A 144179-nucleotide genomic window follows, 5' to 3' on the forward strand; every position below is an offset into this window, starting at 1 on the left:
AAATACCTTTCTCCGTTTAATCATCTTGTCCTTGTAGGTCCACACAAATCTGTATGAATTAGCCCATGTGGTTTTATAGTAGAATACTCCTTATTCTTGAATCTCCTCTTTGTTTGCTTTCCCAATTGACATTCTCTACACACAATATCAGAAGGCTTCACATGTCTAAGTAAATATCTAATTGCTTCAGATCTACAAATCTTTTATCATATTATCAAAATTGACATGTCCCATTCTTTGTGCCACAACCAACATTCATTACTATGTGTTAGAAAACATTTAATCTCCTTTATGTCCTTGATGTAGTACACATTTCCACCTATTCTAACTCCTTCTACAACTCTTTTACAGGTCTTCTCTTTTCTAATCACACATTCGGTGCTACTGAACAAAAATTCATAACCTTTTCTACACATTTGACTAACACTTAACAAAGTATGTCTCAATCCTTCAACATAATAAACATCATCATTTTTATGCTTACCATCAATATAAACACTTCCAATAACTCTAATAGTTTCTCCATCTTCTCTAGCAAATTTTACTGATCCACCATCATATTTTTTGAGATTAATAAACCTATCTTTATCATCAGTCATATGGTTTGAACATCCAGAGTCTATAATCCATATATTCAATTCCATCTTAGCATGCAATGCAGTCTTGACCATTCTCTCTTCTTCCAATTTCTTCAGGACATTCTCCTTTTCTTCAATTGCTAGAAACAAGGATTTTTTATTCAATTCATCATCAACTTCATCTTCAGATGTATGTTCCTCAGTAGAACACAGGCCCTTCTTCTCTCTTTTATTAAAATTGCATTTTCTAAATTTATTTTATCCAATCTCTTATAGTCTTCTCCTTAAGTACAATTGGAAGCACAATGTCCAATTCTACCACAAGAGAAATATTTTAGAGGTAACTTACCATTGTACTTTCCAATGCCTCACTACAATCATCTCATAAAGTTTGCTTCAGCTTCATCTACATCTCCATTGCATTCTAGATTATCATGTCTTGACACATTAAATGTTGTTTCTTTCTTTTCTCTTTTCTCTTCCTCCATTTTTAAAATTTTAAAGGTTCCTAAAGTACCAATAAGTTAATCAATGGTATACTTATTCAAATCATTGCTTTCTTGTATGACACACCTTATTGGTTTGTAGGATTTAGGCAAATTTAGCAAGATCTTATGAATAACATAACATTCATCCAAACGTCCACCGGCAGCTCTAATGCGGTGAACAAGATTAGTCACTCTATGAATATAGTTCTCAACACCTTCATCGTCAAGCATTATTAGATACTCATACTTCTTTTTTTAGATTCATCAGCCCAGACTTCTTTGTCTTCGGATTTCCTTCATATGCCAAACACAACTTGTTCCATATAACTTTAGCTTCTTTCAATCATTTTACTCTTTCAAACATTGAATCACTTGTACAACTGAAGATTATAACTCTAGCCTTCACATTAGTCTCCTTTAGCTTTATCTCATCCAGAGTCTGACGACCACCCAATGGGGGTGTATATCCGGTCTGAATGATTTCTGAAATTCTATTTTTCAATGTCTCTAAATGCGACTTCATTTTCTCTTTCCAGGTACAGAAAGTTTGTACCATCAAAGATTGGAACTGTTAGGATAACCGGTGAACAACTGAGAGGGGGGGATGAATCAGTTGTTAACAGATTATAACATTTAATCCACTTAATAACCATTAACCAGATTAAGTAGCGGTAAAGCAAAAACAGATACTGGTAAACAATGCAACTTAACAATTAAACAGATAATCAATGCAAAGCAACCATACCACATAACACCATGATTTGAACGTGGAAAACCCAGAAAGGGAAAAACAACTATGGAAAGCCTACCTAGAGTCAGATAATACTTATGTAGAAAGTATGTGATACAATGAGGGCCCTACACATACAGGAAGGCACACTGCCTAGAGCATACTGCTCATTACAAAAGAGTCTCACTGACTACAAAGGTTAAAACCACCTCAAGATATATGGACAACAATCCAGAATAATGAACTGATAGAGATAGCATCTACCATGCCTGATTACAATCTCGGTTAAGCTCAATACTAGAGGCCTTTGACCTCTTCCTTAATCCCAATTCGATCACCTATGATCGACCAAATCTCCTTCGCATATGATATTGCATTCTAAGACCACAAACACTTATTACAATGAGATCTTACATCATTTTATACCAACCCTAAGTCCTAAACCAATTAGGTCAACCACCTAAAAGATATTATAATAAGATCATTACATAAATCCATATTACAATGATATGCCATGTCGGCTTAAGACCAAAACAACAATAACAAATCCTGAAACATCCCGGTAATGTGTAGAGTACACGTTAACATGATACCGGTCCATAACCTAGATAGGCACTAGACCTATTATGGGTCCACCACGCCAAAGGAATATCTTCAATCAGTTGAAGCATGATCAAAGAACATCTTCAGCATCCTGAAATCCATCTAGAAGCCGCACCAACACTAATTATGCATACTGTCAAGATTCATCAGTGAGAGCTCTGCTAGTTAAAACTTAAACGAATGTCAGTAAGGGTTTACAAGACTGTATGATAGCATCCGATTACCAAGTCAATACCAACTAACCAAAACATGCTCAAGTAACACGTAACACATAAAATCAAACATACTTCACTGATCCAAACATGTCGGAAGTGTCCAACAGATAGTCTCTTCTGTCGGTAACACTAGATCTTCTACCGGTAACCAAAACCTGTCTGTTGGTAACCAACCTTAACAACTAGTGTTGAAATCAATGACAAAACATCAATGTAACACATAATCAATTCATCCATAATGCCAACAATCTCCCCCTTTGGCATTGATGGCAACACTAGATGTGAAAAACATCTAAGTACCAAAAAATGACAAACAAGTTTGCCCCTGTGGAAGACAACCAACAATATCAGTAACTCTCCCCCTGTGAATAATATCTTTGTAAAGCTCTGAATTTATTTTTTTCACATCAATATCACTCCCCCTTTGACATCAATGCCAGAAATATAACAAAAATATCAAAGCAAGAATATAAACCTTTGAATCTCAAAGCTGACTACTCCCCTTGAGTAGTAGCACCACTCATCAGTGCCAGAATGAATAGTATCTTTGATAATGCATGTCGGACTGATGACAAACTGCATCAATCAAGTCTCTGTCGGAGGGGCAGAAACCCCTAACTTGTTTCTCAAATACTCAAATGATTCCTTAGACAACGGTTTAGTGAATATATCTGCAATTTGTTCTTTAGTGTTCACATAAACCAATTTGACTTCCTTTGCTTCTACCTTGTCCTTCAGAAAGTTATACTTTATTGATATATGCTTAGTATTAGAGTGATATAACCAAATTCTTAGACATGTCAATAGTTGCAGAGTTATCACAGTAGATAACTACCAGTTCACTACAATTTACCCTGATATCCTTCAACATTTGCTTCATCCACAAGACTTGAGTGCAATTAGTTGTTGTTGCAACATACTCAGCTTCTGCAGTAGATAAAGAAATGCATGATTGTTTTTGTTGATCCATGAAACTAGTTTATTTCCAAGAAAGAAAGCTCCACCAGAGGTTCTCTTCATGTCATCAGTATCTCCTGCCCAATCTGAGTTAGTATATGCACATAAAGTGAAATCACTATTTTTAGAATACCATAAACCATATTCTTTTGTTCCCTGCAAATACCAGAATATCCTCTTTACTGCACATTCATTATTTTCTTTAGGATTACTTTGATATCTTGAAACAATACTTACTGCATTCATAATATTCGGTCTAGTCTGAGTTAAATATAATAGACCACCAATCATAGACTTATACCTTGTCAGATTTACCGGTGTAGAAGTATCCTTGATAGATAATTTCTCACTTGTCACCATAGGAGTACTTACCGGTTTGGAATTATCCATACTAAACTTCTTCAACAATTCCCGCAGATACTTAGTTTGACAGATAAAAATGCCTTTGTCAGTTTGAGTAATCTGCAAACATAAGAAAAATCTCATTTCACCAATCATGGAAATTTCAAATTCATTCTTCATATTGTTACCAAATTCCATGCACAACTTATCTTCTCCTCCAAAATTGATATCATCAACAAATACTTCAATAATCAGAATATCATCATCAATGATCTTATAATATAAATTACATTCAACATTTCCTTTAGTAAAACCAAGCTTCAAAAGATATTTATCCAACCTTGCATACCAAGCTCTAGGAGCCTGTTTCAAACCATATAAAGCTTTTTTCAATCTGTAAACCATATATTTATCATCTGTAAGTGAAAATCCATTAGGTTTCTCAATGTATACTTCTTGTTTATGGTAAAAATGGAAACAACAATAGTGAAAGACTGAATAGATTCAACCACAAAACCCTATCCTAACAACAACAAAGATCCACCATAACATATGAAGATTACCTAAGACAATGCAAATCAAATAAAATCACAAAGATTATACCATCACATGTCCAATAGGGTTTGAATCTCCATTCTTCCTATCTCCATTGATCTTGCTTGATATATTTGCTCTCAGATTTTATGTGTGCACAAGAGCTCAACAAAGAACGAAAATGTGGTTGCAAGTAGGCTTGATTGCATGTGAAAATTCGAAAGCATAGTTGGAGGTTGATAATGAAGGAAGCATCTCCTTATATAGAAGACACTATAAGAAATGGAGGGATAAGATTGAGAGGTGTAAAAGATAAATGGCCAGCTATGATTAGAGGGTAGGTAGAGAAAATAAGAAAATAATGAGAGGGTAGGTAGTGTAGGAATTAAGAGATGAATGACATGTGTCATGGGTAGAAAAGGTTAATGAATTAATTAAATAAATAAAGGATTATTTAATTAATAGAAGAAGTGGGATCAATTAAATAAATAAAAGTATTTATTTAATTTAGAAAAGGATAATTCAAATAAATAAATGTATTTATCTAAATGAGAAATAAGGCTAGAAGAGGATAAATGAATTAATTAAATAAATAAATATTTATTTAATTAATAGAAGAATTAGGCTAAAATAATTAAATAAATAAAGATATTTATTTAATTAGACAAGACAATTTTAGGTGTCTACATTTTGCCCCTCTTTGAGACAATGCAGCTTGTCGCGTTGTTTCAAAGAAGATAAGATGAACTGATACAAAGTTGCCCCAAGGTGGGAATGATATGCCCCCTCGAGAGATTAGATGAAAATGTCTGAAAAGATTGCAGACAATATCTTGATAAGAAAGAAAGGTTAGAATGGACTGACCGAATAGGATAGAGTGACAGAGTCACGAGATAAAGAAGACTGACTCGAGAGATTAGGGCTAGGAAAGTCTATAAGATAGACTACGAGGGGAAAACATCCTCATTGTCATCCACACACCTAAGAGATCAGAGTGTAGAGAGAGAAGAGAGCAGTCAGCAGCGATGGGATTGGTGCACAGATTTGATCGTGTTCATCGATTTTAGAGGCCAGTAGATGTAGGACAGCCGGTAAGTACCACAAAACCTCCTTGTACTTTGTCGCATTAATTGTTGTCATTAATGCATGCTAGGTAGGGCAATAAATGTGCTTTAGATATGTCAAGCGGGGGGGAAAAAATGCTAAGGCACGCCTGCGTTGGTGCCAGGCGCGTCTGGGTAGGATAGGCACGTCCATGTTTGTGCCAGGCGCGTCTATGATTATAACAGTTTGTATGTTCAATGTGAGCGCATTTGTGTCTTGCAGACATGTTTATGTAGGATAGGCATGTCTAGGTAGATCAGAGGCACATTTGTGTGATTCAGGCATGTCTATGTAGAGCAGGCGCATATGCGCAGTATGTAAGTGCATTTGTGTCATCAAGGCCAAATTGACAGTTTTGTGATGGACATACGTTGTCGATTGGATAAGTTGCTGAGAGGATACACTCAAGCAAGTCCTCTAAGGAAGACTAGAATAGCATATAGGGCTAGGATTGACAATTATGTGATAGAACATACATTGTCATTTAGGAAACTACTCAAGAGGATACACTCAAGCAGGGGCCCTAGGATAGGATCAAAGCAGCACTTTGTGATGAACAGGGAATGCTACTAGGATAAAAAGAAAAAGTACTTTGTGATGAATAGGGAGTACTAAAAAGAGCAGCACTTTGTGATGAACAGGGAATGCTACTAGGCTAAGAAGCAGTACTTTGTGATGAACAAAGAGCAGCACTTTGTGATGAACAAGGAATGCTACTAGGATAGAAAGCAGTACTTTGTGATGAAAAGGGAGTACCACTAGGATAGAGTTCCATATGATATATATAAGCACTAGGATAAAAAAACAACACTTTGTGATGAACAGAGAGTACTACTAGGATTGACACAGTTGATTTGCTTGACTGTGGGAGGACCTATCGATGCTGGAATCACGAGAGAGATTCTCATCGACTCAGAGTTTGCGAACAGATCTGACACTCGAGGAGAGAGCAGCAGTTCAGGCTATGGGCCTGTGACATATTCTGTATGTGCCTAAGTTTTGGGCAAACATGGGGTTGCTGACTACTTTAGCTGAGAGATGGCACTCAGAGACTTGCACTTTTCATTTGCCGATGGGTGAGATGATAGTCACCTTAGAGGATGTATATAGGATATTGAGGATACCGATCGATGGGTAGTTGGTTACTTACGATCGAGACGGAGACAAGGATGCACTGAGACAAGTGTTTCAGGATCTAGGACTGGAGATGAGGGCTGGACATGTGGCTTGGGATACCATGACACGGATCGGATTGGCGCTACCAGTGGTGTTGGCAGTAGTGATTAGTAGGTTCCTGTGTCAGGATAGGGCACCACGAGGGTTGGTAGTGGTATGGGGAGGGACATTAGAGACATTGGTAACAAAGCACACCAGGTTTGCATGGGGACCATGTCTACTGGCACACTTGTATTATGAGTTACATCAGTTTGTATATCATGGGTTGGCTAGATTGGGATGCAGAGTGAAACTGCTACAGGTATGGGCATATGAGAATCTGTCAGTGACACAATTGATACATTTCAGAGGTAGAGGACATGGGCACAGGTATGTTCACTTATATGATATGATTACGTCTTAGCCACAAATTGGGAGACTGGAGTATTAGTGCAGAGTGATTGACGAGATAGACATTGTGGTATGGAGGCCATACCGGGATTGTGAGGAGTGGGAGGATGATGCAGTGGAGCTGTCATATGTATTCAGGAGCATATATCTGATTGGTTGGACACCCTATGTTATTTAGAGGCAGTTGGTAGATAGGGTGGGCAGGCAGTTTGGCAGGATACAACGGATGCCATGGGAGTCAGGGATGTATGCACGAACGGTGAGAGATCAGGTGCACTTGGGTCCATTATTATCTTATGATCAAGTTGTGACACGGCTAGTAGAGATGATTCCCTTGCCTTGGGATATGTGGGTAGATATAGAGGATGCAAGGATGGATGCAGAGTACACTGCATATTGGGGAGAGCATCCATTTCCACGACTGATGGATCTAGGGGAGCCGATAGATGGAGACGGTGGAGGTGATGGAGATGATAGTGGAGATGGTGGAGGTAGAGGCCGACGACGAAGGAAGAGCGTAGTGGTAGAGAGGAGAGTGGATTCGAGGAGAGAGGGCAGAGAGGAGAGACAGGCTCATGTAGTGAGAGGCAGAGGTGGATTGTCATTATAGGTGTTAGCAGCATAGGTTCCCAGACAGGTACAGGGACAGGAGTAGCCACAAGAGCGGCCACAGGGATAGGGTCAGGAGCAGCCACAGAGACAGGGTCAGGGGGGAGAGGAGGATGGGTTACTATCCTTGAGGGAGATATGCTAGGGACAAGTAGATGAGATCCAAGATTTGGAGAGGGAGACAACTAGGCTCAAGAGACAACTAAGGGATACTAAGCAGGAGAGGGTCGGTCTATTCAGTGTTACATAGAGGCTGAGACAACACTAAGGGCAGGGAGGCAGGAAGCAGAGGACACAGGGGCCAGATACCCCTATGTTCTATGGGTAGGGGAGGAGATAGGCTACTGGAGAGACCTATACTATGGAGCGGTGCCACCAGATCAGCAAGCTAGGAGCTTCTGTAGACTATCGCGGATTGCGACAAGTATTGGAGGGAGAGACAGGAGACAGGCATCTAGCGGTGGGGTTATGGGTCCTCCACCACCATTAGATAGAAGGGACAGGAGAGATGATCCTGGGGTGGGTCCTTCCAGGGCTTAGACTCCATCGAGGCCAGCCAGCTCCGAGGGAGGGAGTTCATCATAACCTTAGAGGGCTCCCTATGTATCAATTTTTTACTATATTTTATGATGATGTAGACACCTTCGGGTGATTGTAGCCATATGATTTTGACATCATTGTATCATGACATTTATGATTTTGATATATATGTATGAGATGATTCATTTTTGCAGCAGCTATATGCATGTGTACCTATGTGATGTATGTTTCTATGTGATGCTTATGATATGGATGCAAATATGTATATGATGAAATGCAATATTTTTGTTCTTTTATGTTTTATATGTTTATGCATAATGCAAATATGAATGTATGCAATGCAGATGAATATGATGAGGATGTAAAATGTGCTAACATGAGTTGTGTGTAGGATGTGATGTAATTGTGATATCTATATGTATGTATGAAATGCTAATATATGGTAATGCAGGTGCAAACTACATGAAATGCAAATATTTCTGGTGTGTCATTATACTCAGTCGTGTGATAACAGGCTACACAGACTTGGGAAGGACGATTGAGGTCAATCAAGAAAGGGGGATGAAAGATAGAAGATATGGAAGTGAAAGAGCTTCTTGTGCATTATCATCATTGAGCTTTATTATGGCAAATAGGTTATGACAATCCGGATATATGTTCGACCCAGAAAGTCATTGTACCTATTTGCATGGAGATCAGACAATTACAAACAAGGAATGCCCTAGTTCATACTAGACTCACAGTGTCCTCATATCCTTGGACAAGTCATAGCATTACTAAGAGACAATCCACAAACAACAAAGAAAAATAGGTGATGATACCCCATCCTCGCCTTTCTAGTCAAAGACATCTTGGAGATAAAATCTCTAGTCAAAGACATCTTGGAGATAAAATCTCTAGTCAGAGACATCCTGGAAAAGCTAAAAGACATGTCTCCAAAAAGATAAAATCAAAAGAAAACCAAGACTCAACACCAACATCCATTGTAGTCCTCAATTTTAGTGTCTCTTGTCACTTGTATAAGTCTTATTTGATTGTGGTCACAATGTTTACTTTCACAAAAGGATAGATAGCACTGAACCATATGTTGTCCGAGTCTGTTGAAAGATTTGATTTGTTGAAGCCCATTGTTGATGTTGTGTCTCATCTGAAACTGACTGAATCCATGAAACTGATACTTTATTGCGGAGAAGACAAAACTTTATTGTGGATTCATGATGCAAGTGTTGCTTTATTGTGGATTGTGCACGAATAGACTGAAGAAAACTGGAAGAAAATGTATTGCTCGAAATGTGTGATACTCTCAGTTCCACACCCATCACTAGACGTAGGATTTGTCTTAGCCACATATAGGAGCTGATTTATTATGAATGGAAAGTTTGTGAGTGTGTGCAAAGTGAAGGATGAAAGTGAATTCTGAAGGAGGGAGGACCAATGTCTCTACACATGGCACTGGTGACCTGGTTTTCACCATGGTACTTGCCCAGGGCGCCACCGAAGTGGTTTTCACCATTGGACGAAATGTTTTTCTGTTTACTTTTTTTTATTTTTCAATTTTTTTGTGTCACAAGGCGCCTGTTTGCTAGGTTTTCACCAAGTAACATTTTTTTTTTTATGATTTTTTTTTTTTATTTTTTATTTTTTATTTTTTGTATTTTTGAATTAGGATACTCTGAGGAGATATGTGTAAAACCTGTGAAGGTGCATGTTGTTGATAGGATCCTCCAAAGGTTCGCCCTCTGATGTTGAGAGCTGATATGCACCGAATCCATAGGCTGCTGTAATGATGTAAGGACCAAGCCAATTTGGTTCGAACTTGCCCCTCTTCTCTCTGTCTTGCTAATTTTTAGGATTTTCTTTGAGAACTAAATCACCTACCTCAAATGTACGAGGCTTCACTTTATGATTGTAACTGCGACTCATTCATTGTTGATAAGCCTTGAGATGATTAAAAGTAGTTTGTCTTCGTTCATCCAATAGTTCTAGTTCTTGCAAGTGAGAGACCCTATAGTCCTCATCATTGATAATGTTTTGCAAAGAGACCCGTAAAGATGGTAACTCGACCTCAATAGGCAAGATAGCTTCAATGTCATAGACTAGTGAATAAGGTGTGGCTCCTATAGGTGTGCGAACACTTGTGTGATAAGCCCAAAGTGCAGTATTAAGTTGGATATGCCAATTGCGGCTAGCATCATCGACTATTTTTTTTAGGATTTTAAGAATGGTTTTATTAGACGCCTCAGCTTGACTGTTACCTTGGGGGTAATAGGGAATGGAGAAACAATGGGTAATATGGAAGTGATCACAAAGTTAACGAACATCCTGATTTTTGAAGGGACGTCCATTATCGGTGATTATGGAAATAGGAATATCGTACCGACAAATGATGTAGTTGAGAATGAATGTAGCAATCTTTTTTCCAGTGACTTGTGTAAGAGGCACGACTTCTATCCATTTTGTGAAATACTTTGTGGCAGTGATAATGAATTTGTGGCCATTGGAAGGAGGGTGAATATTGCCTATGCGATCGATTCCCCACTGGAAAAAGGGCCAAGGAGTCGCAATCGGTTGAAGTTCTTGTGCTAGCACATGAATAAGGTCTCCATGAATTTCACATTGCTTGCATTTATTGACAAACTGATATGAGTCTTTTTCCATATTGGGCCAGTAATATCCAGTCCTGATGAGTTTCTTGGCTAAGGTGGGACCACTAGAATGTGGACCACATATCCCTTCATGAACTTCATGTAACGCAATCTGAACTTCGTCCCTTTCTAAACATCTAAGAAGAGTTCCATATAGACCTCGATGGTATAGGATATCGGCCAAAATGACGTATCGGGAAGATTGGCAAATGAAAGTGTGACGTTGGTTGTTGGATAAGTCGGGAGGAAGGGTGTTATTATGAAGATATGTGAAAATAAAACCGTATAACTGAGAATCAGGGCCAATGACACATATCATCTCAATAGGAATAATCTCATACGAGGGAACCAAAAGGTTATCCACCAAGAATTCATAGTGGGTTTCATTCTATGGTAGATCTATCAGTGAAGCAATAGCAGCTAGGGCATCTGTGGCTCGATTCTGCTCTCTTGGTATCTTTTCAAAGGTTAACTTCGTGAAATGTTGTTTCAGGTCATCCACCATTTTTTTGTAAGGCATTAATTTTTCATCCTTTGTTTGGTAGTCATCAGTTGCTTGACGAATTACAAGTTGAGAGTCCCCAAAAACCTAAAGTTCCTGGATCTTCCATTGAACTAAAATCTGTAGTCCAGTTGTTAATGCCTCGTATTATGCTATGCTATTAGTGCAAGGAAATGATAATTGATATAATTTTGGAATGGAATCTCCTTGAGGTGTGATGAAAAGGATGCCAACGCCTGCATCGTGTTGTGTGTATGAGCCATCAATGTACAGTTGCCAAGGCTTCATGTGTGATACCATCAAGATGGATTCATCTGGAAATTTTGAAGTTATAGGAGCATCATTTATCATGGGAGCATCTGCTAATTGATCTACAATAGCTTGTCCTTTTATTGCTTTTTTGTCTACATACTCAATGTCGAACTCACTCAAGAGCATCACCCATTTGGCTAGTCGACCAGTAAGCGTTGCTTTATTGACAAGGTACTTCAATGGATCGATCCTTGCGACCAACTTAGTTTTATGAGTTAGCATGTAGTGTCATAATTTTTGCAAAGCAAAGACCATAGCGAGACACGCATGCTCAATTGGTGTGTAGTTTAGCTCATAGCCTACTAAAGTACGACAGATGTAGTAGACTGCCTTTTCTTTGCCCTTAGCATCTTGTTGTGCTAAGAGTGCCCCCTGGGGATGTAGTTGATATGTAGAGTAATAGGGGTTAATATGGAATTGGTGGCATCAAGACTGGTGGATTCAAAAGATAATATTTGAGTATCTGAAAAGCCTGTTGACAGTTATCATCCCATTTGAATTTGATATTTTTGTGTAGCAATTGCTGAAAAGGATGACATTTATGTGCAAGTTGTGCTATGAATCTTCGTATGGACTGGAGTCTTCCTTGCAAAGATCAAAGTTGACTGATATTTCTCGGTGGTGGAATCTCTAGGATTGCCTTGACTTTTGTTGGATCAGTTTTAATTCCTCTTTTTGAGACAAGGAATCCCAGGAGCTTCCCGGAGGTTACTCCAAAGACACATTTCTTGGGGTTTAATCTTACTTTGTATTTTTCCAACTGATCAAAAATGACTAAAAGTATGTCCAAATGTGTAGCTCTATCTATTGATTTTCCCAAGAGGTCATCAACATAGTCTTCTACAGTTACGTGCATGAGATCATGAAAGATAGTAGTCATGGCTCTTTGATATGTAGCGCCTGCATTCTTTAGCTCGAAGGGCATGACATTACAATAGAAAGTTCCCTAGGGACAAGTAAATGTTGTTTTGTGTTGATCCTCAGATGCGATTTTTATTTGATTATAGCCAGAGAATCCATCCATCAAAGATAACATCACATAACCTGTTGTAAGATCTACGATCAAGTTGACATTTGGTAATGGAAAATCATCCTTAGGACAAGCTTTGTTGATGTCTCTGAAATCTGTGCATATTCTAATGCTACAATCTGGCTTACTGACTGGTACTAAGTTGGAGATCCATTCAGGATAATCAATTGGGCATATGAATCCGACATCCAATAATTTTTCAAGCTCTGCCTTGACTAATAATGCCACTTGTGGATGCATCTTTCTTAATTTCTGTTTTACTGGTTTTGCCCCCGGTTTAACTATCAAATGATGCATTACTAAATTCAAACCCAATCCAACCATATCAATATATGACCATGCAAAATTTATTTGTCACTCTGTGAAGAAACTTATGAACTTTGGTCTCTCTGTCTCTGTCAGATATTGTGCTCGAAATATGTTATGTGGAATTTCTTTTGTACCAATGTTTGTTTTGATGGTCTCTTCTACTAACATAGATGATTTTTCTTCATACGATGCCAAGAGAATATCGAGCCTTCCATCTTTGGGTGCCTCAGAGAGGTTTTCAACCTCAGATACGTCCTTTCTTTTTACTTTTTTGGGGTCAGACAGTGCCACAATGTGGTTTTCACCATAAGACCCATGATTTGTTTTTATTTTTATATTTTTGCGAGTAGAAGACCCAACACCCTCACCAAAATATGCCACGTTGTTGAGTTCTATAGTGTATCCTGCCTTATGGTCCCCAAGTGGAAGATCATCTTGTATGCTTAGATAGTTAATAAAGGCTTCATCATTTTGGAATGTGTCGAGCTGTACAAGTCCTTCATGGTCCTAGTCAATAAGTTGGTGGTGAAGAAGGGGAAGGCCTTCAATGTTTTCAAAGTCAACTGGACTAAGGGTGAAGTATGTCGAGGTAGTTGTCGAGGTCATTGTTTGCACTCTCCTCATCTGTCTCGATCGTGAATGAGTTCAACTTGTCATCACTAAAAGTGCATTCGGGGACGGGTGTCCTCATCCTTCATGATTTCGACCTAGAACCTAGAGGCAAAGACTGTGTGGGGTCCTCAGGGGTTGTTTCTTGACCAACTTTGATTTTTTAATAAAATTCCTCCTCTTCTGTGGGTTCACCTAGTTCTCTGAATGTTTCGGTGAGTTCATAGTCACTAGAGGATTTATCTAAACCCCATTCCCATTCATTAGAGTCTGTGGAATAGTAGTTCTCTTGTTGATCTTTAGAAGCCTTGATTTGTAATGCTTCTTTTGCCTTTCGAGCATTTACCCTGGAAGATATGAAACCAATCCCTTTCGAGCGCTCTTTTTTAAATGTCAATTATGGTTGCAAAGGTTGGATGATACCTTCCTTTCTTAAGTCGAGAGGACTTTTACCATCATACCCAAACTTTTGTAGGATCTTGAATCCTTTGCCATATTTTTCACATGGTATGGTGATGTGATCTTGTGTACCATCTTCAGGGTCTTTGTAAAGTATTTTGTATAAGTTGTCTTCTTCCATTTCACCCCACTTTTGGAAGATAGTAGGATCCCATTTGAGTGTAATGATAGATACCTATTGAGAAGGATGTGGTTGTCCATATTCTTTTGGTGAACTCATAACTTGTTGTAAGCAGATGGTTTGATTCAAGGTGTATTCACCCATTCCTTTGTCCTGATATTTCCCTTTAAGCTCACCTTGCTTTGATGTTGAAGGTTTTAATGATTCAAGGTCAATGTATGCAGAAGAAGGGATAGCTTCTCTATTACTTGGAATGATTGTCTCAGTTTTTGGTCTCAAGTTATTGCAGTATATAAATGGATTAGGATCACCATTAACTATTACTTTAACTCCATTGTGAGGAAACTTAATGCATTGGTGGTATGTAGATGGGGCTGCCCTCATCTCATGAATCTAAGGACATCCTACCAATATGTTGTATGTGAGATCTAGGTCTAGGACTTGACAAACCACATCCTTTGTAACTTGCCCAACTCTGAGGGGCAAGGTGACTGTGCCCTTGGATGAATGCTCTTAATCATCATATGCTTTTATGGTAATTTTATTTGTAGTGTTCACAACTTTGTCTGAATATCCCAATTGTATTATTGTGTGCAAAGTACATATATTGAGACCAACTCCTCCATCTATCAAGAATCGTTTTATTCAATGCTTGTGTAGGAAGGCTTCAATGTGTAAAGGTGCATTGTGTGGTTGACTTACAGAGGCGTCAACAGCTTCTGTGAATGTAAGGGAATGTGGAACGGAAAGGTATCCCACCATGGCTTTAAACTGGTCCACGTTCAGATCAGTGGGGACGGAAGTGTCTCTCAAAGTTTTGTCAAGAATGGATTTATCTGCAGGGGATATGCATAAAAGCTCAAGGATTAAGATAAGCGCGGGTGTCTTCCCTAACTGTTCTACAAGGTCATACTCAGGTTTAGTTGATGAGGTGTTTTTAGCTGGAGCACCTTTCAAAGTGAATTTACCTCGACAAATTATGATATTACATTCAGAGGTAGGTTCGAAAGAAGATCCAATTCCTTTTAGGACAACCTTGGGTCTTTGGGTAGAATTTTCAGGCGTTTTGTCTTTTATAATAATGATAGAGACGTAATTGTCCATTGAAATGTGATTGACAGTTGAATCATAGTTATAGGATGCTCTGGTATAGTTGGTCTGGTCATCTGTGGCTTTAGCTTTTCCCTTGTCATGTTTTGGGAATGGTTCTTTAAACATTTCATGTTCTTGATTGGATGAGTGTCCCTCGATCTCAATGTGACCTCTATCAATAAGATCTTGTATGATGTTCTTCAGTCGATGATAGTTTCCTATTTTATGACCCTTGCTCTTGTGATATTCATAGTATTCATCGTCATTCCACCAATTTGGTTTGACCTTTGGCTCATATGGAGGCAAATCTAGAATTGTGATTATCTTGTTTGCTACTAGCTTCTTGAAAGCCGACTCAAGTGGTTCTCCCAATGGGGTATACTTCCTTCATGATTTTGAAGTTGTTTGAGTATTCACCTGATTGTTTGTAGAGCTTGATCCAGAAAAAATGATTTTGGGTCGTACTGCATTGGCATCAACAACACCATCATTGATTGTCTTTTTGTTTTTATTCCAAAATCTTGGCTTGTCTTTTCCTTTAAAGTCCTCTTTGTTTTCTTTGAATATTTTAACGATGCCTTGCTCAATTAGGACCTTCTCTATTGCTAAGCCTTTTTCAATGACATCCTTGAAGGTGGACAAACAAGCTTTTCCCAGGTCATAACCAATTTCTTTGTTAACATTTTGGGTGAACATCTATACCATTTATTTTTGTGGAATTTCATAAGAGCATCTGCTGGCTAGATTCCTCCATCTTTGTAAAAATGATGAAAAAGACTCTCCATCCCTTTGTTTGGTGCTGCACAAAGTAGTGACTGATATGTTTGTCTCTATGTTGTATGAGAAATGTTGGATAAAAGCCTCTGCTAAGTCACCCCATGACTTAATTCTAGGTGGGAGTTGGGAGAACCATTCCATAGCTTGATCACCTAAGCTCTGTGGGAATAATCTCATCAAATATGTCTCTTCTGCTGCTAACTCAATGCAAGTTGTGAAAAACTGTCTTATATGTGCCTTAGGATCCCCTTTTCCTCTGTACTTATCAAACTTAGGTGTCACAAAGTGTGTAGGAAATGGAGGCATTGGAATGCTTTTGTCAAGTGGATAGGGACATATGTCTCTCATTGTATAAGTTGGTTTCGGTGTATTTATGTCCTCCATTTTCTTTTGTAAGTCCTTAATTTGTTGTTCCAAATTGTTCTTAGGTGGAGACCGACTTCTTGGACCATACCCCATGCTTGAACCACCGGGTGGAGGAGGAGCATGTTGCATATATGGATGGTATTGATCATACACATGTTCATATGGAGGAGGTCTATAATGATGTTGCGTATAGGAACCACTTGGTATAGAGTCACAATGAGGAATGGAATATCTAATTTGTCCATGTATATCATATTCTACAGGAATGTCATGAGTTTTTTCTAGTGTGTTGCCCCAAATTTGACACGAGGTTTCCTCGTGTCCAAATTTTGAGCATGCCTTTGAATATCCAATTGCTTTGGTGGTTGGTCCTTAGCATTGGTATGTGATTGAGTATATTTTTTTGTATAAGACTTCCATAATGGTCTGCGAAGGTGAGTGTCATATGCTTGACCATGTGTATGTGGGACCCCAGGTTTTTGAAACAAAGATGATGGAGACTCAGGCACGAACCGTGGTCCTCTAGTACCTCCACTATTAGGTCTCCTTTGATCCATGTTGAGTTGACTTTCTTGCATAGGTCAATTTTCCATTATTTGAGACATGTCAAAATCATGAGGGATCTTGGCTCCACTTTGTGCCATCACTTGTAAGAAATATTGTCTATCTCTCCTTATTATTTCCTCAACCAATCGATTAAAATGGGGATCCATAATGTAGTCTTCAAATTCTGCTGAATGCATAGAAAAGTTGTCCATATTGTCATTGTGTGTATCATTGTTGTTTGTAGTGCCCATGTTCTCAACATTTAGAATGTTTCTATAAGCATCCATGTCAGGTAATGTGGTATGATCAGAATTGAAGAAGACATCATTGTCATACTCATAGGTACTCATGTTTGCGGACTCTTGATCCTCTTTAGCTTCTCTCCTAGATTTTTGGGAATGAGTTTCAACCATGAACTAGGTATTGACCAAGATGTGTGAGACTAGATGAAAATGGAAAGGAGTATGGAAGACCAAGAGTTGGATGGAATGTAAATGAATCTAAGGTGTACTTGCAATGTCCAAAGTGTAAGACCAAGTATGTATGTAGTAGAGTAGGTGTGGCTTCCAAAGAGATGATAGTTTCTCTTGATGAGGTAAGTTGACCTTGACTCTAAGTAAGACCAAATGAGACCCAAAGGTGATAGACCTTGATGAGGGACCACTTAGCAAAATGTTGTTGTATGTAGTGTGTTGACAAATTAAGATGAGGACAAGCAAGTGACATTTTGACTCAAGTTTAGACAAATGTGAATGTAATGCAAGATGTAAAGCAATGATGGACTTTGTGAGACCCAGAAATAGGCTGAATTATAGATGAAAACCCGGAGAGATAACCTAGGAAGCTTAATAATTCTGAAACTGACTGCTCTTGTTTGCTGGACTGTAAATTTTTCCAATTTTGAACACAAATGTGCCTGTATACTTCACAGATGCGGTTAAATGACACAGACGTGGTTCTATACTGCACAAACGCGTTTCTGATATTTTTTGTGAATGCAATTTTGCTTAAGAGAACACAGACGCATTTTTGCCCTTCCTAGACACGGCTAAATACCACATATGTGATTCTATCAGACACAAACGCGTTTCTGAAAACTAAGTGCAATTTTTCCAATTTGTAAAGTTGTTTGTTGTGACCAAATCTGAATTTGTGACTGTTTTTCATGACAAGAGGACACAATGTTGCTGAAGACTCAGTGTTTGTAAGTGTTTAGACTCAAAATGACTCAAAGAAAGTGTGTTGTTTGATGTAAAAAAAATGTTTTGCATACACTTGAAGACACAAAAGACACAATGTTTTGATGTTTGATCTTGAATGTTTGAAAGTTCAAAATAAGACAAGCACAATTCTTATGGCTGGCCAAGACAATAGTTGTTGATCCCACATGGGGTTTCCCCCGAGGCTACGCTTTTCAGAGCGGATACATAGATGCTTGATCCCACTGGCTCCACCCTCGACACTCACTTCTCTGGGGCAGCCAAGCACCAGTCCCCACGAAAACTCCCCGTGGCGAACTTTGTTTCTCTACTAAGAACCGTATGTGTGTGGGCCGCTCCAGAGGTCCGACCTCCTGCCCCAACAACTAAAAGGATTTTGGCTTTCTAAAACAAAGAGGTGCTAGTAAGGGCATCCCATGCTACACTTTCAGCTCTGTAAATACAGAAGGCTCCCAACCGGTAGGGGTTACGCCCTTCAACTGATCAAATAAATTTGATCAAATGGGTTTATGGGGAGACATAGTGTCGGTATGAACTAATCAACACACGTTACCCATGGCTTTCACCATGGATACAGTTGTTTATAGTGGTTCGGAAGAGGATGGCTTTTCCTCACTACCACTTGGGTCATCCTCTCCTCACTAGTAGTCCTAATGACCACACGGGGAGACAGACCCTCTAGAGATTAAACAAAAAGAGCCTATTGCTCAAGACACAAAAGACACTGATTCAGTTTTTAGTGCACCAATTGAAGTGTTTGGTAACCTATGAAAACAAGCCACACAATAAAGATCAAAAGAAAACCCTTGCCAAAATTTTGCAACAAAGATTTGTTAGTAGTTTTAAAATAATATCCCTCCTGCAAGCACACAAGTTAGGTAAATTTTAGATCCAAAAGACTTTGTGAAAAAGGGCCTTCGACAATGCATTTTTTTTATAGATTCAAAGATCTAATTTTCCATGAGATATTTTGCATCATAAAAAATATAACACCTATAAAATTTCAAGATATTTTCAGAAATGTAATAAAATCCAAAACATTTGCTAATTTGCTCCAAAAATTATTTTTTTATGAAAAATCATAAACAATTCATAGAAAATGCAAAATTGATCCAAAAAATCTGAATTTTTTTACTAGAAACTCCTGCTAGCATTCCAAACCTGCAAAAAAAATTTCTTCAAAAATTCCAAGCAGTTTGTGCAATATGATCAAAATAATGCAAAACCCTAACTTTTAAAGATCCGATTTTTAAGGAATTATTTTGCATCAAAATTAAAATCCCAAAGAACATATCCTATGTATAATTCTGAGATATTTCCAAAAATGTAAGAAAATCCAAAAAATTCGCTCATTTGCTCTCAAAAATTATTTTTTTATGAAAATGCATAAATAATTCATAGAAAATTCAAATATGCCCCAAAAAATCTGATTTTTTTACTAAGCACCTCTGATAATGTTCTTGGCCTACAAAAAACAAATTGATGCCAAAATGAAAATCTTTTTGTGAGATCTAATCAAAATAATGAAAAAACCCTAATTTTTAAAGATCCAATTTTTTAGGAAATATTTTGCATCAAAATTAAAATCACAAAGAACATATCCTGTGTATAATTCTAAGAGATTTCAAAAAGTTTAAGAAAATCCAAAAAATTCTCTCATTTTCTCTCAAAATTAATTTTTTATGAAAATTCATAAAATATTCATGAAAAATGCAAATGTGCTCCAAAAATTCTGAATTTTGGATTGAGATCTCTTGATACCGTCTCCAACCTGCCAACAAAATTTGGTGCACAAATTATAAGCCGTTTGTGAGATCAGATCAAATCTCTCCAAGATCTTGATTTTGTGTCCAAAACCTGCAATATAGGGTTATAAAAACCTGCAAAAAACACAGATCTAAGAAAAATCCATGTCCCACAGGGTGTGCCAAAATGTTATGGTGAAAATGGAAACAAAAATATTGAAAGACTGAATAGATTCAACCACAAAACCCTAGCCTAACAACAACAACAAAGATCCACCATAACATATGAAGATTACCTAAGACAATGCAAATCAAATAAAACCAGAAAGATTATACCATCACATGTCCAATAGGGTTTGGATCTCTATTCTTCCTATCTCCATTGATCTTGCTTGATATATTTTCTCTCAGATTTTATGTGTGCACAAGAGCTCAACAAAGAACAAAAATTTGGTTGCAAGTAGGCTTGATTGCATGTAAAAATTCGAAAGTGTAGTTGGGGGTTGATGATGAAGGAAGCATCTCCTTATATAGAAGACACTATAAGAAATGGATGGATAAGATTGAGAGTTGTAAAAGATAAATGGCCAGCTATGATTAGAGGGTAGGTAGAGAAAATAAGAAAATAATGAGAGGGTAGGTAGTGTAGGAATTAAGAGATGAATGACATGTGTCATGGGTAGAAAAGGTTCATGAATTAATTAAATAAATAAAGATTTATTTAATTAATAGAAGTGGGATCAATTAAATAAATAAAAATATTTATTTAATTTAGAAAAGGATAATTTAAATAAATAAATGTATTTATTTAAATGAGAAATAAGGCTAGAAGAGGATAAATGAATTAATTAAATAAATAAAGATTTATTTAATTAATAGAAAAATTAGGCTAAAATAATTAAATAAATAAAGATATTTATTTAATTAGACAAGACAATTTTAGGTGTCTACACTTCTTCCTCAAATTCACCATTCAAAAATGCACATTTAACATCCATTTGATAAACCTTATAGTTCTTATAAGCTGCATAGACAAGAAATAGTCTAACAGCTTCAATTCTAGCTATAGGTGCAAATGTCTCACCATAATCAATTCCTTCCGTTTGAGAATATCCTTTACAAACCAATCTAACCTTATTTCTTACAAATTGACCATTCTCATTTAGTTTATTCCTAAAAACCCATTTAGTTCCAATAATATTTTATTTTTAGACCGGGGAACTAAAGACCAAGTCTCATTCTTCTCTATCTTATTTAATTCATCTTCCATATCTTTTAACCAATGTTTATCCTTACAAGCTTCAATAATAGATGTCGGTTCAATTAGAGAAATAAGACATACCTCTTCATTTGCTAGTCTTCTTCTTGTCATAACTCCCTTGTTCCTATCTCCAATGATTTGATCTTCACAATGATTTAATCTTACATACCTTGGTGTCTTCTGAACTTCAGGTTCACTGCTCTGCTCATCAATTACAGTTAAATTTTCTAATTGTACCGATGTAATTGTCTTAGTTTCAGTGTCCTGTACCAGTTGAGGCATTACCGATTCAATTATGATCATCTCCATTGTCGGTTCCTTGTCATATGATATAGAATAGTTTATGTATTGCTCATCCACTTTCACATTAGAACTCTCCACAATTTTTTGCAATATTTTGTTATAACATCTATATGCTTTGCTTTGAATTGAATAACCAAGAAATATCCCTTCATCACATACAGGATCAAACTTTCCAATTGAATCATCTCTTTTGATATAGCATTTACTTCCAAAATTTTTGAAATATTTAACAATAGGTGTATGTCCAAACTATAATTCATAAGGGATCTTATCAGTTTCACCTTTGATGTGAACTCTGTTGAATGTGTAGACTGTTGTACTCACTACTTCTCTCTAGTAGATATGAGGCAATTTGGCTTCCATCATCATAAATCTTGTTTCATCCAAAATGGTTTTGTTCTTTCTTTCCACTACTCCATTTTGCTGAGGAGTCCTAGGTGCAGATAACTGTCTTTTGATTCCATTTGTATCACAATAACTGTTAAATTCATGAGAAGTGAACTCACCGCCATGATTTGATCTTAGACATTTGATTTTCAATCCAGTTTTTGTTTCAACCTTTGCTTTAAAGATCTTGAATTTCTCAAAGGCTTCAGACTTCTCCCTAAGAAAAGTCATCCATGTCATCCTAGAATAGTCATCAATAATCAACATGAAATACCTATCACCTTGAAAGCTTCTAGTCCTTGGTGGACCACATACGTCAGTATGAATAAAATCAAGTACATCATTAGATTTATCATGTATGCTCTTAAAATAACTTCTAACTTGTTTTCGCAATTGACATTCCTTACATACCGAATTATGAGGCTTCGTAATCTTAGGTATATCTCTAACTGCCTTAGTTGAACTGATCTTAACAATACAATGAAAATTAACATGACACAACCTCTTATGCAATAACCAACTCTCATCAATATGAGCAATCAAACATCTCTTATTACCAGTGTTCAAGTGAAAGATATTACCTCCAGTCTGAATACCGGTTGCAATCTCCAAACTAGTCTTGTTAATGATTTTGCATTTTCTATCTTTAAACTAAAGTTGGAAACCCTTATCCACCAATTGACCAACACTCAAAAGATTATGCTTTAAACCTTCTACATAATAGACATTATCAGTGTTATGCTTGCCATCCAAGGAAATAATACCTCTACCTCTAATCATACATGCTTTGTCATCTCCAAATCTGACTTGACCGCCATTGTATTCTTGTAGGGACACAAATTTTCCTTTATCTCCAGTCCTATGATGTGAGCATCCACTATCAATTACCCATTCATCCTTATCTTCAACTTTTGTTGCCATGGCCTTTTCTTCATTTTTGATAGCTGGTTCCAGTTCATTTTCTTTTAAAGCATAGAACACCCATTCCTTTCCATTGTCGGATCCACTAGCAGAGTCTTCTGTCGGTTCATCTCCGGAGTCATCAGTTACTGCTTCCTCATCCGCTATGTAGTATTGTTTACTTTTCTTGAATCTATATCTATTCTGGTTGGGCTTAAATGATTTCTTAACTCTTTCCTCAAACCTTTCATTCCTTTTAGGACATCTAGATGCAAAATGATCAATCTTATTACATGCAAAACATTTAAAAGGTGCTTTTCCTTCATACTTACTTCTTGTTGGACCTTTAGGTACTCTTCTAGCCAATAAGGCTTCAAGTTGCTCAAATTCTTCATCTTATTTCCTCATGTCTTCCAATTCTTTCGCATATAACACTTTCCAATCAATTTTGCCGATAGATGATGATGATGATGCATGGAAAGCAGGTTCAGACTTTACAGCTCTAGAAGATCCAAATTCTTCAAGCTCAAAAGTAGATAATTTCCCAATCAAAATGTCTCTGTTAACTGAAGAGTTTGTCATTGTTCTCAACTCATTAATTGCAGTTGCCTTCATCTTGTAAGTCAGTGGAAGGGCTCTCAAGACTTTGGAAACTATTTCATCTTCACTCAAAAATCCTCCACAACATTGAATTCCCACAACAATCTCATTTACTATTTTCATAAACACAACAATTCTTTCATTATCTTCCATATTCAAGTTTTCATATCTTACTCGGTACCCATCAAGTTTAGCAATTTTGACAATAGGATCACCTTCATTCAGAGTTTGCAATTTATCCCACATAAGCTTTGTTGATGATTTATCAATTAATCCCATTATATGCTGATGAGTAAGTGCACACAAGAGGGCTTCTCTAGCTCTGCAATCATTTTCAATATTCTTGTCCAAATCTGCAGGAGCAGGATCACTAGATGCGAGATCATAAGGTGTATATCCTTTCTCAGTGATCTCCCAAATATCCTTGCCAAGACATCTAAGATGAGTCTCCATTCAAATTTTTCATATCCCATAATTTATTCCATCAAGCTTAGGGATTTCTCTTCTGAAAATAGTTGTCGGTGGATTTGAAGTGTTAGCTGCCATAGGATCTACCTCAAGCGGTTAAGCTTCTGCAAAAGAGGACCAAAGCTCTAATAACAATTATTAGGATAACTGGTGAATAACTGAGAGGGGGGGGGGGGGGGGAGGTGAATAAGTTGTTAACAGATTATAACATTTAATCCATTTAATAACCTTTAACCAAATTAAGTACCGGTAAAGCAAAAACAAATACCGGTAAACAATGCAACTTAACAATTAAACATATAATCAATGTAAAGCAACCATACCACATAACACCATGATCTGTACATGGAAAACCCGGAAAGGGAAAAACCACGCTCGGAATCCTACCTAGAGTCAAATAATACTTCTAAAGAAAGTATGTGATACAATGAGGGGCCTGCACATGCAGGAAGACACACTGCCTAGAGTGTACTGCTCATTACAAAAGAGTCTCACTGACTACAAAGGTTAAAACCACCTCAAGATATATGGACAACATTCCAAAATAATGAATTGCCAGAGATAGCATCTACCATGCCTGATTACAGTCTCGATTAAGCTCAATACCGGAGGCCTTTGACCTCTTCCTTAATCCCAATTGGATCACCTATGATCGACCATATCTCCTTCGCATATGATATTGCATTCCAAGACCACGAACACTTATTACAATAAGATCTTACATCATTTTATACCAATCGTAAGGCCTAAACTAATCAGGTCGGCCACCTAAAAGATATTAAAATAAGATCATTACATAAATCCATATTACAATGATATGCCATGTCGGCTTAAGACCAAAACAACAATAACAAATCCATAAATCATCCTGAAACATCCCGGTAATGTGTAGAGTACACGTTAACATGATATCAGTCCATAACCTAGATAGGCACTGGACCTATTCTGGGTCCACCACGCCAAAGAAATGTCTTCAAGCATTTGAAGCATGATCAAAGAACATCTTCAACATCCTAAAATCCATCTAGAAGCCACACCAAAACCAATTATGCATCCTGTCAAGATTCCTTAGTGAGAGCTATGCCGGTTAAACCTTAAACCAATGCCAGTAAGGGTTTACAAGAGTGTATGATAGCATCCAATTACCAAGTCAATACCAACTGACCAAAACATGCTCAAGGAACATGTAACAGATAAAATCAAATATACTTCACTGATCCAAACATGTCGGAAGTGTCCAATAGATAGTCTCTTCTACTGGTAACACTAGATCTTCTACTGGTAACCAAAACCTGTCTGTCGGTAACCAACCATAACAACTAGTGTTGACATCAATGACAAAACATCAATGTAACACATAATCAATTCATCCATAATGCCAATAGGATCTTTATAATGCACGTCTTGTGCCATACCGGATCTACCTCAAGTGGTTAAGCTTACTCAAGAGGAACCTTGCTTTGCTACCTTTTGTTGAACCCAAAGTAGGATTAAGAGGGGGGGTGAATCAATCCAGACATAAATTAATGTAGCAAATACATAATTAATCAACAACCATCCAACAATTGAACACCAAGATTTTCTACATGGAAAACTCAAATAGGGAAAAACCATGATGAGCACTTGCCCACAAAAATATCCACTATGTATATCAAATTACAATAAAAAGAGATCACTACTCCAGACTTGCAAACCAAGGCTAATTGCTCTTGGGGCAAGATACAAAAGAGGACTTGCAAAACCTGAAGTCGAAGTGTAATAAATTAGGTAGGAAGGGAAATTATTTCAAAAATCTAGTTAATGCTTTTATTTAACATCAATTCTTGTAGTAGATTATGTTAGAATAGGATTAGTTAGTTGCTTTTTCATTTCCAAGAAGTGCTACTACACATTTGCCTCCTTTTGGGGGTTGCTTCGTTTAGCCTTGATTTTTCTTGTTTTTGCGAAAGTGTGTGACCCTTGGTCTACTCTGGTTAAGGTTATGAAATTGTTAGCTAAATATGAGGAACATAAAAAATCAGTATGTGTCCTATCAATGAATGGAAAAATACAAAACCTTGCGCTCATAACTGCCCTCATGTAAGAACAAAACATACTAAGGTTCAAGCATAAGTGCTTCAACTTATCATTATGCATGTTTCGAATATTAGGTATACTCTACCCATCATTGTTTGTTGTATATGGTGTTTTGGGTCCTTGGCCTCAAAAAATCAAAAGCATAATTTAAAAAAGAAGAGTTAATTTTCACATTTATTCAAAATAATGTCGTCTCTTTGTCTGATTAATTATACTCATTTGTGCATTATAGATTTGAGTTAATTAAGATTAGGTTGAAAGAAAATATTTACAAAAAGAGAAGAATAACACCCATTCATTGTTAATTTTTGCAAGGAATCATAGTATCAAAATCTACATATATCTATATTCATTTATATAAGTAAATTTTTATAAGTGTCTGTATACACTCATAATCCTTTACAATACATTGTAAAATTTCAAAATGGGTTTTTTCCCAAGATGACACAGGCAGGGAAGGGTAGCTTCATCAAGATTGGGGGCTATCTCCCCTATTGTCCTCCTCATCAACATCCTCATCTATTTGGATCAACTCCCTCTTGCAGGGCATGTTGCTTTCATCATCATTGTCTAAATCCTAGTTGTCCACTAAAAACTGAAAGCCCTCAAACCACTCCCAATCAAATCTCGGCTCCTCTCCTGCCACCTTCTTAAGGAATTTGAAGGCATGACTATAGTGCATTCGATGATCTTTAGGAGAACAACTCTTGAAATTGGCCATGAAGAGCCACCAAAGCACTGCCACATCTTTCTCCAAATATGCCTTAAAGTATGTTGCAGTAGGTATACCCACCTCATATTATGCCACCTCCAAAATCTAGTCTAGCTCACCAACAAGCTCATTTCTAAATAACCCCCATATCATCCTTGTAATTATATCCTTGGGAGCCCCAAGATCAATCAAGGAACCCATGAAGCAAGATGCAATATCAAAATTCACTTGATATCATTCCTCGCTAACTAAAAAACATTCCCTCGAATCCATTTGACTATAGCAAGAACCAAGTCACTATCAATATTTATCAGTTGCTCTAGCTTCATATCTATTATGGTCCCCAGAAATGCCCTTTGTGCCTTACTAGTAGTCAACCTAAGGGGAGCTGAAAGAAATGAAAATGTAAAAGGTTAATTGAACATGTAAATTCATAAAACAATGTGAAACATTCAAGACAACTAAACTTTTACCTTCCAAGCTCCTCCGATTAAGCTAAAAGTGGATGCACCCCAAGCTCCACTTGATTTTATCTTTTGATGTTTTGATGTGGAATGCTCTCAAAAGCTACACAACAATGGTGGATTGATAAAGGGAATAAATGGACTAAGCTAGTGAATTGGGAATTATGATGGCAAGATGGAAGGATTGGATGATAAAATGACTATAATATGGATGCAAAAGGAATGATTAGGAAAGCAAAATAACAACATGAAATTACTAATGAATTGGATGGTTTGGTGAAGGGAGGAGACTCCAAATTATAGACTTGAGAATACAAAATGGACAGTTAAGATTGAAGGATAATGGAGGGCAAAGATTGAGTGAGAGAAGGTGAGGTGTCTTGCGCTCTTAGCCTTGTGACAAGTGTCACAAGGTGAAGTGTCTTGGGAAGAACTCTTGGCATAGGGAAGAAGGCAAGGTGTGCTCACACATGTGTGAGCACATCTTGGGAATAACATGGAGATGACAAGTGGAAGCAATTTTGGCAAAGTGTAAGAGTTTTAGGTTTGAGGAGAATGACATGTGGCTGGAAAGGGAAAGTGTAGGGTGGCTCTCATGGGGAAGAGCATTCTCACACATGTGTGACAACCCTTGGGTCAAAGATGAGGTGGAGGAGAAAGTGACCCTTGTATGCAAGCTCATTTATGAGGGGGATTCACATGTGGACCTAGGTAGGTGGGATGAATTTAAAGATGGGAAAAATGCTAATGATGATTAGGCTTGGGTTAATTAGGCTTAATGAAGGGGATTAAATGAAGGATATGTAGGAATCAAGATTTTAGTCAATTACTGAGATTAGAGGGTATATTGAAGAAATTGGCTAAGGTTAAGGATTAATTAGAATTTCAGAAGAATTAGGGATTTATATAATTAATTAAAATATTTATATATGGTCAGGGGATAAATTAATTAAATATAATTTAATTAATTTCAAGAAGAATGGGGACTAACATAATTAATACAATTAATTATGCAGGAAGGGATACATTAAATATTAATTTAATTAATTTTAGGTGTCTACATTTTGTCCCTCTTTTACGTGGTGGAAATAAGTTGGTGATGGGATAAAGAATAAAAAGGTGCCCCAACATGAAAAATGGATCATCGTAGGTGGGATGCAAGTAAGGGATGCCCCCTCGAAAATTTAATCGAAAAATTTAAATTTTACGAGAAAATTCTCAAAAAGGAGAATAACGAAGGAAAAAAAAAAAAGGAGAAAAAGAAAGAATAGGGCAGGGGAACATGCCAAGAAGAAGGAAAATGAATAAAAGAACGAGGATTAGAAGGGTGGAGGGAGGACATATATAGGCCACACAGGGCCCATAGATGGTCACTTTCACACACTTAGTTCATAAGCGCGAGAGCCTTAAGAGAAAAATGTTGATCCTTCCCCACCATATGTAGTGAAGAGAGTGCATATGGAACCACTAGTGGCCACCCGAGCATGGAGACTCGGTGACTAGCATATCCCATCTCTATGATTTAGTAGCTTAGGTGCATTAATGGTGCATTTAATGCTAGGGTTTAGGGTACAAAATTAAGGGTTTGACATTTGCACCCCTCCAACAGTGTCTCCACCTGGAGAGTCACGTCTACATAGACAAGGACTATTTGCGAGGGTGCATATGCAGACGTCGGTCTAGTGATCGGTGTCTGTGCTGGGCATGACACGAAGGGAAATTGTAGAATGACATTTGTGCGTGTGAAACATTGCATGCATTGTTATTTTGGCATCTCCACCGGGCCAAACAACGTCTCCACTTAGGAGAGTTGAACAGGTAAGGAGGGAGAAGGGATATGTGAAAATGGGAAGTGAGGGGATGCCCCAATGAGTACAAGAGGGCAAATGATTAGAAAAGGGTTGACTGGCGTGTGTTTGTTGGATGCGGGAGATATTGGCTCCAATTGAGTCTTGTGAGTACTTGCCATCGACCATGGCACTGCGACATAGATTGCAGTTTGTAGAGTGGATGATGCTCGTAGTTCTAGGACTTGATCATGCATTCAAGCGACCACGTGTGCATTTGTACAACACGATGATTTCAACATTGATTGAGAGATGACATAGTGATACATGCACCTTTCACCTTCCTATAGGTGAGGCCTCCATCACACTCGAGGATGTCTGGAGGATCTTGTGATTACCCATTTGAGGGGCGATTCCTCGATACCAGTTAGAAGATGAAGAGTACTATTTATAGCTCGCATGTTGGACAAATGATTTACTTGTGGATCACACTAGGATGCGATTAGAGCCAATGATGCAGAGGAGACAACGGATCCCAAGATTTGTCCTATATTTTGCAGGTCTCATTAGCAAACACATGATGCTCGATCCCAGCATTCATGGATTTTTGATTGGATGGTCCAGAGGTTTATACAGGTTGGTAGTGATGGGCACACAGTACACTTGGGGATACGTCATGCTTGAATATTTGTACCACAATATCCACACGTGTGTATATCGGGGGTACAAGAGCTTAGGTACCGATGTCACTCTACTACATGTTTTGGGATTTGAGCACATTGCTATATGTTGACCGATAGGGGTCAAAGAGTGACGACCAAAGCATCCATACATTGACAGGTATGACAACCTCCACTATACATGAATGGGAGTGATGGGATTCTAGGGTTGATGCATTGACGAGATGCATGATTTTATTTAGAGGCCTTATCGTACATGTGAGGCCTAGGATGTGGATCGACATTATTTTGCTTTCGTTTAGACTCAATGTTGGTTGATGGGTTGGACAGTCTATGTCATTGACCAATATTTGTCACACAAAGTTATGCACCAATTTGGTGTCCAACAAGACATCATAGGAGAGGAGAGGACACATTTGCAGATTACCCACTAGACTAGCACTTGGGGCGATGCTATTGAGCCAGAGCACGCCTAGAGTAGCTTCAATGCGATGACGTTGGTGCCATGGTATCTGTGAGCATACATTGCAGATGCTAGTATGACCAAGGCATACAATGCATGTTGGGATGCATACAAGCCTGTTAGGTTGAGTATCCTAGGGTTCTCTGAGCCAGATGAGGTTGTGCCAACAACATACCAGGTAACGGGCAGTGAGGGGGATCAAGGAGGGGATAGAGATGTCCTCAAGGCAGAGGCTAGAGCTAGAGGAGAAGATAGGGGATAGGGGGCACAACAGGTGCCAAGGGCGAGCAGGAAGGGTAGGAGGGGATAGGCCCCCTCCATGAGCATAGGCACCACATGTACAAGTATAGGTGCCAATACAACCACAACCATTAGCACAACCACAACCACCAGTACAACCACAACCATAGATCACTTAGGCGATGCTTGATCATATTATGGCTGAGAGAGACACAGAGAGGGCTCAAACAATGAGCCTAGAGGATGAGGTTGGCTAGGAGAGGGCCGGGGCAGACGTAGAGCAGGTTCAAGCTAGCAATTTACAAGTTGAGCAAGACAAAGTATAAGTGGCTTTGGATGCGATAGTAGGAGAGAGAGACACCTACGAGACAAAGACAAAGGCGACGAAGGAGGCCCTACAGGTAGCGAGGGGCAAGGAGATGGTGGCCTGGATGCAGGATATGAATACAGAGCTGGACGGATTGAGGGCATAGTTGACATGTGCCCAAGTAGATGCTGCCCGATTGCGCGGAGTGAGGGATGTAGCACAACAAACACATCTCTTATTCAATTCTTTGATTTTAACTCTCTAATATATTACAATGCATATTTTACTATCAACATACACATTGTACCTTCTTTTGGTACAAGTGCTACTCATATTTCAAACATGTTATCCTTAGAAAATAGAAAATAGACCACAAACATAATTTTATCTCTAAATCAAAACTATGATGCAACCTAGATTAAGAAGTCAAAAACCTTAAATAAATCAACGATAGTCAGAAATAATAAATTTAAAGTTAAAATCAACTAATAAAAAAATAAATTATATACTTAAACTATACTACCATACATACATATGTTATCTACACAAAATAACATAAAATAAAAAATAAAATTATAAAATATACACTTTTCTTCCTCTAAAATCATGTTTAAAAGTGTTTTAATCATAATCCCATCGATGAATCTAACATCTTTCGAGACCACTTTTCAGCGAAGTCATTTACGCTACTATTGAAGGAAAACTTTCTACCAGTAGACCCTATTTCCAACATTATAGTGTTTACAAACAGTTTTCCAGAGGAAGAAGATGGGTTCTCCCTCTGAAATTTGGATGATTTTAGTGTTAATTGCTTCAACGAATCTGGTAACTGCTACTGCGGATACCAACTCGAGAAACATCATAGAGTTGAAAGGGGGACCCGATGGAGTTGTATGGGTGGTTCAGCTTTCTGATCTCCACTTCAGCGTACACCACCCTGATCGGGCTCTCTCATTCAGACAGCTTGTGCCTTCAACTTTGGCCATGATCAATCCTGCTTTAGTGCTAATTACAGGAGATATCACAGGTATGTTTTGTTTATTTAAGTGTTTTTCTCTGTACATGAAAAGTGCAGATAGAGTATATTTTATGGTTGTGTTCGTATCTATATTCCTTATAATGTAATAAATTTTAAGGAATTAAGCATGAATTTATTAGCTTTCAATGTGGGCATTGAGTGCATATGGCTCTGAATAGGGAATAAAGTCAGGATTGGGATGTCTGCCTTAGTCCACGCCAAGTTAGTGGAAAGGTGTTTGTTTGATGACAATGAAACTGTAATTGGTTTGTTAGATATCAATGATACCACGATGAGATCCTTTCAAAGAAATTAGACAAAATGTGTTAGATAGTTATTCGGTTTCCATAAGGTTTCTAAAATTAGATTTGTCAATTCCCAAAATTTGAGAAGAAAACACTAGACAAGTTTTCATGTAAAATGGTATATAAAGTTATGTTCTATGATTTTGTAGGATTCAGCTGCATATTTTCGAGTCAATCTGGTTGACAATGGCAAGGAGTAGCGGGTTCCCAAAAACCCATTTTTCACATGCCTTGTACGAACCATATGGGACTTATTACATCTAAGTGATGCTGAAAGGGGTAAAGAACTGAAATTTCTCCATGTATCCATTCCTCTATAGCTCTGACCCAAGAGAACTCAGCCATAAAATTTCCACCGAACTTAAGCCTGCCTAGCTTGTTACCCATTTGCAAGACCTTTAGCGAGTGTTGTGCCTTGGGAACCATTGCACTGGAGAAACATTACTTGTAGAGAAAGTGATATTTTTTCACTATTTGCAAGTATCAATTCTTAAAATTCTATTCATCTCATAATATGTATGTGTTAAATGTTTTCCCCTCCCTTATTTTTTGCCCTCGGAGGATTACATTAGAAACTGATAGTGAACACAGGTCATGTTGGTTGGACTGTGGTTAACATCCACCCCATAGTCACTAGTAACATATGGTGACTAGAGGTAAAAGAGTCAAACATTGGACTAATTGTTTTTATCTTATCATATATCAATTGATACTACAATCATTACAATTTGTACAAGTCCGTTTTCTATATTTTGGCATAACTATAAAATGTAAACATTTTACGTTTCAGGTACACACACACATCACAAAACCACACTCAAAATTTGCAAGAGAAGAGTAAGCAGCTGTAATGTCCCTTTTTTGGATATTCCTGAGTTTTGCCCTTGAACAATAATTCCAACTAAAGATGAGAATTGCATTATATTTATAAATATAACTTTGTCAAAAATGATGAAAATTTATTATGATATTCAATTAATTATAATTTTATGAATAATTCTGAACATAGAATTTATCTTGATTTTCTGCAATAATTCTCCTTTAAATTGTCTTGCCAAAGATCAACAATACTCAGATCAATAAATCGTAGCACAATACTCAATTGATCAAATCATGAATTCCCCATAAATACTGTGCAAATCTGCTGAGTTAAAAGACCTTGTCCGTAACTCAACAGTGACGAAACCAAGGACCCTGGCCCTAGTTTGTCAAAGGTAGGAAAAGACCCTGTCCCTCTGATGCAGATCAGATCTCTGTCCTCTGCAAGCAAGTCCCCAAAAGTAACACTGCTCAGTTCCTGTAAAATCCCCATAGCACACCCTGCTGCTAGAGAGAGACCAAACAGCTAAACCGACTAATTAAACCAAAAATATAAAATAGAATCCATAATCATCATGATCTGAACACATAAAAGAAAATCATGAAAGAATACAGAGGTAACAAAAATTGAGAAATGTTTTATATTCAAACTTAAATTATTCTGTAGCTTTCAAAGACTGTAGCTTCTACACATTCCTAGAAAACCAGTCTTCACACCCTACGTATCTACTAACTCCAAAAGGCCAAAAACTCCCTTCAACAAGGAGAAAGCAAACCCAAAAATAGCCACTGTCCAAACTGACAGTTGCCATCTCAAAAGGGAGCACACAAGCAGCTAAGAATAGCAAATGACAAAAGGAAAGTGGGAGCCAATAATTACTCAATAGTTACACTGGCTTGAAAAGATTTGGCAGTTACATTATCTTCCCTATCTTTGACAAGTTTTGAACCTCCTGGCTCAGAAGGATCGAACTATGTTGCCATGCATATGAGAGTGCAAACTTTTTAGTAGGTTTGTGTTGTGACGTTTTCACACATCGCCCCATTGCAAATGGGGACCCCTGCTTTTTTGCTTTTTAGGGTTTGTTTTCTAGGTCTTTTTGGGTTTTGTCCGTTAGCCTTTGCATTTTGAGTGTCGCCAAGGGGATCACATGGATAGTAGGTCCTGCTTGGGTGATGTCCTGGTCCTGAAATTTGGCTAAGTCTGAAGGTCCTGATCCTGAAATTTGGCTAAGTCTGGAATGTCCTAATCCTGAAATTTTACTAAGTCTGGAAACTGAAAAACCTCCAAAAACTAGATTTTGCAATATAACTCCTGGAGGTCTGAAACCACTCTCAAACATCCTGAAAGTATATATGGAATATAACTTAAAGTATAAGAAGGAAATGTCACTTATACTTAAATGTTATATTCCATAAAAATTATCCTGATAGAGTTCAAATAGTCAAATTTCGCTCCTGTCCTTCACTGAGGATCTAGAGCGAATTTCGCTCCTGACCCTCTCAGGAGGTCCAAGGCGAATCGCTCTTGTCCCTCACCAAGGGTCCAGGGCGAAAAAGCTTATTGGAATCATTCCTGACCTTGTTTGGTCAAATTGGAACATCAAAGGCATGGTGGAGGACGAAATGAACGTGATAAAGCATCCAGATTTGATTAAAGACAATGAAATGATGGAGTTTTGCCTAGAAGGGTAATTTCGCTCCTGTCCCTCACTGAAGGACCAGAGCGATTTTCTTTATATACACATTTTTAGACCTTTCTTGGACTTGAACTCTTATTCATGGCATGTAACAAGATGAAATCTTCCCTAGCCAAGATATTTCATGATGAAAGATGAAGCATTTTGGCCTAGAAGACAAAATTCGTTCCTGTCCCTCATTGAAGGACTAGAGCTTGAATTTCAAATTTGCACTATTTTTGCAAGATCAAAATGATTTTATGATTTGAAGAGATCAAGGAAAACATGATTTGTGCGTTGAATATAATTTGAGTGGTCCACAAGCAAGGAAATATACCAAGATGACAAAAGGCGCTCCTGTCCCTTGTTGAAGGTCCAGAGCGATTTTCTAAAAGTGCAATTTTCTTGCAAGGACGAGGCAAGTTTTGTGATTGAAATGAATGGAAGAAGGCGTGTTTAACCCGTTGAAGATAATTTGGAAGGCCGACAAAGGATGGATAAGCTTAAATTTGCAAAATCGCTCCTGTCCCTCACCAAGGGACTAGGGCGAAAAACCTAATATCCACCCTTTCTCTTCAAGTTTGGACAAATCTAAGCCTTGACATAAGTTTGAAATGAGGTTTAAAATGCCTTGAGGTGGAATTGAGATGCAAAGATTACAAATTTTGATGACAATGGGGAAAAGCGCTCCTGTCCCTCACTGAAGGACCAGGGCGATTTTTACAAAATCAATAACTTCCCTCCAAGATTACGTTAAGGCAAGGTTGTACAAGGGTGGAAAGGGTCTTCTAAAGCATGGTGAACAAAGATTTGACTTCAAAGTTTGATAATCCTAGGCTAAAACACAAAAGTCGCCCCTGTCCCTCACTGGAGGACCAAGGCGAAAATCTTTAAAACACCTATTTTGCCTTGCAAAAGCAAAGTAAACGTGTATGGAATGGATGAAAGAGATCATTACTTACCCCACAATGAGAGTTGGCGATTAAAAGGTGAAGGATTAAGGCCAAAAGTGAAAAATCGCTCCTGTCCCTCACCCAGGGTCCAGGGCGAAAATATCCTAATACACTTTCCTCCTAGAAATCAAGTGAATTAAACTCAAGACTCCAATTGAAAATGCCACTTTAGATGCCTAGATGAAGTTTTGGCGATTAAAAATGAAGAATGCAAGGTTTAAATTGCAAGTTCGCTCCTGTCCCTCTCCAAGGGACCAAGGCGAGGTTATTGGCATTCTTTATTTTTACCTTATTTCAACGTTGATATCCTCTAAAATCGCATTAGATACCAAAATTGCCAACTTCAAAATATTTGGAAAAATTTAAATTAAATTGGCATTTAATAAAAGGCGCATTGGTATTTAATAAATTAATTTTGAGCCTTAGAAAATTGAATTTTTATTATAAAGGCATTTAAAATTAATTTTTGTGAAATTAAAATTAAAAATGGAGTGCTTGAGGTATTATTTTTATTTATTTTATCAAGTCGGCCTCTCCTTTTTGCAATTTTATTTATTTTCTTAGCCTTTTGTTGGCAAGTCGGCCTTGGAGGGAAGAGGGGTGAGTGCTCTATATATTGAAGGGGTTTGTTTCACAATTCAAATCATTCAATCATCCTTTCAAGATCGAATTTGGAGAGCTAATTGAAGGTGCGAAATCTAGCTGGAAAGGAGGGCGAAATTCATCTTGAAGGCTATTGGAGAGGCGTATTTCTTGCTAGTTTGGAGGATAATTTCCAGATTTTTTGAAGACATTTGAAGGCGAATTTCCAGATTTTTGAAGAGGCTAGTGGAAGGTGGAGTTTATTCTTTTCCAAGCTAGAGGAGGCACAATTTGTTCAAGAGAAGGCTATGATCTACACTTTGCCTAGCGAAATTCATCTATTTTTGCATCATTTCTTAGAGTTTAATACTCAAAGGAGGAGGTATGAAGAATCATTTTTGAAGTTCTTATTCAAGACTTATTGTGATCCCATTGCAATTTTGTAAAGTCTAAGTCTTGAAGATCCAAATTCCATTCATTATTAATTTGAAAATGTGTAATTCTTGATTTATCATGACTTTTTTCAAATTAATATCTTAAGTTTTACCTTTGAAAGGTCTTAAATTTCATGCTTTAAGGTTTGATGCTCAAAAGACTAACTTTAATATTTTGTGTAGGCATCAAATGGAGATCTCGGAGTTGGAAAATCAAGCCAGATCAAGGACGGTCTCCTCCAAGAAGATCAAGTAAGGATAAGGGCGACCTCCTCTAGTCTAGCATCGACAAGGACGACCTTCTTCGATCCAGCATCATCAGGATAAGGGCGACCTCTTCTAATCCAGCATTCCAAGGCGAGGTACATCATCATCCTGCACATCAGAGACAAAAGAAGTCAGAGCAAAGGGTTCGTTGAAGAAGCAGATAGTTCTAGATGAATTAATTAAAGCTAGCTTCTCAACAACATCAAATCGAATATCTACCAAGTTACAAGTGTCAGACGAGGTGGCATCCTAGTCATCACTCCTCCAGTCGGATTGATCCACCTCAACATGTCCAGATTCAATGTACCTAACTTATGGGAGGTGGCACAAACTTCGATGTACCTACCCCAGCTATCCATTGGTCGATTTTTCCAGAGAAGACATGTGTCCTAAAGATACAATTTTATCATTGGTCAAGCATTAAATGTTATGTAATGGTTGTAACAAACCCTAATTAGGGTTTTCATTATTGAATCTTGGCCATTGATCTCGAATTGATCTAAGCCATCGAATTGTATTGTGGGCACTATATAAGCCCCGACTCTTCATTTTGTAAAGGCAATAGAAAGAGTTAGAAGCAGTTAATAGAAGATAGATAGAGAGTAGTTAGAAGGTGATTAGCTAGTTGATAGAATAGCAATTAGAGTAGAGTAGAGAGAGAAGGCAAAGATTGTTGCCAAGATGTTGTTGTAAGAGACTTTTAAAACTTCATTGAAGAAATGGTGAAATTTATGGGTCGATTCGACAATTTGCATGGTCTCTACACTTCTCATATTTGATTTCATGTTATTAGATGAGTGGAAGAAATGTGCTTGATTGATGGTGAAATTCGTATATCCATACTACTAGCAGTTTGTTGATTGCAGACTTGCCTTGTGTAGTCAACTGGAATCATTCAGCTTAAGCTTAACTTCAATTGTCGCTTCTTCATTGATATGCATCAGCTTGATGGTGTCTATGCCTGTAGTGATGATTTGAACATCATAAAGCTTTCCTTCGAAGATCGCACTAACCTTGTGGAGATGGTCCTGGGATGTCAAAACAAGACTTAGTTAGAATTTCATCAAAGATCGTTCATTGCTCTTACATTCTTAGTGTTAGGATTAGATCCTTTCCTCGCCCTCGTCTTTTTTCTTTTTTTCAAATCTAAGGCAGTAAAATCCTGTGTTCCAGCAATATTCAAAGCAAATCAGAAGTTCAGTCATCAAGTGTAAGTCCCCTTGTGATTCCAGCAAATCACATCATACCACAGAGAGCTTATCCACACGTAGAGATCCTACAGCGAAGAACCTTGAAGTCATCCCGATTGATCCTTTTCGCGATATCTTCAGCATTCGGAGACTTTACTCAAGAGAGGATAAGGTACCCTCAGGTATTTTATTCTGTGTTTGATAGTGTACAAAATACACGTCAACAGTCTGTCATCAAGGTTTTCTCTAAGAATTTTCTGACACAATTTTGGGTCATTACCAAAATTTCCAATCCCTGACTTCTTGTGGAGAGGATTCCAGTGTTGATTCCCCATTCAGTTGGACCAATAAAACTATGCAAAGTCTCTAAAGTAGAATGCTCAAAAAAATAACTAATAGACTTGAAATCTTTTCCTTCATTTTCTAATCACACTTCATATCACTACTGTCATACTGAGTTAAATAGTCACTTTTCACCAAATTTCTGATCACATCCAAGGAAGATTTTTTATGATCATGCTCGTATTCCCACAATTCACTATTCCTTACAATCAACTGAAATTTCAGCATCTGCCTTATGAGGTTCACCAGTCATTGTGTTGGTTGAATTTTGTTACAGCTCTACCTCAATTTTTGATTGAACTTCAGTTTCCAAATAATTTCTCTCTTTTGCTCCAAATTTTTCGTTCAATTTCCTTTTTGGCTGATTTTCACTTTTTTTTTTCAAGCTCAAATCTAGTCTCTGTTAGAAGAGACAAAGCTACCACTTTAAATGCTCCTTCCTCTTGCCACAGTTTTAAGATATTTCTCCTTCCTTCATGCTAAACCTCATAAGTATTCTCTCTACCTCGATGGATAACATTCTGGTCATATTGCCATGGCCTATCCAACAACAAATAACATGTATCCATTGGCACTACATCATAGAGCACTTCATCCTCATATGGACCAATTTTGAAAGTAACAAGACAAGACTTGTCCACAAGAACACTATGCCTCTTCTTTAACCAAGAAATCTTGTAGGGGTTAGTTTTTGGAACACAAGCAAGTTGTAATTTGTCAACCATTTCTATACTCACCAAATTATCAGTAGGTCCACCATCTATGATCACCTTACATAACTTGTCCTTATATTTGCATTTTGTTCGAAAAATACTTTTCCTCTTCCAATCAACTTCTGGAGCTTCCTTTGCCCCTAGATATTAAGGTTCTTGTCAGCATAAGGTTCTACCCCAATTCATCCTTAACTTCTTGTGACCAAGGTTTTTCTTCTTCTTGGACTAACATCATCCTCTTAGAGTTTTGAGGGCAATCTATAGTCTTGTGGGCTTCATCACAAATAAAACACTTCAAGTGCTTCCGCTCCCCCGATGGCAGTTGTCCATGTCCTCTATCTCTAAAGCTTTCCCTTCCTCTAAAGTCAACCTTCACATTCTTGCCTTCCTCTAGCTCTTTAGAAACCTCTTTCCTTTTAGTTTGATAGCTTTCGCCCTTTTTACTCTCTTGTTCATTTTTTCCGTTTAGTTTCTCCTTAGCCTTCAAGGCATATTCATATGCTTCATCTACAATAGGAACTTTCACCAATGCAAGCTCTTCTTGAAGTTGAAATTTGAGTCCATTTACATACTGGGCTGCCGCTTGCCCTTCACTTTGTTGGATATTCGTTCAAATTGGAAGTCTCATAAACTGTTCAGTATAAGTTTGCACTGATCGATCCATTTGTTTTAAAATTTGAAATTCGTTAAACAATTTTTGTTGGTAATCTGAGGGCAAAAAACCTGCTTTCATATGTTTCAGCATCTTAGGCCAAAGATGAATTTTATCTTTCCTCTGTCTTCTTCTTGAACTCTACACATTTTCCCACCATAGGGCTGCAGGTAATTTCAACTTGGAGGCAGCAATTTTTACTCTTTTTGGATCATCTTCATCTATTTCTTCCATCTCTAAGTACTACAATTCTTGGCCCAATCTAAAAATGCATCAGGTTTGAGCTCACCTTTAAGATCCGAAATATCAACCTTTATCTTAGAACTTTGTTTTGTCAATGCCTCAATAAGCCTCTCCATAGGATCTGATATCCTAGTAGCATTCTCCAAATTCTCTTGTTCCTCTTCAGACTCTTCCTATTTAATCTTGCCTCAAGGGTCTCTAATCTTCAAAGCAATTCACAAGTGTTCCTTCGAGGGCCTGCATTCCTCCCTTCCCTTCTCCCCCAATTGATGCGGACTTCCCCATGGGCCATTGCAGATTGCTCTAATACCAAAAACTGATGCAGATCAGAGCTCTGTCCTCTACAAGTGATTCTCCAAAAGTAACACTGCCCAGCTTCTGTGTAAAATCCCTATAGCACACCCTGCTGCTAGAGAGAGAACAAACAAATAAACTGACTAATCTAACCAAAAATATAAAATAGAATCCATAATCATCGTCATCTAAATACAAAAGAAAACCATGAAAGAATACAGAGACAACAAAAAATGAGAAATCTTGTATATTCAAAAGCAAAAATTCTGTAGCTTCCAAAGTCTGTATCTTCTACGCATTCCCAGAAAACCAGTCCTCACACCCTATGTATCTATTAACTTCAAAAGGCCAAAAACTCCCCTCAAAAAGGAGAAAGCAAACCCAAAAATATCAATTGTTCAAATTGACAGTTGCGACCCAAAAAACGAGCACATGGACAGCTAAGAATAGAAAATAACAATAGGAAAGTGGGAGCCAAGAATTACTCAACCTTTACACTGCTTTGAAAAGATTTAGTAGTTAAATTACCCTCCAAACCCTAGCTCATCCTGTGAGCTTAGACCCCGTTCGGAGACAATACCAAGGACCCCGTCCCTAGCTTGTGAAAGGGTAGGAAAAGACCTTGTCCTTCTGAACCTTAGCCCACTCCGTGGGCCCAGATCCCATCTGGTTCACAAATACTAACTAGAATTCAAAATTGATATCTTGATGTATTTGCTAGATTATTGTTGATCGCTTGATCTCTCTTTATTGACATTTCTTGAAGGATTGATGAGTTGATGCTTAAATGTTGTTTGATTGATGCATGAATGTTTCATGTTTGAATGCTTGATATTTGAATTATTGAGGTTTGTATAATTGTTTGATTGATTGATTGTTGTTGAATGATTGAGGTTTGTATAATTGTTTGTTTGATTAATGGTTGTTGAATGATCGATGTTAGTATGATTAATTGATTGATTGATTTGATGATTGATGAGATGATTTTATAAATTGATTGTTGAATGGATTTCTGATCTTGTTTATAGCTGAAAGGATTGATATTTGATGACGAGTTCCTGAATTGATGATTCTCCCTTCGTTCATCATTCCTTCTTTGCTTGGAGGTTTGATTTGCCCTTTATACCCATTTCACAAGGTATGAGTCACCACCATTCACAAGAATTGAGTCACCACCCTTTATTGCTGCCTTTAAGAATAATAATCAATTTCCAAATTGATTTTTTTCATTCCCCATTGATGATTTAAGGATGTCCTTCTCAAATGATCTCCCTTTTGTATCTCATGTTTGAGGGAGTTACAACTCTTCATTTAATGCCTTTTGACCATTCATTAAACATAATTAAATTTAATTATATTTTTTTTGATGTTTTAATTTTTTACTATATCTCATTTCAAAAAGGGGACATTACAGCAGCTTATAACAGTCATCTACTCTATTAATCAGCAAGACACAAGATAGATAATACATTAACACTTGCATTACAAACCCTCCTCCGTCTCCTTCCTTCGTAACATGAAGTAAAAGAGAGAGTATCATTGAGGTGATATCGACCCTACCACAAAGCATTAGCTTCTCCGTGCTACTCCACTAGAGAAGTCCAGCCCATCACAAAGGATATAGCAGTATGTGGCCAACATGCATGATGGAATCCAATTCACTATGTGAGTATTGACAATTAGCATACCTATATGCTCATGCATCACATATCAAATATGCTTGTCCATCCTTAATATATCATGGAAGAGGACTTAATGCACCTATGCATGAAAATCAATGACATTCAATGTTTATAGCATAATATATCTCAATCATCTCTCAATGATGGCTTGACATTCTATAAGATGGATAAACAGTAATTAGAAGACAAAGACCACACTGACATTAGTTCAATAATATAATTTCATGGTAATGGCATATATTGAATAGTACGCCAAGAAGACTACTCCATAACCCATATGTTCCCAAAATTCACTCACTACTAGATGATTTAGGAAACAAGGTTCTTACTTATTGATAATTTCCAAGTCTAGAATTCTTCCCTAGAATCCAAAGAAAAATTACACACCCATATTCTTCATAGTATTTTCAGCAGACAAGACAGTGTTTAAAAAGTCATAACTTTTATGTTCTTGCCCAAATTTTAAAGTTCAATATGTTTCTGAAAGGGGAAAGAATCGATAACAAAACTCAGAAAATGTTTCGCAATATTTTTAGACACTGAGCAATTTTCTTTGCAACTCAGGTCACTAGACTCCCACTCAGAATCAGCAGTTGGAAAACATAATAGTCTGTAATGTCCTCAACCAAAAATTTAGAAAAATTTCAAATCTAAAAATAGATTCCCAAATTATTATGCCAAATTTCACTGAAAACATCAAAACTAGTTAGCTAGTCTTGCAGAAAGGAACACCCAACTGAATGAAATCTTATAGAACACAATGGAAATGTGTTTTCTGATATTCTATAGCAAATTATCAGGTCTGAAACCTGATTTACAACAGCAGCAAATGATATGTCTTTTATTTTTAAAATCTCCACCAAACCCACAAAGCTGTGATAAAACTACACCCGATTCACCCAAAACACCACAAACTGATTTTGTTTGAATTGCAAATGGGGATACCAACATATCAATTTGCTTACAACAACAATAACAACAGCATGCTGCTGTAGCATATCCACAAGACTCAACACAATTATGCTTGAAGATCACTAGAAACAACATATGAAGAGTGACTGAATCCTGAAAAGAAGCAACAAACAATCTTACTAATTTCCTTTACCCCAAATGCAATTTTTGGATGAGAATGACCTTTAAATCAAAGGGTTTTCATCCTTTGATCACCCAAAGCTCATGGGTTTTTGTCCACAAGCCTTCTACTTCAACGGGTTTTTGTCCCCTGAAGAATCTGTTTGCAAATTTGCAAATATGAGAGAAGAGATAATAATCAACATGCCTCCAAATGACCTAAACAACCATATTTATAACCATCCAAAATCCATTATCAATTGGGATGCATGACTATCGATTTTCCAATTGTTTAGCTACCCCCCATGACCTTTCACTTGCTTTCTAAAATTTCCCACCCAAAAGACACATTTTCCAACACCTTATTTTTCTTGTAATTTACTTTTCACTTATAGAACTGAAGGGACACATTTGCAAATGTCCCATTTGGCTTAATAAAAATGTTATTTGATATTTATTTGTCCCTTTGTTAATGAAATTGAATGGACAGTGATAAATAGTAAATAAATTATCCATTCTATGCTTTTCTGATTAACCCATAAAGACATAAAATGGGTTATTATTCGCCAAAATTTAAGTTTAATAAAAAGGGGACATGACAAATCCTCCCTCCAAATTTTCTTGTCCTCAAGCAATTACAAATAAATAGCTCCAAGGTCCAAATGCAAAAATGATTTGTCATAACCAATTGCATACCAAACCTTGATCTTGCTCCTATGTGATCTAGCAACCTTTACTGGTGGACATAATGCAAACCTGGAAATATTCTTGTGTGATAATGCCATGAGTGCAACAATAATATTCATGAAATCTGAGCCCTTGGATGGGAAACTCTTTGGTGCATTTGTTCCAACAATTAAATTGACTTGATAACTTACTGAATTTAATCTTGGCCATTCTCTTGCCTAGTAATCTGAGAACTCTCAATGTAGTGGATCTGCACTAAATGAATTTGATGCGATTATCCTTCAGGCACATCTTACCCATGCCATCATTTTATTTGTACAGAAGCTCCATTTCTTCACATTTAATATTCTTTCCTTCATAGCTCTCCGTCCCACCAAGTGTATACATGCACTAGCACTTGACAATTTGTACCATAAACACTAGAAACTTATTATTGTGCCAGAAATCTGATTTTGCAACATGGTGGATAGAATCATCTATAATAGCCAATACATTCTTTAGGAACAAGTATTTTGTTAATCTTTATACATCTTGCAAAAATACACATTAATTAACCAATCCTTCACCTCAACTTGAGAGATGGTCTCTTCATCTTCATTGGCTGATCTTTAACAGAAAATATTCTGTAGAGGGGCAGCAAATAGAATTATGTAACAGCAGCATTTGCACCACCATTTCCAAAAAGCTAAATATGCAATCATTAATTCATTTTGGTAGGAGACCGTGCACCTTCCATATCTTTTCACAAGCATAAACTGATCACCCAACAAAATCTCCAATATGATAGTGGGAATAACATGTTTTCCATATTAGAAAAATTACTGATATTCTTGAATACTCCCCTTTTAGTTCTTTCAACTTTCTTCTCTCACTTGCTGTGGAACACCTTCTCAAAATTTTAACTAACCAACAACTGGTTGTGAGAAATTTGAAATAAGAGATGTAAGAAATGAGCTGATTACCTTATCATATTTGAAAAGTTCCTTTTGTTTACCATCCATTTGTGCAAGAGCTCCTTTCTTTGTCACGTTGGTGATTGGTGCTATCACATATGAAAATCCCTTTCAAACCTTCTGGTGTTGCATCCTCCTGTATGCATTGAGTACTAGTGACATGGCCCAAGTATGGAAGCCTTCTAACATTTTTCTTTCCTCAATAAAAATATCAATGTGATTGTCTCCATTTGACCCTCACCTATGATCTTTTCTCCAACTGTAGGGCATAGCTCCAAGGGGTCATCTTCGACTTCAAACAAGGAATTCATCTTCTTTTGCAAAACTAGAAGCTGGGGAGACACCACCATGCTTCCATTGCACTATTCTGATGCAACTAAAAGTTGATAGTTTTGAGCTATGAGATGATTTGGTAAGTGTGATATTTAGCCCATCAAAAATTTCAGTCTTCATTTTTCTTATCTTCTTACTTGGATCCCATACCAACCTGGATGAATAACCAACCTGTATGTTCTGAGCATTATTGTCTTGGTTATCAAAATGGCTCATCCATTGCCTTGCCTTCATAATGGTAGAAGTTTGCAATGTCACATCTGCCTCGAGTCCTTCATCTTGATTATAGCTAGTTGTCCACATCAACATAATATAGTTAGTTACAAATTTTTGAATATCAAAAGGATTCCAAATTTTCATTCCAAATTTTCTTATTGCAACCAAGGCTACCCTCTACAAATGACTCTTCAAATATGGTCTTGGGGTCCCATGAGTGGTCAACGATCTGTGAACACTGATCTTTAGCAATGCAATCAGGATGTACAAAAAATTCCATTTGATTTCTCCTAAGCTTCATTTCAATTTAAATATTGTCAGTGGGAAACTCCATAGAGATAACAAAGCCTACTCTTGCTTCAACCCTCAAGATATTACTTGGATCCCATATGCAACAATAATCTGAAATTTGAGTTAAAGAATCCATATACCCTCTGATACAAGTTACATCCCTTACTTTATCACTCTTTTTAGCATGCTTTCCATCATGACACGAATTTTGTAGTGACAAGGAAGGAAACAAATCTGAAATATATTCATAGCTTGGGCTGCAAATTAAATGATTATCCTCTTTTGCCAAAAGAGAGTTTATTGAGATATCTTCAACAATATTTGTGACTCAAAACCCTCGGATTAGAGCAAACCAAAATATTTCTCTCAAATGCATACCTGTCCATCAAGCTATTCTGCAAATCAAACAATGGCTCACCATTTGGAAGACCAGAAGATAGTGTATGTATTGGTGCATCTTCTTTTGATTCGTGCTCTTCATTTTGATCAAGTGAATCCCTTCCATCTCCTTTATCCCATTCTTGTACAATGATATCCTTCTTTTCACCACTTACAATATCAATGGGTGTCCCTTTGACACCAATAGAATTAATTGGAACAATTTCCTCAATGTTTTTACCTTAACCTTTGAATTTTGAGTCTTCTTCCTTATCTTGAATTTGCAACAAAGCATCCATCACCCTTTCTCCCAATGTTCCTTGCTTGTAAAACAAAGCCTTTTTCTTCTGAGTTCATTTTTGGTTTCTTCCTTTTCACTTGACATAGGAGAGATCTTTTCTTTTTCCTTTCTGAGCATTTATTCTTCTTCTCTAGTCCTTATGAAACTTGTAAAATGATATTCCTTTGAAAGCTCTTGATTTACTTTGAAAATCTTCAAGAATTTTGATAATATACTCATCACGGGGCATAGTTCTCCCTTTATCCTTTACATAATCATAAAATTTTAGAGAAACCTTTACATCATTAGCTAGCCTTTTGTATTCTTCGTACCATTCATCAATTGCACTCACATTGTCCATTTGGTACATTTTCTTGAATAGGGACATCTAGAAACCCATGATTCACATCAATCATCTGATACCTAGCAGGCTGACAAGATCATGCTCTGATACCACTGTGATGTTCTCAACCAAAAATTTAGAACAATTTCAAATCTAAAAATAGATTCCCAAAGTATTTTGCCAAATTTCATTGAAAACATAAAAACTAGTCAGCTAGTCTTGCACAAAGGAACACCCAACTGAATGAAATCTTATAGAACACCATGGAAATATATTTTCTAATATTCAACAGCAAATTATCAGGTCTGAAATCTGATTTACAACAGCAGCAAATGGTATATGTTTTATTTCCAAATCTCCACCAAACCCACAAAACTGTGATAAAACCACACCACCCGATTCACCCAAAATACCACAAATCGATTCTGTTTGAATTACAAATGGAAATACCAACATATAAATCTGATTACAACAACAATAACAGTGGCATACTGCTGTAGTATATTCACAAGTTTCAACACAACTAGAAATCCACACAACTATGCTTGAAGATCATTGAAAGCAACATACAAAGAGCCACTGAATCCTAAAAAGAAGCAACAAACAATCTTACTAATTTCCTTTAGCCCAAATGCAATCTTTGGATGAGAATGCCCTTTTCAATCAGGGTTTTCATCCTTTGATTACCCAAAGCTATGAGTTTTTCGTTGACAAGCCTTCTCCTTTAATGGGGTTTTTTCCACTGAAGAATCTGTTTGCAAATCTGCAAATATGAGAGAAGAGATAATAATCAACATGCCTCCAAATGACCAAAACAACCATATTTATGACCATTCAAAATCCATTGTCCATTGGGATGCATGACTATTGATTTTCCAACTGTTGAGTTGCCCCCAAAAACCTTTCACTCACTTTCTTAAATTTCTCACCCAAAAGACACATTTTCCAACACCTTTTTCTTGTAATTTATTTTTCATTTATAGAACTGAAGGGGCACATTTCCAAATGTCCCATTTGTCCTATTAAAAATGTTATTTAATATTTATTTGCCCTTTTGTTAATAAAATTGAATGGAGAATGATAAATATTAAATAAATTATCCTTTCTATGCTTTTCTGATTAACCCATAGAGACATAAAATGGTTTATTATTTGCCAAATTCCAAATTTAAATGAAAAGGGATATGACAGTCTTAATTTGTAAATACTTTCATAAAGATATTTCAATTATGTTCCAAGTTGGAACTAAGGCTAGTTAAGTGGAATGAACCTGTAGTATAGCTCTCTCATTATTTTTGTAACTGCAAAAGATGTTTTATAACTCCCTCACTATACGTGACTCATGTTACAAGGAACTCCTAGGATATTGTCATGACAAAAAAATTGTCTTTTCCCTTCAACTACCTTTTGAATTCATATTTTCCTAGTACAAACTAACACTAAAACAAGTCAAGGTCATAACATGAAGGACCCAGCACGCCCATGCATCTTATGATTGAGGCATCATATTCTTTCAATTGCAAATGAATTACTGTTTATTAAATGGTATTCTGATTTTTAAGTAAGTTCCTAAACATTTAATGACAGCTATGTTTGACAATCTAAATAAAAAGAATTTATATGCTGAATTGGAGAATTCATATTTTGATCAAAAATTTGTTTACTTCACTAAGTAATATTACATATATACAGGGGAATGGCTAAGAAACCAACAAAAAAGTGCAACAAAGGTATTTCCATAAAATGACAAAGAACTATCCTAAATTCATAAGGGATTTACTAAGGTCACAGCACTCACGATAATTTTAATGAAAATCAATGGGAATTTTGTTTGGACAATGGCAGCTGACAAAAGTTTCAAGGTCTTAAGATGTATGTTAGTAGGATTTGAACATCTCAAGTAACAGTTATTGAAACTTAAGAACAGCTAAATCTTATAAGGGACATTGATAAGGCGCGGGAATATCCATCTTTTTTTTTTTGATCGGTGACATGGATTTTTAGCCTGGTCCAATCGCCAGGTGAGGCCACAAACCTGGAGGCCTCATCCCTGAGTACATTATGGTGAGGTATTGACTCCTTATCTCTCCAATCATCTCTCCTTATCGCTCCATTCTCACCTTCTGACGGGGCAACATGGACCTCAAACCTAGCGAGGCATCTGGATTCTCAAGAACTGCGGAGTACACTAGACCAACACATGGCGAGGAAGACCAACATGGACCACCGAAGGAGATCACTGGCCAGCATCATCAGCAACCGCAATAGACAGGGCATGAACACCCTTCCACCAGACGGTCAACGAGCACACCAGCACGGACAAACCGTGGTACAACACCACTTGAAACAGCATCCGCATGATCAACTGCCACGAGAAGAACCTGCACAACGCAAGAGTTTCGAACGCGGGACTTCCCAATCAACAGGCTCGTGATAAACCATCACGCTGCGGGGTTAGCCCTGCGGGAATATCTATCTGGCTTATATTCGTTGAGCCTCAATTTTTGTTTCTAAAACCAACACAAATTCAAACAACACTTCAGCAACTAACAGAGAGTTGATGAGATGGAACAGGGCTGCCTAACAAACACTGAATTTTCTGTCCTTAAATGTGAATCAAGAGACTTTAAAAATAGGAGATATCTGATAGGAAGGTCAATGAATGTACCTGAAATAATATATTAAATAATACTAGCAGGATATTTTATCCATTCTCTAATTATATTTTTGTTTCTTTTGTAATTATTTTCCCTTAGCCTAAAGTTACACTTTTACCATAGCTCATTATTGATGCAATTGCCTTCTTGGGTTTGATATATGCAGAGGCATTTTCTGGCCGGAGTAGAGAGTTTTGAGAGCAAATCATGCAAAACAGGGATAATATGTGCATAAGATATAACAGACGAAGCTGAAGATTTGTGTTATAACCATAATGAGCACTTGGTTTATCCTCAAACCAAATTCTCTTTGAAAATCTGCTTTTCTGCTGCCCATAAGAATCTACAGTTGGTTTACCTTTGATTTCCTCCTGTAAACCAAGCAGTGCATAATAAATTGTTTACAAACGTTTTATTGCAGGTAAATTTTAATGGTAGTGTGTTTATAGGAACAAACAGTAATGAGTTCAAGCTACTTGCAGATTCATGACTTCCACAATTTATCTGCAGGCTAAGAAATGTGTAAATTTAAGAAACTTGATTTTTGGTTTACTATATTCTCCCTTCCCATAATTCTAATGCTTTGGTTAAATTTTGATGATAACATTCATGAAAACTAAGGCACTAATAAGAAATAAATTCCAAGTTTAATTTCTTCAAGAGATCATAGTGAAAATTAATTGACTGTTAATAAGAAAGCAGAATTCTATATTTAATTTCCACTTAAGAAAATATGAGATTTTCGGAAATAGTGAAACTGTAAGTCAGCTAAAAGACCACCATACTCGAGTTGGTGGATTCATTTCCTTATAGTTGAATGAGGCCACTACTAGTGGATAGTGGCAATGAAAGATCAAGAAATAAACATACTGTTGACGGGTGTTTTGTGATACTCTCCAACACAGAATAAAATACACTAAGTATTCTATCCTCTCTTGATTAAGGAAACCTCAAATGCTAAAGATATGATCAAATAAGGTCACCCCAAGGTTCCTATTGTCAAGTCTTGATTTGCAATGGATAGTCTCAGTGAATGATGTGATATTGGTGGTATCACAAAAGGACTTACACTTCTACAAAGTTCAATCCAAATGAACATCCACAATTGAACTATTGCCACAGTAAGGTTCAGATTAACCATGCAAAGTAATTTGCAATCAACAAATTATAAATAGTATGAACCAAGGAATTTATCAAATATCTTCATATTTCACCATTAAAATCAATGAACTTTAATTAAATATTGAGAAGTAAAAACCATGCAAAATGTTGAAACTTCATACAAAGATCCACCATATCTTCAATGAAAATTATGCATTGATTTTGCCAGTCTTGACAACAATTTCTAATCTCCCCCCTTTACAAATGGAGAGGCGAAGCCTTTTATAGACTTCCAATTACAAATCAAGTGCCCAGATTGATCCTAATCGACAACCAAGATTAAACAATAAAACCGTAAGGTGGGAGTAGGTATACCTACCACCACTTACAACATTTTTGACCAATGAGAAAATTATACAATATTTGAATACATTTCCTTTTAGGGAAAGGACCAATGACAAAAAATGATTTGTAATATTTCATTTAATGCCTTTTACACGCCTATTTCCCTCTTTGTATAAGTCAGGTTTGATGAATATGGACATGTTGACCTTGAATTATTTGATTGGTGGAAATGAGTAGGCATCACCTCAACTTGCACGTTTTGCAAAGTTTCTCCTTTCCACTTTGCAATTCTTCAAAAAGTTTTCCTTGATCATCATTCCACATCTTTATTTTTCATTTAGAGTCTTTTTCTTAGATATCCTTAACCTTGACCTCCTTGTTCATAGTTGTATACTTCTTATCGTGATGCCCCTCTTTGTCATCTTCTTGAATATCCTGATCTTATCTTCCCTCTGTTAATTTTAGTGATCAGATTAGATAGATAGAAAATTTACACAAAATGCACAGAGTATACCTTGGGAAAACCTTCCTCTTGAAGGTGAAAAACCCAGCAATGAAGTATATTTTATTATTTCAAGTATGACAAGTAATTCTACAATGATTCACTTCACTCTTTGAAGCAATTCAATCACCCTTGACTGCTGTAAGCAATCCGATCTGCTGTAGAAGTGAGGACTGCTTAATGATGATCAATCCTTATTCGATCTGACTTCTAGATGTATGTTTCGCCTAGAAGATGAGAGCACACCACTAATGAATGAAGTCTGTCGGCTTGTGGAAGAACACGAACTTCTGATTATCGCACTGCTGAAGGATAATATATGTTCGATCTGCTTGAGATTATGATTCGATTGCTGAAGGTGATGGAGAGAATAGACTTTTATATCAATCACGTCTTGATCAACCAACACGACTTGATCAAGAGTCGGCTTCTTATTAATCAACATGACCTTTAGTGACGGATTGATTACATTTATATTTAACACGTCTTTATTAGAACCGATTCAATCCCAAAAGGTACTTCTTAATTAACACGTCTTAATCATCATTTGTTAACAAGATTGGTTCAATATGAAGTCGGCATATTAATGAATATAAGCAAATCGGTATAACTAAATTGTCTAAGGCCAATTAGACAATTTAGTTGTCTATGTCTATGTCGGTCTTGAAGGATACCGACCAACGCTATCACATTAACACTCCCTCTTAGCTAGGGAGGAATCCTTCTCAACATCTGAGTCACATAGTGACATCCACCATGGCTACTCCTAGAGGGTGGGTCCATCATGGCTACTCCCATGTATGGAAATACAAATGGACACAAGTGCTCATCACGGAGACACTCAACGTGATGATGTTCACCATGGCTACTCCCAGAGGGTGAATAAACACAAGTGCCAAGTCATGGAGTCTCACACATGGCATCCACCATACTTACTCGTAGAGGGTGGATCCACCATGCCTACTCGCAGAGGGTGGGACAAGGGCTTACACCTCAAACTTCTCTCTCACAGAGAAGAATGCATTAACAAAGGCTTATACCTCAAACTTCTCTCTCACAGAGAAGAATGCATTATAATACATATCAAGTAATCACTGATGCTGAGACTCCCTCTCAGCAAGGGCTTCATTCTCCACAACTCCAAGCTTGTCTCGAAAATGCACAAACTTCACTTTGGCAAGAGGCTTGGTGAGAATGTCAGCCGTCTGCTCCTCGGTACAAATGTATCTCAATCGAACATCATTCCTCTGTACCATGTCTTTGATATAGTGGTACTGAATCTCAACATGCTTTGTTCTGTCATGGAACATTGGATTGACTGAAAGCTTCACACAACTTTGGTTATCACAATGAATGGTAGTAGGCTCCAATGATTGTCCAAACAATCCTGCAAGGAGCTTTTGAAGTCACACTGCTTCGCGAGTTGCCACACATGCTGCAATGTATTCTACCTCTGCTGTGCTTAGTGCCTCTGAAGACTGCTTCCTGCTACACCAAGAAATCATAGCAGATCCCAAACTGAAACAACAACCAGAGGTGCTCTTCCGATCAGTAACACTCCCTACCCAATCAGAGTCATAATAGCCTTCTAAATTCAGGTCCACACTGGAAGAGTATTTCAAGTCATATCCAATTGTGCCACGCAAGTATCTCAAGATATGCTTGGCTGCAACTAGATGTATCTGTCTTGGTTCACACATGAACTGACTCAATGGACTCAGTGCATAACAAATATCTGGTCTAGTGTTGACAAGATACATCAAGGATCCAATCAACTGTCTGTACATAGTAGGATCCACAAGATCTGAACTAGCTGCAGCTTCCCTCAATTTCTTCAAGTTAGTTTCCATCGGTGTGGACATAGATTTGCAATCTATCATTCCAAATCTCTTCAAGATATCAATGGTGTATTTTCCTTGACTTAGGATAATCTCATTGGGCCTCTGCCAAACTTCCAAACCTAGAAAGAAGTGCATGAGTCCTAAGTCCTTCATCTCGAATTTTGAAGTCAACTCCTTGCATCCATGAATGAGATGATCTTCTCCAGTAACGAATAGGTCATCAACATAAAGTACCAAGATCAACATATCACCATTGAATACCTTGAAGTAAAGGTTCGGATCAGCATCATTCTTACAAAAACCCAAACCCACTAAGTATCTGTCAATTCTTTCATACCAAGCGCGAGGCGCTTGTTTAAGAACATATAGGGCTTTCTTCAATTTGCACACATGAGACTCTTTCCCATGAATCACAAACCCCTCAGGTTGCTCGATGTAGACCTCTTCCTTAATCACACCATTGAGAAAAGCTGTCTTCACATCCATCTGATGTAACTTCCATCCCTTAGTTTGCTGCAATGGCAATGATGGTCCTGATGGAAGTATAGCGAGCAACAGGAGAAAATGTTTCTTCATAATCTATTCCCTCTTTATGAGAGAAACCACAAGCCACAAATCTAGCCTTGTACTTTTCAATGCTTCCATCAACTGCATGCTTAATCTTGTACAACCACTTGGAAGATACAACGGACTTCCCTTCAGGTCTAGGAACAATATACCACACATCATTCTTGTTAATGGATTGATACTCTTCATCCTTTGCATCTTTCCAAACATGTTGTATTGAGGCTTCCTCAACACTGGAAGGTTCAACCTCAATAAGATTACACATCAATGCAACATAGCTAGAGAATCTCTGTGGTCTTTTACTTTCTCTGAATGTGCCTCTAGGAGCTGCAAACTGTTCTGCCTCCTGTATAGTGTTTCTTGCCCAAAGAGGTCTCTTTCGAGTCACAACAATATCTCTAGGCCCATCAGTAGGATCCAAAGGTTCAATTGGATCATCGTTCACTTCAGGTTTTGTAGACTCCCTCTAAATCTCAGGAGCATGATCAACATCCATGCTTGAGGAGTCTCATGATTTTCATCATCTATTTCCATGCATGAACCCTTTGATTTTTTGAATGCAACATCTTCCTCAAATGTGACATCCCCGCTTACTTCTATTTGCTTTTGACTAGGAATGTAAATACAGTAGGCTTTGGAGGTTTCACTGTAGCCCACAAATATCCCTCTCTTGCTAGAAGGTTCCAACTTGGTCCTCTTGTCCTTGGGAATATGAACATACATAGGACAACCAAAGATTCTTAGGTGACTGATATCGGGCTTAATCCCTGAAAAGGCTTCTTCAAGAGTCATAGCTTGCAATATCTGGTGAGGACATCTGTTCTGAACATACATTGCTATTCAGAGGCTTCTGCCCATAGAAAAGTTTGAAGGTCGTGATCATGAATCATAGCTTTTGCAGCTTCAACAATGGATTCGTTCTTTGTTTCTGCAACCCCATTTTGTTGAGGGTTGTAAGGGACACATAACGCCCTCTTGATCCCTGCCTCAATACAGAAATCATGAAAGCTACCCGAGGTGTACTCACCTCCATTATCAGACCTTAAAACTTTAATTCTCTTTCCAGATAAATTTCTACTTGAGCTTTAAACTCTTTAAACCTACCTAGGACTTCATCAGACTCTTTAGACCTTAATAAATAAATCCAAATCTTCCTAGAGTAGTCATCTATGAAAGTTACATAATACAAAAATCCACTTAGGGATGGAATTGACATTGGACCACATAAATCTGAATGTACAAGATCTAGAATTTCTTTAGACCTACTTTCACTGCTATGAAAATGACTCTTAATATTTTTACCCATAGCACAACTTTTACAAGCACCATCATGTACATGATTCAGTTTAGGAATACCTTTTACCATCTTCTCTAGTGATGGAAGAGCCCTAAAATGAAGATGCCCAAGTCTTCTATACCAAAGTTCGTTGGAACTGGAAGAATCATGAAGAAGAGCTTGGACTGGAAGAGTGGAGAGCTTATACAAACTCTCACGTTGATTTCTGATCACACGAGCAATCTTGATGTTGGAATTCTTTGGCCATGCTAGAACTCTTCCTTCAGAAAATGCAATTTGATAGCCCTTATCCTCGAAGGCTGAAATAGACACAAGGTTTCTCTTGATCCTCGACACGAACAAAACATCACTTAGGTGTAGTGAAACTCCAGATTCTAGGTTTAGAGATGGAGCACCAAATCCTCTTACTGAATAGTGTGCATCATCTCCAATGATCACTCAAAGATTATACTCCTCCTCCACCAAATCTGAAAGTTGCTCTGATAGCCAATGATGTCTCTAGAGGCTCCACTATCGATCAACCAGGTATCACTGTCTATAGGAACATTGCTCAATAATGCTGATATGAAAAGAAAACCATTTGAGTTATCTTCTGCCTCCTTTTGAGATGAAACTTCATTGATGTTTGCCCCTTGATGCTTAGTTCTTGTCAAACAATCCCTTGCATAGTGACCAAACTCGTCACATCTAAAACACTGGATGTGAGAGAGATCTTTCTTCTTCTTCTTTGATTTAGGTGCGAAATTTGATCTTTTTGATCTCTATTCCTTTTGAAGTTGCCCTTCTTCCAATTCTTTCCTTTCTTGGTGGATTGAGTGGCAAGAACATGAGTATCTTCATTTTGAGAACTTTTGATAATTCCCCTAGCCGCCAATCTTGATTCTTCTTGAATGCAATTTGCATGGAGTCGATCAAACTTAGGTAATTTGGATCTTCCACTTATGCTTTGGATAAATTGCTCCCATGAATGAGGAAGGCCATTCAAACCTAGCATGACAAGGTCTTTATCGATCACTTGATGTCCAATTTTCGTTTAGTTGATCTCTCAATTTTGAAATTTTCCTGAAGAATGACATAACTGATTCTCCTTTTGCCATCTTTACTTGTTGGAGTTGTTGCCTCAAGGCAAGAGCCTTTACTTGTGTTGTTAATCTCATATAAACCTTCCAAGGTCTTGAACATATCTCTTGCAGTTGTCATCTTGGAGATGAGAGGCACCAAGTGATCCCTCACGAAGTCGATTAATATCTTCTTTGCTTTGATGGCATTTCTCTTAAATTGAAGCTTCTCCTCATGATCTTTAGGTTCGGATAAATCCTTTTCCTCCACAATTGAAGAAGATCATTTTCTTCAAGTGCAATGAGCACTCTAAACTTCCATGAGGTGAAGTTAGATGCGCCTTCAAGCCTATCCTCGACTTTAAGACTGTTCACCATTTTCGAGGCTTAGTAGATACTTCTTGAAGGAGAGAGAGAGGAGAGAATGCTTATAAGTTGTAGAGAATCTGATCACGATCTTTCTTTCACAGTGGCTCTGATACCATGTTAATTTAGTGATCAGATTACATAGATGGAAAATTCACACAAAATGCACAGAGTACTGTTGTGACCTTTTTCACACATCGCCCCATTGCAAATGGAGACCCTCTCTTTTCTTGCTTTCTAGAGTTTCTGCTAGCGCCCATGATCTTTCGCTTCAAATTCACCAAGCCTTACTCAGTTTCGAACAGTTCAAGCCCGGACTCTGGAAAATTAATTGTTGCAAATCATATGATTCTAGAGTACAAACTCCCTCAAAGTGCGTAGGGACGCCAAAGAACAAAGATCGCAATCGATTTGGATCAATTTGGGCAACTTTCTATTTTTAGAAAGTTTGCTTTTTTGCTTTTTCCTATTTTTTAGGAAGTTTCGTTTTTGGCATTTCTGGCCCAATCCCCGGTATGTCTATTTTTAGAAAGTTTTCCCTATTTTTTAGGGATGTTTGCTTTTTGCTTTTTCGGAATGCAAACCTAGGGTTTGCACTTGCACCATCGACCAGCTCCGACCAGATCTCGAAAATTCCAAGTTTTGATCTAAAAAAGCTAAATCCCTAGATTTTAGGCTTTTTGCTTTTTCCGGGATGCAAACCTAGGGTTTACACTTGCACCACTGACTAGCTTCAACCGGAACTCGAAAATTCCAAGTTTTGACCTAAAAAAGCTAAATCCCTAGATTTTAGGCTTTTTGCTTTTTCGGGATGCAAACCTAGGGTTTACACTTGTACCACTGACCTACTTCGACCGCGATCCAAAATTTTCAAGTTTTGACCCAAAAAGCTAAGTTCCTATATTTTAGGGGGTCATGGCACCTTCAAAGGATAATCAGCTCGAAAAATCATCCTGATCCTCAAATGTCCTGAAATTTGGCTAAGTTTGGAATGTCATCCTGATCTTGAAATTTGACTAAGTCTGGAAAATTGGAGAATCCTCCAAAAACTAGATTTTGCATTATTAGTCCTAGAGGCCCGAAACCACTCTCAAACATCCTGACAATATATATGAAATATAACTTAAAAGTATAACTTATACTTAAATGTTATATTTCATATATAGTCCGCCTAGCCATGAAGAGGTCACGTAGGAGGCTACTCTAAAGTCCGCCCAGCCATGAAGAGGTCACGTAGGAGGCTACTCTAAAGTCCGCCCAGCCATGAAGAGGCCATGAAGGAGGCAAGGTCAAAGTCCGCCCAGCCATAAAGGAGACCAAGGAGGAGCATAGCTTAAAGTCTGCCCAAGGCTTAGGAGCCATGGGTTAAAGTCCGCCCAAGGCTTAGGAGCCATGAAGGAGGTGAGCTTGAAGTCCGCCCAAGTTTGATGGAGACCATGAAGGCACTAGGCCTAAAGTCCGCCCACCTTAGGAGACCATGGAGGTGCAAGACTTAAAGTCCGCCCAATGCATAAAGGAAGCCACGAAGGAGTTCTAGACAAAGTCCGCCATACCTCGGAGAGGTTGGCTAAATTTGCCAAAATTTGAAAAAGATAGAAATAAAATTCAGAAAATCAACCTACACATGGAAGGTCAAACAAAGTCAACATGATGTCACAAAATCCACAGAGATTTCAAAATTAAATTCAAAATGAAGAAATATCTAAATAAAAAAAAAAAAAATCCTCAAAATAAATCCAAAATGGAATGTTTTTTTGAGAATATTGAGGGAATATTAAATTTTTATTAAGATATTAATTCAAAATGGAAAGTTTTTTTTTGAAAGGGAATATTGGAGGATTAATGAATATCTTCGAACTTAAATCAAATGGAAAGTATGAGTTGGATGATTTTAGGGGTTTTTCTTAAAACTTGTCTACAAATACTTCATTATCAAATTCATTATTACACCAAGAAGTTCAAAATCACTAAGGAGAGCTTAGTAAAGTATGTCAATTTGAAGATCATCTGGAGGAAATTCTAGATATTGCTGGAAGTCGGATAATATTTTGGCAGAAGGCTTACAGATTTCTGGAGAAAGGCATCTTTTTTGAATTTTCTCAATATTTTGGAGAAAAGCCTAGCCAAGTCAGAGGTAAAATTAAAATTGTGAATTTTCTGGATATTTTTCTAGAATTTAATAAATGATTTTGGAGAAAGAAAATTCAACTTTTTTGGCTAAGTATAAATTTTTTTCGAAAGTTTTAACACTTGATGGGGACTTCAACCAGCTTCAAGGCTGAGGGTTTGGAGGTGAAAATTCAACTTTTTTGGCTAAGTATAAAATATTTTCGAAAGTTTTAACACTTGATGGGGACTTCAACCAGCTTCAAGGCTGAGGGTCTGGAGGTGAAAATTCAACTTTTTTTGGCTAAGTAAAATTTTTTTCGAAAGTTTTAACACTTGATGGGGACTTCAACCAGCTTCAAGGCTGAGGGTTTAGAGGTGAAAATTCAACTTTTTTTGGCCAAGTATGAAAATTTTCAAAAGTTTTAAACACTTGATGGCGACTTCAACCAGCTTCAAGGCTGAGGGTCTGGAGGTGAAAATTCAATTTTTATGGCTAAGTATGAGAGTGAAAAAAATGGAAAATTTTCCAACACTTAGCCATTTCGCGGCCCCGTTATTTTTTTTCGAAATTCTATAGAATTTTTTCTAACTTAAAGTTTTTATCATTCATCTGCAGGTCTTGAGCACCATGAAGTTCCAGGTGGATAAAGATGCTCCTCCAGAATCAAGGATGACTTCGAAATGGAAGAACGTTAGTGACACCAACCTCGGACACATCAATTTGAGGGAGTTCAAGAAGCGAATGTTTGGCCTGGACAACCTTGTGCCTACCATCATTGCGTGAAAGATGATGAAGAGGGTATTGTACATGCTGCTGGCTTCCTTCCCACCATGCAGTGTAATGAACTAGCGGTTGAGTGTGCCAAGCATTACAACCCTGCCAGCAAGGACATCATCGCACCTGACGGGAGGATACTGGCGAACATCAGTGATGAAGCCATCAGAGAGGCCTTCAGGATCCCGGAGTATCACAACACAGTGTATATGGCTAAGGACGAAGCAGATAGTCTGTATCAGGAGCACTTGGAGGAGTACGATGCCATCATTAATCATTCCTGGTTGGACAAGCTAAGGAAGGGAGCCTCCAAACTTCAGAGGAAGAGCCTAGCAAGGGCATACTTCAAAGAGGACAAGTTCACAGGCAAGGCTCATCCGGGCGTGAAGATAGCCAAAATTTGGCTAAGTATGGGAAATGCTTCACAAAGAAAGTTCCAATTTCCTCCATTATGATGAAGGCATGGAGAAATTCTTCTCCAAATGTTAGGATATCGAGAAGGAGGACATGATCACAGCGAATGCCTGAACAGCTTGATCCCATCATTTCATATTTACAACGGGTTATCTAGAGCTTTTACCCTCCTCCCACGCAACATAAAATGGCAACTGAAGGCAGGATCATCACAGAAAATACAAACGGAGTTTCAAGCCAAATTCAGAATTGAAGACGGGACCACAGGCAAGGTTCGTCTGAGTATAGAGAGGGCCAAAATTTGGCTAAGTATGAGAAAAACTTCACAAGGGGATTTCTATTCCAAATTCAAGTCACTTGAAAGAATCTCAAGGCATCAAGAAAGAAAAGTTCTCAGACTTGGTGAAAATATGGAAAAGTTAGATAAACTTCGAACTTCTTGAAGGATTTCATCTCCTGAAGAGGACAAGCTCCCAAGCAAAATCAAATGGCGACAAGAAGGAATCAAATTTCCATACTTAGACAATTTCTTGACACAAATTGAAGAATTCAAGGAAGACATCCAACATGTTGAGATGGCGTCTCGTCATCTTTTCGACCAATCAGATTACTCCAAGTCAGCATGTCCAGGTTCAATGAACCTGACTTATCCAGAAGCTTCTAGAAGGGCACACTTCACAATGTAACAACCTTCTATTTTTGTTAAAGGTTCATTTTTAGCAAGAAGGACAAGTGTCCCAAATGTAATTGGTCGAAAGTAGTATTTTGGGGAAACCCTAATTAGGGTTTGTGATTATCGATCTTGGCCCTTGATCATTGTTTGATCTCGGCCATTCATTGATTTTCAAGAAACTATATAAGGTTGCCTCCTCTCATTTGAAAAGGGTGAGGTTTTTGATGTATTGTTGCTTAAGGTCATTTCCAGATAATATATTGCATGTGCGCTGCTTTGTAATCTCTATTATTTGAATGATTTGCATGGTTTCAATTGCCTCAACACTTAGTTAAAATTAATATAAATTTGCTTCCCTTGTTGTTAATTCGAGTAAAGGATTTGATAAGTATCGACTGATTGTGTATCTCTGCTCATACTTTTGGTAAGTGGATGATTTCCATTCTACCGTGCAAAGTTAGTCTGAGCCTATCCCATGTGCACCCCAATATTTCGATCATCAGCACAACTCACTGAAGATTGCACCAGCTTTGTGTAGTTGTCCCTAGTGTGGCGAAGCAGAGTTTGGTTTCTCGAGAGCACCCAGTTGATACCGTCTCCATAATTCGTAGGATTAGATTAGCCTTCCTGAACCCTATCTCTTTTTCCCCTTTTTTTGAGAGTCTAAATCCCAGAAAATCCCAAAAAAAGAAGAAGAGCCTAAAATTGCTAAATCCATCTAAGTCCAGCAGTTCAAGAATACTTGTCAAACGTAAGTCCCCCTTGAAAATTTCAGCATACACTACCCAAGAAGCTATTCCACTAAAGTCGCTTGTTCACACATATAGACCTTGGAATCAGTAATGATTTTTCAGGAGAGGATAGAATACCTTCGGGTATCCTATCCTAATGTTTGGTAGATGCTAAAACAGACACCAACAAGTACCCTGGGAAAACCTTCCTCTTGAAGGTGAAAAACCCAACAATGAAGTATATTTTATTATTTCAAGTATGACAAGTAATTTTACAATGATTCACTTCACTCTTTGAAGCAATTTAATCGCCCTCGATTGCTGTAGAAGTGAGGACTGCTTAATGATGATCAATCCTTATTCGATCTGACTTCTAGATGCATGATTCGCCTAGAAGATGAGATCACACCACTAATGAATGAAGTCTATCTGCTTGTGGAAGAACACGAACTTCTGATTATCTCACTGCTGAAGGATAATATATGTTCGATTTGCTTGAGATTATGATTCGATTGCTGAAGGTGATGGAGAGAATTGACTTTTATATCAATCATGTCTTGATCAACCCACACGACTTGATCAAGAGTCGGCTTCTTATTAATCAGCACGACCTTTAGTTAGGGATTGATTACATTTATATTTAACACATCTTTATTAGAACTGATTCAATCCTAAAAGGCACTTCTTAATTAACAAGTCTTAATCATCATTTGTTAACAAGATCGGTTCAATATGAAGTCGACATATTAATGAATATAAGCAAATCGGTATAACTAAATTGTCTAAGGCCAATTAGACAATTTAGTTGTCTATGTCTATGTCGGCCTTGAAGGATACCGACCAACGCTATCACATTAACACCCTCATGTTCTTGCTATTAGAATATTTAATTATATTTTAGTCACATATATTTAGTTCCTTGTTTAATGGTCATTTAGCTTTTTAGTGTAATCTCTTTATATACACTTGTATATTGTTGAATAGATTATCCGATTATTGAATCATTCATTCAGTTTATTTTTCATGGTATCAGAGCGGGTCGATGGGATTTTTTGAAGTTTGGTGAATTTTTTAATAAAAATTCATGGCCTTCTTTCTGGAATATTTTCTAGATTTTTTTTTATTGTTTTTTAATTAAAAAAATGATTTTTCTTTTTTGAAGGCTTTTTGAGGGTTTCAAGGGTTTTTGGCTCGTGGGCGAATTTATTTGTGCTAGGCAGCAGTTCATGTTTTTGTTTAGGAATCTGGAGATTTTCGAGCCTGCAACTTGGAGGTTTTTTTTGCAGATTGAAAATTTTCCTAGGGTTTCTGCAATTTTTGACTAGGGTTTTGACCCTTCAGTAAGTTGAATTTTTTTTTGGTTGCAGATTCTTGGTGGGTTTTTTGAGACCTCAATTGGGTTGTCGTCATATTTTTTTGGGTGCATTGTTTTCCGCGCCTCAATTTTTGAGCTGTCAGATTTGCATTTTGATTTTAGATTCTTGGTGAGTTTTTCGAGAGCTTTTCTGGGTTGGTCTTAGATTTTTCCGGGTGCCTCGTTTTCCGTGACTCAAATTTTGTGCCTTCACAAGGTTGACGAGAGTTGACCTCAATTTCCAGAATGGCGTCTTTGACCAATGTTATGTTGGAGAGCAGTCAGAAGTTCAATGGGCAAAACTATAATACCTGGAAGTAGCGGATGCTCTCAATTTTTGAGTATTGTTGTCTTGATCAGATTGTTTTGGGTAAGGAATCTCGTCGTACAACAGCAGGTGATGATCAAGACAAACATGATGTGAAGAATTGAGAGGCTGTCATGCTTATCAAGTTATCCGTCACAGATGATCAACTCCCTCAGGTGCCTTCAGGTAAAACAGCTAAAGAGATCTGGGATCTCTTAAAGGATCTTCATGAAACGTCCGACAAGAGACGAGCTTTCTTCTTGAAGAATATGCTGTTTTCTATCATGGTGGATGACAAGACATCTATCCAGGCACATCTTACGAAGATCAAGGAGATCCGTGACCAGTTGGAAGCTATTGGTCGTACCATGGTGGAAGAGGGTATGGTAGTGATCACGCTGAAAAGTCTTCCCCTCTCTTACGAGCATTTGATTGACACGCTCAATATCTCTTCTACTAGTGTTGATTTGAAGTTTCCCGATCTTTGCACCAAGCTTCTACAACAAGATAGATGGAAGCAACAGTTTGGTAGTAACAGTGTCAGTGCGGAACAAGCTTTTACTGCCAAGGAAAAGGGCAAAGGTGATTACTCACAGCAGAAAGGGCAGCACCACTCTAAGGAGGGGTTCACACAGAGATTCACATGTCACTATTGTGGTAGATCTGGGCATATCCAGAAGTTCTACAGAAAGAGGTTGGCTGATCAAAAGTCCAACCAAGGAGGGTCTCAGGAGCAGTTACAGGCTCATGTTGCAGAGCATTCTGAAGAGGAGTCAACCTTCCATGCTTTTTGATTTTGTCATTGGTTGGGTTTTCTGATTTTTCTCGACAAAAAAATCATGGGAGGGTTTTGCTTGATTTTTCCTCAAAAATCAGGGTGTTGTTTTACCACATGATGTCTGCTATTTTGCCGCGTGAAGTTTTCTGTTTTACCATGTGATGTTTGGTATTTTACCACGTGATGTTGTCTGGTGTTTTCCTACATGATGTCTGATGTTTTACCGCGTGATGTTTGGTGTCTTACCACGTGGTGTTTTGGGTCTTGCCATGCAAAGTTTCAGGGTTTTGTTTGATTTTTTCCACAAAAATCATTTCAAGGGTTTTTACCATTTTTTTCCACAAAAATGATGATTTTTATCTTCAGTTTGGAGGGTTTGCCGATTTTTCCTCAAAATCATGGTTTCAGGTTTTAGTTTGGTTACCCAACGTCAGGTTGGATGGATTTTGGTATTCTTGGTCATTAACACTTTTCAAATCCAGGGAGGGTCTTCACCGCAGCAAAGTGTTCTTTTCATTTGTGATCAAAAGACCTGCAGTGTTTTCTGTAGGGTAGTTAGTAGATAGAATGACCATTAAGGGAGGGTATTAGAATATTTAATTATATTTTAGTCACCTATATTTAGTTCCTTGTTTAATGGTCATTTAGCTTTTTAGTGTTAATTCTTTATATACGCTTGTATATTGTTGAATAGATTATCCGATTATTGAATCATTCATTCTCTTCATCCTTCTCCATCATTCCATGCAATCATTTTTGAAAAGATAGGAAGTATTCTTGGATTAAAGTTATGGATAAATCATTCTTATCATTCCAAACATGGGCAATTTATCCTTTTCTCGCCCATGGAAAATTCAAAAGATGTTTCTATAACAACACTCTTTAAAAAGAAATTGTGAAAAAGAATTAATCAATTTTGGATCATCATTTCAAAATTTAATTCATTTTCCATATGCAACTTTAAATGATCAATCAATTCAATGCCTTTTTCCTTCAAAATAGAAGTGAATTCCAGATTTCAGTGACTATTCCTTCACTTTTGACACTAAATTCACCCTATTTCTACATCTTGAATGACTTCTTTCAGGCCTGTTTTACTTTAAAGTTTGCTATAATTCACTTTGCTTTGTTGGGAATTGTCTTTTGATTTGTCTTGAAAATGATTCAATTCGTCTTACATTAATAGACGCCTCACATGAAAGGTTCTTTTCTTTGCAAAAGGGCGTCGGCTAAGCTTCATCCATCTCTAGGTCGTCCTTCTCTTGAATTTGATTTTATTTCTTTGAATTGCACCTTGGAGGGGAATTATTTTGTTTCTCTTTCTAGGTCGGCCTTCCTTTGTTTCATTTCATTTCCTTCTAAATTTTCTATTTGCACTTTTAGGAGGCAATTTGTTTTATTTTCTCTCTATAGGTTGGACATTTCCATTTTGATTTCACATTTGACTTGAATTGCAATATATGCAAGGTGGAGTGCTCAGTTTTCTTGGAATCCTATTCACTTCATTTTCCTTGGCAGAGATTAGCCTTGCTCTTGGATTCCTTGGTGGAGATTAGCCTTGGACGTGGATTTCCTAGCGAAAAGTGAACGTGTGCATGGATTCCTAGGTGGAAATCCAAGGTGCTTATGGATTTCCCAACAAAATTTACTCTTGCTCAAGGAATTCCTTGCGGAATTCCACCTTGGTCTTGGATTTTTTCTTGCCGGACTTTCAACGTTATCAAGGATTGTTGGGCGGAAATTGAAGGTGATCATGGATTCTTAGATGAAATTCCACCTTGGACGTGGATTTCCTAGCAGATTTACCTTGGACATGGATCTCTCTATCTCATTCCATGCAAAATGAATCCTTATTCTTTGTTGAATTTTGGATAAATCCCTTCTACTATTTTCATTCCTTGGATAATTTCCTTATTTGGAATTCTTCATTGATCCTTATCTCAACTTTGGAATCTTTCCGTAATCCTCATTTCAACTTTGGAATTTTTCCATAATTATATATCTCAACTTTGGAATTTTTCCATAATTCCATATCTCAACTTTTTCACAATTCCATATCTCAACTTTGGAATTTTTCATTTCTTGATGAGCCTTCTACCTCTTTTGTTGATTTCCATGCTTTGTCAAGTGAAGTTTCCTCATGATTTTAGACTCTATTACTCATCTTGATTCATGGATTTTTTGGTCTTGGCGAATTTTCCTTGAAATTAGTTCAATTTCATCCTAGAATTGGTTGATTGCTCCTTGCCCTAATATTTGGAATTTTCCTTCATTTCCTATCGACGCCTAAAATTCTGGATTCCCTTGTTTTCCTTGGATCAATTACCCATTCCTAATTCTAAGCAAGGAATTTTCCTAAGTTGGATGGTGGATTGCGTGTTCACTCCTTATCTTGGACTTGGATTTCCTAACGCGACCTAACCATTCCTAACTTGACTATACCTTTCCCAAGGATGAACCTTACCTTTGCACTCTTACTTATTTCATGGATTGATCAATGTTTTCTTCTGGATTGATAAGACATTGCTACCTTCTCTCAATAGATAGGAGATCAAAACTACTGCCAAGCTAAGCAAAATAACTAAGCCAAATATTTCAATATTTTCCCTTTCCATTTCATTTTTCTCTGTTCTCCTTTTTTTTTTTTCTAAATTTCGATATTGCTTTTCTCACATTTTTTTTGTAATTTGACTCATAAATAGTGAAGCTCATTATGGGTTTGAGAATTATAGCTGCGCTAAAGTAGGACTTAGTATTTTTCACTAGCCACCATTTCTCCATAAGAAATTGCAGTGACTTAGAGCAATTTAATTATATGTGAAATATATGGTAATAAAAAAGATTTTGGTGTCAAAGACACAATAGATGATTTCCTTCCGAGTCAAGGACAAATCATAGCCAAATAATAAAGTTAGAGAGAATCAACCTCGGATTTTAAAGAACTTAATAAATATTTACCCAAGAAATAAAATGGACATAAAATCAGAATTATGCCAGTATATGCCAAAAAAATAACACCCTTCTTTAAACAAAGTTCCCATAAAGGAAACTAAAACTACACAACAACTAACACTAACACAAACTAAACCAAACTAAAACCACTTGAGCTAATTGACCCAAGGCAGATTGACAACTAGGCGAAGCAAAGCAAACTAAACTAAAACAGATGGAAAGGAAACCTACTCTAAAGGTGAAAAACAAACTAAGCTATGTACAAAACACCTAGAGCGAACAAGATTCAAAGGGCCTAAATATATGCAAGACCTTACATGATTTCTCAAAATGTTCAGCAATAACATGGCATAAGTCATGGTTCAAAGTTTTGCAAATTTGTCTTTAAATTCGGAGAAATGACCTTCCACCATGCAACCTTCATACTTAATTGAAACTTCATGTAAAATCAATAATTGCGGCAATTCATTGGGTCCATGGTTTATCCACACACAAGTTGTTTTTCCTTAACTTCTATAATCAAATCGATAACCTTCAAAACTAGTGGTAAGGAAAGAAACAACTTGGCGTGCTTTGCCCTCGAATGGACATTCTTGTTTACCATCCACAGCTTTAGGGGGTCGAAGTTGATGATGTATCATTCCTCTTGCACTCAAAACATGCAAACTAAAATTACATCCATTAGTAAGGTTTTCATGGTGAAAATTGGATTCGGATTGAAACTTAGAAACATGGAACATTTCACCTATTCGTTCGTCTTGAAACATCTTTGGCAATGAATCCTTTTGTATTTTGGCAAACACATCATTCAATCTATCAATGAATGGTCCTTCAAGTGTCAACTCAAATTGTTCTTCGTTCTTTGCCTCCATTGTGACAACTTGGTCATCGTCTTGCATGTCCATTTGATTATTCCGTCCAAGGATGCTTGAAATTTCCTGCATTTTAACAACACTAAGATGAAAATTGTTATGAATTATACTTACATTTGTATCATTGGAATCAACAAAATGTAATGAATCAACATTCTGACATAATGAAAACTCCCTCATGTCATCCTAAATCTGATTGCTGATTGATACTCCATTTGAGGCAACAAGTAATTCTTCATTTGGACCTTCTTTTTGTGGCATAGATGAATGTTCAATGATTTCCTCCTTTTGAGGTACATCTAAGTCGCTTCCTTCTTGCAATCAATTTGAATCCCTTCTCCCTTCCTTGATTGATGAAGCATCAAGTGATAGTGAATTATGACAACCTTTCAAGTCACTTTATCCTTTTTCTAAGTCATCCATCTGTGATTTTGGATTCTCTTCACTAGTACTATCGACTTGTAGCTCTTTATGCTTTAACACTTCCAAACATTGATCATTACTTCGGATTATTTTGTTCATGCATTCTTCTTTTGGTGCAATGCATGTTGTCTTCCACTGCAATATATTGATCATTAGGCTCAATCATGCTATCCATTCCTAATGCGCTACCTTCACTGCTAGATGATGCTGCAACACATTCTTCTACTGCCAAGGCCGTTTGCTGAATAGTATCTTTGTTGCACTCCTTTGATGACTCCTCATTGCATATACTTGGCTGTTCCAAGTTCCAACAATCCCAAATGACATTTAACTTGCTCGATGGCATTCTTGCATAATGAGCATGTGAATTCTGAGTGAGATGCATTATGTACTCTACACCAACAAGGCAGCAAAATATCTTCCAAACATAACTCCTCAACTTTCAGCTGCTTCTTGATCATCTCCTTGAATCTTATGAAAGTTCCATTTTCACCATTTGAAAATTTAATGTTACCTGCTCTTGCAAGCACTACCGGTTTATGTATTTCCGAAAAGGAAATTTTCCCGTTGTAAAGCTAATTCCTTGACAAAAAGGCCAAACAATGCATCTCACCATACCTACTGGTGTTATGAATTCTACATTTTCCTAGTAATGCAAATTGAGACAAACTTTGTGGATGTAAATGCTCATTCAAAGCCCACCAAAGCTGAAGATTATCAACTTGAAGACTTTCTTAACCACAAGAACCATGAAACTGCTGCCTTTCTATTTTTTTGACTTTTCTGATTTTTTTTTTTTTTTTTGATTTTTCAAATTTTCAATTTTTTTTTGGGGTTTTTTCAACTACCTCAAATTCAACACTTGAAAGTTCATACTGGTCCTATCTTGCTATGGATTTGAACAGAAGCCCCTCGTAGCGCCAATTCTGCTGACGGGTGTTTTGTGACACTCTCCAACATAGAATAAAATACTAAGTATTCTATCCTCTCTTGAATAAGGAAACCTCAAATGCTAAAGATATGATCAAATAAGGTCACCCTAAGGTTCCTATTGTCAGGTCTTGATGTGCAATGGATGGTCTTAGTGAAATGATGTGATATTGCTGGTATCACAAAGGGACTTACACTTCTACAAAGCTGAGACTTCGAACATTTGTATTGGCGATCTAAGTGATGCTTTCCTCCTAAGCTAACTCAAACTCTTCAAACAAAAGGACAAAAGGATAAGGGTTAGAGAAACTAAGCTAAGAACCTAAGGGCAATGATGATAATGGATAGCGTTTAGATAGACAAATTCCTTATAGAACTCCTTTCTACTTAACTGGAGATAGCTCACAACGCAATAGAAAGAGTGCAATCTTCAAAGGTAGTGAAAGATTTTCATATTGTAAACATCCATCCACATATCCAATGTTGGCGCAATCCAAATGAACATCCACAATCAAACTATTGCCACAATAAAGTTCAAACTAGTATGCAAAATAATTATTAATCAACAAAGTACAAATGGTATGAACCAAGGAATTTATCAAATATCTTCACATTTCACCATTGAAATCAATGAACTTTAACTAAATTTTGAGAAGTAGAAACCATGAAAAATATTGAAACTTCACACTATCTACCATTTCTTCAATGAAAATTATGTATTGATTTTGACATTGTCCTGGCAACAATTTATAATCTCCCCCCTTTACAAATGAAAAGGCCAAGCCTTTTATAGACTTCCAATTACAAATCAAGGGCCCAAATTGATCCTAATTAACAGCCAAGATTAAACAATAAAACCCTAAGGTGGGGTAGTGTTGTGACCATTTCACACATCGCCCCATTGAAATGGGGACCCCCTCTTTTTTTGCTTGGTTTGCCTGTTCTTCTCTTTGCTTTTAGGGTTTTGGGTAAGTGAGTGAGTCGTCTGGACTAGGGCTAAGCCTTAGGGTTTCCTTTTTTGATATTTTCAAGCCGAAGTCCAGTCAAATTTTGAAAGTTTGTTGAGCATTCTTGCATGGATTGCAATTTTGAAATAGGATGAGTCTGTCAGGGTGTCAGGTGTGTCTGACTAGGTCCAGTAGGAATTTTGAAAGCAAGTTCAAATTTTGCCTAAGTGTTAGTGATAGAATTGTGCAATTTTGTCCAGGTGAATTTTGACCAAATTTTGGAAAGTTTGATAATTGACCCCTGGCCTTGGAGATGATCTAATTATGCCTTGTGAAGTGACTGAAAGCCTAAATTCTTGATATTTTGGCCTATAGAGGCGAAATCGCTCCTGTCCCTCACCCAGGGACCAGGGCGAAATTGGTATTTTATGCATCTTGGTTATTGACTTGTTTCATTTGTCTTGTGCAGGGTCGCCAGGAGATGCAATCGAGCATAAATTGAAGGTTTTGAAGATTTTTTGAGACTCAAAATGGCAAATTTTTTTAAGTTTAAGGCCAAATCGCTCCTGTCCCTCTCCCAGGGACCAGGGCGAAATAGCTTACTTAGGGCATTTTTGGCCTTACTTGATCAAATTGAAGCATCAGGGACGCAATAAGGGGTGAAATCAACATGATGGAGTATTTAGACTTAGTCGTTTGCAATGAAAAGTTGAAGTTTTGACCTTAAGGACAAAAATCGCTCCTGTCCCTCACCGAAGGACCGGAGCTTGTTTCTCAAAGTTGCACTGTCCTTGCAGGGCCAAGACAATTTTTTGATTCGAGGAGATCAAGGAGGACATGTTTCATCCATTGAAGATAATTTGAAGTAATTTGCAAACAAGGAAATATGCTAAAATGACAAAATCGCTCCTGTCCCTCACTGAAGGACCAGAGCTTGAACACCAAGTTTGCCTTATTTTTGCAGGATTAAATGATTTTCGCGATTTGGAAGAGATCAAGGAAGGTACGTTTTGCCTATTGAATATAACTTGAATGGACCGCGAAGGAGAAAATCTACCCAAGAAGTCAAGTTCGCTCCTGTCCCTCTGTCAGGGACCAAGGCGAATTTTAAAGATAGCTCCTGTCCCTCTCCAAGGGACCAGAGCGATTTTCTCAAAGGACAAGTTTTGGACCAAGGAAAAGCGAATTTCAAATTTGAGATGAAGGAAAGGCGACCCAACCAATCCGTTGAAGATAATCTTGAAGGTTGGCAAAACACAAATGAGCTTACAAATGAAAGTTCGCTCCTATCCCTCTCCAAGGGACCAGGGCGAAATATGCATTATCTAGCATTCCCTTCCGAATTTGGTCGAGTCCAAGCCAAGATATAGAGTCAAAATGATGTGTGGGATGTCTCTAAGAGGAACGAAGTTGCAAAGGACCACAAAACTTGCTCAAATTGCCTAAGGCGCTCCTGTCCCTCTCCAAGGGACCAGAGCGAACTCTTCAAGTGTGCCTAATTTTGGAGTACTACTATCGTTTGCAAGACTTAAGAAGGAATAAGAAACAACGTGTTTCGCTTTGAAGACAATTTGAAGTTGATATGATCAAGGGTTCACACAGAGAACAAAATGGCGCTCCTGTCCTTCAGTCAAGGACCAGAGCGATTTCTATGAAATTAAACATCTCCCTCCAGAATCACGCCAGTGCAAGAATTGTGCAAAGTAGGGAGTGCCTTTCGGAGATGATAAACAAGGAATTGACCCCAAGGCTCGGCAAATTTTGGCTAAAATGTAAAGTTCGCTCCTGTCCCTTAGTCAGGGACCAGGGCGAAAATCTCCAAAAAATCAAGTTTGCGTTGCAAAGGACAAGATTGGCATGCGTGGAACAAACAAAGATGATCGTTGCCTACCTCGCAAGTTAATTTGACGATTCAAAAGACAAGGACCAAGGAGTAAAAGCAAAAATCGCTCCTGTCCCTCACCAAGGGACCAGGGCGAAAATGGTCTAAGGGGCATTCATTTCAAAAAATTGAATAGATCAAACTCCAAGTTATAAATGAAGATCCCAGTTTGGACGTAATAGAAGTGACTTTGAACGTGAAAATCAATCCAAGTTGGCTAAGGCGCTCCTGTCCCTCTCCCAGGGACCAGAGCGATGTGGTTAGTATCCCTTATATCTCTTATGTTTTGGCGCCAATAAATTTTGAAGTGCATTAAATGCTAAAATTCGATAAAAACTTTGAATTATTTAATTAAATTGGCATTTAAAATAAGCGCATAAGGCATTTAATAATTGATTGGGCCTTTTAAAAAATCGAAATTATTAATTACAAAGGCATTTAAATTAGTTAATTATTAAATTAAATAAAAGGGAGAGCGCTTGGGGTTATATTTCCATATTTTTATAAAAGTCGGCCTCCATTTTATTTAAATTTTATTTATTATTTGCCTTATTTCCAAAAGTCGGCCTATGTGCAATTAAGGAGGTGAGCGCCTATATAAGAGGGGTACTTTCAAGCATTTTAAACCATCATTCAATCATTGTTGCATGCGAATTTGGAAGAGCAATAGAGGGAGCGAATTTTGATCCAAGGAGAGGAGCGAAATTTCCATCCAAGGAGGAGTGCGAACTTTATTGGAGGATAGAGTTGAAGCGAATTTTCCCTTAAGGCGTTGAAGACCCCAAGGGTGGTGAAGTTGATAAAGGAGGCGCATTTGCTAGGAGAAGCTCACGTTGAAGATTCCAATCTTCATTTTGCCTAGACGAATTTCCTAATTTTGCATCTTTTTAGAGTTAGTTCTCAAGAAAGGTATGGCAAGATCTCCCTTGTCCAAATTTTGAATTTTGAATCGTCCTAGCCTCAATCTTGAATTTTGAATTTTGAATCTTGAATTCCAAAATTGCATCGTTATATTTAGGAAATGATAATTCAAGGATTTATCATGAGGTTTCCTAAAATTCAATCTTTAATCTAATCTATATTTCTATATTGCAAAATCCGTTACTTATTATGAAATGTTGTGTAGGTGTCACGATGGCGACCCCGAAGGTAGGGGCATCTACCAGTCGTCCAGCCCTCATGAAGGAAGATCAAAAGAACGAAGAATTGGAGACCAAGATCGTGTCGAAGTGGAGCAACATTGGAGATACTAACTTGGGAAACTTCAGTGTGAAGAAGTTTCGAGAGGTCCCTTACATTGGCAAGCCATCACCTGTCGCAAGGAGAATAATTGAAAGTGGCATTATCAAGGCGGCCGGCTTCCCTCCAGCAGTCCAGTGCCATGAGTTGATGATCGAGTGTGCTCGCCATTATGATCCATAGTCCAGATTGATAGTGTCCAAGGAAGGAGACACTTTTGCTTATCTTTCAGAGGAGGCTATCAGTGAAGCTCTTCACCTGCCAGAACATAAAGATATGATTTATAAAAGCTTAGAAGGAGCCAGGTCCATGTATGAAGATGATCCAGACACTTGCTTGAGCATCATCAACAAGAATTGGTTACTCAAGAGTCGTCCTCGCCTGAGCAAGATTCCGAACACACCACATAGGATCGACTTCCAGGAGGAGTACAGAGATTTGATAACATTACTCAACCGAGTTACAGGGGCTCCTCAAGCCTTCTATTTTGAGAAGTGGATGTTCTACTTCATCCAAGTGATAGTTCAAGGAAAAGGAACAATTCATTGGGCTAGAATGATTAGCCATTGCTTGGACGTGCAGTTAAGAAGACTGAAGGCTACCAAGTCTTTCCACATGAGTTCATACATCATATATGCCTTGATAAGGAGTTTTGAATATGCAGGACTACCTCACAGAGGAGTGATCGAAAGAGGGCACGGGGAAGTCAGAGTTTGTGATTCCTATGTTCATTTGCATCATCCTCCAGGAAGTGACTACAAGTTGGTCAATGATACCTTCACGATGAACATCACCAGGACATTGCAAGGCGGGATTCACAATCGGCTATCTCAAGATGCACAAGAGCTTGTAAAGAGGTAAGGTGCTTGGTTCATCCAATTTCAGAAGTTTACATATATCAGAGTTCATGGATGTCCTTCACCTCCCTACATGTTGCCGAGATATCCGACAGACAGAATAGTGTTACTTGAGGTAACTAGACAATTGGCAGCGTATGCAAAGGCATTCAAACACAGGCATGGAAATGGAGTTCCTGTTCCTATCATACTAGGAAATTCAGTTGAGGTATGTCCTAATGCTCTAGCCATGGATGATGCAGAAAAGGAGTTAGCTTTATATTCATTTTCATTCTTTGCCATGAGAGAGAGTTTTGATCCTTATGGGTATATAGAAGAGACAGTCGGAAGGAAATACAGACATGAACCTCAGGTAGAGGACTTTGTGATGAATCTCTCAGATGATCTTGAAGTGAAAAGAAAGATGCATTCCAGATTGCCTTTAGACTTTATCAGGAGATGCAAAATTTACAGAGTGGCCAACCAAGCTCAGGACAGTGGCAGACATTTCCAATCATCTTATGACCGAGAGAGCAAAGCAGTGAAGCTAGATTGGAATGAACCTGAAATTTTGGATCTAGATGCCTTGATGGCTCCAGTTTTGTCTTGTACTCGCAGATGGGTTGATGTGCAACATCAAAAGTTGAGAGAGCAAGGCATATCTATGACTTTTACTTTGGAGGAAAGGCCAGGCGAAGGAGGAGCAAGTGTAAGTGAAGGTAATCCTAATCCCAGAAACACAAGTGAAGGCAACCTTCGAAGCGTAAGTGAAGGCAACCCCCATCCTAGAGGCTCAAAGAGAAAAGAGAGACCCGAGAAAAGAGAATCCTCCAAGAAGAAGCAAGAAGCCAACAGAGATCGTTCATCCGGCACATCTTCTCGATAGGAGAACAGGACACTTGAAGTGGAGGAATCTATGGAATCAATGGTACAGAACGATAAACAGGAAGAAGGACAGGCACCTCAACGTTCATCAAACCGATCTCTCCAGGCCAATGAGCTACATGAAGACAAGAACGATGACGAAGTGACATCTCCTCTCAGAGAAGAAGAAACATTGCCTAATGAGATACAGGTTAGAGAAACAAGATCTGCCATTCCAGATTGGTTAAAAGAGAGACTAACAAGGGTGATTGTGATCGAGGACGAATATAATGTGATTGATTTAGAGAGCCTTGTTGGAAATTCTCAGGAAGTGACAGAAAAGAGGAAGGCTACTAAGATGTCCAAGATGATCAGAGATGAGACAGGATCCAGGAAATTGCAGATAGCTACACCAGCAGTGGACAAGTATGAAGGTGAGATCCTCGCAGAGGAATATGATGTAGAGACATTTGAGCTTGGTCCACTCACAGCCGAGCAGACGTTGGATGATGCCACTGATTCATTTGAGGCACTTAAGGACAAGCTTAGAGAAGAAATGGAAAAGAATAGAAAGCTTGAGCGAGAGGTCAGTGCTTGGAGAGGCTACTTTAGCCATCTCAATCAGCCTTTGAGACGTCAGGATCCAACAGTATCTCCTGCACAGGCACTTCCCCTTGAATCAGTTGGCGAGGCAGAGAGAGTCAGGAGTTTGGTCCAGCTTATGAGCTCTTGGATTGACAAATCCCATACAGTTGCTATTGAATTTGCAACAAGGATGATGCAGACCATTCACCGAGCTATTCAGGTTCTTGAGATCATCCACAACCTAATGATAACTGTAGCTGCTTTTGCTCATACTAAGGATGTTATCATTCCTGTCCTGCAAGTAATCAGACAAACATCAAGGAAGGTCCTAGCACAAGAAAAGATAATGGATGGAGGACCTCATAGTTTACTCCAATGGTCAACTTTACTCCAGATGAAGGAAGTTCTTTTTGAGGACATCAGTAACAAATGCAATCAAGTTGAAGAGATTATCCATCCGATCCAGGACAGGGTGTTTGAAGTATTATGTACTATTCTTGGCAGGAGGATTGCAGTTGAGACAGATGTGGATTTGCAAGAATTAGAAGATAGAGTCAAGGTCATCTTTTGCAAAGATGAGAATGTTATTACAGATGAGCAACGGGATCAGATGTTTGCTACCATGCTCTTGATTGAGAAAATCAAAGAACTTGAACCTGGATGGGACACTGCTCTGCTCAAGGCTTTCGATCAGGTCATCCACTTGGAGGAACGAATGAGGAATCTTCCCGAGATTCCAATTGCTGAGATCGAAGGAATCGTGTCTAGATTCATTGCATATGCTAAAAAGGAGCATTGGAAAGGGAATAAGATTCTAGAAGAAAGGTTGTTATAGATGATGTGGCACCTTAATTGTCATTGGTCTATGTCTCCTAGGTTTTTGTGCCAAATTTAATATTTGGCTATGCATTTAATATTGTTCAATAAAAAGGGGGCTATTTGTAATAAACCCTAATTAGGGTTTAGGTGTCATAATCTTGGCCATTGATCTTCTTTTGATCTGGACCGTTCATTGTAATTGAGGATGCTATATATACCCTCATTCATTTTCATTTTGATATAGATAGGAGAAATGAGAATTAAGAGAGACCAATAAGAAATAGTTAGAGTTTTGAGAAGCAAGTTATTTTGTAGCAAGATTGAGCTTTGAAGAAGGAATTTCAAACAATTGTTGTTTATGATGGCTTTGAGATCAATAAAATATTGAAGTTATGATGTTTTATTGCAATTCTTGTGGTTATCTTCATGGTTGTTTATTCTCTTGAATCATTCTCAGTCAAAGTAGTATTTAAATTTGAAGGACTAAGTGTTGGGCTTGATCTTTGGTGAGATTCATACTCCAAACCACTAGCTTCTTACTGATTGTAAGGACGCCTTGTGTGGTCGACTGGAAATATTTGGATTGCATAAACCTTCATTCATTATTGAGTCATTGATATGTACCTTCATGGTAGTGCCTATGATTCTTGATGATTTGAAAATCATTATTCACCTTAGAAGATCGCATCAGTTTCAGTAAAGTTGTAATTCCTTGGCAATACTGAAGTTGGTAGAATCTTGCCAAGTCTAGCCTACATTGAGTCATTCTTAGGATTAGATTAGAGTTTATCTCTTGCAAGCCTTACCCTTTTGATCTTTTTTGGAATTCATTAGTATTAGGAAATCTTGTTCCTGCAATTCGGATACGTAAGTCCCCTTGATGAAACAACAATCACAACGACCACTGGTGCTTATCCACACGTAGAGACCCTACATAAAAGAACATTGGAGTCATCCTGATTGATCCTTTTTTTGCGACATCTTCAGCAATCAGAGACTTTATTCAAGAGAGGATAAGGTACCCTTGGGTATTTTATTCTGTGTATGATTGTGTACAAAATACACGTCAACAGGTAGGTATACCTACGACCACTTACAACATTTTTGACCAATGAGAACATTATACAATTTTTGGATACACGTCCTGTTAGGGAAAGGACCAATGAAAAAATGATTTGTAATATTTCATTTAATGCCTTTTACATGCCTATTTCCCTCTCTGCATAATTTAGGTTTGATGAATATGGACATGTTGACCTTGAATTATTTGATTGATGGAAATGAGTAGATGTCACTTCAGCTTGCACGTTTTGCAAAGTTTCTCCTTTCCACTTTGTAATTCTTCAAAATATTTTCTTTGATCATCATTCCACATTTCCACTTTTCATTCAGAGTCTTTTTCTTAGATATCCTTGACCTTGACCTTGACATCCTTGTTGTGGTTTTATCCTTCTCATCATGATGTCCCTCTTTGTCATCTTCTTGAATATCTTGATCTTATCTTCCCTCACGTTCTTGCCTCTTCATCCTTCTCCATCATTCCATGCAATCATTCCTGAAAAGTGAGAAAGTATTCCTGGATTAAAGTTATGGATAAACCATTCTTAATCAATTCCAAACATGGGCAATTCATCCTTTACTTGCCCATGGAAAATTCAAAAGATGTTCCTACAACAACACTCTTCAAAAAGAAATTGTGAAAAAGAATTAATCAATTTTGGATCATCATTTCAAAATTTAATTCATTTTCCATATGCAACTTTAAATGATTGACCAATTCAATGGCTTTTCCCTTCAAAATAGAAGTGAACTCCAGATTTCAATGACTATTCCTTCACTTTTGACACTAAATTCGCCCTATTTCTGCTTCTTGAATGACTTGTTTCAGGCCTGATTTTCTTTAAAGTCTGCTATAATTTGCTTTGCTGTGCTGGGAATTGTCTTGAAAATGATTCAATTCGTCTTACATTAATAGGCGCCTCACATGAAAGGTTTTCTTTGCAAAAGGGGGTAGGCTAAGCTTTACCCATCTCTAGGTCGTCCTACTCTTGAATTTTATTTTATTTCTTTGAATTGCACCTTGGAGGGGAATTATTTTGTTTCTCTTTCTAGGTTGGCCATCCTTTATTTCATTTCATTTCCTTCCAAATTTTCCATTTGCACTTTTAGGAGGTGATTTGTTTTATTTTCCCTCTCTAGGTCGGCCATTTCCATTTTGATTTGACATTTGACTTGAATGGTGATATATGCAAGGTGGAGCGCTCACTTTTCTTGGAATCCTATTCATTTCATTTTCCTTGGCGTAGATTAACCTTATTCTTGGATTACTTGGCGGAGATTAGCCTTGGACCTGGGTTTCCTAGCGGAAATTGAAGGTGTGCATGGAGTCCTAGGCAGAAATCCCAGGTGCTCATGGATTTCCCAACAAAATTTACTCTTGCTCAAGGAATTCCACCTCTTGGATTTTTTCTTGGCAGACTTTCAATATGATCAAGGATTGTTGGGCAGAAATTGAAGGTGATCATGGATTTGCTAGCGGAATTCCACCTTGGACGTGGATTTCCCTATCTCATTCCATGCAAAATGAATCCTTATTCCTTTGTTTAATTTTTGGATAAATCCCTTCTACTCTTTTCATTTCTTGGATAATTTCCCTATTTCAACTTTGAAATTCTTCATTGATCCTTATCACAATTTTGGAATTTTTCCATAATCCTCATCTCAACTTTGGAATTTTTCCATTATCCCATATCTCAACTTTGGAATTTTTCATTCCTTGACAATCCTTCTACCTCTTTTATTGGCTTCCATGCTTTGTCAACTGAAGTTTCCTCATGATTTTGCTCTCTATTCCTCATTCATGCATTTTTTGGTCTTGGCAAATTTTCCTTGAAATTTTTTCAACTTCATCCTAGAATTGGTTAATTGTTCCTTGTCTTAATCTTTGGAATTTTCCTTCATTCCCTATCGACGCCTAAAATTCTGGATTCTCTTGTTTTCCTTGGATCAATTGCACATTCCTAATCCTAAGCAAGGAATTTTCCTAAGCTGGATGGTGGATTGCATGTTCACTCCTTATCTTGGACTTGGATATCCTAACTCGACCTACCCATTCCTAAGTTGACTATACCTTTCCCAAGGACGAACCTTATCTTTGCACTCTTACTTATTTCATGGATTGATCAACGTTTTCTTTTGGATTGATAAGACATTGCTACCTTCTCTCAACAGATAGGAGATCAAAACCACTACCAAGCTAAGCAAAAACAACTAAGCTAACAATTAAAAAGAAAGAGGGGTCCCCATTTGCAATGGGGTTTTGTGTGTTTACAACACAACACAGACCTCCCAGCAATATGCAGAGAATAGACCCCACAAAAGTGTCTCCATTTCCTTCCAAAACTGTAAATCCTTACGCTGGAAAAATACTTCCAAAACTTCTTAAGCAACAAGCAACTTGGTAGGCATAAAGCCAGGTTTCACACCCTTCGCCAACATGCTGCCATGATAGGAATGCATGCAATTGTGGAAGTATCGCAAGGCACGTAAAGAGAGGGAGAAAATCTATTTTGAATTTTATAACTATTTTTTTTTCAAATAATCTTAGTCTTTCCTTTTATTTAAGATAAAAAGGAATCCTAACATAAAATATTGTAATCTAATATTATTCAATAATAACATCAATTTCATTTCTTTATTATAACAGCATTAATATTAAAATATAATGTTAACATGTAATATTAGTTTTTTTATTTCCTTGTTATAATAATAAAATAAAAGAAAAACATTATTATGCATTCCCGTACTAATTTCTATTTTAGTTTGGGGCCCATTTTGGTGGAATATCAAAATGCAATTACATATCAATGGGAAGCATACTCCTGTGCTAAGTTTGGCTCAGCCCAATGTGGACACAGGCCCTTCAGATTACCTAATTTGTCCAGATTCCATTCTTATGTAATTATATACAAGTAAAGAACACATATATACACTAGTCTTATGCAACTTGGCTACATGAATCAAGTGTGTGTGATTCAATCATGACAAATTAGCACCATTGGCTAAAACCTTCTCCTCAATGATACTCACTCTCCAATCTGAGAGTCACTGTGTCACTAGATTCTGTCAGATTAACATAATAAGTCATTACCATCATAACCATTCTTAATTATCTTTAAAAAAATAATTTGTGTAACCAAAATGTCTTTCCTAATTGCTCATTATTAAACAATAAATACAATAATTCAGTTACTAAGCTAGACTAATAAAATGGGATGTGACACATGATCGAGTGGTAAGTAAGTGGGAGTTCACCACTGCTAGCACAATTTCAATTTTCTGGGTTGCCTGTGGGCTCGGAATCAGTCTGATGCCGTCCTAGGGGTTCAATCATTTCTGGCCAAGGAAAAGAGGTGCACCTTAAAAGGGAAATAAATATGGTTAGCATTGTCCTTGACTTGAGTATGTGTGAGTAAGAGTTAGGAAATAGGTTAGCTTAGATTGGCTGGTTTGATAGTAGGAACCAGGTTAAGTTCTCATTAGGGATATGCTCGAGGAATTGAAATTAGCGTGAAGTTGGCTTGCTTAAGAGTAATATTGGCAGGCTAAGGTTATTGGCATGGTTTTTGCTTTAATAGCACTGGATCCAATGTAAGTGGGGCCTGGGCTCCTTATTCCTCAAATCCACGTTTTTGAAATTATGCATAAAAATGGACTTCTGTAGCGATGACAAGAGCCAAATTTATGAAGAAAAGTCAACTTCTACAGCATCAGCATCTTCCCAGAGTCAAAATCTTAAAATTATCTCGTAGAAATTCTGAATGTCGTTTTCTATTTTATAAGTTTTTGACAAGATGTTTGGAGAAGAAAGAGGTGCAAATAAAATCTCTAGAAAAATGTTAAATATAGTTATGCATTGATGAAGAGGTGACAAATTGGTGCTTCTGACAAAGATGGTATCCATTTGAATGTTGAGAAATGCTCCTTACTGTTGAAATAATGAATAGAAACAGACTTCTACATGAACAATATTCTACCTCAGCAGAAATATGAAAATCTCATGCAAATATCGTAGTTTGGGAGGATGAAATCATCCTTCTTCAGCATATGTGTAATACAGAAAATAAACCCTCATTACAGTTGTAGTAGTGAAAAAACTGAGTTATTTTTGCTTTATTGGCCTTTATTGGCAATAGATGATAACACCGGTCCATCAGTGAGTGTATGTAGTAGATTGGGAGTGTTGCACTGGTTGGCCAAGTCTGCAAGAGTCAATTTGACTATTTTTTTCAGATCAGCAAACCTGACTTGGACTTTGGAGATTGAGTATAGTCTGATAATTGTGGCTTTCAAGGAAGGTTTGGCTGATCATGCAACATATCTCTATGGATTAATCTCTTTTTATAGCATTGTTAGATACAAGTATAAGCCTAAGATTTGATAACCTTTTATGTTGAATACAGTATATGCATGTTAACTCTACGACCACCTTTGACTTCGTCCTTTAAGCTTACAGGAAAGGAAAACTCATTCATGAAAAGTTCACATGAAATCAAGGAGCTAAGAATGCTACTCACGCCATCCAGTGTGCCACCAAATATTTACTATTCAAGAATGCTGAACTAAGAGAGACTATCCAAATTCAAATGGTAATTAGGAATCCAGAAACCCCAAATAGGGGTTTGCAATATCTTATTCCCATGTAATCATCAGTTATGCTTTAGACAATATCAATCAATTAGTGAAGCAAGACACATGCTAGTTTTTTCCAGACTGTCTAGTTCATGGGACTGTTTCTTAATTTTGTTGCCATCCATATAGTTGAGAATGTATTAGGCTACTGACGTAGTGAAAAATGATGAATGTGTTGATATAAACACACAATGGGCCCTTTTCTGTCATCTTTGTCTTCAATATCAAGGATCAACAGATTTCAAAGTTGCATGGACATGGATACAAAGATAGATATAGATAGGGTATCGGATATGGATATAGCCATTTTTGAAGACTCCTAACATGAGTATAGTTAGATACATTCATAAAAAACACATACACATATTTAAGACAATATTTAAGTTATTAGAAGAGATTTTCGTTACTTTAAAAGCAACATAAACACATAATTGTTATCAGAATTCTTTCGAGTAAAACTCATTGACCCATGATTCATGAGGAGTGTAACGAATCATGGGTCAATAAGTTTGACTCGAAAGCTACATAGTTGAATCCTGATAGCAATATCATAATTTTGACTTGTGGAAAATATCTCCTACTTATCACATAATTGCTACTTAAATAATTATAAGCTGATTTAACAGTTTACAATAAACAAATAAATATACATACTAGAACCTATAATTAAATTAATAACAATAATGTTATAAACAACATCCACCTAATGGCAGAGCGTAGGAAGCAGCTAGGGTTTACCAGACGGCAAGATCGATGGACAGGCCGTGGGCAGAATTCATGGCCTCTGAATAGAAGATTCGGGTTTAACAAAGGGCAGGAAAGATCATGGCGAATTCCTCAAAATGCATGGAAGGCTTCGGGAAAGTCTAACATTCAAGGGGGAAGAGCTCCTGGGGAAGGTTCTCGAAGGATTGATGTTGCCGAAAGAAATAGATGGGGCAATGCGAATCTGCGACTGAGTGGACCTTTTGACTTTCACAGGATTGAGAAAAAGTTCTGGAGGTCGAAAATCAGAACAAACCCTCAAAGTCAGGTTAAGGTAAACCCTAATGTGGAACACACTATGGTTGTTTCTCTGTTAATAGATGGCAATGCTTGGAATAGTTTTGTAAGTTTTTTCAAAGAAAAGGCTTTCTTTATGAAGTGGAGCGGGCCTTGGCCTGCCTTCAGTAAGATTAGAAACTGGGTGAATGATAACTGGGGAAATGCCACAGTATTAAAAACGCTGCCAAATGGTTTTTATTTGGTCATCTGTGCAAGTTCAAAGGATAAGGAATGGATTTTAAACAGTGGCCCTTTTTTGATGGGAGGCAAAGGCTTTTATATTAAGGATTGGGTTCCAAATTTTAATCCGAAAGAAGAGAATATTACAGAAGTCCCGATGTGGATCAGGTTGTATAATCTACCACATGAATACTGGAATGAGGAGACTTTCGCATTGATAGGGAATAAATTGGGAACCTTCATTAAAGCAGACGAGGCAATCATAAGGAATGATTATAGTATGTATGCGAGGATTTGCATTTATTGGCAGGAAATTCATCCTCTACCCAGAATGGTAGAACTCAGATCTGGTGAAGGCATTTGGAAACAAATGATAGAAGTTGAGGAAAATATAGAAATGTGCAAGTTATGTAAAAGCTTTGGACACCCAGAAAATGAATGTTCTTCACAGAGCAAAGGAAAAGGAATAGAGCTTGAGGTTTTGAATGAAGAACTTCTAAGTAAGGAAAAGATGTTTCTATTGGAAGATGCCAACTTTTTGAATTCGATGGCTAGTCAGTGTGTTCAAGAGATGGAAACAGAGAGGGATGAAAGGTTTGATCCACAGTTTTTCTGGCAGAAGTGTGACGATGGAGAGGATCTCCAGAAGAAGGTAAACTCTTTAAGCGACAATTTAGATGACTTGCGAGATTAGTTTGTGAATGACACTCAAGGGATTCAGACTCCTATGAAGCTTAATGCAGCCTCCAAAGAGGAAAGAGATAGATCTCTGTTTGAAGACACTTGCCTTTCGCCTGAAAGAGATCAAGTGATGCTTAGGGTTCCACCTTCGAAAGACGAGAATGAAAACCTTATTCAGAAGTCACATAGAAGAGTGGTTGGGATGAGCCCGGAGGGAAGTTCAAATCACTCGGAAGGTCGGATGGCAAAGGAAGTGGGAGCCCACAATTCCCCGACAAAGCTTATAACCCAAAGTAGGGACTGCAGGAGTGAGAAGCCAGGGGAGGATTTTTCAGAGAATCAGTGGATGGGGCATCATGCAAGTTTTGAACCAAGAAGTACCATAGTCGAAGGTAAGGAGGATTTTGAGGCTGGCTTTCAAGACATTCCAATATCCCCAATAAGAAACTTGGAGAGCTCTTTTGAAAATGAGAAGGATAATGAAAACTCTTTTGAAGATTTGGAATCAGAAGGCAACTCAGAAGGGGATTCAGAAGATGAGGATGAGCTAGGTTTAAAAGCTAAGGTTGGGATTCTGGAGAAACGATCGATAGGGAAAACCTTTTCAAAAAGACAGTGGCTACGGTAGGAGAGAACAAGAAAAGAGGTCGAAAATGTGTGCAAGTTAAGCTTGAAATGGCGGGCAGTGCAGCTGGCCAGAAAAAACTGAGATCGGGAAGAGGCTATCCCTGTTCCCTGGGAGCCATGAGGGTCCTATCATGGAATGTCAGAGGCTGCAATGCCTCTGACAAGATTCGTTTGATCAAGCGTTGTTTTGATCAAGTGAGAACGGATATGGTTCTTTTACAGGAGATGAAACTTAGTGGGGGGGAGGTTGAGAAATTTGGCAGGCACTTCAACACATGGCAGAGGTGTATCGTTGAATCAGTGGGAGCTTCAGGAGGGTTGGGTATCCTCTGGCGGGAGGAGGTTGTGGAGGTTAGTAGTGTTCTTCATGTTGAGAGATCATGGCAATGGGTGGAAGTCAGGTCCAAACAATTATATGCACAGTTTTATATCATCAATGTTTATGGACCCAATAAGATTGCGGATCTTAAAAGGGTGTGGGAGGAAATCTCGGGTGTTCTATCTCAGAACGAGGATGGATTATTTCTATTGGGTGGAGATTTTAATGCAATCTTGTACTTGGAGGAGAAAAGGGGGGGGAACAGGTTGGAACAATCAGAAGCACAAGGATTTTAGTGATTTTGTTATTTCAAATAACTTACTGGACATTCCATTCAAAAGCGGGGATTTTACCCGGACGAATCGACAGGAGGGTTTCTCATAAATAGCGGAGAAACTAGATAGATTTTTGTTAAGAGTAAATTGGGCTGAAAATCAATGGATAGTGCATGCTGAAATCCTCCCAATAATTGGCTTTGATCATTACCCCATTTGTGCAAGGATTCTTGAGGACTCAGTTCCTGAAAGGTGTCCCTTTAAATTTGAAATGATGTGGTTGAGGGAGGAGGGTTTCTTGACTCTTGTGGAGGATTGGTGGAAGGAGGCTCCTCAAAGAAGTGGTAACAAAGCCTTTATTTTTTTCAAGAAGCTGCAATTTATAATAGAGAAAATTAAATAGTGGAATAGGATGGTGTTTAAAAATATTTTCTCAGAAAAATTAAGACTAGAAACCGAACTGGAGGCTCTGCACAAAAGAGTTATTGCGGATGGTATGGGTCAGGTTGAGTTTCAATAGGAAAAAGCTCTTAACAAGGAGTATTTGGAAATTTTTGGCACGTGAGAAGATCTTTTGGAGACAAAAATCAAGAGAAATGTGGTTAAAAGAGGGTGATAGAAACACTAAATTCTTCCACAACTTTGTCAAAGCGAGAAGGGTAAGTAATAAAATTTCTTCAATTCAGAAGGAGAATGGGGAAGAAATAAGAGATAAACAGGAAATTGGCAATGAAGTCGTTAGATTCTTCTCAAGTTTTAGAGTTAATCCATAGGGGGATCCTCAAAGGGAGGAACTTTTAACTGTCATTCCTGAAGTAATTTCAAGAGCCCAAAATGATTATCTGATAAAGGAGTATCTATGGAAGAGGTCAGAACAACTCTTTTTGGTTTGGGGGCAGATAAAGCTCCTAGACCTGACAGGTTTCCAACTCTCTTCTTTCAGCGTATGTGGTCATTGATTGCGGTGGAGCTGCTGGAGGTGGTGGTGGAATCAAGAGTTGGCGGTTTTGTGTTAAATGACTTTAACAACGCCTTTATAGCCTTGATTCCAAAAAGGGAGGAGATTAAAATTTTTGGTGACTTTAGACCTATTTCCCTGTGCAATACAATTTACAAAATCATATCCAAGGTGATGGCAAACAGGCTCAAAAATGTATTGGACTCTGTTATTTCTAGGGAGCAGAGTGGGTTCTCTCCAAATCGGTCGATTTTTGAAGGGGTCATTGTGGCATATGAGGTAATTCACTCTATTCGGGTTTCTAAATCTGAAAGGATGATGATTAAATTGGACATTAAGAAAGCTTATGATGAAGTCAATAGAGTTTTTTTGTTAGATGTCCTCAGGCGTTTTGGTTTTTGTGGTGAATGGGTTAACTGGGTGGAAAGCTGTATTAAAACTCCACGTTTCTCAGTCTTGATTAATGGCAGCCCGCAAGGTTTTTTTGCGACTGAAAAAGGTCTGAGACAGGGGATCCTATTTCACCATTCCTCTTTATTATCATGGCGGAAGCCTTGGGGAGGCAGATTTCAAAACGGAAGAGTGATGGTCGTTGGAAGGGGGTTAAAGTGGCAGATGGAGTGGAGAATATCTCTCATTGACAATTTGCAGATGACACTCTGTTATTAGGTGAGTCATCTTTCAAGGAGGCCAGGGTTATGCGAGAGGTGCTAGACAAGTACAACAGGGTTTCAGGGCAATGGATCAACTGGAGAAAATCAGAAGTGTTCTTCTTTAATACTAGCCTGCAAAAGCAGGTGGAAATATGTGAAATTTTAGGTATGAAATTGGGAACCCTCCTAGGGAAGTACTTGGGTATTCCACTCTTTGGAGGTGCAAGCTGTAGTGCGGTTTGGAAAAGTCTTGTGGAGAGTTGTTTCAAAAAAATGGATGGCTGGAAAAGTCGATGGCTTTCTTTTGCAGGTAGGATTCTTATGCTGAAATCTGTTGTGTCAGCTATTCCCATTTATTCAATGATGTGTTTGAGGATCCCAAAGAAAATTATTAAAGTTATTGGACAAAGCATGAGAGAGTTCTTTTGGAATGGGGCAAGAGATCAAGACAAGATTCCTTTATTTTCATGGAATAGCATTTGTGTTACGAAGGACAAAGGGGGAGCTGGTTTGCGTGATTGGAATCTTATGAATGAAGTGTTAGGAGCAAAATTGGTTTGGAATATATATGCCCAACCTTCTCAACTTTGGGTGAGAATTTTGAAAGCCAAGTATTTGGATTCTATGGAGGATAATAGAATCTTGACCACTAGGAATCCCCCTCGTGGCTCTGCAATTTGGAATTTTATTATTTCATGTCGGAAAGTTGTTGTGGATCACATCACATGGCAGATTGGTAATGGAAAGAATGCAAAGTTTTGGGATGATTCATGGAATGGCTACCCGATTTTTAGGGATAATGTGGAATACCAGGATTTGAGGCTTTGGTTCACTCAGCATTGGGGTGAGAGTTTGTGATTACCTTTGCTTTCAGCAGGACGCTTTTGGTTATCATTGGTCCTGGAAATCAATTAATGATGTTAACTTTTTAAATCATTAAAAAGATTAGATGCAAGACATTTTCAGAGACAGGCAGTGTCAACCCACTAATAGAATGGATAAAGTGGCCTGGTGTGGGGTTGTAGATGGCAAGTATTATGTGAAATTAGGATACAAATTTTTGGAGTTGGGGGAAAGGATAGAAAACTGGCCAATTGATTTGTTTTGGAGTAAAGAAGTGTTACCAAAAGCAGGCACCTTTGTGTGGTTTGCTTTCATATATAGAATTCTAATAGGTGAACGCCATAAGAGGTTGGGGTTCTGTGAACCTTCAAGGTGTGTTATGTGTGAAGAGGAGGAGGAGTCAATAGACCACTTACTCCTGAACAGCAAAGTAGCTCAAGATTGTTGGGAAATGGTGAGGATGGGTTTAGATTGGCAGGCTCCAAGACAACCGACATTGAAGTAGGAATTGATTAGTTGGCCATCGAGATTAAAAAAATCAACCTTTTCATGTATTTGGAAAGAAAGCCCCTCGATTATTATGTGGGAGATTTGGAAGGAAAGAAATAGGTGAATCTTTTTGGATAAGGAGTCAATTGAACGACTGAAATACATAATTAATCATTCTTTGGAGGAGACAGTTGGGGCGGCAACATCACAGTTTTTTAACCCGAAGGTTCCGTTCACTTTGGATGATAGATCGATTCACGCTAGATGGCCGGGCATGAGATTTAGGCCCATTAATGGGCATGGCTGGCTTCAATCCAGTTCTTCGGTGCATCCTAAAGTGTTGTGGGAAAAACCTTCGGAAGGTTGGGTGAAGGTAAATTTTGACGATGCCTCAAAGGGTAATCCAGGACCGTCAGTGGCAGGTTTTATTGTTAGGGATTGGTGTGGTAAGGTATTGTTTCTAGGAGTGAAAAAACTTGAATCCGAGACTAATAATGTAGCGGAAGTAAATGCAGCGTTGATGGCAGTAAGTTTTTGTAGGCAAATGGGTGTGAGGAAGTTACATCTCGAAGGTGATTCGCTGGTGATCATATAGGCAATCATGAAGGGATCGATTGAGGCGTGGCATCTGCAAAACCACATTCATAACATTATGGAAGACTTAAATTATTTTGAGAATTTTAGAGTGAGTCATATTAAAAGGATGGGCAATATGGAAGCGGATGTTTTATCTAAACGGGCATTGGGTTTTAATGAAATAGGTGAAGTGAGAATTGAAGACACGAGTCAACTGAAATTTGAAGATTAACGGACAAAGGGATGATGTCAGGTGAAGGCAGTATTTAGAACCCTGAGATGGTGAGGAGTACGAATGCAGGTGATGGACGGCTTGGAAGGCGGTGCTATTTTAATGCCACACAAAGTCTTAAAGAGGGAGTGTGAACCAAGCTTAGGGGAGATTTAACTACTTGCCTCATGCCATTTAATGCGCATAAAAAGCAGGAGATGGCAGTAGAGGGCTTGAAGTTATTTTCGAGTGCAGAGGTGAAGTTGCAGAGTGTAGTGGTGTAGTTGCAGAGAGGTGATGAACAGTGGTGAATTTGTAGGGAGGTGGCAGAGGAGTTTTGGAGTGCAGGGGTCTGAGATGGAAGCCAATTTCACCCTCAAGACTCAGAAACAACTCTGCCCGTTCCATGGAGAGCTAACTGCTCGTAGGGTGAAGAGCTTTTTAAAATTTTGGGATGAATACGTGGTACCATGCATTTATTTGATTGCGGGTAGTGCTTTTGAAGGAACAAAGCACCGTTACAAAACTAGGATGTATTTGTTAGTGATGGCGTGGGGTTTGTAGAGTGGAGAAAATACAACGACGGTGAAGCATGTGATGGAAGCCTTAGTTCCCGCAGCTTACCTGGGTGAATTGGACTCACTGCTTGAAGGGAAGTCCCGGGAGTGGGGTTTGACATTGGGGAGGGAATTAAGCAAGAAGGCGAAGGCATTAAGCGGGTAATTAAACCGTTTCTGAGATGGGCACGAGGGCAATGCAAATACCACCGCAGTTTGGAGGCACGACGGGGCTAGGAAGCTCTGAAATTGTTGATCCAGATTAAAGAGCTAGAGATGGTGATCGAACAAGCGAAGGCAGAGGAGGCGGGAGCAGGAAGGCGTGTACTCCGTCCGAGGAAGAATAAGGTTGGCTCTGGTTCGGGTGGTGTGGCGAGCTCGTAGTGCAGGGGTTGATTCTACTGCACATTTCCGTTTTTTGGATTGCCGTATATCGAGGTGTGGTTAGTTTAGTTTTTGAAAGCTTTCCTTCATCTGAACTCTGAGGTGTTATCCGCAATTCATTTTTTTGGATGTTTATGGATATGACAGTGGTTACGATTATGGTTAGTTATGTAGTTATGTGTTGGTTGGGGTTTTTTTGGAAATGTTTTTAGGTGGATGGTCATGAAGGTATTTGTAGATGTCTTGTGTTGGTTTTGGGATTGATTTAGGTAGAAGCCGTAAAGGCATTTTTGATCTGGTGGTATGGAGGTTTTTGATCTTTGCACTTATGTACTTACGTTATTTTCAGCAATAAAAGCATAACTATTACCGAGCAAAAAAAATAAAAAAAATAAATTTAAATATAAATTAAAAAAGAAAAATATCGAAATGTATTAAAAATAAAAAAATTAAATATACAGAATTAAATAAACAACAATAATCTGTTTTAAAAAAAAAAAATTCACTTTCATATTTAAGTCTTTAAATCGTAATTAAAAATTAAAAAGTATAATAAAATAAGTAAATATAAATTAAAATAATATAAAAATTTAAATATTAATAATTTAGTAAAAAATAAACAATTAAAATATATATTGATAATCTTATTTATATTCGAAGAATAAATTGTGATTTAAAAAAATCTCTAATGTTTAAACAACCTAATATAAATATAAAATTCTAAACAATTATTATTTTTAAATCTGTAAAAGTTAAAATGCCAAAAATACAGTTGCATTTGAAGAAAAATGGATCGCAATAGAAAAAAAGATTGCTTTTCTTTTGCACAAATGGAATTTATAAATTTTTTAATTAGATTTAGGAAGGTTCACACCAGACTTTTTAAAAATCAAATCACACAATATCTGAGATGGTTGGAAAATTAGTATTTTTTGGGCACACGTGGGTATGATATCTGATATCTGGTATGGCAGTACGCGCGCCTTGAGAGTGGCATGGGACTGTGGGTGTATCCGGCTACTTTGACTGATTCTAAATATGGAAATTTTCCACATAAATTGAACCTCTTCTAGTATTCAATTTTAAGGCACTAAAATAAATGCATTCCTCGAGAGGTTAAATGAGTTCTGAATAGAAAAATGGAAGAAGCCATCTAATTGCCAACTGGATTCAAGGAACAGAGCTGGAAGAACATAACTCCCATCGTTTGTGCCCTTCAGTGTCAACAAAGTTACGTCAGTTTCCAAAGTAGAGGTGAAGCCATAGAGGAAGTTTCAGAATGGAAAGACAAGCCACCATTTAGCATGATTGTTAGCAAATTGCCAATTGCTTTGTCACCGATGCCTTGGGTGTTCCTCATATGTCAAATATTGCTGGCTGGTAACCTTTTTATCCTCATCATTCTTTAGAACAGGAAATTCGGCTATTGGAGGGTCTTGGATGCAGCATGGACATGCTGTGAGAAACATGGGTCATTTTGGGCATCTACACAGCAAGAGACAGCATGTTCATCACCATGCCCCAGTTAAGGACATACATTGCTTTCTCTTTGTTCAAAGTAATGAAGAAGCTTTTATCCAAAACAACATTGTGTTTACTACCTACATCTACTATATTATATCATGATATCTAAGAGTTTAATTATTAATGTTCTTGTTGGTAACTACTTATCACCATAAGTCTAGCACCTGTTAATTTGGTCAACCCTCATAGTGTTTGGTTTTCTTCTTAGTTATTATAATATTTTATAAATATTTATACAATTATCTTTTATCTAAGAAAGGTATTTTAGATATCCTCTTTCTGCTTGCCCCAAAGTTGAAGTGCACTTGTATGGAAACTTGGCAATACCTCAGTGGAAATCCTGTTCTCATCCTTTGATTGCTATGTCTGAATTACAGATGGGAAAAGCAAAGATCTGTTAAAAATGAAACAAGATAAGGATGAATGGATAGAGTATCATGAGGCTATGAAGGATACTATTGCAAAGAGTGGACTAAGGGAGGAAATATTTTATGATCTACGTGGAAACCATGATACGTTTGGAGTACCATTGCGTAATAGCCATTTTGATTTCTTCTCCCAGTACAGCTTAAGTGCATCTGTAAATCGCACAGGAAATGTTCACAGTGTCACACTTCAGGTGAGTGGTTGAAACCCTTGACAGTGATCATTTACAATTTTTATGTTCAGTGAGGTTGGAATCATTGTTTGATTGTGGTGCTTGAAATTGAAGTGTTGAAACAAATCAAGCACTCTCAGTACGTTTTCTCAAGCAAAAGCTGAGAATTTATGCATTTCTGTTTCAAATTTTAACGTGTGGCTGCAGACTAACTGTTGCATATCACATTAATGTCAGACTCACCTTTTTGCTGTATTATTATTGTAAAGTTCTTCAGATTTTTAATTAGACATTTGAGGACTTGAAAAGGAAATACCATCCGAACATTTGATTTTGCATGTATGTATTTGCCGCCTTATTTAGGCTGAAATATAAGATTGTGTCAGATATATGATATTCAACTTAGATGTTTAACTGCAACATATAATTGGAATTTGAAACATAATGACACGTAAATTTGTCTAAATAAGATGCAACTATGAAATGATTATTTTTATTTCCAGCTTGTCATTCAGTTATGTTCTGTAAAAGTATGATACATAGTTCCATGATATAACATTATGATGATAAGGTAGCTTTCTGTTAAATGCCTGTAGAACAATGGATGGAAACACCTTTTCATTGGTTTCGACAGTGCTCTGTCTGTTGGTTTGCGTGGACCAACAAACCTGTTTGGGCATCCGACAGATAAATTGTATTCAGAACTTGCCACAGAATTAAGTCAATGGGACACACAGCAGTCGGATCCAGTGACCAAAATTGTCTTTGGTCATTTCCCATTATCATTTTCGGAAGGTACAGAGACAGGGAAGCGTCTAGAAGATCTTTTCTCCAAGCATGCCATATCAGCCTATCTATGTGGGCATTTGCATACAAAGTTTGGTAGAAATTTACAGAGGCATCATTCTCGTTTACCCCGTCCCTCTAAAACATTTAATAAGTATTTCCAGATTAATGCACATGATATGACAACTAGCACTGATGAAAAGCAACTGTGTGGCTTGAATAGCTTGGAGGAATTTTGGGAGTGGGAAATGGGGGATTGGAGGAAAAGCAGGATAATGCGAATCATTGCCATTGACAAGGGGCATGCATCATTTGTTGACTTTGACTATGAAGGGATTCTTGATAATGCATCAACAGCTATGCCAACTATCATAGTTCCAACATTTCCTTTGGATTCTCGAATGATGCAAAGGATATCTTCCTTGCATATGCAACAGTGCAGAACAAATTACATACCCTCTCATGAATCAATACGAGCTTTGGTATTTTCAGCTACTCCAATCACTTCTGTCCAAGCCAAAATCTATGACTCCATATCAGGCAAATTGGATGTGATTATGGAAACAAAAATGGAAATGGAAAAACATTCAGACATAACAAATAGAGGGAAGTTATACAGTGCAAACTGGGACTGGAAAAGGTTTATAGATTCATCTCCCAACCGATATTGGTTACAAGTTGAGGTATTTGACATCTCTGGCAAGCACACATACAGCCAGATAAGACCATTCTCTGTAAATTTTAAAGCAGCTCCATTAAAATGGACATGGAAAGAATTTCTGGTTCTAGGGTGTCAGTGGGATTTGCTATATAAACTGCTTCTCTGGTTAATGATTGTTTCTCTCCTAGCTTCTCTTTTACTTCCAAAATTATTACTTTTATATACAGGAAATGGGAATCAGTTTAACAGATGGACATCAGCTACCTTGAACTGGAAAAGTTTGAGTAACGTTTTATTTAAAATCCCCTTATGGATTCTGATTGAAGCATCTAAAATAAACCTTATTTGGTGGGGTCAGCTTCTTCATTTAGTATACTTGATCTTCTTCCCTTGGTTTTATGGACAAGTTCTGACAGAGGACTACAAAACTGGCTATATGACCCATAAGGGTTGGACAGTTAGCATTCCAGAATTACCATTTAGTCAATCTGGCATTGGTGTGCCAGATGTGATGGTGATTATTTTGCCTCACCTTTATTTTGTAGTATTTCCTCTTCTTTGGGTTGTCTCAGCTTTTGCTGCTGAGAGGGTAGCTTGTCAAATGCATTATTTATTAAAATCAGAAAAGAAGGAATTGGAGAGTCCAGTGAGAAGGATAAATGATGCAAAGAATTTCGATGCTGATGTAATACCAAAGTTGCAGATAAACAAATCAAATCCTGTACCTGCAAAGATGGATAGTATAAACACTGATCGATGTTCCCATAATCATTATGCAAAGGGTTGTGCTGCCTCTTGTATGCATTGTGGCCGCTGGATCAGGAAGGCTCTCCTGGGAGTTTGCCTTGTAATTTTATTTCATCACTGCATGGTAAAGCTTCACATTTCAGGTTTATCTCTTCTATTTTTCATGTTGGTTGTTTAGGCAGATGCTAGAACACAGTCAAGTTTTTTGTAATGTCTGGATAAAGAAATCTTGTCACCATCTCAGATTGTTCATTTATATCCGTGATTACATTATTTGTCTCTACAGCAAAGCTATACACTGATTCGTGCATATGGAGCAAAGGCTATCCTTTCTTCTCCTGGATTTGTCTGGCCAGTGCCCCTGCTGCTGACTTTAGCAGTTTGGAAGACCAAAGATTTGAATTACATTTGAAGTGGGTGAACAGTGCAAAGCGATGGGTGGAAGGCTCAGCTTCATGGTCTTATCTATGAAGAAAAACACCCTTAATCTTTCTATCAAATTTAACTGACAGAAAAATATACACCATCGTTATCATTGTGGCAGTTTCAAGTATCACATCTGGGGCAATATTATGACCAGCTCCAAAGTGCAATTATTTTAACATAGTGGCACCTTATTCACCAACAGGAGTTATGAGCAATCACATACAGCCAATATCTTGCCTCAAGCTTTTCAGGAGCAATAAAGACAGCACAGGTTGTTAACTTGTTTCTGACATGAAGTACATTTACGATTTACTTTGAATCCATGTTACACAAGTAATGATCCATTATATTGATCATAGATTCATATAGAAATAGTACCACCAATATTCATGGATGTAGTTGCAAAGATGTTGGATCATTCCCTATAGGAATTATATAGTTATTTATGTTCTATTATGCCTTGCACAGAAATATATATTGATTAGCAGTTCAACTAGAAGTTCTAGAAATGACTCCTAAGTTGATACTAAATAGCAGAAGCACATATTGCTTTGTACAACATTTATGCACTCCATCATCATAAGTAAACAAGAACTAAAACGGACCATGTATTTTGCTTATTTCGGAATTATCTGAATGCTCAGTAGTTCACATTTGCACAAAGATATTTTCTGTTGAAAATATGTACACAGCTGTAAATCTTATAAAGTTGTGTCAATTCTCAATATACTCGTGCTTCACACCGCATGAATTACAAACGCCCAGTTTTGTTGAGATATTTATTATGCAATAATTAGTGAATATTATTGAGATATGCTCTCTTGAAGCAGTAGAAACGCCAAATGTTTGACTGGTTACCACTACCAGCAAAAAATCCAATCCGTTCCTTTTCCTTTCAGGTGTATTTTGTAATGGGTAACAACTGAAATATTTATATGATGCTGTAGATGATCTTTTAACAGTTAGATCTACATTTCTTTTGGTAAAGGTGTAAATTATTGAATGAAGGTAGTAAAAAATTTACAATTATCAGCTTCTAAATCTGTTTACTTTCAACGTGACCCTGCCTTGTTGAATGTATTGGTCTTTGGTCCAACACCAAAATGACCACTCCAAAGCTATTGCCAAGCCAAGGATTTGGAATAGTGTTTCTTTTAAATCCATGCTGTTGATTGTGAAAAGAGTTTCGATCTATGATTCAATTTCTTCACTGTTACAATATTGATCACCGGGACTAAATTGTGTTGTATTTTTTAAAATATTTTATTTTCTTTTCTGACAGTTTTGTGTTAAAAACGGTTTTCTGGTGACGTAGTTCTTTCTGTTTAGATAGTTTTAACTGTCTTCACTCTGTTTTTAAATATATTCTCAACGTAACCCAAATAAGAGTTTTTTTGCCATTTCCATTTGATTTTGTAAATCCTGGCCTGACTGTGGTATCAGAGCCCAGGCTTTCCATTCCTTGTTCTTATTATCATGCAAGGAGACAATGCCTGTTATCAGTTTCAATATCTTAGTTCATTTTTGGCTTAACTTTCCACAAAAGGATATGTTGGCGGATGGTGACTGGATGCCCCTGCAATAGAAATTATTTAAGAAGACAAGGCAGAAATTTATTCAGGTGAAATCAATTTAATCTTACGTTATTTATCTCATCATAAGATTCTTTTTCTTGCTTTTTCGTTTCAATTTTAAGCAAGAAAAAATAAGAAATGGTCTTGATTCTACAAACTGTGCGAGCTGCTCAATTTTGTACAATTTACAATTTTACAATTTTACAATTTAGTCTGTTGTATAGTTGATTGGGGAATAGAAAACACTTATTTTTAATGATTTGTGGTTAATATTTGTGAGGGAGACACTCAACCTGCAACACCTACTGCTGTAAATGAAAAAGAAGTATCACAGCATAAAAATTCAAAACCTTTGGCCTTGATTAGAGCTGATGTCAATAGAGATGTGCTTAGACTTTAAACACATAAAAGAGTGTAAATTTGCTTGGGATGTTTTCCCTTCAAAAATTGAGAGATCTGTATGATTCTCATTCTGAATTGGAGTTTATTCAGTTGCTTATTTAATTTTGATTTGAAGAATGGAGATGTCATGACTTTGGTTTCTCAAATTCGAGCCATAGAACAAGATATTGATGTTGATGGTGGGAAAGTTGATATCTATCTCACAGCCTTCATAAAGGCACTTCTTCCAACACATTCCACTTATTTGGAGTCTCTTCAAGCAAGTAATCAATTGAAGACCATCACTTTTAATCAATTGGTTGAAAAGTTGCAGAATGTGAGAAAGCTTTTGGAAGAAAAAATATAACATTGGTGAAAATGTGTCTTGCTCACCAAATAGACAAACCTCCTAATAAGAGCTCTTCTAGAGGTGGTCATAGTGAGAGAGGAAAAGGTAGAGGTTGATGGAAAAATAGAGGAAGAGGAGGTGCACATGGCAAAGGCTACTTCCAATCCGACAATCCAAATGATAGGCACCACTTTTATTGTAAATGATGTGGTAAAAAAGGTGGTTATGAAGCACATGAATGCGAGTTCTCATGGATAAAATAGAAAATTCTTGTAAACAAAAAGATAAAACAAAAACAAATTATGATGATAAAACTTCAAGAGCAGCTCAATTTGCTTGTGGTAGTGATAATAATCAATATGTGCTTTCTATTTCAGATTTTGCCTATTATAATTCATTCAAAGACACATTATGATGATAAAAATTCAAGAGTAGACCAATTTGCTTGTGGTAGTGATAATGATCGATATGTGTTTTCTATTTCAAATTTTGCCTATTATAATTCATTAAGGGTTTTAGATATTGGAGCCACACAACATATGACATTCCGACATTATTATTTTGAAGAAGTTCATGAAGGTATTTGTGGTACAATCTATTCGGTTGATAAATCAAGCCTCAAGCTTGTTGGAAAAGGAACCGTTCGACTCAAATTGCCCGACCTTCCAAATTTTATACTTAATGATGTATTGTAGCTTCCTCAATTGCAATGTAATTTGTTGTCACTAGTATTGATTTGACAACACAACCACTCCATTCTGTTAGAATATGGACTAGTGGTTGTTAGGAAGAAGTTAAATAATCAAGTTGCATTTACTGGTTGTGAAGACAACAAATTGTTAAAACTCCATGACACTTAAGTCCTTTCTAGGAGTTTTGCATATCTTACTGAAAAAGGGAATTTATCTCCTAGTCTTTTATGGCATGTGATATTTGAGCATATTAATTATGATATCATTCATATCATGCAAAAGAACAGTGTTGCAGATTTGCTCACTTTGCCTAAGAAATTGGAAAATGTGAAGCTTGTATTCTTGCAAAACAACATAAAGACTCATTTGCTCCACGTGACAGGCACACAAAAAAATATGAAATTTATGTGGGCCTTTACCAGTGACTTTTGTTGGAGGATGTAAGTATTTTATGTTGTTCATTGATGATTATAGCCACATGACTTGGATTTATTCTTGCAACAAAAACCAAAAGTATTGAAACTTTTAAATAGTTTCACATTATGATTGAAAATCAAGCACAATCTCAAATTTGCACTCTAAACGACAATGGTGGAGAATTTAGTTTTGTAGTTTGTTAGGATTATCTTAATCAAAATGGGATTCAACATCATCTGACTATTCCAAGTACTCAACAAAACAATATTGAAAGAATGAATAGAACTATCACGAATATGGTTTGAGCAATGTTATATTTCAAAGGCATTAAGTTACATTTTTGGGTAGAAGCAACAAGAACATCGGTTTATCTTTGTAATAAATCTCCTTCTCTTCGCCAAGAAATTCCATAAAAAGTTTGGTTTGGTTATCTTCTATTTGTTCGGCATCTTCAAATTTTTGGTTCCACTTGCTATGCTTTGATCCTCAAGGGAAAAAGAAGTAAGGTACATCATTGAAGTCATAAATGCACTTTTCTTGGCTACTTCAAAAGCCTATAGATTCTATGATGAAGTTAACAAAAAAGTTCTTTATTGCATGAGATACTGTATTTTGTGAATCTTCAAAAAATGATGCAAATGTTAACTGTCAATAACTTGATAAATATGCCAGCTTTACTCTTTGAATGGAAAATCCTTGTGAGGTTCCTCATTTTGGCGTGGGGGGCGGTAGTGGGGGCTAAATCATATTGAATCGCCTTTGGTGGATTCACATGTAGAATCTATATCCCAAGTTGTCCCAACTCAAGATGCTCCATCTCTAGATTTGCAAGAAGAAACCCCCTCTAATAATGACCTTCCCTCTTTAGATGAGCTTAGGATTTTAGAGTAATTAGCCACTAATGAATCTTCTAGTCAAGAAATGGAAGCACCTTTGGTCCAACCACAATCCTCCCATAAGTGGGCTAAACAAGTCCAACAAACTTTGAAAGATTTAAGACCCGATGAAATAGGTAAAATAGGCACAAGTTCTTACAAAGTAAGATAGCATACCCAATCTAATATAGTAGGTAACTTGGAGTCTATTGATGAACTCAATATTATAATGGACTTAGAACCAACTTCCTATAAAGAAGCTAAGGATATTGCAATGTAGAGACAAGCTATGTAAAATGAGTATGATGCTCTTTGAAAAATGGCACATTGGAGTTGGTTGATCCTCCATTTAGTTGTAAAACTATTGGTTGCAAGTGGGTCTTTATAAACAAATGTAAAGTAGATTGTTCACTTGATAAACATGAAGCCCGACTTGTTGCAAAAGGTTATGCTAAAAAAGAGGGCATAGATTATGATGAAACTTTTGCACTTACAACGAAATGGACTACCATTTGTGCTTTATTGGTTCTTGTAGCACAAAATGCGTGGAAAGTTCATCAAATGGACATCAAATTGCATTCTTGAGTGGTGATCTCAAATAAACAATTTATATGACTCAACCAAAAGGCTATGTAGTCAATGGTAAATAAGATCAGGTATGTAAGCTTGTAAAATCATTGTATGGTTTAAAACAAGCACCTTGAGCTTGAAATGAAAACTTATTGAGCTTGAAGTTGAATTTTACATATTTTGAATTTGATGATGCAACCTTTTGTTAAATAAGGTTGATGGCATTGTTGTCTATCTTGTTGTTTAGGTGGATGATTTATTTATCATTGGTAATAATGATGATTATATTCAAAATGTGAAAGACAAATTGAAGCAAGGGTTTGAAATGATTTATTTGGCCCATCTTCATTACTATTTGGGTATTGAGGTTATTCAAAAACCCAAGTATATCTTCATCACCAAACAAAAATATATTGGTGAACTCCTCAATAAGTTTAACATGGCTGATCACAAACCACTTAGTACATCTATGGAGCAAAATTTAAAACACATCAAATGACTCTATAGCATTGGTTGATGCAACAAAACTGACAAATTGATGATAGTTTTATCATGCAACGACTACTTGCCTATATATTTCTTTTGTTGTTGGAGTTCTCTCTAGATTCATGCAACACGCTAGAGAAACTAATTGGTTATTAGCCAAATGAGTTCTTCGGTATTTAAAAGGCACTCAAAACTAAGGGCTCAAATACTCCAAGACAACACACTTATCTTTGCTTGGATATTTAGATTCAGATTATGTAGGTGACTTAGAAGATGGAAATCTGCATTTGGTTTATTAATGTGTCTTGAGTTTTGCAATCATTTCTTGGAAATCTAAGAAGCAACTAATACCAACCTTATCATCTGCAAAAGTCGAATATATGGTAGCCTTTGAGGCAACTCTAAAAATCTTATGGCTTCGAAAAATTCTTGAATATTTACAAGAACAACAAATTTCATCCACAACACTCTTTGTTGATAATCAATCTACAAATAAAAGGGTAAAAAATTCAATCGTTCATGATTGAGCCAAACACATCAACACCAAGTTTCATTTGATTCAACATCATGTGAAAGATGGAGTACAACTCAAATATGTCCCATTGCATATCAACTTGCAATTATTCTTACCAAAGCACTTGGATGGCAAAAGTTTGAGAAATTATGAGGAATACTTGGTTTAATCCCTTGAAATTAAGGGGGGATGTTACAATATTAATCATCAAGACTAATTGTGTTGTATTTGCTTTTATATTTTATTATCCTTTTTGATAATTTGGTGTTAAAAGAGTTTTTTATTGAGAAAGTTTTGTTTAGATAGTTTAATTGACTTCTATTTGTTTTTAAATATATTCTCTACATGAATCAAATTAGATAATTTGTTGGGTTATTTCCATTTCATTTTGTAAATCCTAGCCTCAGTTCACCTATTATCAAGGCTAAAATAGAACTGTACTAACATAATTGTGGAGGGCCTTGAGAACTAGACAAGTAGCTCAAGCATTGATTGTTAAACAAACTAGAGATTGTTTGTAGAAAATCTAAAAAATATATGATTCATTTGATTAAGAAAACAACTATTAGTAAACTATTTTTAATACAAATTTAAAAGGTTCATTAAACAATCATTTAATCATTAATTTAAAATGTGCTAGCCTACATTGAAAATCATAGATGCTATATCTTAAAATATCATTGGTTATAATAGATGCCATATCTTAAATAATCACGTCACATTATAAAACTCAATCCATAAAACAAAAATGATTTTATAAAAATAACTAACTTTATATAGTCACATTGTTAATGTGAAAATAGAAAGGTCATACTTTAAAACTTCAATCATAAGCCCACTTAAAAGACTTAAGAAAAAATTCATAATTAATGTTATTATTTATTAATGATTTATACCTATCCACTACAATTTTACATTTAAGGGAAAAGCAATAATGTCTTCTCTTGTATTGTTTTGGTCAATTAAGATCTCAATGTAAGATCTCAATGTAACCAGATTTCAACCACAAGTCATTATCCAAGTTTAAATTAAACTTTAAATTACAATTATGTAAACTACTTAAAATTATTTTACCCTTGTCAATACAAGAAATCCATCTCACCATTGCTTAATTCACAAAATGCTAAAACTAAAGAGAGAAACCACACATCTTTTTTGAAAATGATAAATGATCCCAAAGCAATATGAAAATTTTCACCTTTTTGTTAATTTCCAAAAATAAGAAATTGTTGTATTCAAACCTAATAAAAAATATTACGCTTATCACATATTTCTAGAAATTTGAATTCAAAAATATTCATTAAACTATTGAGTTTAGAACATATTCAGACATATTTTCATATTTTTTCTACCACTTCTTTCAAAATTTAGTAAGGACTAAAATAAACAATCAACCATTACTAATTCATAATTATTCATTACCAAACTATCTTCTAAAATCAAAATAACTCAACACAAATTATAAAAGAAGTGTAAAGCCTACACTATAGGAGTTTTCTAAGGTCTAAATTTTAATGACAACAACCAAAAATATCATTTGAAACATGCTATTTCATTTCCTTTGTCCTCTAGATTAACTAACCAATTCAAGTGTACTAAGGTGATAACTTGATCCATCACACACTCCATGAACTCATATGGAGTCTTTATGATCTCTAAAAGTACATTACCTTTGTAATAGTGCAATTTGGAATTAGGGTTTTACCAAATGACAATCCATTAATTAGCCAAATCAACCATCCATTGAAAAAGGGATGAACCTAATAGATCTAGCCTCAATCCAACTAAGGAAAGGGCTGAGATTTTTTATTAGACTCACTAGTTAGGGTTTGATTCCCTCTTTCTAAGTTGAATTGGATTGATTGTGAAAGTAGGGCAAAATAGGTGATATTTGAAGTATGCTGATAGAAATAGTAAGCTACAGATGTCCCACAAAGCCACTGACCTAGATTTGGGCAAAATAAGATGTCTGAAATTTGTCCTCAGAAGTTCGATCTGATTTTTCGAGACTAGGTAGTATCAATTCGACATAGTCCTCTGAAATTTCCTTTATCAAAAGTTGACCTGTTTGTCACTGTTGACTTTGCTGAATTCTCCGAGTACAACTCCACACCTATTTCCTACACATAGAAAGAAAGGAAAATATGTTGGGAATAGGGGTTTGCCTAAGTCAAACCTTGGTTTAGGAATTAACCTTGAATGAATTATTGCAAATACTGAAATAATTGTTAAGGAAATATACCTTAGATCTGCAATTGTTGATGATGATGCAATTCTCTTTGAATGTAATCACAAATGTTGTATGTAATGGTATGACAGACACATGGAACATGAAAAAACCTAATCACACACACATGCTTGCATAAGATTGATGTAATTTTCCTCCACAATGCTTGAATGATGAATATGTAGCCTTGAAGATCTCTGAAAATGCTTGATGATAAATGCTTCACAGATGCACGAATACTATGATTGATGTTCTAGGTCTAAATGGATTGATAGGATATATTTATATAGGGTTACCTAGGTAAATTACCAATTAGGTAGACTTCCAATGGTCATGTATAGCCACATGGATCAAAAACATCGGGGAAATATAGCACCTACCCCAATTCTAATTTGGGTCCCATTGAGAGGGACCATGGCATTTTAGGGTGCCATGGTCCAGATCAGGGTGTTCCACACCCTGGTCCCTCTACAAACATGACCAAGATAAGGTTCTATGGGGAAGGGTACCTCACCATGAGACCCACCAATGGGTGTTCATGGCCTCAAAGATGGAGAATAGAGCTTAAACAAACCCAAAGAGGGGATGGGGATAGGGCACACTAAAGTGGGAGCCCAAACATGAGGTGTAAATTGTACTGATTATAATTTACGATGCTGTATTTAGCCCCTACTTTAATGAGAGTATGAGCCTATACAAATACTCACGGTAAAGTAGATGAAAGATGAGAGAGAGGAGCAATTAGGAGTGAGATCATAAGGAGATAAGACATCACTAATTTTGAGGAACCAAGTCCCCAAACTTAGGATCTTAAGTCAGACAATTTCATGTAAGGACACACAAAACAAGACAAAGACAAAAAGGCAAATAAAGACAAACAAAGACAAAATACACAACACACAACACAAAAAGGCTCATAGTCAATTAGTTGAAGAGACCTTGATAATCAAAAAATTTCAACCTCTAATATCATTCTTAGAATGCCATCACAAGAACACAAGTGATCACATAAAAAGAGCAAGAGCATGCATCAAACCATGAACCACAAATAGACAAGCTATGAGCTCATGGAGAGAAGAAAGGGGAGACATGGATATCATGGGCTAGCTGTGTTTTGCTAGGTGATCCATGAGAGGAAGAGCAAGGGAGGACATGGATGCCACAAGCTAGCTGTGTTTTTCTAGGTGATCGATATTGGGGAGAAGAGTCAGAATAGTCTAGCTATATTTTGCTAGTTCCACTCATCTTGCATATGCAACTATATGGTTTTAGGAGTTAAGCTCCTCATATAAGACTTTGTTTTGTCTGGTTTCGAGCATGCAACAACCTATATAATATGCAAAATGAAAATGAAAATGTATGTTTGGCTTCGGGAACATCTCATATAAGAATTTGTTTTCTTTGGTTTTGAGAATGTGTAACCTCGTATAAGACAAACATATGCGTGGTTTTGGGAACATCTCGTGTAAGAATTTGTTTTTGTTTAGTTTTGAGAATGTGTAACCCTGTAGAAGACATATATAAATTCTACATCTAGTTTTAGGCATGAAGCATCTTGTGTAAGTCTTTGTTTTGTTTGGTTTGGAGAATGAACACCTCTTTTAAGACATGCAAAAATATAGTACAATAAAGTACAAAGAGGGCGATATATATGCCCCCCCTTAAGATGTCAACATAGCCTTATGTTGATGTCTTAAGGAAGCTAGAAACAAGGATACCCACCTTCAACACCAAGGAGATATCCTTTCAGGCAACAATGTTCATAAATCCAAACTAAAGAGGCAATACTCTTACAAGCAAGGATAAGATAGTTGAAAAAGAGATATCTTGCAACAAGTGTAAAGGGAATCCTTGGAGGAGAAGAGGTGTTTTCTCAAAAGACATCTACGTCCAAGAGGAGTTTCTTTGAACAAAAATATCATCATCGGCCAAAAGAGAGGAAGGAGAACAAGAATGCATACCTTCCCCCTATTGCTAGGTGAGAGGGATTCTTGATAAAGGATGACACACTTTTTACCCAAAGAGAAGGGTTTGTTTAAAATAAATATACATTGCCAAGTGAAGAAGAGGTTGTAATAAGGAAAATACACCTCTTGTATAAGAGAGAATCTTTGAGAAAACAACAACTTCACACAAGGAATGACATAATATCATAAGCAAACACCACTCAACAAAGGAAAAGTGGATCCTTAGAAAGGATAGGAGAAATCAATTCCCCCCAAGCATAGGGACAAAGAGAAGGATTACACATCATCCAAGGAGAGATTCACTCAAAAGAGATGTACTATTTCAAGCAAGGAATAGGTCCTATCCAAGGAACACATATGTACTCGCATGAAGGATAATTCTATGCAAGAAAGGACATCATGTGATGAAAAATGCAACTCAGATAGGAAAAAATGAATCCTTAGAAAGAGGAAAGGGATAAGAGATTATTCTTTCCCTCCAAGAATAGAGACAATAATACATAGACTATTACGTTGCTCACTAAGTATGATTGCACCTCAAATTGTACCACCATGAATGATAACGAGCCCCCAATAGGTAAGATAACAATGTCACATAGTGAGGATCAACATAATAGGAACTTGAATGCTATTTGAAACAATCATAATGCCATTCATTGTTACATGTTACATTAATGACACCTAAATAAATATATTGTTGTATTTTAGTTTGCAAAGCTACACCTAAATCAATATATTGTTGTATTTTAGTTTGCAAAGTTTGTCATTCATTAGTAGAATGACCATGGATTTGATGATACTTGCAAAAAGTAGAATTTTGAAGATGTTGTCTACGTTTCCTTCTTTGTTTAGGCCAAAGAAGAGAAATTAAATTGGTGTGAAGGAGGTTAGACAAAACATTATCTTGTAGTAATGCCATATTGGAATAAGGAGACATGGATTCACTAGATAATGGAGGAGGGGATGCCAACAAAGGAGGACTTTGGAAACCTAGACCTTCTTTGGAAAAGTGTGATGTAGATTTCTCATGACCATCAAAACTTTGTTGCACACATCCTAAACCATGTCTAGAAAAGAGGTTTCATTATTAGTATCAAAATCTAAAGAGCTCCCATGATTATCAAGACATGTGTTGGAAGGAGAGGTGGAAATTGTGTAATACCCCTCCCCTGATCAGAATCTTTTTAACCTAGTTTGTCCATGGTTGAATTTTTAGTGATTTCGTGGATACACCTTGTAGTGATGTTTTATTCAGATTATGATATGATGGATTGTTTTGATCTATGATTTAGTGAATGCTGATTATGTGTTATCTCCTTATGGATGATTAGATGTTATTTTTTCCTATGCAGTATATCTTTGTAGATGATGAAATGTTAATTTTAAATTATGTGTTACTGACCATGGACTAACACATTTACTTCATATATGAGTTGCACTATGAATATGTCTTCATGTATGTGTGTGTAATCTGTATGGAGTGCGAGGAGATGATTTTCCATCACTCACTTCGGTGAGACACAGAAATGTCACGATTCTCCTTCACTGACGTGTCTATCGTGTTTGAAGATATATATATATATATATATATATATATATGTATGTGTGGTTCAATGATGTAGGAATTGTAGGTACAAGTACCGTGCAGGTACAAGATATCGACTCCACCTGGCTCCACAAGTCTGAGCGTACATAGTTAATCCGATGGAAGTGGAGGAGATAGTCTTAAGGCCCTAAATATCACCCCTAGCCTTGCTCAATTGTGAGCGTTGTCAATCATTTGTCAACCCTGTCGGATTGCTAATTAGGCCACCTTTCTGATGTTGGTATGTGGGACATTTCCTTATTTTTGTGGAGTTGAGCTTGTGTCATGCGTTTTGTGAATTTATTAAATCCTTCTTAGTATTATTTCATGTGTGATTAATTATTAAATACTTTAGAGTATTTAATAATTAATATTTGTCGCTAGGCATTAATTAAATAAGGGTTAAATTAAAATAGGATCCTTATATTATAAAATAAATAAATCAGTCTTATCTATCCATCTAATTAAATGATTTGTTAAATATATCCTATATTGGATTTAATATTATGTTATGTGTCTTTGGAAAAGTTAATTAGACTGTTGAAAATATTTATCTTGTTGACTTTTTGGGGTGAGAAATTTAATTAAAATTGAATTTGTTTTCATTTTGGGGAAAAGAATTTTTGACCTAAAATATTTTTAGGTAAAAATACTTTATATGCTGGTTTTTCACTAGAATAAAAAAAGAGTTCTTTTTGCATCTAGGGAAAAATTTGTTCTCTATGGAAGAAATTCTCGCTTTGGGAAGGAATTGCTTTGATCTCCTTCAAAATTTCTTCCAAGAAAGTAATTAAAGGTTGGTTCTCTAAATACCTTTGTTTATTCAGTTTTAATTTCTAAATGTGTGTTTGTTAATGGTCTCCCCCCTTTCTTTTCTTGTCTGGTTGAAGGAAATTGTTGGTTTGAGAAAAAATCTTTATAGCTGGGTATTCAGAGTTTTCAATCCAAATTTAATGAAATTATTAGTTGTTATTCCTTTATAATTTGTGAATTTGGGTTATGGGAGTTTGCCAATTTTCCAATTTTGGGAACAATGAATTGTCTGAGAAAAATGGATGAATTGAAGAATTCTTAAAATTTTTCTTATCTGAATAATTAATTCAGATTTTGAATGCCTGTTATTGAATTTTTTAAGCATACAATTCATTTAGCAAAATTTTATATTTATACCCTGTATTTTGGGCAATGAGTCCATCTGGTTAAAATCCCCTATGTTTGGGTAGAGGTCTGTGTTTTGCTGTTCTAATTTCTGCTGTTTTAAAATGTATTGTTTTCATTTTATATATTGTTATTGCTATATTATTTAAAAATAAAATAAAAATAAAAAAAATCTTGCTTTGCAATGTCGATTCCTGTTAATGGCGGAAAGGGAGGGCATGCAGAGGACATTCACATAGATTTTTTTAAAGAACCGAAGGAGGATGTGGTGTTTTGGGAAGATTTTGTAGTAATAGCCAAAATAATTGGTCTGAATTGGCCAAGAAAGGAAATCAGAAATTGGGTCGAATGTAATTGGGGAAAAAGAACCATAACAAAATTTATCGCTAAGGGTTTCTTTGTAGTTCTGTTCGAAAAGGAGGAGGAGAGAAACATAGTTCTCACAGAAAGAAACTGGTTCATCTTGTCGCATGCAATTTACATCCAACCATGGGCGCCTCATTTTGACCCCACCCCGTTGGCTGTTTATTCCGAGCCAGTATGGATTCGGTTATATAACCTCCCGATAGAATATTGGAGTGAGGAACTTTGGGAGAAAATTGGTATAACATTGGGTACATTGTTGGAAGCAGACTTCGATGATGTAGAAGACATATGTAAATGTGCCCGCATGAAAATTGCAGCAGTAAAGAAAATACCTGAGAGAGTAACCTTGGTTTCAGAATTTGGGGAATGGTCCCAAAAGGTGGAGATTGACAAAGAAATATCAAGATGCCTGAGGTGTGGCAGTAAATTCCATGGAGAGCAGGAATGTAAGATGTTCGTCAGAAAGGCCAACAAGATTTTCAGAAAACCATTACAGGTATGGAGGAGAATAATCGAGGAAAAAAAGAAAACGGTTGAGTGCCAAGATAAGTCACTAATCGCGGGATTCGAACAATCACTAGAGAAAGAAAGTACAAAAACGGTTTCTTTGCAGAAGGAATCTGTATGTGAATAGGAAATCAAGAAGATTACTGAGGAGAATGCAGTAACAAAAATTGGAGAGATAAGGATGAAGGAAATCAAAGCTGGGACTTGCAAAGGAAATCCGTTTGAATGTAGCATCAACTTAGAGGAGGTCTTCAGAGATTCCGTTTCAAAAGGGAAAGGATTGTCAGATACAGAATTCGAATACGAAAGGGGTTCAGATGATGAACCTTATATTATTGATGAATTGGAGAACATTGATCCTCGAAGCATTAGTCAATCGGCTAATGTCTTGTTGGGAAAACAAAAGGAGTGAGGGGCAGAAGAAGCAATAAACAAAAGAGAGAGGATAGAGCCAAGGAGAAGGGCATGATCGGTGTGTTGGATTTCATTAAGAAAACCAAGGGAGGAGGAACCTCCCTTGGCAATCAATGAAAATAACATGGAATGTCAGGGGTTTATCGGCCCCTGACAAAAAACGCTTGGTCAAGAGGGCTATCCAAAGACTTTCAGGAGATATCATATTGATGCAAGAGACCAAGCTTAATGAAGAAAAAGCTTTCTTTTTTAAATCTTTTAATAGGATGTGGGATGGTGTGTTCCAGGAGGTAGTAGGCTCCATGGGTGGACTGGCGATTCTTTGGAATTTAGATAAAGTAGTAGTAGATTTGATCAACAAACAAGCAAATTGGATGCACTGTAAAGTAAGAATCTTGCAGGAAGATTTGGAATTTTCCCTATTCAATGTATATGGGCCGACTAGGACAAAAGATAAGAAAAAGGTATGGTTAGAGATCTCAGAGCAGATTAGCATGACTGATTCGGAGAAAGCAATAGTGGCGGGAGATTTCAACGCTTTACTCAATAATGAAGAAAAATTGGGAGGTTTAAGAATGAATGCCCGAGTGATGGAAGATTTCAGAGACTTTGCAGCAGACAATAACCTCTATGATGTTGTACCTAAATCTGGAAAATTTACATGGACCAACAGGAGGGCAAATTTTAGCAGAATCTCTGAGAGATTGGATAGAATTTTCGTTGGACCATTTTGGATAAGAGGTAAGTTTGATTTGGAGACAACAATCTAGCCCATAACTGTTTCAGATCACTTTCCGGTACAGCTGAATTGCTCAATTCCATTAGCAAAGGTGAAAGGTAATTTCAAGTTTTTGAGTATGTGGTGGAGAGATTCTAACTTTAAAATATCCATTGAGAAATGGTGGAAAGAATGTACAGACATTAAAGGCACTCCAAGTTATTGTTTTGTCAAAAAAACAAATATCTTAAGAACCAAATCAAAACGTGGAATAGGGAATCCTTTAAGAATATTTTTGCTGAAAAAATATGGGTGGAAGAGGAACTAATTAGGATCAATAATTTGGTAATCGAGAAGGGGATGACGAATGAAGAATTCCATGTTGAGAAATCCCTTAAAGCTGAATTGGCAGAAATTCCCCTAAGAGAAGAAATGTTTTGGAGGGACAAATCCAGAGAACTATGGATAGATGCAGGGGATTCAAATTCCAAATTCTTTCATGCTTCCTTAAAAGCAAAAAGGAATAAAAGCATAATCAATCAATTGATGAAAGACTCGGGCAAATTAGTTGGCAAAGCAAAAGAGATAGAGATCACAACAATCAAATATTTTGAAAAAATCTTGGGTTCTTCGGCAGGGGATAGAGATGCATCGGTTGAATATCTTTTGGATATCATTGATAAACAGATTTTGGAGAAGGATAATGCTTCTCTTCTATCTCCAATAACAAAAGATGAAGTAAAAAAGGCAACATTTGAGCTCCATCCGAATAAAGCTCCGGGTCCAGATGGGGTAACAATGGAGTTGTTTCAAAGGTGTTGGAACATCATGGGTGAGGATATTTGGATGGTGGTGGAGGAATTTCGAAGGAAAGGCAAATTTGTTAATGAAATAAACAATACACTTATAGCCCTTATTTTGAAAAAGCAAAACTGTCTGAGTATTGCTGATTATAGACCTATTTCGCTGTGCAATTCAATATATAAAATCATATCCAAAGTTATGGTAAATAGGTTGAAGCGGGTTTTGGACAAGCTGGTGTCTCCAGAACATCACGGTTTCACTCCGGGGAGAGAAATCACTGATAGCATAATCACTGTTGCCAAAACTATGCACTTGATGAAAAGAAGCAAGTCTTAGGGAATGGTGGTCAAATTAGACGTCAGTAAGGCTTACGATCAGGTGAATTGGTATTTCCTATTCTCTGTTCTTGAAAGATTTGGTTTTGATTCTAGCTAATTAAACTGTGTAAAACATTGTGTCTCCTCAGTATCATACTCCATTATTGTAAATGGATCTATAGAAGGTTTTTTTCATGCTACTAATGGCCTTAGATAAGGTGATCCCTTGTCTCCTTTTTTTTTTTTGTATTAATGGCAGAGATCCTAGGGAGAAACATCAAGAAACTAGTAAAAATGAGACTGTGGAAAGGTGCACACATTCACAACAGTATTGATCCAATTTCACATTCTCAATTTGCTGATGATACAATTCTTTTTGGGGAAGCCACTGAGAAGGAAGCAAAGGTAATTAAGATGCTACTGAATGATTACGAAAAAGGATCGGGTTAGAGCATGAATAAGGAAAAATCAATGGTATATTTCTTCAACACTAATGAGAGGACGCAAGGTAAAATTGGGGAAATAATGGGTTATCCGCTGTAACGTCATAAATTGTACGCACTTGCTAAAGCAGTACAATTTAACACCTAGTTTAGCACTCGCCTTGGCGCAGTTGCATTTTGCATTACATTTCCCCTTTAGCACTTAATTAATCAAATTAATTAGGTCTAAAGGTTCTATTTCATCATCTTCTACATCATAAAGTCGAGCCCTTTCATTAAAGCGTGCCCCTTTCATTTTATTCCTCCAAGACATCACTTAATCAAAAACCCTAATTAGGCCCTATTATGAGCTTGGGGGCTTGATTTCGGGGGTCAAAACATCTCGAGATCACCTGTAACTTTGGGATTCTCTCTAAAATCATCATATCTGACGGCCCTGAAAATTTGGTGAAAAGTTGTTGGGACCGTGGTGCCCGGAGTGCACACGGTCCCGGACATTTTTCCCGAAATTTTAGGAGCGCGATCCAATCATAAAATAAAGCTTAACCCCAAGAAATTGGCGGGATATTCAATCTCTAGGTCGGCCAAAAAATGAAATTACGACCTAGGGTTTCATACATAAGAGCTCTCTTTTCTCATTTGAAGGGATCGGAATTTTGTTTTCAGGAACCTCATATGCAGTGAAAGAGCAGAACTTTGAAGACTTCAACAACTTTCAACATCCCTCTATCAAGCATTTATCAAATCCATTCATCCATTTAGGGCTTGGAAGACATTGAAGAACAATAGGAGATTACCGACTGAAGATTGGCTTGTACTCCTCCCTTGAGGGTTGGGTATGATTTCATGTTGTTTTCATGTCTTTGCATAAGCTTCAATATCTCATTTATTCATGCTTTAGATCACTTTGCATCTTGATTTAGAGCATTCACCTTATCATTAACAAGCAATTAGGGTTTACTCTCTAGGTTGCTCTAGTTTGCTTACTTGCATTTTAGATCTTGCACACACACAAGGTCTGCACACACATTACTTTTACAATACAACTTGGCTATTCATGGAGGTGGAAATCACCGAAGCGGGGGTTTGACTAAGGCAAAACCCTATATAGCCGCCCAAACACCTTTTTCAAATATAAGTGCAGGTTTCGAGATTCGGACGACGCTGCAGGTTGCAGATCCGAAAGAAGCAGGTCGAGACAGCACCCCACACCAAATTGCAGAGCAGAATACCAGGACAGGGGCGTGGGGCGCCCTGGTCCTGTCAGGACAGGGGCGCTGGGCGCCCTAGTCCCTGGGACAGAGGCGTTGGGTGCCCTGGTCCTCCTGACAGACAGCATTTCAGACAATTTTCCAGAGTGCAAAATAGTGGTTTCAGGTGCAGAATCAGGACAGTGGCGCCCGCGCCCCCGTCCCGAACATTTCCACTCAGATTTTGACTCTGGGTATGCATTTTCATTCTTGTCTTATCTTTGTACTTACAGCTTTCCATTGTTTAAGTTCAATTCTGCAATCTTGTTATTAGTTCATACTTGCATTTTAGGGTTAGGAATTGGACTTGCATAATCTTACCTTTCAAATACAACGAAGGAATATGAATCCTAATAGGTAGCCCGTGGCTCTCTCTTTCACAAAAAGAAGTAGCCAATTGTGTGATACCTCTAGGCTCTTTCGTATTCCGTAATGTGTGACAAGAGGTAGGATTAGGGCATGATAACCTAGTCTCGCTTTTTCCCCCACACATCCACAGGGCAAATTTCCTCTGAAGTATTTAGGGGTTTAGTTAGACCCTAGGAGACTCCAAAATAGAATGTGGGAGGAAGTGATCAACAAATGTCAAGCTAAGGCTTCCTCTTGGAAGAACAGGTGGTTAACACAGGCAGGGAGAATTCAAATGATCAAATCGGTCCTTTCTGCGATCCCTATTTATCAAATGTCATGCTTTCGGTTATCAGCTAAAGCTGCCAAAGAGTTAGACAGTCTGTTCAAAAATTTTTTGTGGGAAGGAGCACAGGATAAGAAGAAAATCCCTCTCATTAATTGGGATACAACCTGTTTATTAAAAATGGAGGGAGGAGCGGGTCTAAGAAAAATGGATTCGCATAATTTGGCTCTAGGGGCTAAATTAGCATGGAAAATGTATGATCAACCTTAGAAATCATGGTGCAAGATTATGGCTGCCAAGTATTTGGATTCAAATGATGCAGAAAGGATTTTTACAGTGGCTAACTCGATTAAGGGTTCACCAATTTGGAAATATATTTGGGAAAGCAGAACTATAATAACAGAGCATCTGACATGGAAAATTGGTAATGGGAGAAAGGTCAAATTTTGGAGAGATTCATGGAATGGGGATACATCTCTAGCTGAAGAGATAAATGACACAGTCTGGGTTAATGAAGTAGAAGCAGTGGTTGGGCTGTATGTGGCTGATTATATTATAGAAGGGCAAAGGGAATCAGAGTGGATTGAATGGAAATCAATTGGAGAATGGAAGCTGGAAAAGAATGTGGAACTAAAGAATATTCTAAACAAGAAAAAAAAAATCATTTATCAAAAAGATGAGGATCAGTTATTATGGAGTGCTTCTAAATCAAGAAAATACAAGGTTAAATTGGGATATGAGCTCCTTAGGAGCAGAATTCAGAATGTGGAGTGGCCCTCGGTGTTATGTTGGCACAAAATGGTGCTTCCCAAGGTAGGGGCATTCCTTTGGACCGCTCTGCATGGTCGCATATTAAAAGGGGAAAGGTTGAAAATAATCAGAATCTCAGGGCCGAGTGTATGCATTTTATGCAAGGAAAATGAAGAGACAGTGGATCATCTCTTATACTAGTGTTCGTTCACTAGAAAAGTTTGGGATTGGCTTCTGGGCAACCTGCAGTTTGAAACGGCTAGAAATCATTCATTAAAAAGTTTTTTATTGGCATGGCCTTTCAGCATCAAAAAATCAAAATGGAGCATTTTGTGGGTGGTTACTCCAGCTTTACTTGTTTGGCATATATGGAAGGAGAGAAATAGAAAAGTTTTTAATGAGGAGGCTCTGCCTCATGATACACTAATTCCCAAAATAAAAGGAGCCATAGAAGAAGTCATCAATGTGAAAGTAGTTGGTAAAAAGTATAGTTCCTACTCTTCATGGGACAAAGAGATGGAAAGTCTTTGGAATTTAACGAAGACTAGTGACTATAAGCTTAGGGATAAAAAGCAGATCAGAGACAGTACAATATGGTCTCCTCCTAAGACTGGAATCATAAAGGTTAATTTCGACAGAGCTAGCCGTGGCAACCCGGGGAAATCAGAATATGGGGCTATCATAAGGGATGAATTTGGCAACTTTGTTGGGGTTAATTATGGTCCTTTAGGAATCAACACAAATAATATGGCAGAAATGGCAGGGCTAGTAGCTGGGATGGAATGGTGTGTGGCCTGTGGCTTCCAGAATGTTGAAGTAGAGGGCGACTTGCAAATCATTCTGAATAGGATCTCCAAACAGAGATTTGAAAACTAGAAACTGGAGGCGTATTGTCCTAAAATCCAAAAATTATGTGACAGCCTCAACAGTTTCACCTTTAAACACATATACCGAGAGGGCAACTCAGCGGCAGACTGGCTGGCAAACAGAGGAGTAGATTGCAATGGCCCAAAACAGACGTCCAAAAAGGAGGATCTTCCGGAAGGACTACTTTCGGTCCTTGAAGCAGATAAAGTAGGAATTCCAAGAACTGGAATTGGATAAAAGAGTTATGTCTAAGATAAACAGGGTGCATCGAGGATGAGATCAATGGTTTTAATTATGCCACGATTGCACATAGTACTAGAGTTTTGTCATATTTGAAATTTCTTCTTTTCGGAAGAAGATCGACAATGACTAGTTATAGAGACAAGTGCAGATAGTCTGGTTAGAAGAGAACGGGCTCCGAAAATGTACGGATATCAAAATCGAGGTAGTATGAAGAATCAGATTTTCGGTTCACATGGCCCCTGAGCAGATCCGCAAGCCTAGAAAAGATACTTTTCGTAAAAGATATGGTCACAGAGAGAAAGATTATAGCAGGTAGAGGACTATGCTTCAATAGACACACCAGTCCTCAGCTACTTAACGCATATGGGTAAGGCTTAGGCCTTGAAGGAAATTTTTGAATTCTCTGGGGAGAGTAATAGGAATTTAGCTGACCATGGCCTACTTTGGAAGAATCAGCTATGTAAATTGTGAAAACTCATTGATCGCATAGTTGAGGAATTTGTTTAACATTGAAGAGTATGTTTATGACTCTATTAGGGGGTAGGTGGGCATTACTTTAAATTTGGACAGACATTGGTGTGATGCTTTGGTATTGGAAGCCGTCCTCCTCCCACTGGTGGATATTATAGAATCGAAGGAGCATGTGGTCAAGCTATTAACAGGCTTCCTTAAACCCTTTATTACAGATACGGTCGTTGAAGCCATACTGGGTCTGCATGAAGATGTTAGAGTCAGCATTCTGAAGATTTATTTTCAATTTGAGAACTACCTTCGGTCGGATTCAGAGGAAGAAGAAGAGAGTGAAGGAGAAGACATGCAGGAAGAAGAGGACATAGTGGACAACGAAGATAGAGAGGTGGACTCTGTGAGCAGTGAGGAGGTTCGAGAAATGGCCCGTAGAGAAGTGTGGAGGGAAGAGAGGGAGAGACTGAAGATATTTGGGGATGAGGCATGGGAGATATATAGATGCACAATCTTTAATGGAAATATGGAACCATTTCGAAGGACAATTGAGTCAGACGACTGGTGGCTTCCAGAGAATTCCACTCGCAATGCAATTGCGATTGGTGAGTACGCCACTGTTATATATCAAGCCTTAGGGGGACAGGTGTAAATCGGGGTATGCAGGGTTAGTCGTGGAGTATTACTGGTTTAAGTAGGATCTATAAATTTATATTTCTATTATGAAGTAATGGCTCAAGTTAAGTAATATGTAGTCGGAAAGATGTTTTGGTTTTTAGGGGGTCCTTGATGGTAAATTTCAATGTAATGTCTAAAGTTTTCAAGCAATATAGGGAGCTATCCCCATAAAAGATAGCACTTAATGATTAAAAAAAATAAAAAAAAATAAAAAAAATGAATTGTGAGTGTGTGGGGGAGCTGTGGGCTCAGCCCCACACACCCACTATGTGGGGCACCCACATAGTGGGCTGCAATCCACCTATGTGGGGATGCAACCCACTTACGTGGGGCTACAATTCCACTATGTGCGACTGCAGAACCCCACCAAACAAATCCCCCCTCTTCGTTAAAAAAAAAAAAAACATCACGCCCAACACTTTGAACAGAAAACACCAGTCTGTCGTAAAAAATTAATGAGAAAAAGAAAAAGGGACCTAGCCCCAGTTTAGTTACCAGTTAGTTTTGATTTGGTATAAAAAGACCAAGGTTCCATGCCCTGGTCCCTCTGCAAACAAGACCAAGATAAGGTGCTAGAGGGAAGGGTACCTCACCATGTGACCCACCAATGGGTGTTTATGGCCTCAAAGCTAGAGAATAGGGCCTAAAAGAACCTAGAGAGGGGATGGGGATAGGACACACTAAGGTGGGAGTCCAAACATGAGGTATTATTTTACCCATTACAATTTACGATGCTACAACCTCCATTATCAACTCCAAATTTACTTTATCTCTCAATTTGTGTGATCACATATGAGGTTGAAGAGGCTTGAGCATGTTTCGAGTTTGAAAACCAAATATATTCCCTCTCATGTACAATGGGGATAGAAGAAGAGGGGATTAATATGTTGAATGCAAGGTACTAAACCTTTACCCTAAACATGGAGAATTTCATGAGCTCATGCTACATCTTCTATAACAAGCAAGTTGTGAGGTAAAGAATGAGCGCTTTGATTACTTTGGCTGGGTGGGTTATGAATCAAGGTGTATAAAATAGTATTATGAGTTTCTTGAACATGAGAAGGGTTATTAAAAGAAATGTGAGAGGTAGGATTAATGTTGGTCCAAATTTGGGGTTTTCTTGCATTAAAATCCAAAATAAGCTATGTTCCCTATCAAGTCATCTCATCACATTAGGGTGAAATTAATTTGGATGATACTTGCCACTTTGTCAAAATGTGTAACGACCATCCCCCCTCTCACCCCTTCTTGGATTTGACCCTCGAATTTTTTCAATACTTTGACCATTACGTCACCTTGACATCTTTTACAAAAGGAAACTATTGCAAATGTGATGTTGATGATTATGATTGGTTGTCATTGATGTCAACATATTGTTTTGGTGCTAGTAATTCGATAGATGTGTTCTCGAAATATTTGGTACTCCAGAAGATGTGTTACAGTTGATATTAAGTGTAGATTGATTAAGTTGATGACGATCTAGATTTCTCTGTTTACCAGATATGGTGTTGATCGATTGTATTCATGAGTATCTTGGTTCTATTCTTATTTTTGTTGTATTGGGTCTTGACTTTTGGGTCCGGATTAAGTTCAGAATTCGAGGATGAGCAATGACATTTGTATAGCATGTAAGTTATGATTTGGGTCCGGAATTTGTAATGGATGTAACATGTTGATCTGATCAATGATGTTTGTTGTGGTATGGTCTACTTTTCATTTCTTCTCACCACCATAATGTTTAGTGTTGACCTATTTTAGATCTCTGTCTTTGCCGACTTAGAAGATTATGTTTTCCAGAGACAACATATATATGAGGATGATCTAAATGAGTTAGTGTGGCAATTGTGTGGAAATTCATGGTAGTAATAAATAGAAGATATGCGAGACTAAAAAGGAAAATCTGATTTGCTGATGATATGTGAAGTGTGTTGGTGTTGAGGCACCGAAAGCAGTTCTAGTTTTGCAGATTGTGTTACAGTAGTGGATTACCTTTCCTTCTTTCTTTCTTTCTTCCTTTGACAATGAGCCTTTTCTGGGTAGTGAGCCCTCCTACAGCGAGCATTTTGGCAATGAGCCACCCTTTGTAAAGATCACCTTAACCGGTGTTATATATTGAGAACTAACATTCTCTATGGTTTTTTCCTTCTTGGGTTTTCAATGTCATATTTGGTGTTCATTGTGTGATTTTTTGTGTGTATATATTGTCATGCTATATCTGCTTTAATTAATTCCGATGACTATTCTAGATGTGTAAAAGAATAGAAGAATTTGTTAAAGTTGTCAACTGATTCGACCCCCCTCTCAGTTTCCCGAATATTTCATAATTGGTATCAGAGCTTTGGTTCCTTGGAGAAGAACTTAACTACTTGAGGTAGATCCCAATCCGATGGCACATAAACTGACTATTCTTATCTTTGAAGGATTCTACTATAGATTCTAGAAAGTGAAGAAGAGAGGTTACCTAATCTCTTTGGGTTACAACACTTAGAAAGCAGTGGAGACTAAATATGCACAACTGGAAAATGGTCTTACCACTCTAGATGAGATTCAAGCTTATGAATAGAATGAAAATGCAAGGTATGCTATCTTTAGTGCTTTATCAAAGACTGCATTGACAAAGGTTATTTCATTGAATACTGCTTATGAATTTTGGGAAAAGTTGAGAAATATCTATGAAGGAAATGATAGAGTTAAATTATCAAATAAGCTAATAGCTAAGCACAGATATGAGAACTTGAAAATGGAAGAAGGAGAAGATATAACAAGCTAAGAAGGTTGACAATGCAGTAAATGAAATCAGAGAACTTGGGGGCACCTTGACAGATGAAGACATAATTGATAAGATTCTGATGTCTGTACCATAAAGCTACAATGACAAGATCTCTGCTATTGAAGAAACTTATGATCCAAAGAAGTTTACTAGGGAGCGGCTTTATGGTACCTCATTTGCATTTGAGATAAGGAAGTTTGGAAAAGACAAAGCTAAAACCGAGTCTACCTTTAAAGCCTTTAAGGAAGATCTAGAAGATGAAAGTTCAAATGAGATGGAAGCAAACTTTGTGAAGAAACTGAAGAAAGGCACTGACAAATACGAAGGTATGTTACCTCTTAAATGCTTTAGATGTGGAATGATTGGTCATATAGCTACTAGATGTTCGGAAAAAGGTTCAACACAAAAGTTTAGAGAAGGTAAAGGGAAGTTTATTAAGAGATATTGCCATGTTAAAGATGATGCTAGTATTTAAGATGATGAATCAGACTATGAAGATGGAGATTGTTTTTGGTAGAAAAGGATGTACCTAAGATTGATATTCCTAAGACTGTTGCTACTGCCTTACATGTTAGAAGAGATAAAAATGAATGGCTGATTGATAATAGATATTCAAATCATATGAATGGTGATAAAAGTTTGTAAAACTTGAGAAGTATGATGGAGGTTCTATTAGGTTCAGAGATGACCAGACAACACAAATTGTGGTAATTGGTTCTATTTCTTTTAATGAAAAAAATAATACTGGCAATGTTTACTATGTGAAGGGTTTGTACCATAATCTCTTGAGTGTTGGACAAATGTGTAAAAATGGTTACAATGTTGTTTTTCAGGATGAAGGTTGTGAGATTTGGAAGGGATCCAGAATTGTTATTGTAGCAGGGAAAAGGACTGGTGGAAACATGTACATGTTAGAAGGAGTCACAAGGCATTGTTTGTTAGCTCAGACCAATGACAACTGGCTCTAGCACCAGAGAATATGTCATATAAACTTTGATAATTTGGTAAAGATTAGTTCATCAAGTGTACTGAGAGATTTTCCAATACTGATCAAACTAGATAACAACATTTGCAGAGAATGTCAAGTTGGAAAGGAGACGAAAGGAGCATACAGAGGAAAGGAGCATTCATCCATTGGATTGTTGGAATAAGTGCACACAGACCTATGTAGTCCTGTTGGGACATTCAAAATTTTGGAAAATTTGAAGGTCCCATGTTAAAATTTTGCTTATGACACTCAGAATCACTCCTACAAATTCGATCCAAGTAGCCCACTTTGAGGGCCAATATTATGACATCTCTTGATTTTCATGAAAAACCACTTTGGGATAATGTTAACCTCTTATCAAAGATGGCATATGTCCATTTGTAGCCCCATGAGATAAGTTTTGATGAGTTTTTGAAGTCCTTGTTGGGGTCATGTGGTAAGTTTCCTGATTGCAACTATCAAACCTTTTGTGAGTAGTCATCTTTGGAGAGTTGCATTTTGTGCCACTTGAGTCTCATGTCAAACCAATAATTTTTGTGATTGTATGCATCTTAATGAGGCCTCATGTTAGTTTTCATATCCCCATGAGTTCATTTGACATGTTTTCTAGCTTGAATCCATTTGCAAATTGTTTAGATTTGTAGGTTAGACTATAAAATCTGCCAAAGTGGCCCTACATCTGGATTTTTATTTCATAACCTATTGATCTGCATGCAAAGGTAAAAGTTCCCCATTATTCTCTATATGTTTATCTACCACTTCACCAGTCTGTAGCTCCCCAATACCTCATTTGGTATTTTTTCAAAGCCAATTCCAATGGACTTTACAGAGGTTGAAAGTCAGCATTTCCAGAAAATTCCCAAAAGGAAAGTTTGGATGCTAATATTTTGCACATGTGATAAATTCAAGCCAAAACCCTTAGCACACATTCTCATGGCATCTAGATATATCAGTTTGCCAAGTTGAAGCCCCTGAAATTAAGGTTTGATATTTTTTCAAAGCAATGACTTGGTGGGTTTCAGGATGGTTTGACAAGTACATTTTCAGATGTGACTGAGTAGGCAACTTTGGGGATTAAATTTTTTCATCTCAGGAATTATCATGAGAAACCCTTTGGCATTTTAGATTCCTTGTATGACATTTTATAGGCGTGCTAGTTTCTAGGACCTGGGGAGGTGATTTGATCAATTTTTGAAGCTAGTTCTGGAGGCTACTCAGGTTGTTTTGATTGAAACTCAGAGATGTTACACACCAAATTTAAATGATGATATGCTCAATTTTTTGACCAGATTGTATGCAGTTGAGGTTTCAAATAGCTTCCATTGGCTAGTTGTTCACAATTTTTTTTTTAGCTAGGCTCACCAGGGACCCAGCTAAAGTTGTGACCAGGTAGGACCAATGAACGCTTATTTGAAGAAATGTGTATTATTTAAATTATTTTGATTAATAATATTACATATATAATCATTATGGTGAAAGAAAAGTAAAGAAAATGGAGTAAATCATTTTATTGATTTAAATTTCTAAAATGCCAAAATGGATCAAATTGATGTTTATTCTAAAATTGTTTTGGTAATGATTTAAATGGACGTGGCTAGCAGGTGGAAATTAGATTAGTAAAATGTAATTATGAATATTGCAATGCAATATTACTATTTCCAAGATTCATAAGGTAAAGGTGGGCCCATGAAACATAAAAAAGTTTTGAACTAAAAAGATTTTTAAAGCCAAAGAAAAAAACAGTGGGGAAAGAAAATTAAGTTATAAGACTTTTCAAAAAGTGTTAGAAAATCCCCCACCCCATGATGGGACCAAATGAATGGTGTAGGGATGTGGGGGAGGAAAATTTTTCCTCTACCCTGCAAGTCTTCCAAAGCCATGAGGAGAGTGTAGACCCGCGGGGAGAGTAATAAACTCCCCTGCCACCTCGCATGACAATTAGGGCACCAAGAAAATAGGTGTGAGAATGCAGGGGCCAATCTTCTTACCATGCAAACATGCATGTGAGCTTTAGGGTTTGTGAGATTTGCGAAGGAGAGCGAAGAGACGATGAATACTGATCTTTATGACATTTTGGATGAAAGAGGAAATAGTAACAAATGTGCTGAGAAATGACATGAGAAGAAGTGCTTGAAATGGAAGCCAAGGAAATATGTCATTCTAGCAGTAGAAGTAGACTTACCTGGGTGCTCTTACAATCCACCATTTGAATCCCACTAGGATGTACTAGCAGTTGCTACAGTAGAGGAAATTTAAAAAGTACATGACAAAGAACTAGAACCTCCTCCACTCCCTTCTCTTGTGACCAATGATCCATTGCTTGAGGAAGATAGATACTTTCCGGATGTAGATGATGGAACATATCCAAATTTGGATGCAAACAATGACAAATGTGACTTGGAAAATCAAGGGCAAAGACCTCTGAAAATAAGGAAACTAACTCGGGCAAAGCTGAATTGGAAAGCTAGGCGGCAAGAACAATTGAATATTGAGGTAGCAAAGAAGAAACTTACAAAAATTGAGAAGGATGTTGATTTCCTACCCAACATAATTAAAGAGATAGAAAAGGAGGATGAAGAGAGAGAAAGGAGATGACTTTGACGTGTTGTATCTAAATAAGAACGACTATCCAATGGCCCACCTCAGTTGGGAAGAAAAAAATTTGAACCAACACCAATGCAAGTGCTTTTATCTAAAGAAGTTACAGGTTCAAGAGTTTACAAAAATGTGGATATTTTTCTCCACGTTCTCAACATGGGAGGAAGAAATGAAAGATGCGAGGTCTACAATATTAGTGCTCAGAAAAAATTTCTATTGGGAAGCATCACGATGTTACAAATATTTTCTTTTGGTAGCTTTAACACACTTTGTCTTTCAAGGAGGAAGCTATATTAAGCCTGTTGGGGCTTTGGATGCCGATTGACTACAAAAGATCCTCGAGTGATATGATACTTTTGATGATCCTATCATTCAAAAGTTCCATTATGGTTCACGCTATTCAAGTGTTGGAACGGTTCTTTACTATCTTGCTCGAGTGGAGCCTTTCACAACTCTATTGATTCAACTACAAGGTGGAAATATTTGTTACAAGCTAGGGTTGCCATTGTACCAAAAGATCGACTTGTCAATGCCCGATACAACCACTAGACATATAGAATCCACAGGAGGCTGTTAAACCATGTCGCAAATCCCCGCGAGGGATGCTGGTCCACTGCCAACAATCCCCCTCCCAGCGTCACTCACCGCAGCTTGCATGATTCAAACCTGTGACCAAGATCTGATACCACTTGTTACAAGCTGGGGTTATCGTTGCACCAAAAGATCGACCTGTCAATGCCCGATACAACCACTAGACTTATAGAATCCACAGGAGGCTCTTAAACCATGTCGTGAATCCCCGCGAGGGACGCTAGCCCACTGCCAACAATAGTTACCAATGGAGAAAGGTGAAAGGGAAGGTGGATACCTTTAGTTGCATAATAAAATGTAATGGTTATGTTACCACCAAATAAAGGCACGTTTTTACAAAATACTCAATAAGGGCAAATCAGAGTATTTTCACTTTCCCAAACGACAAAAGATGTAACTACAAGTTATAATTTTTCACCCAGGATGTTAATCATGAAGAAGTGGAGGTAACTTTCCAATTATAAATCATGGGAAAAATGATCTTATCGGCAAAAGAAATAAGTGTGGCAATAAGATATTTTCACTATAGGTAAAATGTTTCAGAAAAGGTCAAAGCTAAGTAAAATGCAAGAGTATAGTAATGAGTGGAAGGTGGGGAAGAGTTATTTTACTAGTAGAAGGGTAAAGGAAAATGCTGCACACAAAACATTTGCCATAGTGGAAATTTCTATATATGAAAGCTTAGTGGTGAAAAGAAAACTCTAGTTGATAGTAGAATGGAACTTTGGTGCTAGGTGTAGACATATGCTAGGTGAACAATTGTTTTGCCAACAAATAAGTATAATGTACAAATTGAAAAGAAGTGGTGAAAATATATGAAGCCAAAGGGAAAAAGACATCTCAAAATGGGGAATTGACAAATACACATGAAAATATTTATAGATATAGGGAAAAGTTATCCTCATCCAAAAGTTGATTATTTCTCAGTTGGGGTCGAACTATAGCAAAGAGACATTTTCAGTAAGCTTGAAAATTACTTACACAAAAGGGGATTTCTATATTTGGTCCAAGACAAAAGGTATGATTCAAAAAAGAGCATTAGTTGTTGAAGATAAGGCAACAAGTGTGTTGAATGAGATAGGTCTTCCGTTACAGGCAAGGTCAGGAAGGTGTGAGAGTGCTGGAGTTTTTCTCAAGCCGCCAAGTGTCACAAGTAGGTTCAAGGATGCAGATCAAAGAGGGAAGAGAGAGACAAATTTCAAATTCAAATTTGAAGATCAAGGAGAAAAGAGGATACCATGTGTCATGATTAAGTTTATTTTAGGGTTTTCCTCTTTGTCGATTTAGTTTTCTCTTCTCATTTTGAAGGATTTTGATGTAAAATTTTAAACAATTTTTTGGAAGCAAAGCTTCCATGTACAATCCAGTAGTTAGAGTATATAGAGTTTTATTTCAGCATGTAGTTGTTTTACTACTTTGAATAGTTTTTAAACTAGAATGCAAGCAAGTTTTCAGTGTTTTCTTTTAGTTGTCTCCAACATGTATAAGCACTATTTTATGAAATGAATGATCAAAGATCTTTTGTTTTGTCCCTGCAAGTTCTGGTGTTTGTCTTTTTTTTTGCTTCTCTTCAAGGAAGAGATTAAAATGCCTTTAATAGGTCAAAGAGATGGTGCTGTGTGCATGAAGTATTACAAAGAATGGATACAACAAAACTAAAGTGGAGAACATCAATGTAATGCGTTAGTGTTGTGAACTCATTGGTGAATATTTAATATATTTGGGTAAAATACTTGCATTGTTGTAGGTTGACTCTGTTTCCCTAAGGAAGGCATTGGTTATGGAGTTTGCATCCAGTTCTTAGAATCATGAATATTCTCAGATGACATTTCTTTTCTATTGTAGGAGTAGGTGTGGAAGTAGTGTTAGTGTAGAAAACAATCCCAAGTGTTGAGTGAAATGTTAAGAAGCCAGGATGGTAGCCAACTCTGAAGTTTATAAACTTTCCTTGGCATACTTTCATTGGGATCTTTTCTGTAATTTGAAATTCCATGAGTATTCAAGGTTGTGAGTCATTTAGGTATTGTTAAGGTATACCCACGTTGGTCTTGTAGAGCCATAAGTGCAAGAGATTTCAGTCTTGAGACAAAATCTTGTTCGTTGGCCAAATCCAACCCCGAACCTATTGATAGAAAAGTGGTAATTCTTTAGGGTTTTGGGATCTATTAATTTGGGAACCAATTGATTGGTGACTCTACTGGGGAGTTCTTAGAGTCTAGTGCAAATTTAGTGAGTTATTATACAATTGAGATTGCCCCATCCGAGCTGCAATGAACATATTATGACTCTACCGGGGAAGAGTTAAATAATTTCTTGTAAAATCACACCCTAGAGTCTCTGGTTAAATGGTTTTAAATCTAGAAAGAAGTTTTGTAGCAAAATGTAAGGAGGAGTTTTAAGTGACTCTATTGTTGAAGAGAAGACACATAATGTAAAAAGTCCTGAATAGCTCTCTGTTGTCCAAATATTGTTCCTCTGCAAGGAGGTGGCAACTCTTTCCCAAAAGAACTTGATGAAGAAAGAAAAAGAGCTCCAGATGTGAAGAGTCTTCAGTCAAGAATTAAGTGACCAACTATTGCAATATTTCCATGTATTTTTCTTTCAGTTTATGAAAGAAATTTGTGTAAAAACCATGAGTATTTAGGTATGAAATGAGTCCCGTATCAAGTGTAGTAGCACTAATAAGAAGGGAAAGTGTTTGTATTCAAGTTACATACTTCTTTGTTGTAATTTTCAGTCATGGCTTTATTTTAAGAGAAATATGTAATGATTGTAATAGGTTAATTCAAAAGGATCTAGTTTGGTTTCAAGTTGTTTCATGTATGATTTCTTCTTAAGGTCTTGAGGTGAAAGGAAATAGTTAAAAGAGTGTAATTGCAATATTTGTAAAGAATGTATCATCCTAGTATTGTCCCAAGCATAACTAATAATCAACAACTTCAACCATGTCCACGAAGAGAAATAAAAACCCTTAAACTTTAGTAATATTGAGGGATACCCACATCCTTTTCCTATTGAGCTTAAAGACCAAATGCCCTTGTTCCATGCAAAAGAATGTGAATATGTAGTCAAACATGTGCAATCATTCTATGAGTTCATAGAATATTTTCAGATTCATGTTGAAGATATTGTTATGAATTTCTTCATGAGGTCTTTAAAAGATGATGCAAGAGAGTGGTATGATAGTTTTCCCATGCAAAAAATATTATCATGGGAATATTTTAAGAGGTTGTTCTTGAATAGATTTGGTGAAGATAATGAAAATTATGACCTTTTAGGCTCCCAAAATTTTCCAGTAAGTAGGGATATGGTGTGTGCACAAATGCAGTATGTGTCAAGTGTTGAAAATGGTTTCCAAAGTATGAATGTCATTGCTGCCCCAACCTATGTTTTTTAGCACCATGAGAATTTCTACTAGCCTCATATTGAGCATGAATGTAATAAAAGTCTCATGGATCCAATGGCATATGTTAGTGCATCATTGAACACAAGAAGATTAGAAGATGAGCCACCACATGCATTGTTTTTGAGATTCCTAAGAGCATTGAAGAACATTCCTCTGAGCTTTACACTTCAAGAATCTGAATGGATTGACTTATTCTTGCAAATCTATAAACCTAGTACTGTTAATTGGTCTAAAAATTTGAAACCATCAAGTATGGATCAGGCCAGTGGATGGATAGATATGATTGAAAGGTTCAAATCTGAAAACTGCATTTAATGTTAAAAACCATAATGCTGATAATGAGAAAGTTGAGCAAGAAGGTGATAAGGATGCACAAGTTGGTAGTGATACCTCTTATGTTGATGAGAGTGAAATGCATTGTCATCTTGTAGTGAGTAGTGTTTGTGAACAAAAAGTGGAGGAAGAATATGCAAATGAAAATAATTTCTATGCCAACCTAAATGCAATTGAAGATGAAAATTTGGAGAGTCCACTTTCTATCCCAGACTGTGACTGTTCTTTAGACAAGGTTGTTGGAGATTCAATATCCCATGATATGAAAAATATATGCTCTTATAAATCCACTAAATTTTAGTTTCTAAGAATGATAGTGATATTAAAAGAGATATTGATTTGCAAGAAGATGATGCTCACAACCCTTCTGAAGTAACAAAGAAAGGAAATATGGAAGACGTGGAAGAAGAAATACATGATCACTCTCTAGTGAACAAATCTCATAGTTGCTGGCCATGGAGTATTAGAGGTATGCACATGGAAGTGGTCAGTAACTCTTGTGCTCTGTTGACATAGATTTTTATAGTGATAATACTCCATGCAATGTCAAAGGTGATGCATCTATTTTTTATTTTCTTCCTATACTTGAACTAGTGGATATGCAAGATGATAAAGAACTTGAAGGCATGGGATTTCTTGAATATGATCATAATTTGTATGCTGATGTTGAAAGTGTACATGCTGGTGTGAACTCAAATCTTCATTTTGATGACATGTGGGTGGCTGATAATAGTGGCATTCATTGCAAAAGTAATCTTAGTGAAGAAATTTCAGGTATGGACTTATATGGGTTCACATTATTTGATATGGATGTGCATTATGTTGAAGAGCTTCACATAGAAATGAAGTAAGACCTACATATAAAATCAGACTGTAATGAGATGCATGTTTGTGTATAACCATGAGATGCTTATGATGATGGTTGTTTGCCATATGTACAAGATGCCGAGACAAGAAGTGTTGAAGGGGACTTAGGATGCGAAAATGAAAACTCTTGTTTCTTTCTTGAGTTGTAGTTACCTGAGGCATTCATGTGTGACCCCTTTTCTTTTCATACCTTTGATGAAGGTTTGCATGATTTGTGTGATTTGTGGATGGGTTCTCCTGAGAGTTTCCTTTTTGATATGCTGACTAGTGATAAGAATTAAGCCTATGATGCCAGCTATGTGATAGAATGTGAGTATTTTCTTTTTGAGCTGGGTGGTATTTTCATGAAGTGTGACAATGATTTGAACCATGATGAATGTTAGGTTCAACATGAAAGTGTTTTATTCAATGAGCACAACGTGTTTATGTCACATAATGATTTATATTTTACAAATGTGGACGAGTTTCAAATTTTTCATGATGGTTAATGCATTTATAATGTTAAGCACAAAGGATGGATGGGAAGTGCCAATATTTTTAATCAGTTAGATTCCAATGCTATCTTTAGATTGGCCTCAATAAGATAAAAGGAAAACCATGTTTATGATAGAGGAAAGAATAGGCCTTTCTATTTTGATGGCCTTGGGCCATCACATTGGTTTGATGCTCAAGCCACAACAGTAGGGAGGAGAGATGACCTTTTTGACTCCATTGCCCAATGGAGTAGGCTCCCAGTTTGCTCCCCAGAAATATAAATTCTTGTCATGCCCGCAAGGGTCATGCATCCCTGAGAAAGAGCCACTATTGGGACCTTCAAAATTTTGCAAAATTTTATAAAATTTGAAGGGCCCATGTTAAAATTTTGCTTGTGACACTTAGAATCACTCCTGCAGATTCAATCCAAGTAACCCACTTTGAGGGCCAATATTTTGACATCCCTTGATTGTCATGAAAAAACACTTTGGGATAATGTTAACCTCTTATCAAAGATATCATATGTCTGTTTTAATCCCCTTGTGATCACTTTTGATGAGTTTTTGAAATCCTTGTTTTGGGGTCTTGATGTAGGTTTGCTAATTGCAACTGTCAAACCTTTTTTGAGTAGTCATCTTTGGAGAGTTACATTTTTGTGCCAATTGAGTGTCATGTCAAACCAATAATTTTTGTGATTTTATACATCTTAATGAAGTTCCATGTCCGTTTTCATAGCCCCATGAGTTCATTTGACATGTTTTCCAACTTGAATCCATTTGCAAATTGTTCAGATTTGCAGGTTAGACTATAACATCTGCTAAAGTGGCCCTACATACGGATTTTTATTTCATAAACTATTAAACTTCATGCAAGGTAAAATATCCCCATGATTTTTTATAGTTTTATCTACCACATCACCAGTTTGCAGCCCCCCAACACCTCATTTGGTATTTTTTCAAAGCCAATTCCAGATAGACTTTGTAGAGGTTGAAAATCAGCATTTTTAGAAAATTCAAAGAAGTTAAGTTTGGATGCTAATAGTTTGTACATTTGATCAATTAAAGCCAAACCCCTTTGCAAACATGCTCATGACGTCTAGATATATCAATTTTCCAAGTGGTGGCCCCTAAAATTAAGGGTTGATATTTTTTCAAAGCAGTGACTTGGTGGGTTTTAGGATGGTTTGACAAGTACATTCTAGATGTGATCGAGCAGGAAACTTTAGGGATTAAAATTTTTCATCTCAAGCATCATCATGAGAAACCATTTGGCATTTTGGATTCCTTGTATGACATTTTACAAGTGTGCCAGTTTCCAGGACTTGGGGAGGTGATTTTATCAGTTTTTGAAGCCAGTTCCAAAGGCTACTTGGGTTGTTTTGATAAGAACTCAAAGATGTTACATGCCAAATTTAAGTGATGATCTGATCTAGATTTTGAATCCAGATTGCATCCAATTGAGGTTTCAAAGAATTTTCATTGGTTAGTTGTTCATAACTGATTTTTTTTTAGCCAAGCCTACTAGGGACTTGGCTAAAGTTGTGACCAGATAGGACCAATGAACGGTTATTTGAAGAAATGTGTATTATTTAAATTATTTTAATTTAAATAATATTACATATAAAATCATTATGGTGAAATCAAAGTAAAGAAAATGTAGTAAATCATTTTATTGATTTAAATTTCTAAAATTCCAAAAGGGATCAACTTGATGTATATTTTAAAATCATTTTGGTAATGATTTAAATGGACGTGTATGGCTAGCGGGTGGAAATTACATTCGTATAATGTAATTATGAATATTGAAATACAATATTATTATTTGCAAGATTCCTAAGATAAAGATGTACGTATGAAACATAAAACAGTTTTGTACTAAAAATATTTTAAAGCACAAGAAAAGAACAGTAGAAAAATAAAAGTTTAAAGACTTTTCAAAAAGTCTCATAAAATCTCCCACCACGTGAGGCATTATAGGGGACAAAATAAATGGTGCAAGGATGTGGGGGAGGAAATATTTTCCTTTACCTCGTGAGACTTCCAAAGCCACAAGAAGGATAGTGCGGGCTCGCAGGGAGAGTAAGAAACTCCCCCACCACCCCACATGATAATTAGAGTACCAAGAAAATAGGCGTGAGAATGTGGGGGTCAGTCTTCTTACCATGCAAATAGGCATGTGCACTTTAGGGTTTGTGAGATTTGTGAAGGAGAGTGAAGAGAAGGCGAATAATTCTATTTATGACATTCGGGATGAAAGAGGAAACAATAACAAATGTGTCAAGAAAGGACAGGAGAAGAAGTGCTTTAAATGGAAGCCAAGGAAATATGCCATTCCAGTACTACAAGTAGACTTATCTAGGTGCACTTACAAGCCACCATTTGAATCCCACCAGGATGCACTAGCAGTTGTTGTAGCAGAGGAAATGCAAAAAGTATACAGGAAAGAACAGGAACCTCCTCCACTCCCTTCTCTTGTGACCGATGATCCATTGTTTGAGAAAGATAGATACTTTTTAGATGTAGATGATGGAATAGATCCAAATTCGGATGCAAACAATGGCGAATACGACTTGGAAAATCAAGGGAAAAGACCTCTGAAAATCAGGAAACTAACTCAAATAGAACTGAATCAGAAAGCTAAGTGACATGAACACTTGATGATTGAGGTAGAAAAGAAGAAACTTGAAAAAAATTGAGAAGGATGTTGATGTCCTACCCAACATAATTAAAGAGATAGAAAAGGAGGATGAAGAGAGAGAAAGGAGATGACTTCGATATGTTGTATCTAAACACAAATGACTAGCCAATGGCCACCTCAGTTGGGAAGACAAAAAATTGAACCAACACCAATGCACGTTCTTTTATCTGAAGAAGTTACAGGTTCTCTTCGGAAATTGAAGGGTTGTACTTTGACAAGAGATAGGTTCAAGATTTTACAGAAACATGGATATTTTGCTCCACGTTCTCAACATGGGAGGAAGAAATGAAAGACACGAGGTCAACATGATCAGTGCTCAGAAAATTTTTCTATTGGGAAGCATCATGATGTTACAAAGCTTTTCTTTTGGTAGCTTTAACACACTTTGTCTTTCAAGGAGGAAGATATACTAAGCCTGTTAGGGCTTTGGATGCCAATTGACTATAGAAGATGCTCGAGTGATACGATACTTTAGATGATCCCATCATTCCAAAGTTCTATTATGGTTCACGCTATTCAAGTGCTGGAATGATTCTTTACTATCTTGCTTGAGTGGAGCCCTTCACAACTCTGTCGATTCAAATACAAAGTGGAAATATTGCCAATGAAGAAAGGTGAAAGAGAAGGTGGATACCTTCAATTGCATAATAAAATTTAAGGGCTATGTTACCACCAAGTTAAGGCATGTTTTTATAAAATACTCAATAAGGGCAAAGCAGAGTATTTTCACTTTCCCTCAAGGCAAAAGATGCTATTGCAAGTTATAAGTTTTCACCAAGGATGTTAATCATGAAGAAGTGGAAATAACTTTCCAATTACAGATCATGGGAAAAATGATCTTACTAGCAAAATAAATAAGCGTGACAGTATTTTATTTTTACTATAGGTGAAATGTTACTAAAATGGTCAAAGCTAAGTAAAATTCAAGAGCATAGAAATAAGTGGAAGGTGGGGAAGAGTTATTTTACTAGTAGAAGGGTAAAGGAAAATGCTGCACACATAACATTTTACACAATGAAAAGTTCTATATGAAAGATGAGTAGTAAAAAGAAAATTCCAGTTGACAGTGGAATGGAACTTTGGTGCCAGGTGTAGACATATGCTAGGTGAACAATTGTTTTTTCAACAAATAAGTATAATATACAAATTGAAAAGAAACAGTGAAAATATACGAAGGAAAAGGGAAAACAACATCTCACAATGGGGCATTGACAAATACACACAAAAATATTTCTAGATAAGGGGAAAAGTTATCCTCATCCAAATGGTGATTATTTCTCACTTGGGGTCGAACTACAACAAGGAGACATTTTTAGTAAGCTTGAAAATTACTTACACAAAAGGGGATTTCTACATTTGGTCAAAGACAAAAGGCATGATTCAAAAGAGAAGGATTAGTTGTTGAAGATAAGGCAACAAGTGTGCTGAATGAGATAGATTTTCATTGGTAGGCAGGGTGAGGAATGTGTGAGAGTGCTGGAGTTTTTTTGAAGTCGCCAAGTGTCACAAGAAGGTTCAAGGATTCAGATCAAAGAGGGAAGAGAAAGAAAAAATTCAAATCCTGATTTGAAGATCAAGGAGCAAAGAGGATGCCATGTTTCATGATTAGGTTATTTTAGGGTTTTCCTCTTTATCTATTTACTTTTTTCTTCTCCTCATTTTAATTGATTCTAATGTATAATTTTGAACAATTTTTTGGAAACAAGGCTTCCATGTATAGTCTAGTAGTTAGAGTATGTACAGTTTTATTTTCAGCATGTAGTTGTTTTACTGCTTTGAATTGTCTTTAACCAGAATGCAAGCAAGTTTTAAGTGTTTTCTTGTAGTTGTCTCCAACATGTATAAGCACTATTTTATGAAATGAATGATAAAAGATCTTTTGTTTTGTCCCTGCAAGTTTTGGTGTTTGTCTTGTTTTTTCCTTCTCTTCAAGGAAGAGTTTGAAATGATTTTAATAGGTCAGAGATATGGTGTTGTGTGCATGAAGGATTGCAAAGAGTGTGGTTTCAACAAAACTAAAGTGGAGAACATCAATGCAATGCATTAGTGTTGTGAACTCATTGGTTAAGATTTAATTTATTTGGGTAAAATACTTGCATTGTTGTAGGTTGACTTTGCTGCCCTAAGGAAGGCACTGGTTATGGAGTTTGCATCTAGTCCTCATAATCATAAATATTCTTAGATGACATTTCTTTTCTGTTGTAAAAGTAGGTGTAAGAGTAGTGTTAGTGTAGAAAACAATCCCAAATGTTGAGTGAAATTTTAAGAAGCCAGGAATGTAGCCAAGTATGAAGTTTATCAACTTTTTGTGACATACTTTCATTGGAATATATATGTTGTAATTTGAAATTCCATGAGTATTGAAGGTTGTGAGTTATTTAGGCATTATTAATGTATACCTGCCTTGGTATTGTAGAGATAGAATTGTAGGAGATTCCAGTCTTGAGCTTGAATCTTGCTTGTTTGTGAAATCCAACCCTGAACCTATTGATACGAAAGTGGCTAATCCTTAAGAGTTTGGGGATCTGTTTATTTGGGAACCTATAGGTTCTACCTGAACAAGGAGTAGACAAGATGAGAATTATTTCATGTTGTTGATTGATAATTATTGTAGAATGTCATGGGTTGCATATTTAAGAGAGAAGTTAGAATCATCAGAAAAATTCAAGGATTTAAGGCTAAAGTTGAAAATGTAGTTGACAAAAATATTAAGTGTTTGAGGTTTGACAGAGAAGGAGAATTTACTTCTGATGAGTTTAACAACTTTTGTGAGAAACATGGTATTATAAGGCATTTGTCCGCCCCTAGGAAAACACAACAGAATGGTGTAGTGGAAAGGATGAACCAACCTATACAATAAGTGGCCAGAACAATGATCAAAGGAGTAGAACTCTTGGAAGTCTATTGGAGAGAAGCAATTCGCACAACAGTCTACACCCTTAACAAAATTATATACCGAAAAAGACATGGAAAGACATCATATGAGCTATGGCATGGTAGAAATCCAAAAGTGAAATATTTAAAATTATTTGGAATCAAGTGCTATATTCAAAGAGATGAAGATAATATTGGAAAATTTGACTGGAAAAGAAAATGAAGGCATATTTCGAGGATATCATACAAGGAGTAAGGCTACCGGTGTTCCAAAAAAAGGGTAAACAAGATTGTTGAAAGTGTAAATGTGATGGTTGATGAAGATATTTTTAAAGATTGACAAATTGGCGGGATATGAGTTTGTGAAGAAGAAAAGGAAACTCAGGAATCTCTAACATCTACATCTAAAACCCTAAGATATCTTCAGAAGAATAATTTAGTGGACCAAATTATTGGAGATAAGAGTAAAGGAATTATCACAAGAAGCAAAACAACTCAAGAACAAGTTATGTTATGTTTACTATCAGAGATTGAATCAAAAATAGTAGAAGAATCATGCAATGATCAGAATTGGCTAAAGCAATGAAAGAAAAGCTGGATCAGATTGAGAAGAATTAGGCATGGGAATTAGTTCACAGACTGACAGATAAAAATGTAATTGGATCAAAATTTGGGTATTCTGGAACAAAGTGGATGAAGATGGAAAAGTTGTGAGAAATAAAGCAAGGTTGGTTTGCAAAGGTTATACACAGGTTGAAGGCATTGACTTTGAGGAGACATATGCCTTGATTGATCAGATGGAGGCAATCGAGATGTTTCTTGCTTTTGTAGCCTTTAAGAATTTCAAAGTTTATCAGATGGATGTAAAATCAACATTTTTGAATGGAGATTTGAAAGAAGAAGTTTACATTGAACAATTGGAAGGATTTAAGATGAAAGATGATCCAAACATTGTTTTTAGATTGAAGAAGGCCCTGTGTGGGTTGAAACAAGCTCCTAGAGATTGGTATGTAAGAATAGATAAGTATTTGATTGATCAAAGATTTTAGAAGGGATCAACCAACACCAATTTATATTTCAAAACTGATTGAGGTAAAACCTTAATTATTGTAGTTTATGTTGATGACATAATATTTGGAGGAAATGAAGGCATGTGCAAAACGTTTGATAATGAGATGCAGAAGGAATTTGAGATGTCCATGATTGTTTAGTTAAATTTATTTCTTAGTTTGCAAGTAAATTAGAATGACAAAGAAATTTTCCTTTCTCAGTCTAAATACACTAAGGAATTGTTGAAGAAGTTTGAGTTGCAAAACTCCAGACCAATGTGTACACCTATGACCACTGGATGCAAGTTGACAAAAGATGATAAGTCCCCCAAAGCAGATGGAAGCCAATACAGATCAATGATTGGAAGACTACTATATTTGACTGCTACCAAACCCGATATCATGTATGCAGTTTGTTTGGTATCTAGATTTCAGTAAGAATTGAAAGAATCACATGTTGTGGAAGTAAAAAGAATTTTCAAATATCTAAAAGGAATAGAAGAATTTGGTTTCTGGTATCCCATAAATTTAGATTTCACTCTGACAACTTATACTGATGTAGATTGGGTTCGAAATGTTGATGATAGGAAAAATAAAAGTGGTGGAGCATTATTTCTTGGCTCCTGATTGGTTTCTTGGTTTAGTAAGAAGCATAATTCTAACTCTTTATCTACAACTGAAGCAGAATATATTGTAATGTCTTCATGTTGCACATAGATTCTGTAATGACCCACAAGGAAACCCCGAACGGATAAAGCTAAAACACAAGAATAGAGTCCAATAATTTTTTTAAAAAAGTTACACAACATTAAGATACAACAAGATATCAAAGATTCAGATTACATAGCGGAAGACATCAACTAACACCTAAAGAGTTTCCCAATGTGATTACTTAATTACACATTTAACTTAACTCACACTAATAAATCCAATAAGCTAATTATCTTATAATGAGATAATTCTTAAACAAGGATAATTTCTTTCAGATTGATGAAAATATAGATCACAATATAAGGTTCATCCATTAAGATTTGTCTATACCCTTCATTCAAACTTTCATTTATAATTTAAGTCATGCATCTAATTTAACAACACACTTGAATTTTATCATAAACTAATGAGATCTTTCCATGCATACTTAATTTCATTAACAATAATTGAATGCATTCTATTGTTCAAAACTACATTCTTTCATGTTCCAATTTACTGCATTCAAGAGAGGACTGCATACATGCATTTAAAATTAATTTCATCTTATCCACTTATACATTTTATCAAAATTCCATTCATACATGCTAACACTAAATATGAAACATAAGAACAAAAGCATCACATAACACCAAGATGATCTCGGAGTTCACCCTTAAAGGGCTACATCTCCAGGTCTGCTCAACTGCAAGACCCCTCTGATAGTTAATAAAGTTTTTTGATTAATGAAAAAGTAGGTTTTGAAGGGACCCCGAAACCCTTTACAAGCTTAAAAAAACAAAGCTGCGAGAAACAAAACAAAAGGGAAAAAACCAGCATAAAACCGAGAAAAGCCAGCAAAAGCCCCTGAAAGCCAGCAGGCCGTCCAAGAATCAGATTTTATCCAGGGCTTTAGCCAGGGTGCTGCTTATTTCTTGCAGCTCTTTGATGTTGTCTTTGAGGTTGGGAGGGTCCTTGGCCTCAACAGCCACAACTTTCTTGATACTGGCCTTGGTTCTCTTAGCTGTTCCGCTCGTCGGGGTAGCATCACCAACACTTCCAGTCTGGATGGTCTCCTACTCCAAGTCAAGGTCTACAACCGGTTTAGGAGAATGGTCAAAGGCCTTAGCAATGTCTTCCAGGTTTTTGGTGACAGCGGAGAGGATGCTTGGGATAATTCCCATCAGATTTTTCATTGCTTCTTTTCCCTCTTCCAATGATTTTACCTTGTTCTCCATTTCCTGCTTCCAGTTAGCATGCTCTCTATTTTCATCCTCCCTCTTTTTGTCCGAGTTTATCCCATGCTTCTCCAAGTTTTTTAAGTTTCGTAAGTCCGTCTGTCGAAATTCATTCTGGCCTCCGAGAGCTTCTTGAGATTATCCAAGATAAGCCTCTCGCCAGCACTATCCTTATCCTTGCTATTCCCTTCCTCAACTAGGTTCTTCTCGGAGCATTTGTTTGTTTCCTTCTCAGAATTAACTTCGGTTTCCTCATTATCCTTGGGTGCCGTCTCCTCCATCATATTGCTATTGTCCTTACCAGGGTGATCACTTGGAATAGGGCTTTCTTGACTAGGCTCGAAATCTCCGCTTTCTTCCTCGTTGCCCAGTTCCTCTTCCTTCCAGCTGTCTTCTCCATTAGAGTCATCTGTCTCCATACCACTGCTTTCCTTGACAATGTCCTCAATTTCCAGCCCGAGGGAGCTTTTCCTTTACTTGCTGGATGACGCCTTCTCTTTGCTGGTGTCTCCCTCTTCCATCCTCATTTTACCAGGGGAGGTGGAAATCCGCTTATTTTCCTGTAGAGCGAGGGTTTTGCAATGCTCATAGATGAGCAGTAGGAGCCCACAGTGGAGAATCGGGCTAGAAGGGTTCGTCATGTGCTTGTTCAGGGACCTGGAGAGGGATCAAAAAAGGTAGTAGGGCAAAGACACTTTTTTGTCATGTCTGAAATGGTTCAAGAGCACGAAGTGGTAAGTGTGGGCCTTGGAATAGCGCCCTTCAGCCGTAATATACTCCATGATAGCATTCAGGACCCAGCCCCACAACTTCTTGATGTTTGCCGCATCATAGTAGCCCCTAGTAGCCTTGCCGATTTTGGCTCGCTCTTTCTCTTTGCACGGGAACAGAGACACAACATTGTTGGAGACCTTGAGGTCTCGAAAGAAGTTGAGCCCGGAGTGGGGCATACCAATTACAATAGAAATAAGCCGAGCATCCAATTTAAATTTAACTCCGTAAAGTTTAAAAGAACCATTAGACCAGTTTTCAGAAATCTTGGAAACAACAAGGTTGACCCTACCTTTGTCGTAGTCCTCAAGCTTTTCCATGAAGCTGGTGAGATGGCCCTTCTCCAGCTTTGCCCAGACTTTAGGCATGGCTTTCTAGGTCGACGTGTTGTAAGGTTCTTTGCGTCTAAGATCTCCTCCCATTTTCGGATGCAGGATGTCGACTTTGTTTCTCTACAAATTTAGAATTTCTTTCCCTTTGCAACTCAAATTATCGCCCTGAATAACCCACAAAGCGTGCGGCAAATTTTTGGAAATAGTGGGAGATCTGCCGTGGTGCCAGGTAATGATGGCCTTTCCAGCGAGGCGTGAGTGGTGCTTTTTACTTGTCATTATTTAATTGTCCTTCTCTCCCCGTATAACGGTCCTTTCTAAGGATCTCTTTAATGTTTGAATTGAGGTCATCCTCGTGCCAAATCATTTGAATGTTAGAATTAACTCCTTCATTTGCTAAATAGTTAGCAACACTGTTTTTCTCTCTGTAGGCATGTCGAATAATAATTTCTTTGAAACTGGCGATAATCTCTCTAGTTTTCATGATGATATTCGTAATGGACCAAGAAGGCTCCAATTCCCCTTTTAAGCACTTAATGATATTAAGTGAGTCCCCCTCAAGCCAAATTTTATCATAATTGAGATTTTTGGCTATGATTAAAGTATGCAGGGTAGCGGAGGCTTCAGCAAAATGGCTAGTTTGATTTCCCAGAGGACTGGCAACCGCCTTAAGGCAGCTTCCAGCAAAATTCCTGATTATGCCGCCATATCCAGCTTTACCCGGATTTCCTTTAGAGGCCCCATTGAAGTTGGCCTTAATCCATCCCTGTGGGGGAAAACACCATATAAGACCTTCTCTGCCTTTCTCCTTGATAGTAGTGGTGGTGGAAAGGTTCCATCTGTCTTTGAAATCCTCTTTTGCAGTTGTTCCCTGATCAGTACCATAGAGGCATTCAAAAATACTCCTATAGATCTTGTCAGCAACCACTTCGGGAGTAGCCCTTTTATCTCTGAAAATCCTGTTGTTTCACTCTTTCCAAATATTCCAGATGACAATTGGCAAAGTAAGTTTCCATATCTCCACAATTTTAGGATTAGAGTTGGGACAATGCCATTGAAGCCAAGTATCACCGAGAGAATTCGGGAAGACCCAACTCAGGTTCCACCTGGTCAGGTTGATTTTCCCGGAATAGGAAAGGATCCATCTGAACATAATCAAATCTAATACAAGGGTCCACTGGAGCATTCACAAACTAAGTCATCGCAACCCAAGGTATAGCATGAAACCAGGTACTCACAAGGGCATAAGCAACAAGATGACTCCAAAAAAGTGCTCCTTTCAAGACAATGCAACCACACACTAGCGAATGTAGGGAAAAGTGTCATCACACAACCTAGTATGGTTACCATGGAAGGTCTTCATAGGTTCCGGCCCCATACATTGGGTTACCCTGGCAACCTAATCCAAACCTCCGGCCCATCCAAGCCTAATGTGGACCCACACATCCTTTCATGAAGACAAGGATGATGGTTTGCCATTTCAGGCCTTCTCACTGCATGCCGAGTCTGTACTAGCACTCATCCCATGTGTGAGGCACAATTATCTTACTTAGTTATTTATTAACGAAAATTCTAATCTACTATTAGGTTATCACTTTTTAGACACACTTTCGATGGGTTACCCAGTAGCCACTTTGGGCGTGACCCCCAATCGAAAGCCACTTTCCCATACGACACTAGACTATACTCAAATGAACTCAAAAACCAAGGAATACACATGGTCAAGGAACCAGAGTTCAACATGGAGGGAACAACCATTTGGTCAAACATGACTTATATGAGGTGCATTGACAGACGAAACTCTAACCAGAGACCTGACCAGCTATGGTTAACCACTATACATCATTCGACACCCGCATAAAGGATATGACCAATAACAACACCATAATAAAACAACAGTCAAACTCGAGACTGAAGACAGAAATGGGTACCCCAAATAAATCCATGCGACAGGATCCAATCAAACAAATCAAGGCTTGCCATTACATAAGCAAAAGCGAATACAGAAATGAAATTTGCATAGGCAACAATTGGAAGATACAATCTTTTTTAAAAAAATCAGCTTAAACATTAAATGTCGATCAAATTTTCTAAATGATCTAAGTTAGATTGCATTTATCTACCTCATCTAGGTCCAATTCAATCTTGGTTTTCTAACTCCTTAAGGTTCATTTGCATCAAACATACATAAATGCGTCATTATGAGTGCTTAAACCCAATTCACATAAATAAAATTAAATAAACTTTAACCAACTAAATATGATATTTATTCTTCAAATAAAGCATCATTCCCATACTGGCTCAAAAATAATCTCTCCAATTTCGTCTTTTCCAAGCCCAATTACACTATACGGATCAAGAAAACATAAACATATAAGGAATCCAAATAAAGATAGTCCATTCCTAACTTAACAATTATTTCCTTACGCATATCGAAAAATGCCAAAATTAACTATTAATTAATATATGTATTTATTAATCCACGATTAATAAAATATAACAAATTAATAATTAATAACACTATTAACAAATCAAGTAATTAATTAGAAAAATATGCATTAATTAATAAAATGGAATTGAATATTAATTAATGTATATTTACCCTTATACAAATAATTCATAACAATTTAATCACAAATTATTAATTAATGGTCAAAATTTCTTCATAATTAATACTTTATTTAAAATTCACAATTATAATAATATTAAATTAATATATATATATATATATATTTTTGATAAATAAAAAAAATATTAAAAAAAAGGGGGGCGATGAGGGCGGTCGAGCCCACCTCCCTTACGCGGGGGTTGGGCGGCCGTACCCTAGCCGCGGGCGGCACCACCACAGTGGATGTAGGACCTTGGGGCACCGCGGGGGTCGCAGCTCCCTGTGGCCACCGTGAGGGTCACAGTTCCCTGCGGCCGCCGCGGGGGTCGCAGCTAGCTGCGGCCGCCACCGGTCGTAGGCCCTTCATCGGCTGCAAGCCGAGAGGGGAGGAGGCGCGGGTGGAGCCTCGGCTCCCTGCCCTCCAACCCCAAATGAATTTTTTTTAAACAATTTCGATTAACAATAAAATCGATTTTCTTTTTTTTGATAATATATTTTGTTTTATATTTTTCTTCCCCCCCCCTTTTTTTTTTAAAACAACAAACCCCCATTTTTGTTTAAAACAGTCTCATTTTGAGACTTAAAATAAAAAATTCCAGAATATATAAGGTTTTCAAAAATAGAAGAATTTGTTGAAAAACCTTCCAAAATAAACAATTTTGGACAAAAAGGAGCTCATATCTCATGCAAGAATTCAAGCAATAAGCCAAACTCTGACTAATTTCACTATAATTCTTAATCTTGAGCAATCAATGGAGAATTTACATGAAGAAAATTCAAGCCCAATTTTTTTTTTTTTTTATAAAACAAATAACCAAATTGGTAAACAAATTCCTACCTCAACAAGCATTCCTGGAGAAGATTTGACGGAGAGCCCCAACCTGCAGCTCAAGAAATCCTTCTCCTTCCAAAACCCCCAAATTTTTCATCCAAAAATATTTTTCCCAAAAAATCCATCTTCCATATTTTTCAAAAATCTAGGTTAAATGGGAATGGTTTGACCAAAAAATTATTTTTGGAATTAAAACATTTTATTTAAAATAATTCTCCAAAAACAATTCTTTTCCAACTATATCAATATATTAACTTGCTTTTCAATCTAAAAATTGATTTTCTCAATTAACTGAAATTAGCCTTTCTATTTCAAAAATGCCAACAAGATTTAATTAATTCTATTGAGATTAAATTTGAATCTTTCTTTTCATAAGCATAAACAAAATATATTTAATATTTAAAATTAACCATTTACTTGAACTTGCTACCAAACTGACTCGAGCAATTTAAATAGCGATTAATCAAATGAAAAGAGAGCCTATTTAATTTAGTCCCCCAATAAACTAATGCGTAAACACACATTAAATCAATTAAAGATTAAGGATCAATTACTCAATTTAACCACATACACCAAATACGCAAACCAAGAAAGTCAATCGGACAGACGACCCGCAGACCCAACCAAAGGGAATACCGACGACGACTGACGACGCTCACTTTGAGCACGACTATGGTCAAATGAGGGTCTTACGACCACTTAATCCAAAATCTAAGAACCAAAGAGGTACACTCAAACCTACAAATTTAGGCAGAGACGAACCTCGCACTCATGCGGTACTGTACCTGAAATCTCCTGCAACCAAGAGTCATACATGCATACATATATAAACTTAATGAAAGTGTTAGCCTGAGATAATAACATGAAATATGAGAATTAATAATTGCATACGAATTGGTGTGAAAACCACATTAACAAGTATGCACTAAATCAAAACATTTGACTATAACATTATATTGTGATAAACTAATCAAGGTCAAATCGAGAGTAGAAATTGATTAGGGCAGGGGTACTACATTCTTCCCCCCTAGGTTCCAACTTACTCCTGGAAGTCGTAAGGCTAGATGGAGAACATGTTGCACACATCAGCCCTGAAACTCATTTAACAAAGATCAAATTGCACATAGGAATCTTTCCATAAATAAATGAAATATTATTGCTAAATCCTTTATGAATGCCATTACCCATTGGCAAGATACATCTAAATACATATGTTTCTTATAACATTCTAGGAATTATCCACAATCATAGCAAAGAAACAAGAATTCTCTTCCTTTCATTATACCAAATTAAAGCATTAAAAGAGGTAAGCAACAATTACCATACTCATCTATCAAGCATGACAAGAAAACATGCCATCATGATCGATTTCCTTTACCAATACATCTTTTTCATAAAACTTTATCGCATAGAACTAGCTTCAAAATTTTAATTTCTACAACCAAGTTAACTTTCATGAAATAAGAGCAACATAGATAACTCAATTGTTTACACTTGCCAGGTATATAAAAAAAACCTTTCCAATGACTATGTCCCATAACATAGTGACAAGTTAACACAATTTACTCCATGATTAGACATAATAACCATCCACATAACTGGAATGCATAACTCAAAAGGCCACATGTGAGTATGTCAAATGCCTGGTCAAAGATAACATGCACGATCAACATCTCTATGCCTAATCTCATAACAACAATATGATCATAAATATCCAATATCTCACTCAAGGCTTGATTGTGCTAGGCACACCATAGCGGTGTTACGTTCGATACAAGACCTTTGTGAACATCCCTTGTTGAGTAAGGTGGTTAGCCTCCAAGAGATAGTCACCACACATAGGTAGGTAGTGGATCCTAGCTGCATCACAGCCTCACATACCCCCATCCTCTCGTACACACTCTACCAAGACTGTCTCATACATCCTTGGAGAGGAATTTCACATTTCAACACAAGACCAACATATGAAAACAATAAGGATAAACCAATTTAGCCACCAAAGTACAGATGAATAAAGGTAATAAATCATCAATTCCAACAGTAAGGCAATAAAATAATCCGGAATTGCAACACCAAATCAAGAATGCAAAAGATCACAAGATCGTGGTTAAACCTTCAAAGTCAAAGTAAAATAAATTGTTGGTCCCCAAAGAAATAAATAAGAATATCACAATTGCACATAACATCACTATGTGACTAGCATCTAGCCACCAACGAGGAAGGAACAATCGTCTAGCCATTGTAGTAGCTCATCATGTGGTGCGACATAGTCACACTACCCACATGGCATGGCGGTGTGCACCTCGACATCACCCCGCATCACGACATCACGCGACATGGCAATACCTCGAGCGGAGAAGACACGCAATCGACGTATCCCGCATGGTAGTGTACCTCGCGAACACAAGCACACGCAGGTCACGTCCCACATAGCGACGTATCTATAAGGATACTCGCCGTAAGCCAGAGGTATACATGACTAAGGTCCACCCACATGTCCACCAACACATACTAACTGGTAGCTCATGTGGATAAACCTACCTTTCATGAAGACAAGGCAAAGGATCCTCCAAAATACACCATCACTCTACTCAAGAATCACCATCAATATGCTCAAATAAAGGAGAGGAATAGGTTGTCACACATAAACCTATAAACAGATTCATCAAAAGGGAAAGTATTGACTACACCTTTGATACAGTTTTATTGTATAACTATATCATTCCTCGAAATAGAGAAGTTAAAGTCGCTTCACGCCAACATTACTTGTACACCAATCCATACTATTCAAGGAATGGTGACTTCAAATACTACCCCTTAACATACTGAATTACCCACAACCCAAGGTTTGGTACTCAGTAGGGAAACAAATAAGCAACATTGCATAAACGATATGGTTTCCCATACTCATAAGCAACATATCCTCTATGGTTGATTACTTCACCAACCCATGGGCACATATAATAAGCATTGTTTTCTTCCATTACACACGAATACACCAGTACTAGTTTAGTCACATTCACGGGGAGTACTTTTTAGTACACTATCATCTACTCAAGGAAGATTTTAATTATGCTTTCCACATGAATAACTGAATAAGGTTTACTGTAGAAACAAGTACTGAATTATTAACAATTCACAATTACATAAGGAAATAACATCATTCCTATATCTTTCTCGAATTTCACTAAGCATTCGTAACTAAATTACTAATTATGCAAATTCTTTTCCAAAAGGGACTTTCATCTTTCAATATGAAGCCAAAATGCAACAGTACAATTTCACATGTTTTATAAACATTCTATTTAAATTAATGCATTCTTCGTAGCATTTCTAAAAATCTTATGATTTAGGCAAAGAGAAGGAAAAGAGAGTTTGATAACCAAACTATTTCCTACATGGACACAAGATCAACAAAATCACACTACATGCTAAAATTTCTCACTATAAGCCTATCATTTCAATTGCACGGTTTTCATTTCGCTACCATTTTAGAAGGATGCCAAACAACCTAACATGACTTTTCCAATTATTATGGTTGCAACAGAATGTTCTAGTTTTTCAAACAACAGAGATCAAAATAGGCAATCTTTTCGATAATACCAGACCTCTTGTAGACACTCACTACTTTAATACAATACAGACACATATCATAATTTGCAACCTATCGTTGAAAATCAAGATACGATAAGAAGGTAAAAGAGGAGCTATCAACTAAATAATACATATTAATGCATACACATCAAACAAGCTTTTCATTTGCACTTTCTAAACATAATAAGGCAATTACATATATCCAAAAGCAAGTTCAATGGAGCATTGCTAAAATAGATCCTCGATTCAACTAGTTTAATGCAACACTTAAAACAATATTTTGTGGAACACATTAATACACTCTCGAAGCTAATATAACATGTTCCCTTTAATACTTCTTTTACAAACAAAGTAGTTTCACATAACAACTATTCACATATTAATGCACCTCACTCAA

At 37.1% G+C, this 144179-nt stretch overlaps 1 protein-coding gene across 2 annotated transcripts; it reads left to right on the forward strand.

Moving 5' to 3' along the window:
• The first annotated feature begins 31297 nt into the window (after positions 1–31297).
• Positions 31298–94552, forward strand: LOC131073419 (putative metallophosphoesterase At3g03305). 2 transcript variants are annotated; one of them, XM_058009863.2, is made up of 4 exons: positions 31298–31674; positions 90985–91226; positions 91802–93523; positions 93686–94552. In XM_058009863.2, exons 1-4 carry the CDS (start codon positions 31416–31418, stop codon positions 93809–93811), a joined length of 2349 nt encoding a protein of 782 aa, XP_057865846.2. In that variant the 5' UTR covers positions 31298–31415; the 3' UTR covers positions 93812–94552. The 2 variants fall into 2 exon arrangements, with proteins under 2 accessions (XP_057865846.2, XP_057865848.2); XM_058009865.2 differs by lacking the exon at positions 31298–31674 and adding an exon at positions 44818–44943.
• Positions 94553–144179: the final 49627 nt, after the last annotated feature.

The sequence above is a fragment of the Cryptomeria japonica genome, chromosome 9 (genome assembly GCF_030272615.1).
Source record: "Cryptomeria japonica chromosome 9, Sugi_1.0, whole genome shotgun sequence".
Taxonomy (NCBI): domain Eukaryota; kingdom Viridiplantae; phylum Streptophyta; class Pinopsida; order Cupressales; family Cupressaceae; genus Cryptomeria; species Cryptomeria japonica.

Coding starts and splice junctions, on each gene's coding strand:
- LOC131073419 (XM_058009863.2), top strand. CDS start 31,416: ATGGGTTCTCCCTCTGAAATTTGGATGATTTTAGTGTTAATTGCTTCA. Junction 31,675..90,984: donor AATTACAGGAGATATCACAG/GTATGTTTTGTT, acceptor TCTGAATTACAG/ATGGGAAAAGCAAAGATCTG. Junction 93,524..93,685: donor TTTTATTTCATCACTGCATG/GTAAAGCTTCAC, acceptor TTGTCTCTACAG/CAAAGCTATACACTGATTCG.